Here is a 143,933-nt window from a genome sequence, read left to right as displayed (position 1 = left end):
GGAAGGAAATTATGTTGCATTTCCAACAGCTATTTTAAGTAAATTCTGATCAAAAATTAAATACTTCATCCATTGCTAATCCTCCGTATACATGTAGATAAGGTAACAATTCACTTGTTTTTATGGTGGACACACACCAACACTCGTAATATCTTATTTGCTGCTGCTTCGAAATTATAAGAATTTCACCATATGAAAAACATATTTCAATTTCAATGATATTTTGGTTATTTTGGAGTTATATTGCTCCATGGTACTTTTGAAAAAATGGAATAATGCCTTGTTCCCTTACACTCACGCATCAAAAGTTTAACATAAAAGTCAACGGTTCCGGCAAAAACAGGGGTGTCCATTATGCCCCTAATCCCCTTATCACACCTTTTTTTCTGCACATCAGTTGCGTCGTAAAAGTGGAAATGAGATGTTGCAGAACTTTTTTTAACAATATTATTATATTCTTATCGCAGGTACATTGAAGCAATGGCCGAAACATTGATGGCTGGACATATTATTATTATAAGTTTGTTTTAACTTCATACTCATTCAAATCTATACAGGGGAAGAACCTATTTATTTCGTCTTTGATTTGTTTCATCAATTTTAAACCAAACAGATTCATGAAACAAAAATATGGAAAAACTGAGATTTTATGAAAATTAACTTCCACACATCATAAACCGAAGTTTCCAGGGACAGCTAGTTATATATTAAATTTATATTTTATGTTTTAATTTATTTTATTTTAATTTTTTATTCCGCTACATCATATTCTATTACATTATTGAATATTATATTTCATCATGAACATTTATATTATGGGCGTTTTAGCTAAACAGGGCTGGAATGATGCATCAGGGCATCATAGAAGCTACATCTGCACGAGAGAGTCAATTTTTGCTGTGGAGTTTTCAGCCTTGAATGACAAAGCTGCTTTCAAGTTTTTAACAGTGATTATTATGCCAATGACAATTTCTTCAATCATATCGAGTGCTGGATTTTACTATTTGTCCTGATGGATATTACTGGTAGCAAACTCTATTAATGATACTGGTTTAGCATCTTGGCTATTGTATTTTACAGCAAGGATACAAACAAAAATGTGGAGAAATGTGTTAATTATCATTTAATATATTATTACTTCTTCCATTGTGTTACATGCCTTACTACATCACACTTGTGATTTATTGTCCATCATCTATCACTTTGATATTTCATTATTATAATAATGTTCAACCTTGTGAAATTGCTCATCAACAAATAATTCTCAGCTAAATTATCTCTCATTTGATATTTTAGTTTAGGTTACCACATTTACATTAAATTATAATATATTTCATTTTTCATTTGGTATTGATTGTACCATATATTATATTTCATCATAAGTTACATTACTGACAAAATAACTATGGAGTTGGGAGGATGCATCAGGGCAGCATTGAAGTTGTAACTGTACAACGGAGTGGTCGTCAGCCGAAGTGAGGTGAGAAGTAACTGTAACATTCTTGTAGATGGGTTCTTCTATCCCAACAGTTGCAATGGATTTGACGCGTCCTTCTTGTAAAAAACCATCTCGTAGCAAGCTTGATAAGTAATTAAATTTCATTATTCACCTTGTTGGATTATACTTTCGAAAAATTTTCTAAATACCGCGGATATCGCGTAAGTGTCTCTACTTACGGGCCCACCACACTCCCATGTGGCCCTTCATACAGCGGTATGTTAAATTCAGAGTTGTAATACAAATAATCTTTACTGTTTAGTGGAACTGCATGCAGAACAAGACTCACCATCCTAGGGCTGCTATCTACAAACGTAGAGCAGTTAAAATATAATACATTAAAAATGCCATTCAATTATTTTGCATTGTATTTCGTCATATAAAATTAAATGATTAACTAGATTACTATATGGAGTTGGGAGAGGACAACAGGGCTCACTGAAGAAACATTTGGACGATGGAGGGATTGCCAGCCAGAGGAATGGGAGAGAACACTATAATATCCTTGTAGATAGATCTGTTGGCTGTCATTTCATATCTATTTTATTTTGCACTCCTAATGGCGACTACTGACTACATTACTTGAAGGTCAAACGCAGTAATACTATTCGTTGGTAAATAATATTTCTTATAATCACCTACCTTTACATTCTACTACACTATATTTTACTTCATTATGCATATTATAGTGCCTTTTAATGCGTTATACTATATTCTACTATATTATATTCTTTTATTAATTATATATCATCTAACTCGATAACATTTTATTATTATAAAATTAGCTCTACCCTGTCATCTAGGTCATGGAAAGAATCGTCAGTAAATATGTAGTACCCATCCAAATTATCTACATTTCAACACAATATATTTCATTATTATTTTTATTGAGTGAATAACATTGCATCATTATATTTCATCATGTTGAATTATACTACATAACTATATTATTATATGAATATATAACTATATGACTATATAACTATATAATTTTAATACTGTATAACTATTAACTTTGTAACTTTATGACTGTATGGGGTCGGGAGGGAGCATCAGGGTATCATTGAAGTTGTAACTGTACGACGGAGTGGATTGCCAGCCGGAGTGTGGTGAGAAGTAACTATAACATCCTTGTAGATGGGTTCTTCTATCCCAACAGTTGCAATGGATATGACGCGCCCTTCTTGTGACAAACCATCCCGTAGAAAGCTTGACAAGTAATGTAAATTTCATTATTCACCCTGTTGGATCATACTGTTGGAAGGAGATTCTCTTTATCCCGCGGATTTCGCGTAAGTGTCTCTACTTACGGGTCCGCCACACCCCCTTTTGGCCCTTCATACAGTGGTGTGTTGAAGTCAGTGTGGTAATGAAATTGATCTTTGCTGTTAGGTGGAACTGCATGCAGAGCAAGACTCAAGCTAGGATGGTGGCTACCTACATACATACATACACATACATACATCAGTTGCGTCGTAAAAGTGATGTACATACCTATTACATCCTTTCCACGCAGCAAATGAGCCACCGCAGCTTGAAAGTTGGTCTAGCCATCGCCACCGAACCGATAGACAAGTTACATAAAAGTAAAATATTGGCATGGATTTGTACACAGATCCGTAGATTGCGAGGCATATCCCTTGCCTCGATCAGAAAATTGGTCGCAGTGATAAGTTACCCTACAGGAAAAAAATCCCTTGCCTCTCGGCTATTTCATCGAGTTAGAAGGTGGATAATAAATATGATACTGGTTCTACGAATCTATCAACAGTCAACAGGAGTCAACAAACCGTTGAGCATTTTCGGCGCCAACCAGGGTAAGGTGTACGTGGCGAGTGTAATAATTGTTAGAAAATGATGGAAAATACGTCAAAAATTGGATACATCATCGCCAGAAATTACGCGCCTGGATATTACAAAATTATTTGCTGTAAGTTGGAGGGGGATTAGGGGCATAATGGACACCCGGGGTGAAATGGACACTCCTGTTTTTGTCGAAACCGTTGACTTTTATGTAAAGCTTTAAATGCATAAGTGTAAAGGAACAAGTCATTGTTCTATTTTACAAAAGTATCATTTTTATTCCTTCAAAATAACCAAACTATCATTGAAATTGAAATATGTTTTTCATATGGTGGATTTCTTATAATTTCGAAGCAGCATCAAATAAGGTATTGTGAGTGTTGGAGTGTGTCCACCATAAGAAGAAGTGAATTGTTACTTCATCTACATGCTTACGAAGATTTAGCAATGGATGAAGTATTTTATTTTTGATCAGAATTTACTTAAAATAGCAATTTCAATGTTGTAGTCAATTCGGGGCGAAATGAACACTGGCAATGAATTAACTACATCCGCTGTTTTCCTACTCTCCGCATCGACCAATGTGGCGCTAGTTTCTATGTGCGAAAAATCGCTAAAAGTAAATCGCAAAAATATTGTATGGCGAATACCATCTAAGGGCAAATTCTTCAAAGTGGAACACATAATTCGAAAAAATATTTGGTAGTGGTTGTGCACAATGGTGATCACTATTAAGCCTACCAAATATTTTTTTCGGGAAAAGCTTTGTATTTCAAGTAATTCAAGTTTAGATGCATTTCGCCATACAAAATTAAATTGATTTACTCCTGCTGATCAACTGTGGCTGCGCGCAAAGCGGGTAGTCCATTATAAATGGATGTACGCGCGTTGCATACTGTTAGGCGTTTTAGAGAGTGTGGAAAAAACCAATCCGATTATTTTGGCCTAATTTTTTTAATTAACTTTGATGTTATATAAACTCGTCTAAGATGGAGTATTATATCTGTGGTATTGATCTCCGTAGGCAAATTACTTAACTGGTCGATATTATCAAAGATACAGCATAAAACATGCAGGGGTGTCCATTATGCCCCGATGGGTGTCCATTTCGCCCCGTATCTTTCCTGCCAGCCCCAAAAAACACACGGTTTATAATTCATTATTTCTTCGCAATAATGACATTCTACGTCTAAAATGGAGTAGGTATTATATCTGTGGTATTGATCTCCGTAAGCAAATTATTTAACTGGTCGATATTATCAAAGATACAGCATAAAATATGCAGGGGTGTCCATTATGCCCCGATGGGTGTTCATTTCGCCCCGTACCTTTCCTGCCAGCCCCAAAAAACACACGGTTTACAATTCATTATATCTTTACAATAATGACATTCTACCTGCAGTAAATGATTGAAATACGAAGGAAACAAGTTCAAGTTGTAAACCAACTAACAAAAAGTTAAGTTTTTCTCCGTTTTACAGGCCTAACATACTCATTTGCTTAGGGTGTCCATTATGCCCCTAATCCCCCAAAATGATTGAAATACATAGGAAACAATTTAAAGTTGTAAATCAACTGATGATATGTTAAGTTTTTGTCTGTTATACAGGCCTAACATACTCATTTGCTTAGGGTGTCCATTATGCCCCTAATCCCCCTACATATTTTGAAAGGTGAATATTTGGCCTATTCCAATCTCTATGTAGGGGGATTAGGGGCATAATGGACACCCTAAGCAAACGGGTACGTTAGACCTGTATAACGAAGAATAACTTAACATATTATCAGTTGGCGTACAACATTAGCTTGTTTCCTACGTATTTCAATCATTTATAGCAGATATAATGTCTTAATTATGAAGAAATAACGAATTTTAAATCGTGTGTTTTTTAGGGCTGGCAGGAAAGGTACGGGGCGAAATGGACATCCATCGGGGCATAATGGACACACCTGCATATTTTATGCTAATTCTTCGATTACATCGATCAGTTAAGTAATCTGCCTACGGAGATCAATGCCACAGATATAAAACTTCATCTTAGACGAGTTTACATAACATCAAAGTTAATTAAGTAAACTTTAGGCTAAAATAATCGGATTGATTTTTTCCAAACTCTCTAAAACGCCTAACAGTATGCAATACGCTTACATCCATTTGTAATGGACTACCCGCTTTGCGCGCAGCCACAGTTGATCAGCAGGAGTAAATCAATTTAATTTTGTATGGCGTAATGCGTTTAAACTTGAATTACTTGAAATACAAAGCTTTTCCCGAAAAAATATTTGGTAGGCATAATAGTGGTCACCATTGTGCACAACCACTACCAAATATTTTCTTGAATAATGTGTTCCACTTTGAATAATTTGCCTTTAGATGGTATTCGCCATACAATATTTGTGAGATTTACTTTTAGCGATTTTTCGCGCATAGAAGCTAGCGCCACATTGGCCGATGCGGAGAGTAGGAAAACAGCCGATGTAGTTAATTCATTGCCGGTGTTTATTTCGCCCCGAATCGACTACAACATTAAAATTGCTATTTTAAGTAAATTCTGATCAAAAATAAAACACTTCATCCTTTGCTAAATCTCCGTATACATGTAGATAAGGTAACAATGGACTACCCGCTTTGCGCGCAGCCACAGTTGATCAGCAGGAGTAAATCAATTTAATTTTGTATGGCGAAATGCATCTAAACTTGAATTACTTGAAATACAAAGCGTTTCCCGAAAAAATATTTGGTAGGCTTAATAGTGGTCACCATTGTGCACAACCACTACCAAATATTTTTTCGAATAATGTGTTCCACTTTGAAGAATTTGCCTTTAGATGGTATTCGCCATACAATATTTTTGCGATTTACTTTTAGCGATTTTTCGCGCATAGAAGCTAGCGCCACATTGGTCGATGCGGAGAGTAGGAAAACAGCCGATGTAGTTAATTCATTCATTTGTTTTAATTTCGGGCACACTCCAACACTCGTAATACCTTATTTGTTGCTGCTTCGAAATTATAAGAATTTCACCATATGAAAAACATATTTCAATTTAAATGATATTTTGGTTATTTTGGAGCAATATAAATAGTTCTTCTGAAAAATAGAACCATGACTTGTTCCTTTACACTTATGCATTTAAAGTTTAACATAAAAGTCAACGGTTTCGCCAAAAACAGGGGTGTCCATTTCGCCCCGGGTGTCCATTATGCCCCTAATCCCCCTACCTACATATATCCGGTATATCCCCTAATAGTCATAGGATTTAGAAGAGCACGCATACCTTAAGATACACATAGATTCCACAACACAAGGCACCGAGCGATAGTCTAGGCTTTCCAGCTATTTGCCATGTCTTCGTATTGAAAAAAGCTTCAAGCGGGTAAGCCCGTTGTTAAGCGTTGCTCTTTGCCTGCATTATGGCGATACATTTTTGATCAACTGTGGTAAATGTGAAGGGGTCTTTCTGAGAGTTTTGAGCTGGGCGTGAAAACAAATTATTTTCAACAAGTGAAGGGTTGGGTAAACGTTTTGAAATCACAAATCATCCATCATATATCTATAATATAGCGTATCAAACCCTCATTTGATAATTTCAAGATCTTTTTGAATAAAAAACATCTCTATAATAATTCAAAATCATTTCAAATCATCAAAGTCACGTAGGTAGGTATTAAATAGATCTAGAATGTGGAATGTGATGAGTTCTCGCAGGTGTAAAGCACTTTTTCGAAGAAAACATTTATTTTATGACCAAGCTTGTCCTCAGAATATTGGGGATCGTAAGCTATTTTCTGCGTAACAAAATGATTCAAATTAATGGCATTCACACAAACTAAAAGCGATTTTAATGCACCTGAAACATGTACAAGCTAACTGCATCTCGTTAACAAATTTTGCAATCCAGTTTCATTTGTCCATCCTTAGTTTAGAAATCGTTCCTTGAATATTCATACTTGCTGGCTGAAAATTATAGCCTTCTGTATCTTTGATATGTACCAGGAGTGCTCCGAGAATATGCTTGTTTTGTTGGATGTGATTCTAGCTGTGGTTGTTAGAAGAATCATATTGCATTTTTATAATAGTGTCTTTCCGTTGGGCTTGTTACCCCGAGCAGAAGAGAAAAACAACAGCATAACAAAATGCGTTATTTTGGCAAAATAACTGCATAACGGAATTAGTAATTTTCATGTTATTAACATAACATATTGAGTTATAAACTTGGCTGTCATAAGCGGCAAAATAACAAGTCACATAACAAAAATTTGTTCCTGAAAAATCAATTTTATAACATGTTTTGTTAGTGGCAATAACAACTTAATAACAGTGAATTTGGGAAATATTTCAATAACAAATTTTGATATTAAAGAGTTATTGATAACATTTCGAAAGCAAAATTAGGGTAAAAACTAACTTTTTTTACTCATTTTTGGGTAATTATTTTAAGTGTGTTATTCTATTTTTAGAAAATAACAGGTCACATAAAAAAATTCGAATTCATTATAAAACTTACAAACATGGACGGGATTTGAACCTCCAATCCTGCTATCGTAAATTTTCAGTAGCCTTTACCAATGACGCTATCACAGCACTTGCAGTGAGGGACGATAGAAGCTTTACTGGTTCTACGTATTGCCAGTTTCCCCATTTCCCCATTTCATGTTTGCCAGTCGCAGGACAAAAATAGACAGAGATTTGAATGCAAGATCAAACAATGAACCTCTCTCTCTTACCAACAGCGCTATCGCGGTGCGCAGACATGTGCACTGTAACACTAATAACAGTGGTGGCGTTCGCATGGCCCGTCGTCGGCTGTTTCGAAACAAAGAGAACGACGAAAAAGTTGCTAGTCGACTATTTATGATTGAGCTTCGTCATGGGGTGCATTTTGGCGGTGACAAAGATTCTTTCCAGACGGAGATGATTTTTTTTAATTTTTTGTTTTGTTCGCGTTGTGAGAACGGCGATTATACATGTACCTACGTGAGCGAAGGTAAAAGGTAATTATATCATATGCCGATATGATTACTTCTGCAGATGCTGTTTAGTTTTATTCTATTTTAGATTATTTTTAGTAATGAAAAAAGATATTTATGACATAATATCAAACAATATATGATCGAATAATAATAGATCGAAAGAAAAAAGTTATAATAGACAAAAGCAATCATCAATTGAGCAGAATTGTCTGTATAGTTGATATTTTATTGATTAGAATTATTTAGTAGGTACCATATTTGCTATCTCCACTCTCACTAACATTCATTACTTCGTAATACATAGTCTGTTCGGTACTGTTTGACGTTATAATTAGAGGTTAGAATAGCAGTACTGTTAAAATGACATATAAATTCAACTAAGTTTACTCAATTTTGAGATAAAAAAAAACTCATTTGCAGATGTATCACTTTTTGAAGCTAAAATTTTACTTAACCTATAAGAATTGGGAATCGTAGAAAAGTGATAGGAATTTGGCACCGTAACGGGACTGGGATATTGAAAGAAGGAAATTAACACAAAGATAAACATATCAATAGCTATGATGCTATATTTACCCAAAACTCAAATTATAGCAATGAATAAAATAAAAAATACGGAAGAGTCTGATGAAATTTCTAGAAGTTGCAATGCCTTCATTTTTTACTTCATAATATGAAACAGCAGACAATAAAATAAAGAAGGTAAACTATGTAATGGTTATATCTGCGATAAATTTTCTCCGATTTTGACAATATTGATCTCATGTGATCCAGATTTATTTTTTCCATCAACAACAAATCCGACTGAACCGATCTGGTCATCGTGAGTTAAGAAAAAACCCGAATTGCCATACACGTGGAATTTTCCATAGACCAGCTGCAATTGGCTTCTTTAGTGGTGTTCAGATAATTCCATATTCACAATCTACATGCCAAACTGAGCCGACATCCAAATTTTCATTAACTTTGGTGCCCGGGAACCTATTTAAAAATCGATTTAAAGTTTGTATGGGAGCAATTTGTCGAATCACCCCTCGTCGCATTTCGTACTGGGTGGAGCTGTCAAGCAGTTGCCCAGTTGTCAAAAGGTGATTTCAAAAAATCTTTTTGTAATTGAATTTAGGTATCAAAAAAATCTGAAAAAAATCATACTGGCTTAAAAAAGGTGCTCTTTCGAATAAAATCAAAAAATCAATATATTATTCTTAATTTGAAAACCCAATTGGTAATTGGTACAAATTAAGTACCTTACCAAGAAAAAAATGTTAAATTTAAATTTATACGTTCAATATGTAGTCCGTCCAAAGTCTTACACCGTACATCAAACCGTTTTTAATTAGATTTTGTTTTAGATTTTATAGAGGCATTTTAAAATCTTCTCCTGTGTGGTAGGGATAGGATTTTTCAAAACACCATCGTTCTTCTTCTTCTTCATGCACCATCAAATCACCAATAGCATATCTGCCCAGCCTAGGCCCAAAGTATTGACTTCAAAGTAATCATTACGAAGCATAAATGTCAATTTCTTGATTTTGCTTTGGCTGACCAAGCCAAGGTTGACCGTAGCATTTTCATAATTCAAATCTCAATTTGTTCATCGAGCACATGTTCTGTTGTGCTGCACGTGGATGTCAAAGCGTTTTCAACAGTGTAATTACGAAGCATGTTTCACGAGAGACCATATCTTTTCAATACGCTAACTCCACAACAACGCCGATATTACTGCGCCACTTGGGCAGTGGCTGGTATTTTGGGTACTTTTCAGCTACAACTCAGTCAATTTCAGAAATTTAGCAAAACCTCGCGCCGTCCAGCAGGGACTTTGTTTTGTACACATTACAGCACCTCCATGTCACGTAATATACCACACCTCTTATCAAATGTGATACCGTAAGCGTACCATACTTTGCGCACCTAGGGCCTAACTTTGCGCACTTTTCAAAAAATCGTTAAATAGTATTTCTGGTGCATTATGCAAACTTTTTCCCACGGAATACTAGCTAATGATATGGGGCATGCACTTTGTCTCAGTTTGGATGTAATGATAAATGGAAGAGGAAGACAAATTGATGAGTGAATATGCAGTTGCTTTCCCTAAAATGCTGTAAATAACGTTGTAGAATGACGTAGGTTTTGTTTCAAAATTTGTTTTAGTTTAGATAGCAATACCATAAAGTATTTGTGCACTCTCAATAATACAATAATAACCAAACTTGTTCCACAACAGAATGTAATATTGAAATGTTATTTAAGGGCTGCATACCAATTGCTTGGTCATAACAAAATAAGATTGTTCAACAAAACATGTTATGGAAACGTAATGCTTTGATAATTCAATAATAACAAAACAAGATATAAAAACAGGTTTTGTGATTTCGTAGTTATTAATTTGATATTCCCCTCTGCTCGGGACCTATGCAGCGAACATGGATAGTATGCTACCTTTAGCAAGGAAAGAAATTAGTATGTGGATGTTTCGAATATCTGGAAATAATTAATCGATAAATGCACGGTCAGAAAATTCACTCATTTTGGAGCTAAAGTGGGACAACTCAAAATTGAGAAAATTTTATTTCCAGCGATAGCGCTGGCCCAAGTGCGAAAATCTCATCAGTTTAAGTTGTATAATATTCTTGCTGATGTGGAGAATATTATACGGCTTAAACTGTTTGGATTTTTGCAATTAGGCCAGCGCTATCGCTGGAAATGCAATTTACTCATTTTTTGAGCTGTTCCAGTTTATCTCAGTTTTGTGTGAATCTTACTCATTTTAGAGTAACTTTTTCTTAGCGTGTGCTTACGAACATCAGATTTCCGTAAAAAGAAAAGCAACAATGAAAGCAAATATGATTCGTATAGTATATACCTAGGTTTGCATTTACACTGAAATCTCTTTCTCAAAGTCGATCAATGTTTCATTCAAGCATAATGCTATCTTTCCATTGTCTCGCTCCTCAGCAACAGGCCATTTTTACTTCCAGCAGTAGTTTGGTCGAAGCTTCTATTTTTCAGATGTTGCTTTCATTCTTTTGCGTTCATCAACAAATTGCCTAAACGCAAGGCTAGGGCCACAACCAGTAAACAGACGCATAGAGTAAAGTGGGGCAAAAGTTCGAGTGGGGCAAGAGTTTCTTTTGAAGTTTTTGAGCTCAATTCAATTCATTTCTTTCGGGTGTCAAGGTTGTTCGAACCCTTTATGAAAAAGAGTCTTTCACTCCAAAAATTGTGGAAATTGATCAATATTTCGAGAAGTTATGACAAAATGTTGGTTTTTGATTAAAAAATTGTAACATGCGATGGCCTTTCCAACGCATGGAAGGAAATTTTAATGAAATCGAATTCGATATTTTATTTTGGGGCGTAACTAAGTATATTTTGAAGATGCTCTAGCATGTATAACTTTTTGCAAAAAAGATTTGGAAATCGTATTTTACACATAGTGGGGCAAAAGTTCGAATTGTGGGGCAAAAGTTCGAGTCATGTGGCAACTTTAGGTATAAACCTAAAATTCTGCAAAATGTACATATTATCGCTAAGAGTGATGGAATTAGTGAGAAAATTCGATTAAAGTTGGAAAAAAATGTTGTTTTATCTGAATTTGGCGGAAAACTACTAATTTTTGGTGTAGTAAATTTAACCCTGATTTGGGTAAACTCCAAATCGAATTTTAAAGTGTATTCCAGTTCTAACATCAAATATTAAGTGGTTTCAGGTATTCCTATTACCAAAGTGTCAACATAGTGTGCTACGGTTAGCGAAATTCCACAAACACTAGATTCGAACTTTTGCCCCAGTGGTGGGGCAAGAGTTCGAATAAAACACACACATTCAAAAAGTGTTGTAACTCAAAATTGAAAAGACATTTGGCGTAACTTTGTTCAGCAAAATTTTAGCTCATGGATGGTAGAATCACCACACGGTATTTATTTATTTTTATCTGCTTCGATTTTTTGAAATAGGTTGAATTATCAACTAAGGTCGAACTTTTGCCCCACCTTACTCTATATTTTTCATACCAGTCTGGTAAGGTATGCTGAAGGGCAGTTATCAAAACTCGGCGCTGATAGTCATATTCTCCGAAAACTTACAATAGTTCATCGTCTATCAGTTCTGGCGGCATATCAAATGTCTACATGAATGTACCCGTCACAGTCATGCACATCTCAACCTACTTTCCAGTCGAGTAAACGAATTTTATTTTAGAAACACTAATTAACTAAATAAAAAAAAAATAAGTAAATTTTCAGGAAGTTTCTATGGGTTATTATTTTTCGACTGAGCCGTAGATTATTGAAATTGAACGCAAATTGGAGAACATATGGGCTTGAAATACTACCATGTTTTTGAAGGAGATGTCCCCAAACATTTGATCATTAAGATTGTATATCTATCTATTCACTTTTTTTCTTCTGGCCGTTTTTGGGAATATTCGGATTCCGGACGGTCATTGTTTATACTCATTGCTTTTGTTTGACACATTGAAAATAATTATCTGATCCCAAGCTAATTCTAATTTTCTGAGCCTTTCGCCTTTCTCGTAGCTACATCGAAGTGTACTGAAACGCTATATGCTCACTCAAAAAATGAATATTCGATAGAAGGGAGGGTCAAGTCACATATACCAATCAACTCAGTTCAAGGTTGAGATGATGTCTGTATGTGTGTATGTATGGGGTGGGGGTGGAAGCTCAGGTAAAATATTATCTCCTGGACGCCCATTAAAAACACCACCCCCGGCGAAGACTGGCGCTTGAGCCTAGCTATTTAGCACTGTAGTTGGAGGAAATGCCAATGCAGAATCCGTAGCTTCCGGGAAGGTAAGCCCAGCTCCCTGGGTTAGTGGGTTGGTGTCAGGCCCTGCGAGCCAGCCGTAAAAAGACTAGCACCGAAAAATCAACAAGAGAAGAATGCGAACCGATACCAATGGCGACGACCACAGCGACGAAAAGGGACTTGCGATTGGAAGCTCGGTACGTGGAACTGCAGATCTCTCAACTTCATTGGGAGCACCCGCATACTCGCCGATATACTGAAGGACCGCGGTTTCGGAATCGTAGAGCTGCAGGAGGTGTGTTGGACAGGATCTATGGTGCGAACGTTTAGAGGTAATCATACCATATACCAGAGTTGCGGCAACACACGTGAGCTGGGAACGGCTTTTATAGTGATGGGCAACATGCAGAGGCGCGTGATCGGTTGGTGGCCGATCGACGAAAGGATGTGCAGGTTGAGGATCAAGGGCCGATTCTTCAACGTTAGCATAATTAACGTGCACAGCCCTCACTCCGGAAGCACTGATGATGACAAGGACGCATTTTACGCGCAGCTCGAACGCGAGTACGACCGCTGCCCAAACCACGACGTCAAGATCATCATAGGGGATCTAAACGCTCAGGTAGGCCAGGAGGAGGAATTCAGACCGACGATTGGAAAGTTCAGCGCCCACCAGCTGACGAACGAAAATATACGCCTCATCGATTTTGCCGCCTCCAAGAATATGGCCATTCGTAGCACCTTCTTCCAGCACGGCCTCCTTTATCGTCACACCTGGAGAAACGATTGGTTCGACGAGGAGTGCAGAGCGGTTCTGGAGGAGAAGGATGCAGCGCGGGCGGTAATGCTGCAGCATCGAACCCGACAGAATGTGGAGCGATACAGACAGAAGCGAAAGCAGCAGACCCGTCTTTTCCGGGAGAAAAAGCGCCGCCGCCTGGAAGAAGCGGAGTGTGAGGAAATGGAACTGCTGTGCCGTTCACAAGAAACACGTAAGTTCTACCAGAAGCTCAACGCATCCCGCAAAGGCTACGTGCCGCAAGCCGAAATCTGCAGGGATAAGGACGGGAGCCTCCTGACGGACAAACGTGAGGTGATCGAAAGGTGGAAGCAGCACTTTGGCGAAGAGAATGTAGGCACGGAGGACCAAGGCAGCGTTGGAAATGACTATGTTGGTGCAGCAGAGGACGGGAACGAACCAACTCCCACGCTGAGGGAAGTTAAGAATGCCATCCACCAGCTCAAAAACATCAAAGCGGCTGGTAAGGACGGTATCGCAGCAGAACTCATCAAGATGGGCCCGGAAAACTTGGCCACCTGTCTGCACCAGTTAGTAGTCAAGATCTGGGAAACCGAACAACTACCGTAGGAGTGGAAGGAAGGGATAATCTGTCCCATCCACAAGAAAGGCGACAAGTTAATGTGTGAGAACTTTCGAGCGATCACCATTTTGAATGCTGTCTACAAAGTGCTATCCCAGATCATCTTCCGTCGCCTTTCACCTAAAGTAAATGAGTTCGTGGGAAGTTACCAAGCCGGTTTCATCGACGGGCGGTCGACAACGGACCAGATTTCACGTACGGCAAATCCCCCTGAAATGCCGTGAATACCAGGTCCCAACGCACCACCTGTTCATCGACTTCAAAGTGGCATACGACAGTATCGACCGCACAGAGCTATGGAAAATCATGGACGAGAACAGCTTTCCCGGGAAGCTTACCAGACTGATAAGAGCAACGATGGACGGTGTGCAGAACAGCGTAAGGATTTCGGGTGAACTATCCAGTTCATTCGAATCTCGACGGAGACTAGGACAAGGTGATGGATTTTCCTGCCTACTATTCAACATTGCCCTGGAAGGTGTTATGCGACTAGCCGGGCTCAACAGCCGGGGTACGATCTTCACGAATTCCGGCCAATTTGTCTGTTTTGCGGATGACATGGGTGTTATTGCTAGAATAGACCGGCCCAAAAACAAAAATGTCGAAAAATTCCACGGGGCACCCTCTAGAATCGTGCCTTTGGATAAGAAGAACAATCTGTGAAAGATTCAGCACAATCGGTTGAAAACTGAGCTGGCGCAAATGAGTTGAAGGTTTGTATGGGGTGTTCAGTCCAAATATATGGGAAATTGGATGATCTCCAGTCTCTCATACAGCACGCCGGTTTGGCGAGTTCGATTTGGCTCAGAATTGAAAGAATAATAGTTGATACCCTAATGAACAACTTTGTAGAAGTCCATATCTTGATAAAACTTAATTTAGTTGCGGTTTTAGCCAAAGAAACCAGGATGAGGACATCTTCCCCCGTTTACTCTCGGTTGTTATATGCAGCACGTGTTGGTCGGCCGTGGCTTGCGCGCTACATCATAGGCAGCTATGTAATTTTACATTGTCTCGATACTCACCCACATACGTGAGCAATGAAAATGAAGGACAACATAGCCGCCTATGATGCAGTGAGCAAGTTTCGAACGGCAAACACGTGCTGCATGTAACAACCGAGAGTAAACGGGGGTAGATGTCCTGATCCTGGTTTCGTTGGCTAAAACCGCAACTAAATTAAGTTTTATCATGATATGGTCTTCTACAAAGTTGTTCATTATCAACTGCTATTCTTTCAATTCTGAGTCAAATCGAACTCGCCAAACGGGCGTGCTGTATGAGAGACTGGAGGTCATTCAATTTCCCATATAATTGGACTGAACATCCCATACAAACCTTCAACTTATTTGCGCCAGCTCAGTTTTCAACCGATTGAGCTGAATCTTTCACAGATTGTTCTTCTAATCCAAAGGCACGATTCTAGAGGGTGCCCCGTGAATTTTGAAAACTTTTTTTTCGCTCCATACAACTGTGGGCCGGTCTATTGCTAGAACATTTGGAACGGTGCCAGAACGGCAAAAGGTTAATGCAACCATAACAAATTGCAAATGCTCCATAGAAAATCAAAAAGCGCTCCATAAAGAATGAACATATGTTCCATGAAAATGTGAAATGTTACCCATAAATAATTGAAAACGTTCCATACTTTATGAAAAATGCACCGGTAAAACAAAAAAATTTCTCATTAAAAGTGAAATTTTGCACCAATAAATAATACTGAAATGCTCCATAATAAAATACAAATGTTCCATAGAAAAATGCAAACGCTCCATAAAAAATTGAAATTGTACCCATAGAAAATTGAATATTGCTCCATAGAAAAATTAAATTACCGGTACATTTTTTATAAAGTATGGAACGTTTTCAATGGACTACCCGCTTGGCGCACACCCACAGTTGATCAGCAGGAGTAAATCCATTTTATTTTGTATGGTGAAAAGCATCTAAACTTGAATTACTTGAAATAGAAAGCTTTTACTGAAAAAATATTTGGTAGGCTTAATAGTAGTCACCATTGTGCACAACCACTACCAAATATTTTTTTGAATAACGTATTCCACTTCGATAAATTTGCCTTTAGATGCTATTCGCCATACAATATTTTTGCGATTTACTTTTAGCGATTTTTCGCGCATAGAAGCTAGCGCCACATTGGTCGATGCGGAGAGTAGGAAAACAGCCGATGTAGTTAATTCATTATTTATGGGTAACATTGCACATTTTCATGGAACATATGTTCTTTCTTTATGGAGCACTTTTTGATTTTCTATGGAGCGTTTCTATTTGTTTATGGGTGCAATAAATAGGCTGCCGTGGCAGAACTGTACACCCGCCTGAAACGCGAAGCAGCAAAGGTCGGACTGGTGGTGAATGCGGCTAAGACAATGTTCATGCTGGTAGGTGGGACTCAGCGAGACAGGACAAGCCTTGGCAGCAATGTTACGATAGACGGGGATACTTTCGAGGTGGTAGAAGAATGAATTACCTACATCGGCTGATTTCCTACTCTCCACATCTACCAATGTGGCGCTAGCTTCTATGCGCGAAAAATCGCTAAAAGTAAATCGCAAAAAAAATGTATGGCGAATAGCATCTAAAGGCAAATTTATCGAAGTGGAACACATTATTCGAAAAAATATTTGGTAGTGGTTGTGCACAATGGTGACCACTATTAAGCCTACCAAATATTTTTTCGGGAAAAGCCTTGTATTTCAAGTAATTCATGTTTAGATGCATTTCGCCAAACAAAATTAAATTGATTTACTCCTGCTGATCAACTGTGGCTGCGCGCAAAGCGGGTAGTCCATTCGTCTACCTCGGTTCCTTGCTAACGGCAGACAATAACGTGAGCCGTGAAATACGAAGGCGCATCATCAGTGGAAGTCGGGCTCCAGAAGAAACTGCGGTCAAAAGAGATTCACCCCCGCACCAAATGTACCATGTACAAGACGTTACCGGTGGTTCTCTACGGACACGAGACATGGACCATGCTCGAGGAGGACCTGCAAGCACTCGGAGTTTTCGAGCGACGGGTGCTAAGGACGATCTTCGGCGGTGTGCAGGAGAACGGTGTGTGGCGAAGAAGGATGAACCACGAGCTCGCTGCACTTTACGGCGAACCCAGCATCCAGAAAGTGGCCAAAGCCGGAAGAATACGGTGGGCAGGGCATGTTGCAAGAATGCCGGACAACAACCCTGCAAAGTTGGTGTTTGCTAACCATCCGGTGGGTACAAGAAGGCGTAGAGCGCAGAGAGCACGATGAGCGTACCAGGTGGAGCGTGATCTGGCGAGTGTTGGGCGTCACCGACGTGCCTCTGGAGCCGGCCTTCTGATGGCGGCAAATTGTTGATTCAGTATTATCATGAATTCGATGTTAACTAAATAAATGAAATGAAATGAATGTGCATGTCTGTGCGCAAAAAAGTGCACTCATTTTGAAGGCACTTCCAATTGGCTGATTTCGAATCGAAGCGGAGTTTATCACATTGTTAGCTATTAAAAACGGTTCGCATCGGTCGAGGCGTTCCGGAGTCAGCGATCCGGACTAGCGCCGGTGGAAGTGGCCGTATATAAAACTGAACCAAGCCCCACCATGCGACATATCAAACTATTTACGGCGATCTTTGTAACCTTTGGTATTGTGCCGTTATTCCCTAATAATAATGGAACACGACGGTTCGGAACGTTCGTGCTTCGAACAATTCCAAAAATCGTCTGTTTTTGCCTTCACACCTGGTTTCACAATCGAATGTGTCAAAAGTGGCAGGGTAGCATGCGCTTTTTTGCTGCCTCACTCACATTTCAACTTCGCTTTCTTGTTCTTGTTCTTGCTTCTTCTTCGAATTCTGTCGAATTCGTTTTTGAACCTGGGTTGGAACTGGATTGGCGGAAAATGTGTAAACAATCAAACGTCAAACAAACTCAAACAAACTTTAGTACAAGCGAAACCGAAGTCGGGTTGGGGTTGAATCTGTGATCTCATCCAGTTCCAACCCAGGTTGGAACTGAATCAAAAACGAAAACGACATAAGTTTCATACGAAATGCGGTACCTGATTGGGACAAACGCCATTTGCTGTGAGGATAGTCACTCCTGATAGTGTCGGTTCTTTTCAGTACGGCAAAAAAAATAAAAATAAAGAGGATGACGCCACAATAGATAAAATTAATGGTCGCAGTGGCATTATGTCCCAAACACGAAAAAAGGTCGCATAAAACAACGCGGTAGTTTGTGCAAAAGTAATAGCAAGGAGACATCAAATTGATGAGGTTCGTAGAGAAGGACGTTTGCAATAGATTGTCAAATCGACCTTCGAATCCAGTGCCCAAGGAAACTCACAATATGGTTGACGAATTTTATGTGAACATGAACAGTGGAGACCAGAAATTCCACGATGTCGGCTCCAAATTCAAGATGGCGGCTGTTCAATAGAGTTTTAGGTTACAAAACCATGCAATAGGGGTATATTTGGTATGAGAACGATGTCCGAAATACAAAAATCGCAACCAGAATATCCAAGATGGCAGTCAAAAATCCAAGATGGTGGCTCCAAATTCAAGATGGCGACTGTTCAATGGAGTGTAAGGACCTGAAACCATGCAATATGGGTATGTTTAATATGGGGGAAAAGTCTGGACAGGCAAGATGGCAGCTCAAAATTCAAAACGGCTTCTGTTTAATGGAGTTTAAAGCTCTAAAACCATGCAATATGTGTGCGTATCTGGTATAGGGTAGAAGTCTGGGGTCCAAAAATGGCTGCTCAAAATTCAAGATTGCTGTTGTTTTTCAAGAGTTTAAGGCTCAAAAATCAAAAGCCAGATCAACGATACGATCTCTGACGCCATGAAATGGATTTCTGTTAAACGTATGAAAGTGCGATATTCATCAACATGCCACTTGAGTTGTGTTGAAATGTGTTTTCGAAGGCACGAGAAAGGCGCTATCATCGCTAGGTGGATTAATTAGGGTTTTTTTATTGCTCTACTTGATCAATTATATGTTCATTATGCTGAATGACACAATGAGATAGGAAAACACGTTGAAACACCTATTATCTATGCATACCACACAAAAGATGCGAACAGGGAAACACGTCTCATACTCCTTGTGAATACGCATTTTCAGCGCTAAATTTCTCATTTTAGTGGGTCAACGAGCCAGACCATCTTTCGACATCAATGACCATCACTACGCACGCCGAAGCCCATTGAACTGGTCAACAGGTTTCTGAGTTTAACACTTGCAAAATAAACTCGTCGATAAACAATAGACTCTTTTGCGGGAGCCATGCATTTCATTCAGTCTTATGAATTAGTATCATTATGAGGTGTTATTGATGATAATCTAGTTTTTTTTCGAAGAACTCATCAGCCTGGTTTCAAGTTGTCACGTAAGCTGTCTGGCGTGCGAATTAAGTTGAAGTCATCCATTCTTTCAAGACCACTAGCTGTCGACATCGGTGAGCCACCTTCTTGCTGCAACGAATTTTTTAAATGAATTGCATCTTGAAGAAGCTGTTTGGGTGCAAATTCTTCGTGAGAGTGCAATAAATAAATAAATAAATAATTTAATTGAGTGTTAGAATAATGCTTTGGCAACATTCAATTTCTTAACAACCAAACTCGATTTATCAAATCTAATTTAACTGTGTGTTCAGCACCCCAGGAAGTCATAATATTGTGATGCAAATCAGTATTCATGGTGCCATGATTAAGTTGTTTTTCAAACAAATTAGCCCGTCGCGCACTCTTAATCGTACTCTCACGGTGCCCTGAGCCGTGACCATCCAAATGCCACCTTTTTCTCACTTGCACTCGCTCCGCATCTGTCTACAACCCTCGTCACCACACGCCACGACCTTAGACAACGACGACGATCCAAACGCCTTCAAATGCTTTCAATCCTTCAACCATGCTGCTGGATACAATGCTTCCAATCGACAGCAAAAGCCAGTCAACAGCGCCACGAATTAAACAATCTGCAAAGAAAATCACATTAATTGAATAAAACACGCATCTCAAGAGGCTCATTCAATGCAGATTACGTTTACCATCGCTGACAGTGGTCGAGCAACCAACTCCGACTTCAACTCTGTTTCCAAATGTGCTCGTAAAACGCTTCAGACCACAAGTGGAAACAGAACGAGACCCGCTAGCAAAGATGAGCTTCTATGGCAGCCCCTCGACTATAGGGAGATCTTTGATGCCTTGCATTGTGCCACAGCAGCACTAGTTACAAGTTGAAGTTGATGAGATTTGAGGAAGGCACTCGCCGTGAAATGATGCCCAAGATAATATCTTCTCGTCACAACAACAACGACGCGACACGGTGGTGACCGTTGTTGCGATGATCATCTTCTGTTTTCGGACCGCACACTCTTCAAACGCATGCACCTATCGAAATGCACTTTATGAGAGACATCATCAATCGTCAGCCATTTGGGCACTTCTTGTTCGTTGGAAACCTAACCGCTGAGTACTTCTGCCAATGTCGGCTTAATTGCACATTGAGAGTTCATATAAACTCTACAATTAGGTCGAAAAGTGCAAATGAGAGGATTGGACGGCTGAAATTTCGATGACCGATTGGAGGTGGTCCGTAGATTGGCAGATTGCATGTTCGCAGTACAATTTTCGTTCGTTTAACCATTGAGAGGTGTGCTTTGATTTTGGGTAATGATTCAATTGTGGAGGAAAAACGTTGGAAGGTCATGTGAACCATAGTTAATTGGATTTAACAGTGATTTATATGTTTATTATGGTGATTTAGATGTGAAAAGTCCAAGTCACTCTTTCAAACTACGTTTGTGATTTAACGGAATTAGTTATATAAAATATCATTGATTGGAAATATGGTCAAACTACTTTAGGTCGTTGAAGACAGATGGAGTCTGAACCACGACACGATGTTGTAAGACGGACGTGATAACATCGTAGGAAAGAAATCGTTGTTAATTTAGGAGAGTGTTCGTGGTTCGATCCATTCCCGACTGTATGCAGTGAGAATAGGTTTTGTTAAAATGAGCATGAGCAAGATTGCCGTACAATTCGTAGTTGCTATTGGGGATTTCTTTTTTTAATAAAAAAGTACTGGTTTGGGCCGAGGGGTCTCAGATTTTTATGAAACTTTTTCCACAGGCAAGGCTCATGGATATAGGAGAGACTGAGGAGACTTGATCCCCGTGGAGACTTGTTCTCACCATATTTTCTTGGAATCAAAAACAGTTTCCTTCTAGCATGTTTTTCCAAACCTACATCCGAACAAACGACTATGCTTTAACTACAAGTGATTTCGATTTTGCACTGCACTATTTTTTTTAACGGATGATGTTTTTTTCAGTCCTCCAGAAATCTTTAAGACGATTCTGAAAAATCTCAATAAATTTGTGAAAATTGAACCAATCCGTGTCAAAATTTCACAGTTCATAGTTCAAATGAAATACTATCAAACGTATTTATCCAAATCAGGATTCTATTCGGAAGCATCTATTTACTTGGAATTCTAATTCAATGATAATTATTATTTTGGTACAAACCAAGAAAAAGGGGATTTTCAAAATACCGTCAAGGCACCATTCACCGTGGATCTAAGAGGATTCGGGGCAAATAAGGGCTGTCATTTGACACCAGTCTTATAAACATTGTTGGTGCCGCTTTTAATTGCCTTCATTATAGGTTAAAATTAAAGCAATATCCACAGAAGTAGAAAATTTTTCACAAAATTTGGTGATATAGTACAATTAGTAAAGGGTAGTAGGGTCGCCTAATTCCGTGGTAGGTCACCATTCACCGTGGTAGTAGGGACCCATTCACCGTGTATGAGAAATTTTATTCTACTTTGTTTAAAAATGATCAAAACAACCCAGCCAAGGGAATTTTCTACGTTTAAATTCATTTCAAGTAATAACTTGCAAGATTTCATTATAAAAACGAATGTTCAAATTTTCAATTTTTTTCTAAATATATGGGACAATATGGGGCACGGTGAATAGAGACCATTGATTTTTAAGGTACCGTGCCTTTTTGTTTCAATTAAAAAGTACGAGTAATCGTACTTTCTTGTTAAACTTACTTCGGTAATGCAAAATACATACCTGATATGCGAATTTAATTGCTTGTTGGTGCAATAAAAACGTTACTACATTTAGTTTATCACTTAAATCACCTTAGCGCAGTTTTCGTTTTTTCACTATGAATGCAGTGAACGAGCAGAAATCCGCTTCATGTAAACACACTTTAGTGTCAAAATGATACTTTTAAATGTTTCTAATGAGCGTTTTGACATGGTAACAATACATTAGTGTTGTATTGGTGAAATTGAAGGGAAATTGTCATATCATTCAATCATAATATGGAAATAATGAAAAAATATTCGAAGGCACACGGTGAATGGCGCCTTGACGGTACGTCGTTTTCCGGTCCAGCAAATAATTTCCACATCGCACAAGGGCTTAACAATAGCGAAGATCAACGGGTTGTACTACTGCAGTTGTTATGCTCTGCCCAAGTGACCGATAGACCAGTTCTCGTCTGTCCAGGCGTGCTAGTGGGATTTAGTCCCGTGGTCATCGTTTGAGACTTCAACGCTTGGGCGATTGAGTGGGGTAAATAGTCGCTTGACTAACGCGAGACGCTGGACTCTACTCGAAGCTATGGCTAGACTGAACGTGGATGTCGAGAACATAAGCGCCAAAAAATCCTATAGGAAGAATGGTACATAGCAGTGCTGAAAATGTCATTTCTACATATCTAAATTCAACCCCCAGTCAACCAGTGATTGTATTAGATGTTGAATAAAATGTTAGAGTGGAGGCGATATGTGTACATTTATCCTATTTTTATAGCTCTTTTGTCCACTAGGGCACTACGTGAGCGATTCCAATTGGCGGCTGCACTTACACTGTACAGTGTCTAAATGTATTCTATTATATTCTAATTCTACTATACCGAAACTGGTTTTTGCCTTTGTGATGCTTTCACTTTTCTACCCTGTCCTTGGTAGAATGAAGAGCACGATGATGAAATGATGTGTGGCTGTTGTTCCTTTTCCAGTCCAATCGGGGGTCGTCCATTATGGGTTGCCGTTCGCTGATATCCAATTATCCGGGTCCGTTTAAGCTATGAGAGCTCAGAAGACGGTCAAGTGTCAGCCGCTTTCGGGGGGAAGAGCAACTGACGAAGTGCCGGAGCTGGGATCGAACCCATGACTATCCGCTTATGAAGCGAACGTGTAGCCACTGCGCCACGGGTCCCGGCTCTTAATCATCTTATGCAACATTTTATACGATTACTGGTTTTTAAACATGGTATAAAAAGTACTTGTGCAGCTAGACCAGAAAGTCACGAAAAAAAACGTTCTTTTTCATATATTTAAGGTATATGTTACAGACTAACTTCGAAAAATGCCAATTGATATTCATGGTTAACCTTTCAGGACTCGCGCCATCAAGCAATTGAAGCTGCACCGCGCTCGCGCTGTATACGACGAGCGTGGTTTTTTGGTAGTGTTGTACTTTTTACAACAGCGCGCGTTCTGAAGGGTCCGCCATTGGCACTTTACAAAAATTCCTTCCTGAGACAAACGTGGAGATGCAGCGATTCTTGGTCTCTATAACAACGTTTGTCTTACTAACATTCCCTCCCATCTTCGATGAGCATAAGGACGTGGCCGGCGCCATTATTGACCTTACTATAGTTCTCGAACTGTGTAGATTAAGAACGCGTTACCTAGTCTTAAGCCCTATTAATTGGTTCTCTGTGCAACTTCGATTGCTCCGGTCAATCATGGAGTAGCAACTACGAATTGTGCGGGCATCTATGCTCATGCTCATATGAATGTGTTTAGTTGGTCGAGGAGAGAGTAGTTCTGGCTTTTACTTTTGCTGTAGAAGACGGTCTTAACCCCACAATACCCACACCTTCCTGTTTCTGTGTCTGTTGAGCAGATTTTCCCCCTATGGTTTAGAAGGAATAAAAAGGGGAGAGAACAACAATTGTCGGTGGAACGCTTACCGATAGAGAATTGGTACTCATATACCCTCCCCCTCCCTTCTCAAAGTTATCCCTAATGGGCATACTGCGGAGGTAAGAAAGAGAGAAGAAGTTTTCAGTGGGTCAATCTCCGCATAACCCGAGGACCCACCTCTTGGGTGTCTGATCAGGAGATTTTCTCATTCTATTAAAAAAAGAGCGATGTTGAAGAGTAGGCACGAGAGTCCGTCACCTGTCGCAGTTCAAGACGAGATCCAAATCCACTGGATAGTTCTCCCAAACGCGCAGTTTTGCACTCCGCCCATCACACTTCCTGCCACACCTCCAGTAGCTGTTCGGTTTCCCAGAATCTGACCATAAACCGATGCGGACAGGGTTGCCAACTGACGTAGTCGTTACTTCCGTTGTTTTGGTATCCCTTGCCTACATTCTTCACGCCATTCAGAAACTCATCGAAGTGCTGCTTCCACCTTTCGGTCATCTCACGTCCGTCCGTCAAGACCAAGAGATCCTCAGCTGTAACGATAAGGGAGGCTGCGTTGGAAAAAGATGTTGCGTATGGCAAAGTTTTTGCAGAACGTGGCGAAGTCGATGAATCGTAGTCCGTTCTCGTTCGCCAGCTGGTGGTTGCTGAACTTTTTTACGCTGTCTGAATTCCTCCTCCTGGCCCGCTTGAGCGTTCAGATCAGATCTCCTATGGTGATCTAGACGTCGTGGCTTGGCTGTGCATGTTGATAATGCTATAGATGAAAAATCGGCCCTTGATTCTCAACCTGCACATTCTTTCATCGAGCGGCCACCATGCGATCACGCGCCTCTGCATATAGCCCATCCCGATGAAAGCTGTTCCCAGCTGACGTGTGTTGCTGTAACTCTGATAAATGGGTATGATTACCTATAAACGTTCGCATCATGGATCTTGTCCTGCAGCAGATCAATACCGAACCCGGAGTCCTTCAGTAGATCGGCGAGTATACGGGTGCTCCCAATGAAGTTGAGGGATCGGCAGTTCCACGCACCGTGGAAACGTGCAAGTCCTATTTCGTCTCTGGATTAGTTGCCGTTGGGCTCGGTTCGAATTATTTTGTTCCTGATTTTTTATTTCAATTCGTTTGAACGCAGGATAGGACATCAGACCCCTACTTTAAGGGATGACCATTAGTGCACAGTTGAACTTAGAATCCTTCCCTGGCACTCGGACGTCGATCAGTCGCCCTTTGCATAGAAAACATACGCTGTTGTAAGCCGCTTCTCCGGAAGAACAGCAACAGACGCTCAGGTTTGCAGAAGGCACATCCTTCCCACCCTGTCAGTCTAAGACGAAAGTTCCCACCACGTGGTTCGTTATCCAATCTTCCTCAAGATTGCTCGCATTTTCCGGACGGTTCCACGAAGAGGTTGTAACCTGATCTTCTAGCTCAGCTGTGATAAGTAATCATTGCCCGCGCATAATGAGCTATATGGTGCTCTCAGCCTCGCCAATCAACATAAAAGTTTTGGTTAATGCTATCGTTGTCAAATCATCACACTAATACAACATGTAACAACAGAACATTTACTTCGGATTGATCGTTGTTAATTGTCGATCAATCGCGCCGCATGCCTCAGAAGTATGCCCCGCTGGGCGCAAGCTGCTTATATTTTGTAAAAACATCCACCTGACACCACCGAACATGTACTTTTTCCACACCCAAAACGACCCCATAAAATCAATGCTTCAGTATCAGAAACCCTTTCTTCACCACACTCATTCTCTAATATGAGATTAACATCCATCTCTCGTGTACCACGAAGACCGATTTCAAATGAGTTCTATTTGATAGTAACTCACGCCGAAATTGCACGATCGAAACTGACAAAACTACTATTATGCCTGTAGAAAGCCATCAGTTGTCGGTTTAAAGTCAATCAGATTGTGTAGTTTTGTGCTCTCTGAAAAAAAACCAACAGTAGCGAGTCGAGTCGTGTTAGGCAGTCTGACCGACGTAAGTGCAAGTGAACATCTATTGTGATCTGTGTGGTTAATTTTGTTTCGATTGTTTCTATAGAGCGTTGTAATTTGTGATGGCTCTGATATTGCGCCTGATGGCTAGTTGGGAGTGAGCCTTATAATTCTTTGAGATCGGTAAGATCCAAGTGAACATGGAAGATCCAAATATCCTCCCGAAGATTTCTTCCGTTGTGAAACTAATATTACAATTCAATGCCTACTTTAGGCCTTTCTGTGATCCAGCAGACTACGATGGATGACGAAGTCATGTTTGGAGTGGTGGTGTCGTGGTGTGGGTACGCCAAGGGCGTGCGAAGCAGCGGGGTTGCCGGCAGTGTGCCGGTGGTCTTTTCCCCATCTGTCCGGACAGGATCGTTTGATATGCAGCCGCCGCGGGATACTCCTCCACACCCCCAACACACACACAACAGAACCTTAGGATTAACATCATAGGAATAAGTACACCAATAAACGTAAGTAAACCATCATTGATCACTACATTTTATTTGTAAAATTGGAACTATTCTTTTGGTATGGAGATGGCTCGTGTAAATGAACAGTCTGGTTCCGCTTTTGTCGAACCTGGTTTCTATTACGGGTCGAGTATGCGGGTCGGGGGACCGATACTCATTGTCACCCTTCTAGTATACCATTATTTTGTCTCCATGTCTCATGCGCCCTCTGCAGAGAGGTGACAAGGTAGGGATAGGAATTACTAGGCAGAGGTTTGAGATGGGATCTGAATTACTTCACAATTACCTGTCTCTTCCAAACATCATTTTGTTCCAGACATTGTTCGACAAGCCTCGCTGGGTACGATTCATACTGGAAATATCATCACATCGCAAATTGTTTCATCAATTACTAATGTTGTGCGCTCCTATGCTGTGATTCTTGACACTTTAACAAATAATTCGTTTAGCCACCATCCCCAGATGTGTACGTTGCTATCAAACGAAACTGCCGAATCAAATGTATGCACAATGCAATGACAGTCAAAATTCATCCTAATTAACGTCGTCCATTAAAACCTATAATTTTGCATACCCACCGTTTTCAATCACCAGCTTTGAAATGCATGATCATTCGCACAGTTACTAGCTAGCTATACTAGTGCAGCCTTCGGCGATTATGGTTTGACAGAGACATAATCCCATCAATGTTACAATTTCCTCCAAGAGCTATTGTACTACCCCACACTTCTAACATGAGGAGTTGCATTCGGCAAATAGCAACATTAGTTTGTAGCAATTACGCGTTTGTTCCAGCGATCGGATGTCTTTGTTCATGTCAGTTGGTGGAACCACAAAACCACAACTCGCCTCTAAACCATTCACCGGCACCATTCTGCAGTGATTTAATGTGCTCCTATTTCAGCGATTTGAACTTTGTGGTACAGCGATGTTGTTGGTGGTGAACTACATTTTGCCCAACTGACCTTGGATAGGTATAATTCCGACAGGTTCCTATGATGCGGCTTGGGCAGATGACGGGAAAGAGAACTTCCTTTCGGATTCGGATGCAGGCAACATTTCAAGAGCAGTGGAAAAGGTTTGTGTAGCACGTTCCGCGGCAAGCCGTACCGCCACACCGCACCAGTGGAAATGATGAAGGTTTGAAGAAATATCGTATCTCGTTATGAAGACGTTTCACACGGGAGTAAAGCGGTTGGTATTGTGGGTGACTAGTTCACTGTGACTCGTCTAATTAGGTGCCAGGCTATTGCCATAAGAAAATGATACCGTAAAATGGGGAAGTACTGATATAGTTATTTATGTAACGAGTTGCAAAAAGTTGATTTTTTCAGCACGAGTCGTACACTTATCCAACAAGGCTTGCTGAGATGGATAAATACGAAGAGTGCTGAAAAAATCGAGTTTTGCAACGAGTCCCATACTAGTAGTTTACGCAACAAGGTGCAGAATGAAGATTTTTACAGCACGAGTCGTACATTTATCCAACGAGGCTTGCCGAGTTGGATAATTACGACGAGTGCTGTAAAAATCGAGTTCTGCACCGAGTTGCGTACAACGTTTTTTGCAGCTTCATAAATTACCACTTGAGGATAGTTTTCAGCAAAACTGTTTCATCAGACTGCACACGGCTGTTCATAGCCATGATTAAGGAAAACTGATCATAGCAGGTTATACAGAACAGTTGTCACAATTTTTCAAACATTCGTCCAGAAAGCATTAATAAGTTGATCAAAACTGAAAACAGTGCTGTAATGGTTCATTACGCAACGCAAATCAGTGCTGTAATGAACCATTACAGCACTGTTAATTTGGTGTGGGAAAGTAGGCCTTTTCCTGGCAGATTTGCGTGAAGTAAAATGGTCTATTACGATGAGAAGTTGCAAAAAATTTTTATGCAATGATTTTTTCATAATGCAACTCATTTGAGTTGGGTTGTATTTTCCACTATGCAACTCATTTCAGTTGCATAATGAGCCAGTTCGGAAAAATTGGCAATTATGTTATCAAAATGAGTTAAAGGGTGTACGGAATCAAATTGCGCCACGGAAAATAGTGTATAACTTTTGATTGCATGCATCAAACTGGCTGAATTTTTATACAATAATTACTATTAATGCGCAGATGATACTGTAAAATTTTCATCAGAATCGGTAAAGCATTGGCGGAGATATCTCCGACACTATAAAACGAGGTTTTGGAATTCTTGTATACTCATTGTGAAAATGATTTAAACTATAACTTTATTGTTACTTTTTCAAAACATCTGAAAATTTGACTATAAATTAACAATATAATAAAAATGAAGTGATAAATGTTTTGTTAAGATCGGTTTAGTGCTGAATTTTCTAGAGTTCAAAACACAAACTGCTTCACAGTGAATTTTAGGTCCTTTATAAAAACATTCAGGTCCGTTTGCGCCATTTTGACTGTAGAACTGTCAATACTGCTTCAATTCTAAATAAAATTTGAGAGTCCTTAACTATTATAATAAAATGTTTACCGTCACATTTTCAGCCATTTTGGCTAAAAACATTGGAAGTTAGACGACTTTGAATGTCTCAATACAGCTAAATCGGTTTGCGTATTGCGATTTATGGACACATATACGATCACAACCTTTTAATGGTTGGACCAAATCAAATGAAACTTTCAAACAATATTCCTACATATAGGTATAATCCACTTACAGAAAATAATTCATTACAATCGGTTTAGTATTTCTGTTCCTAGAGATAGATCTATAAAATATAAATTTTATTTTAATACTTTGTTTGCACAAGAATCCCAAAATCGAATTTTCCAACGTCGGAGATAGGGTATGTGTTCCATCATTAATCTCACGCTCCCATATTCATCCTATTCGAAAACAAGCGATTACGGCATCGATTGATTTCGTTCTTTTTGTTTTCATGGGTGCTCACTTCTAACAAAAAATACAAAAATAAGAAACAAAACAAACAGCTCATCAATCTTTTGTTTTTCGTAGGATGAAAATGGGAGCCACATGCTTAAGAAGGGAACCAATACCCTATCTCCGCCAATACTCTACCGATTTCTCTGAAAATTTTGTGGTATCATCTGCACACAATACACTGTTAGTGGTTTAAAAATCAGCAATTTAGATGCATGCAATCAAAAGTAATGTACTATTTTCCGTGGCGCAATTTGATTCCGTACACCCTTTATATAAAATGTAAATTAATGATACTGAAGACGATGATGATGATGATGATGATGATTGTGTACCCACCATCAGCGCAAGGATTACCTATGGCTGTGCAGAGTCATACCGGAAGGGAATGATCTACCTGATGGTTTGTTGTAGCAGGGTAAGCTAAATTTATTGGAGACCTTCGGAAGACAACACGATGGTTGTTATCTCGTGACAAAGTCTGGCCACCCCACGAACATTTGTCCAGAAACCAGTTCATTTAGCTTCCTTAGGCTACCCCTCCCAATGTACCAAATATCATGTAATTTGAATATATTTAATTATATAGTTGACCAATTACCTGTTTCAGGTAACAATAAATATTATGATTATGATACATAGAATGTTAATTGACTTACATTATAATTACAGCTTTATTTATCTGAACAGTTCTGAAACAAATCGTTAATTTATTAATGTTAAAGTTAAAATCAAGCAAATAACACGGAAAAAATGGTTTATTAGTAGTGAAAAAAAATATAAAAATAAATCAAAACACAGAAAAGTAAACCAATTTTTGATCTTATAATTTTCCAGCATTTGAACCAAGCTGGAAAATTACGAAATCAAAATTGGTTATGGTAGATCTTACGCCGTAACGCACCATTATAAGGTGATCTACCCACGTTACGGGTAAAATGTAAATTATGATACTGAATTGCATAATAGTAGTTTACGCAACAAGGTGCAGAATGACGATTTTTACAGCACGAGGCGTACATTTATCCAACGAGGCTTGCCGAGTTGGATAATTACGACGAGTGCTGGAAAATCGAGTTCTGCACCGAGTTGCGTACAACGTTTTTTGCAATTTCATAAATTACCCTTGAGGATAGTTTTTAACAAAACTTTTTCATCAAACTGCACACTGATGTTCATAGCCATGTATAAGAAAATCTGAACATAACAGGTTATACTGTGCAGTTGTCACAATTTTTCAAAACTGCGTCCAGAGAGCATCAAGAAGTTGACCAAAACTTAAAACAGTGCTGTAATGGTTCATTACGCAACGCAAATCAGTGCTTTAATGATCCATTACAGCACTGTTAATTTGGTGTGGGAAAGTAGGACTTTTCCTGTCAGATTTGTGTGAAGTAAAACAGCCTATTACGATGAGAAGTTGCAAAAAATTCTTTTTTCATACTGCGTCCAGAGAGCATCAAGAAGTTGACCAAAACTTAAAACAGTGCTGTAATGGTTCATTACGCAACGCAAATCAGTGCTTTAATGAACCATTACAGCACTGTTAATTTGGTGTGGGAAAGTAGGACTTTTCCTGTCAGATTTGTGTGAGGTAAAACAGCCTATTACGATGAGAAGTTGCAAAAAATTCTTTTTTGCAATTTCTCATCGTAATTGGCTGTTTTACCTCACGCAAATCTGCCAGGAAAAGGCCTAATTTCCCATATCAAATTAGCAGTGCTCTAATAGTTCATTACAACACTGATTTACGCTACGTAATAAACCATTACAGCACTGTTTTCAGTTTTGATCAACTTATTGATGCTTTCTGGACGCAGGTTTGAAAATTTGTGACAACTACACAGCATAACCTGCTATGATCAGACTTTCTGAAACATGGTTATGAACATCAGTGCGCAGTTTGATGAGAAAGCTTTGTTAGAAACTATCCTCAAGTGATTATTTATGAAATTGCAGAAGACGTTGTACGCAACTTGGTGCAGAACAAATATTTTTACAGCACTCTTTGTAATTATCCAACTCGGCAAGCCTCGCTGGATAAATGTACGACTCGTGCTGTAAAAATCTTCGTTCTGCACCTTGTTGCGTAAACTACTATTGTAGTGTCTACCTAGATAACGTAGCAGTCTTGTAAATATGTTCCTACCAAAAAGTATAATTATTCATGTCATGTCCGGACGGACACGGTGGCATTCCGGGCCATTCCGCCGGCCGGAACTCTGCTCAGACGAGGAAGGATGCAATGATGCAACCTACTCGTGCGAAATACTTTACAAGACTGACGTTTCATTTCATACTGATCGCTTCCTTTGTTCCTATATGCCAGGCCTGCCCATGCCCAACCTTTTTCGGCCGCGGGCCTCTGGTGAAACTGCATACCAGTCGACGGGCCAGAAATAAAAATTCGTTAATAATACATAATTTTTTTATCTTTTCTGAGCATGGCTAGATAATAGAAAACAACTTTTTTGCAGTGGCACAAAAAAATCTCTGAAAGCTTCGAAAAATTGTGATTAAACTTTTCATGTTTTTCCTAAATTAAGTTTATGACGTAATCTTTCTATTTTGTTTTACAATCTTATCAAGCGAATTTTCACATTACACATTATTTTATTGTTAAGAATCTTTTACTTCAATTCTGTAGGACACTCAAACCAAATGCTTGCATATTTTTAAATCTTTTAAAAAATTTACAAAAAGTCATCTTATTTTTTTAAATTATTAAAATACATTTCCATTGAAAAAGGAAAATATTCAGAATAAAAATATATCGGGCTAAATTCTATCATTTTTGTCAAATCGTGCCGCGGGCCGGATCCGGCCCGCAGGCCGTACGTTGGGCAGCCCTGCTATATGCCCTACGTATCATTTTCTTAGTATCTCTCTCAACCCCTACATTCTCCCACTGTCCTACTCTCCAGTTGATTAAGAAATAGAAGAAAATAAAGTAAATACAAATGTTTTGTTGACCTTTCTAACAACAATATAAACCGCATATACACTGAACAATATTGAACCACGACTTATAATTATCTTTCTTTAAAAATAAAAAAACACAATCAATCATCACTTTTGAAATCCACGTAGTTTCAAACCGCTTTTTTACACCTTTATTGAATCTTTTTTTTTTAACCTTGACCAAATTGTCATGTAAATCTCTTTGTTTGTTTTTTATTTGCATTCTAAAATCCCATTTGGTGATTAGATCCTTCTAAGGAAGCTTATCATCATCATCTTTATTACCATCCTTCATTCTTCACAATCATAACTTATTTTACATTCTACATGCTTCTTCCAAAATCCTATAGATGTACACTTCTTTCATCCCAATGTTCTTCATCATCACCATTATCATCATCATTATCATCATCATCATCATAATCATCATTATCATAATCTTCATCATCATCATCCGTAATTCTTAATGCTTCATCCTACAGTCTTCATCATTCATCCTACATTCTACATACTTCATCCTTTATCCTTCATATTTCATCTTTCATCCTACATCTCATATCGTACATCCTTAATCATAATCATCACCATCCTCGTCCCACAGCTTACCTCTTTCATGCTACATCCTACTTCGTTCATCCTCCGTCCTTCTTCCTGCTTCCTTCATCATTGATCTTTCATTGCATCTTTTTTTTTATATATATACCTCATACTTCATTCTACATATTTTTCGTTCATCCTCCATCCTTCATCCTTCATCATTATAATCATCATCTTTCATCATCATCATAATCATAATCTTTAGTATCATCAACCGTCATTCTTTATCCTTCATCCTACATCCTTTATCATTTATCCTACATTCTACATATTTCATCCTTTAACTTTCATCCTTTATCTTCCATCCTACATCCTTAATCAAAATCATCATCATCCTCGTTCCACATCCTACATCTTTCATCATACAAACTACTTCTTTCATCCTCCATCTTTTTCTTGCTTCCTTCATCCTTTATCTTTCATACTTCCTCCAACATTTTTCATCTTGCATCCTCCATCCTGCATCCTTCATGCCCATATCCTACAACTTTCATCCTCCTTCATCCTTTATCTTTCATACTTCCTCCTGCATCTTTCATCTTGCATCCTCTATCCTGCATCCTTCATCTTTTATTTTTCATACTTCATACTTTATCTTTCATTATACATTTTACATCCTACATCCTTAATCATAATCATCATCGTCATCATCATCATCCTCATCCCTCATCCTACATCCAATATCCTAAATCCTTCATTACATATCCTACTTCCTTCATCCATCATCCTCGATTCAAAGTTCTACTAAAGTGACTTTCGGTGCTACTAATACTGTGGATCACACAGCGAAATAAAATAAAACTATTGGTGTGTATCTAGAGCAAACACAGCTGTCTCTGACAGATTTGCTCCAACATGTCTCAATTTTGAATTATATGTACCTTAATTTATATTGTAAATTATGCGAATTTGTAATTGTTGACTGCAACACATTAAGTATGAAAATATTTTTTAAAGACAAACGTCTTGAAGTCTCGCTACATCAGTACATGAGAACTTTAGGCACACAAATTTCAAAAGCAAGCTTCAAACAACAGGGTTTTTTTTTTATTTTGTATCAGTTTAGATCAGTTTTGACTTTTACGATTGAGGAAGCACCATACAGCTGCGACTCATACAATTTGGAGCACATACTATCCATGTGATAAATTGCCTGCGTTAGCGGTTATTGGTTGCATATACAGGGGATGGCCAAAATGTTTGGGATAGGCAACTTTTTTTTTCTCTCACAGAAATGTTCAACATGCTATAACTTTTCATAGAGTGCATAAAAAGTTTTAGCTGTTTGTTCACCTACTATATGTGCATGATTGGTACAAATTTGAGCTTGATTGGTTAATCTTTCGCGAAGTTACAGCCGTTCTGGTAAAACACTAGGGGGATTCACTTAACAGCGTAAATTGATTAAACTGATTAAACGTCGCGATCACCAAGGCAATCTTTGATTATTTCATTCGCAAAATGATGAAACATTTCAAATAAGCAGAAAATCATGGCTTACGCAGCAATTTAATCTGTTTAGTGAGTACCCCTACTATTTTTTAGACAACTAATTTTTGAACTATCATATCTCGAAAACCAGCGAACCGAATTGAATGAAATTTTTAACGTTCGTCAACAATATATTGATACTTGATACGACGCTATAAAATGTAATATTTTTTCACGATGAGGAAAATAAGTCAAATTTACAATATCATACAAAAATTAACAAATGTGTTATTCTTTCAATCCAAATAGGCTCTAATATATCTTAACAGAGATATCTTGAGAACAGAAGCAGAAAATCTTTGAATATCAACACTATAATTAAATGATATTAATTTAAAAAAAATAACATTTTTTCGAGAAAGATCCAAAAAGTTTCAATCCATGATAACATTTTTCAACGTTTAAAAAGTACCTATGTTTTAACGACATGAGAAGCATCAATGTATTGTTGATAAACGTTCAAAAGTTCATTCAATTCGGTTCACTGGTTTCCGAGATATGACAGTTCAAAAATTGGTTGTCTGAAAAATAGTGTTTTGCGAGAACGGTTCTAGCTTCACGAAAGATTAACTAATTCAGCTCAAATTTGTACCAATGATGCATATATAATATGTTGACAAATAGTCAAAATTTGAGAATTTTTTAGGTACTCTATGAAAAGTTACAGCGTTTTGAACTTTTTTGTGGGAGAAAAAAAGTTATATGTAATTAAATTAATAAATTATCGATTTTTGTGACTTAACCAGCCGAATGGAAGTTTTACTTTTATTCCAAAAGCTAGACTTTACATATACTGGCGTGAGTGAGAAATGGACAAATTGAGGTGAAATTTGCGAAAAAGTTACTCGTCCTCTCGGTGAGACTCGAACTCACCGTAGGAGTCGTGAGTTCGAGTCTCACCGAGAGGACGAGTAACTTTTTCGCAAATTTCACCTCAATTTGTCCATTTCTCACTCACGCCAGTATATGTAAAGTCTAGCTTTTGGAATAAAAGTGAAAAAAAGTTGCCTATCCCAAACATTTTGGCCACCCCCTGTACTTCGGATGTGGCTTGGCACATGGATATTTGCTATTGAGTATGAGGCAATTTTCCTGAGTGAAGAAATTTGTGTGCCCAAAACAAGGTTCAAAATCATGAGTTGTGTAAATCGTCAATTGTTGCATGGCCTAAAAACTCGCCAAATATAGCACACGTCACAAGCAAAGCGTGGAGTCCAAGTGGAGTCTGTAACAATTAGCGATTCACCATAGCTGCCAAAGTAGGCCAAGCCTATCCTTAAGCAGTTAATAAGTAAATTCTTCATTACACCAGCAAAGCTAGCCATGAAAATGTTTGACAATAGGGCACTGCATGAAATTCTCTCCTTCTCTTTCACTCTTACAGAAATTTTGTAAACAACAAGGCCAAGAAACGTCAAAATTCCATGCAAAATCAAAACAATGCAGTGCCCTATTCTCAGGTCATTTTGACAGACCACACACATGCACGAAAAAACGGATCATATTTCTACTTTATCGATCTTGTTGTCGTCCTTTTTATGCTTATGTTACACCTGTCACATTTGAGGTTAGGTTCTTTGGTGTAATAAAGAATAGCTTGAATATAACATCCAAATTAACAAGAAAAAGATCACAGCAAGCCATGCGTGCCGGCTACTGCTTCATATTTTTTTGCCACGCGTTTTTTTTCATTTCTGTGTGATTTATTTAATCGGTTTGGTGCTATGCCATTCGGTTAGTTTTTATTAAAGTGCTTAGGAAATGAAAATTATAAATATTAGGCTTTTCTATTCTATCGTATAACCGCGAATCTTTTAATGCGGCGGCTTTGGTTGCGGTTCGTTATCTTAGCTCCCGTTTATCATGATTTCGTCGATCACTTGTGTGGGGCTACGCCTTCCGGACTAAAAGGAAGACCTGAAGTGGTGCAAATTAGGCTGTAATTCTGTATGCGCTGTACCACTAAGAGAATTGACTTTAGTGTTTTAACTAATGAAAGTGTTAAAATCGAAAAGCCTTAACTTTTTCGTGAGTGAAACGATGGATGTGTTTGAATTCAGCGGCCCAGCATCGGTAAGTCAAGTTTTGCTTTTGAGACAAAAAAGTGTTGCTTTCGAGCATTGATGAACAAAGTAGAAACTGCTCGGGCTTTGAACTTGACACTATTTGTTTATTCTATGTTATAACATTTTTGGATATCTCAAAACACCCCTGCCTTCCTAGACTTTTGTCCATTTTGAATTTTGGAAATTTGCATGGACCTTGAAATTTGGTTAGACTCCTATTCCATACCGCTCAGAGTCTAAGTAGTTTATGGGCGGGCCCTTATAAAAATAGGGGGATTACCTTAACAGCATAAACCGCTGATTATTTATTATCCTGATTGAACGTCGCGATCACCAAGGCAATCTTAGATTATTTCATTCGCAATTTCATGAAACATTTCAATTCTTTATTACACGAACGAACCTAACCTCAAAATGACTGACAATTCACAGGTCATTTTGACAGATGTAACATGAGCATGAAAAGGACGGCAACAATATCGATAAAGTAGAATATATGATCCGTCTTTTTCGTGCATGTGTGTGGTACGTCAAAATGACCTGTGAATTGTCAAACATTTTCATGGCTAGCTTTGTTGATGTAATGAAGAACGACGATAAAAAAACGATCAGATAAACATCACTTACGCAGATATTTATTCTGTTTAGTGAATCCGCTGCGCTACATCTCCTACTTCTTTACTTCATTCTAGTGTTAAATATTTCACTGGGGCATAGACCTGCCGCTCAGTTTTTTACGAGCTAAGGTAGTAAGTATATTTTTTTTATTGAGGAATTGCATTAGGGCGCGTGCGGTACCTACTGGATTACATCAGTCTGAACTTCAATAATTTTCATTAGACTGGTTGTATGTTTAACTCAGCTTCAACGGAAAGGCTAAGTGAAGAAGAGATATTCGCACCAAAGGTGTGGTTTTGAGGATTTAGACAGAGCAATAAAAAGTTCATTGAATTTTATTATAAATTTATTTTATTATTCTTCAATCTCATAACTTCGCTCAAATTCTGTACACAAACCTAAATATTCCTTTTCCAGTTGTTCTGCAATGAAATCATCATCCAAAGATGAACTATCTTCAACGTCTGGTGGGCAATCGTACTTGATAAAATCGTTGAATTTCAGCATCGTAACATCCAACAGTCCCTGAATTCCCAGGAAATCAGCTGCAAGAACCATCTCGACCAGGACATTCTTCTCAACTTGCAGCAACTCTTCATCCCATTCGCAGATACTCAGCATGTATCCACCGTTATCTCCTAGAAAATCATCATCCATGTGATACACTGCCCACTTTAACACTTTGTAGAGGCTGCTGGCGTTCACGTTCGGTACTAGTATATTGTCTTCGAACGTTTGGGAATAAAATGGATTCTGCATAATTGAATGTATCCTGTTGAAATGCTTGTAGACCTGCGCCGGAACTTGGAACACGTGCCCGTCGGTTGACTGCAGCTTGATTGGAGGCATCATCCTTGAAGGAATTTAACCGAGAGTAAAGTACTGGAAGTATGCGAAAATAACAATTGCTTCTGCGATGATTGTTTGAAGCGTCGTGGTAATTTATATCGTCATTAGGTACATTTCCGACATGGCTGTTCATGTATCTACCTCAATCTCACGATGTTTGCATATACCTACTACACCAGATAGAAAGTATACCTACTTGGGAGGTAGCACGTTTCCTAGCTACAACGCGACGCGTATCTCGAGAGGATAAGAATTCGAAAGATTTACGCCGAAATCCAAATATATATTTTTTACAATGTATTAGACAATTAAAAAAGTGAGTTTCACCCTTCATCCTTCAAATTTCTCGGGAAATGGTTTGAAATTTCCTTTCTGAATTTCAATACAAATTCGTCGATTTTTTTAGAATTTTCAAAAAATCGTGTTTTTTTTACATTACCGTGAACATATTTCGAGAAATTTACCGATTACAAACCAACAATTCTGGCAGGGATTTGTACCCATGAAAACCAGAAAAAATGTTGTAAATCCCCTATAAAAAGTCTTTATTACTTTCATGGGAAGTGGCAAATAAATGTTTCATTAGAATATCATCAGAAATTCTTAAACGAAATTTACTACAGTTTCAACCCTTAATCTGCAAGCTATTTAACACTCAGCAAAGTAAATTAACGAATTATTCATTTTACCTTATGAATGTTAGCCATAATTGGAATGTCATGAGAATACCTTATGAATACTGATCGTGCCTATTATGACTAATTTCTTAAAATATATTTAAGTATGGTCTTTTCATAAATATATTTTAATAAATTCGTCATAACATCGAGAAATGATGCAGACCCACGCGGCTATTGACGCTTGTACATCACGGTGTGCCAAAAACCGTTATTAACAAATAAAAATGTCCACCCAAGTGGCACCCGGCATTCGAAAGATATACTACTCTAGTATCTCCTCTGAAAATTTGAAAATGTTTCATCGAGGGAAACTTAAGTTTTTGTGATTTGAAGATTTTGAGCCATTTCTATAGGATTTTCTTATATAAGTAAATATGCACGCACGGTGTACCTGATACCACTATTAACAAATAAAAATGTACTCCAAACTCACACCCAGCGTTCGAAAGATATTCTAGTATCTCCTCCGAAAGTTTGAAAATGTTTTATCGAGGGAAACCAAAGCATTTACTGTTTGTAGATTTTCCTATATTTTCATAGAATTAGCTCATATATGGGAATATTGTCATATGGTGCTCTTCATATCTTAAACAAATAATAACATCGCTAAACAAAATTAAAAAAAAAAACTTCGTATTATGAGATGAGAAAAAAAAAGAACAGGGTTTTGGAACCCTAGAAGTGTCATAGTGAAAGAATTTTCGAAAAATATTGGAACGGGACTTCACAGTGTTCAATTGATATACGCATTAGAGTTTCTAGTGCCCCAAACCCCTATTATTATTTTTTTCTCATCCCATAACGCGAACTAGTGTTGAACGGTGTCATGAGTTTCACAAATTCCAAAAGTACAATAAATATTCTAGCAACTTCTCTGAAAATTTGGCAACATTTTTTTTATCTGTATTAACGAGATTTTTAGCCCTTGGCTAGTTCATCTCTGGACCCACACTTTACTTCCTTTCCGAAGGATAAACTCACATTTCGTGAGTTTGTCGGGAGTGGGACTCAATCTCAGGTTCTCGGCGTGATAGTCAAGTGTTCTAACCATCACACCAGATCCGCTTCACATTTGGCAACATTTCATTGAGAGGAATATCAATTACCGTAGTTTGAGAATCTAATTAATATTTCATAGTTCTACCTGCTACTCGAATACAAATAAAAATGCGTTGATTACATAAACTTTTTAAGTGTTCGGCACCGTTTTTTTTTTGGTTTTTAAGCACGTTATAAATATGTTGGTATCTTGTCGGTGAATTCGAAAATGTTTCACGGTGAAAAGAGAGTTAAACTGAATTAACAGCCCAATGTTTTGGTTTTCCTAGGAAGCTTTGTAAATCGTTGGTATAATGTTTAAGATATTGAAGCTTTTAAAGTAAACCTAAATGCTTATCGTTTTACTTCCCAGCTTTTATACATCATGTTACTACCGTGTCTTCCGTGAATTTAGAAATTTTACATTTGAATGATCATCAGTAACAACAATTTTAAGCTTTGATTTCAATTTCATTGGAGATATGCATACTATCGCTTTATCTATAAACACGTTAACAACACCTACTGAGTTTTGTAATAGTATCGCAAAAAATGTGATATATAATCAAAGTTTTAGATGAGTTACAAAATATATATTCATTGCGAGGAATGATTAACATGAGAAATTGAAATAATATTCTATGAAGTTACTACATTTTCAATGTATATACTTTATTATAAACATATCTTATATTTTCAAACCACTGCAATTTGCGATCGTTTCAATGAAATGTTGTCAAATTTTCAGAGAAGTTGTTTGAATATTGTATCTTTGGAATGGTGCTTGTGAAACTTATTAATATTTGTTTATGATGTGAAGAGCCAATGAAACATTCTATGACAATATTGCTATATATGAGCTTATTCTATGAAAATAGAGCAAAATCTTCAAACAGTAAAAACTTTGGTTTTCCTCGATAAAACGTTTTCAAATTTTCGGAGGAGATACAAGAATAGTATATCTTTCCAACGCCGGGTGTGAGTTTGGAGAACATTTTTATTTGTTAAAAGTGGTATCAGGCACACCGTGCGTGCATATTTACTCATATAAGAAAATCCTATAGAAATGGCTCAAAATCTTCAAATCACAAAACTTAAGTTTCCCTCGATGAAACATTTTCAAATTTTCAGAGGAGATACTAGAATAGTATATCTTTCGAATGCCGGGTGTCACTTGGGTGGACATTTTTATTTATTAATAACGGTTTTTGGCACACCGTGACATAGATGTGCTGTTGCTAGCAGCTATAGGGCACTGTACTTTTTTCATCTTGTATGGGATTTTGACGTTTTTTGGGGTTTTTGTTTACACAATTTCTGTAAGAGTGAAAGAGAAAGAGAGAATTTCATGGAGTGTTCCGCCAAACGTCATAGTGCCTGCCCACTGCGTTTTTCGACAAGTCTCAAGAAATCATTTGTATGGGAGCCCCCCTTTCAAGAAGGGGAGAAGTCACCATGATAAGAAACTTCCCTGACTAAAAATTACCTCGCATACAAATTTTCATTCGATCGGTCCATTAGTTTTCCAGTCTATAAGGGTCAGCCAAATATACAGTAATCATTTTTTATACCTAATAGATGAAATGGCACTTGAAGTGATTTCGACTTTTATATGGGAAAATAGAAAAAAATATCAAATATTCCAAAATGAAATAGCTCAAACCGTACAGATTCTAAAACTCATATCAACTTTTCAAGAAAACAAGATTAGAATGTGAATGTACACATTTCATAATACCTCTTTTGGGAAAGCGTGTGCTGTAGTTTTTGACTGATTGCTAATCAAAGTTGGTTTGACAAAATAAAAGCTATATAATTCGTTCTCTAGACATTCGATTGAGATGCATTAGAACGGAACTCCGAATAATCGGGTCCTGCCTGTACTGTTAATCTCGAAGAAAATTTGGGTGGCATTTTTAAATTTCCAATCTCTTGAAAAAAAAAACACAGTCCTACATGAAAAGCCCCACTTATAATACATGTGCTACCTACCAAGTATAGATAGTAGAGTAAACATAGATCCGCTAAGATGAATCCGTTGTATCCAAACGAACTGTCAAAATCTGTATCCAAACGAGCATTACGTCACGATTTGGACAACATCAATGGAATGCATGACGTCATATTCAATCGTCGCACTTTTGAAAATTACTACTTACACGCTTGAAACATTTTAGTCAGCGGTGTCCGCGGATCTATGTTTACTCTACTATCTATACTACCAAGTAGGTGTACCTTTTTCGTATGTATGTACTTGCCTTAGTAGGTATATTTGAACATTGTCAGCCTAAGCGGTAGCTACCCGAGCAAACCAATAAGGAATGTACCTACCGATGATATAAACCACTACGGCGCTTCAAGCAATCATCGCAGTAGAATTTTATACTTTCGTATATTCCCAGTACTTTCGGTCCCGGTAAAATAACTTCAAGAACAATGCCCCCCCAATCAAGCTACAGTCAGCCGACGGACATGTGTTCGAAGTTCCGCCTCAGGTCTACAAGCATTTTAGAAGGATAAGTTCAATGAAAAAGGTTTGTTAGTCCTAAAACGTAGTTCCAGTACCGAACGTGAACGCCAGCAGCCTCTACAAAGTGTTGAAGTTCCTCCAAAACTTCCTACAGAATTTTTTCCAAAGATTTCTTAAGTAGTTCTTCCAATAAATTTTCTTGCAATTTCTCCAAAGATTCGTACAGAATTTATTCAAATATATTCTTAGAATTTCTTAAAAGTATTTCATCAAGCAATTCTTCCATGTATTTCATTATCACTATCTTACATGATTTCCCCTGGTATTTTGCAAATAAATGTACACACAATCTATTATTTTATGTAATGTTTTCTTCTTTTTGCTTCTTTTGGTCATGCTGAATACCCGCGCGTTTACTGCCTCGGCTAAATGGGCCCACCCTTAATTCCTTTGAGACATAATCCAGGCATTCCATAGTAAATTCTTTCAAAAGTCCCTTTGTTTTCAATATTCCTTCAAGAAGAATCCTTTACGTATTTCTTCATAGTACTTCTGGCCTAATGTGTGAAAAAGCATTGATGTATTTTTAACTAAATTGTTTTGATCGCGTTCCGTTATCAGGAGGAATACACATTACGGTACTTGATATTAGTAGTGGGTATTGATGTGCGAAATTAGACATACCGCAACCAAAACATGTTTGTTTATTAGAACGCCCTTGGGTTCTATTCGCATGTTATTCTAGATTTCATAATGTTTTTTTTGTGGTAATCCATTAAAAATGTCATCATGATTATTTTCGAATACATTATAGAATAAATCTTGGAGATTTTACAAGAATTCCTTTAGAAATTCCTCCAAAAACTCCGGCAAGCATTTCTACAAGGATTCCTTCGGAAATTCCTCTAAAATTCCTTCATTCAGGTATGGCTCCAAGCATGATCTCAGAAATTCGTCTGATATTTTCCATGAGGAACTCCATAAGGGATGGGACAGGGAAAAGGAAGGTAAGGGAATAGGGGCGACATAATCGCATAAGCGTACCACAACGGGTTTAAGCAGCGCCCTGAAAAGGGCAATGTAGAAAACGCATGCGTAAAGTAAGCCTATAGCTACTTACCTCAATGGGTTCAGAACAATTAACATCCTGAAGATTCAGGCTTCTTAGGTCAGTTTCACTTAATCAAGTGATTACCGAGTATTCGGAAACGCAGTTGCGTAAAAACTGGATAGTTACATATCAAATGATAAGTAGTTCCATATTCAGATTCTCAGCTAAGACACACAAATGAAGCAGCCTGTTAAGGCTTGTCGTGGGCAAAATCATAAGTAGGAAGGCTATATTTGCGGTTTAGGGGAAGATGATATAGATTGATGAGATTTGAATTACCTTATGACAACTAAGTTGCCTTGTCATTAATTGGCTCGGTAGCATAGTTGGTAAAGCACTTGTCTAGCGAATAAGGGTCGTGAGTTCAAATCTCACCTGAGCTGTGGATTTTTTTCCCAATTCAACCAATAATTTACCCATCTGTAAATATGTTATGTACGTTGAGTAATATGAAAATCATTTTAGATATTCCGAAATCAGTGCTTAGAAGAATTTTTGAAACATATATCCGAAGGAGAACCCGTAGCTTCCGGGAAGGTAAGCCCAGCTCCCTGGGTTAGTGGGTTGGTGTCAGGCCCTGCGAGCCAGCCGTAAAAAAAAAACTAGCACCGGAAAATCAACAAGAGAAGAATGCGAACCGATACCAATGGCGACGACCACAGCGACGAAAAGGGACTTGCGATTGGAAGCTCGGTACGTGGAACTGCAGATCTCTCAACTTCATCGGGAGCACCCGTATACTCGCTGATATACTGAAGGACCGCGGGTTCGGAATCGTAGCGCTGCAGGAGGTGTGTTGGACAGGATCTATGGTGCGAACGTTTAGAGGTAATCATACGATCTACCAGAGTTGCGGCAACACACGTGAGCTGGGAACAGCTTTTATAGTGATGGGCGACATGCAGAGGCGCGTGATTGGTTGGTGGCCGATCGACGAAAGAATGTACAGGTTGAGGATCAAGGGCCGATTCTTCAACATCAGCATAATAAACGTGCACAGCCCTCGATCCGGAAGCACTGATGATGACAAAGTCGCATTTTACACGCAGCTCGAACGCGAGTACGACCGCTGCCCAAACCACGACGTCAAGATCATCATAGGAGATTTAAACGCTCAGGTAGGCCAGGAGGAGGAATTCACACCGACGATTGGAAAGTTCAGCGCCCACCAGCTGACGAACGAAAATGGCCTACGCCTCATTGATTTCGCCGCCTCCAAGAACATGGCCATTCGTAGCACCTTCTTCCAGCACAGCCTCCCGTATCGTTACACCTGGAGATCACCACAACAAACGGAATCGCAAATCGACCACGTTCTGATTGATGGACGGCACTTCTCCGACATTATCGACGTCAGGACCTATCGTGGCGCTAATATCGACTCTGATCACTACCTGGTGATGGTTAAACTGCGCCCAAAACTCTCCGTTATTAACAATGTACAGTACTGGGGCCGCCCCGGTACGATCTAGAGCAACTGAAGCAACCGGATGTCGCCACCGCATACGCGCTGAATCTCGAGGCAGCGTTGACGGACGAGGGTGTGCTCGATGTGGCCCCTCTAGAGGACTGCTGGAGTACAGTCAAAGCAGCCATCAACAACGCAGCCGAGAGCACTATCGGGTACGTAGAACGGAGTCGACGAAGCGATTGGTTCAACGAGGAGTGCAGAGCGGTTCTGGAAGAGAAGGGTGCAGCGCGGCGGTAATGCTGCAGCATGGAACCCGACAAAATGTGGAACGATACAGACAGAAGCGGAAGCAGCAGACCCGTCTCTGTCGGGAGAAAAGGCGCCGCCTGGAAGAAGCGAAGTGCGAGGAAATGGAACTGCTGTGCCGTTCACAGGAAACTTACTACCAGAAGCTCAACGCATCCCGCAAAGGCTACGTGCCGCAAGCCGAAATTTGCAGGGATAAGGACGGAAGCCTCCAGACGGACAAACGTGAGGTGATCGAAAGGTGGAAGCAGCACTTCGACGAGCACCTGAATGGCGAAGAGAATGTAGGCACGGAGAACCAAGGCAGCGGAGGAATACGTGAATCTTTTATGACCGCTGTTTCTTCGTGAGCCGTGAAATACGGGCTCCAGAAGAAACAGCGGTCATAAAAGATTCACCCCCGCACCAAATGTACCATGTACAAGACGTTAATAAGACCGGTGGTTCTCTACGGACACGAGACATGGACGATGCTCGAGGAGGACCTGCAAGCACTCGGAGTTTTCGAGCGACGGGTGCTAAGGACGATCTTCGGTGGCGTGCAGGAGAGCGGTGTGTGGCGGAGAAGGATGAACCACGATCTCGTTGCACTTTACGGCGAACCCAGCATCCAGAAAGTGACCAAAGCCAGAAGGATACGGTGGGCAGGGCATGTTGCAAGAATGCCGGACAACAACCCTGCAAAGTTGGTGTTTGCTAACCATCCGGTTGGTACAAGTAGGCGTGGAGCACAGAGAGCACGATGGGCGGACCAGGTGGAGCGTGATCTGGCGAGTGTTGGGCGTGACCAAGGTTGGAGAGCTGCAGCTGCAAATCGAGTATTATGGCGGCAAATTGTTGATTCAGTATTATCATGAATTTGATGTTAACTAAATAAATGAAAATGAATGAATATATCCCAAGGAATTCTCTCAAAAATCTTCCAAGGAATACGTGGAAAAAAATGATGAGATCGTTGGAATTCGTTGATTTTCAAACAAAATCGACAACCTATTGTTATTACGGTGTTGAGGTGACATGTGTTTAGAACTAAATTTTGAATATTAATTGATGCTACCAACACTGAATTGTGATTTTAGGGGCCCCCACAAAAACCTTTTTTGGTTGCTAACATTAGCTTTTTTTTCATATTGCTCAAAAACTGTTCGAAAATAAGGAAAGACATTTTTGGTCATCTCTCCGAGGGGCCTCCACATCCGCCCGGGCCCCGGGCCCCCACAAATCTTAATCCGGGCCTGTGTGTACATAATACAATAAAAGGACATTCCGTAACCACCTGCACCACGCTGATGCGGAATACAAAAAGCGAGTTTTTTTTTACGTGTTGTACAAAATACAACAGCGTGATCACTCGAGGGTTAAATTAACCATCTGTGTGCCCCATTTCAAAAACTTTTAATAATCACGAAGGGGCCCCTACACACCTATCGGCCGATCTGTTAAGTATTGGACTTGTACTTATAGGAAACTTTCGCTATTTGAAGAACTTTATTCTAACTAATGTTAGAAACCATTCCTGATTTGGAGGCCCCCTCAATTCGGGGGCCCGGTGCGTGCCGCATCCCCCTTGCTACACCACTGATTGCCTGAAAGAGGCCAAAGCTGGACGGATACGGTGGGTAGAGCATGTGCGAGAATGCCGAACAACAACCCTGAAAAGTTGGTGTTTGCCAATCATTCGGTTGACACAGACGTGGAGCGCCGAGATCACGAAGAGTGGACGAGGTCAACCATATTTTCTAAGGCCTGAAGTACACAGGGTCAAATATTTGACAAGAAAAGTCATCAGTTTGACACTAATAAAAATTCGATCGAGTCAAACAAGATGTTTGAGCATTGATTTCTTTTTGGACAAATATTTGATCCTGTATACTAACGGCTCATGTTACTCCACTCTACGGTAGGTAAAACAAACGGAGATGCAGCTACAAGTCAAGTCAACTGATTAACTACCGAAATAAAGCACTTACAGTGTTTATGAGGATAATTATGTGATGAAAGCGTCGGTTTCGAGCAGTTGTGAATTGTTTAAATAGTGTTTACTTTAACACATTGCAGCAATGTCCACAACAGTTTCGAAGAATTTTACTTATAGACCCACTCTGTTCATGTGTTTCTGGTAAACTTAGTAGATAGATTCATTCGTCATCACAAGGTCACCATTGTAGAGAGGAAATTAAATCTTGGCACTTCACTACACCGATTGATCTGCTACCTGGATGAATAAAAAAGCCGCTTCAATATTCCAGATGGCTACGCAGACTGGACATTACTGGACAATGACAAACAACGGAAACAGATGGCAATGACATCTCGTGATCACCGCAGTACTCCAACCGGTACAGATTTTTCGCACTAGCCTTACGACAATCACCGCAATGTGCGCTACAATTTAATTGGCAACTGTTTCAGACCGAGTGCCGAAAATCAGATGCATGGACAACGGATGACGACGATGGCGACGGCAGCGATCATCAACCTTGGCAATCGTCCACCGAAGAGCGTTTAATCGGTTGTCTGGCCGCCATCTGATGTAGAATTCCGGCGGTTTTTACTTACGCGTTGAGCAACGTCGGATGCTGATGAATTACGTTGGCTTTGAATTATGAATTGGGGCACTGGCGTTGATGGTGATACGCCAGAAAAGAATGGTTTTGCTGTATAACGTCGGAAGTAAGTAGCTGATCTAAAAGTTTATTCCACATCGAAATAGTGGAGGACGTAAGGCTAGATAAATTCACTATCTGAACTAGACTTAAATTTGCGTACCTACTGTAATTTTGCCAATTTACATTGGATCTACTGACATGAGGCAAAATGGTGAACGACATTTATGGGCGCGTAAAGTTGACTGACATCAAAAAGGTCAAACATTTGAGCAGTAGCAATGTGAAATGCGATTGAATTTTTTTATTGATTATTGGGAATTTTTCAACTGAAACTGGATGGCAGCATATAATAAACTGTTTTAAAAAAATGAGACTGAAATAGTCGTTATAACTGTATACTGATTGTATCTTCCAGAAATCACCAATCAAATGCAAGTGTATACACCACTCTCTAAAAAACTGCGGTTTCATCCAAATGCAACATTGATTTGAATCTTGTACCGACTTTTCGAATCCTCTAAGCAGAATACCCTCTTCGAATGAGTGTAATCAGTTTCGTACCTATTAATTCCGTCCTATGTTGCTTATCCTTTGACAGATACGCGTATTACTGAGGAAGATTACAAAATACGCGTATCTGTCAAAGGATAAGCAACATAGGGCGCAATTAAAAGGTACGAAAGTGATTACACTCATTCGAAAAAAAAAAATGATTTGAATATTATGAAAGGCAACCCGAGCAGAGGAGAATAACAAACTGATAACAAAAGAGTCACATAACCTGTTTTTATATCATAATTTGTTATTGTTAACTTATCAAAATATATCTTTTTAATAATATGTTTTGTTGGGCAATCTTATTTTGTTATGTGCAAGTTATTGGGATATATCCACAAGATAACTATTAAATAATATATTTTAATGTAGTACAAGTTTAGTTATTATTCTACTATAGAGAATGTACAAATATGTGATGAACAATAACACAACAGTAACAAATTCACAAATTACCTGTTATTAAGTTGTGATTGGTCTAACAAAACATGTTATTGAGTTAGTTTTCCTGGAACATTTCTTTGTTATGATATTTGTTATTTGCCGCTTATGACAGACAAGTTTATAACATAATATGTTATGCTAATAACATAAAAATTACTGGTTCTATTACACACACAGTTATTAAGTCAAAATAACATATTTTATTATGCTTTTGATATTTTCTTCTGCTCGGGAATGCTCAAGAACTTTCCATAAAAATGATTGAGGGTTTAACAGTTATTCTTATTATTCATTGCTTGAAATGTCTGCAGACATTTTCCCGTATATGTTTCAATGCTGCTTCCTGTTGTTTTTTTTCTTGTAGTCCCTTCACTTTTCTTTCTAATATTGCCTGTATTAATTCTTAGTATATGAATTGGGTGGCGAGACGACCTTGACAATTTTTCTTAGAAAAAGGTAACGTTTCTCATTTTAGTAAATCCTATGGGAACTTAGAACTACTGGCGCTAAAGCAGCAAAGGTAAAAGAACCCATGATTCAGTTGCGTTTGCAGATGCGCAATCACCTCATTTCATTAGGTTTCGTTTTTATATGAGAACTTGTCGCCTAGAGCAACAAGTTCGCGCAGAAATACTACAAATCACCATACAATTGATACTCACTGTCTATTATGTAGGTTCTCAGCCGTACAGCTTCTGTACCACCTAGATCTAAAGGAAAAATATCACTCTGACATTATTCCGACTGCTCCACATATCGCTAAACAATGCTAGAACGATTATGAGACAGGTTAAGTTGGAACGAGTAAAAAAAACCTCGGCGCTTGAAATGCCTTCATTAATGGTAGTTGGAGCTTTTTTGCTTTCTCATGATTTCCATGTGTCACGATGGATTGTCTAGCTCTAGATCATGCCACCTCAAACCGGTCGACAAAAATAACCATGGATATTTGCTACACTTTTGCAACGCTCATCTATCCGATTGTGACTTTGAAACGCTTCTTTGTCATACACTTTAATATCTCGTCCTTGCCGCTAAGCCATGCTCCTCGCTTCATCGTAGGTCTACGTTTGATCAGAAAAGTGTGTTGGAATGCAGCACGAGTAGCGTCAATCGGCGCGACGAACTGGTGCTATTAAACTAATTTAAGTACTAGCCAACCAACCATTAGAGCGTCTGCATGCATATAGGTCGACATCTGACAGACGGTGCGGTGTGCTGCTACAATAATAAGAGGAACCACGCATTCCAGCAGTAGAACTTCACTTCTGAAGCAACTACGACATCTGAGGTCAAAGACATCATGCCCCGTATGGTTTTACATGCCGAAACACGCGTAAATATATGACTGCATCAACGGTCAAGCGTGACGAACTTAATGCTTGTGCATACAATCTTTAAGAATTCTGGTGAAATGGATACAAGCTCTTGTTTATTGGACTACACAAAAAATGGAAATTGAGCTTAGCCAAAAATAATTAATCATTTCTAATTAATAGAAGAAGTTCTACTTATTCATTTTGGAGCTTGGCCTGTTCATGGAATTGCCCAATTCTTTTATTAGTTCAGCTTACAATTGATTCAAAATTTTAAGCCATTTCTTTTTTCTTCTAATTGACCAAGCTATTGGTATTTCCAGTTCAATCATTCATTCATTAAAGGAGAACATCAGAGAATACAAATATGGCTGCCACGATGGCCGACTTGGACCCCTACTCACGTTTTCAAGAGCACCAGTATTGAAAATTCGTAAACAAATGCGATCGATTGGGAAAACTGCCACTTTTTGCAAGTGCGCAAAGCCAGGATATACAAGTGCGCCTTGGTTCGAGTCTTCGTTCGTCAGATTTGTGCCTCTAAACTTTGTATTTTATTTTTCCTTCTAAACCATAGGGGGATAAATCTGCTCATCAGACACCCTAACAGGAAGGTTAGGGTAGTGTGGGGTTGAGGCCGTCTTCTACAATGCCGGTAGAAGCCAGGACTACTCTCTCCTCGACCCACTAAAACACATTCCTATGGTCGCCAAACCCTACGTCTCTCCGGAACCACCAAGAAGGTATTGCTTCAGAGAGGGGCTAGTGCATATCGCACCCTCAAGGTTAGCTGCCGTAGCCTAGCAGCAACGAACATCGATGACTCGCTCTGGAGAGTCCATCACGATAGCCTGCTGGCGCTTAGCCAGTTTCCCGAGTGGTCCTCGCCACTCCCTTTGTCCTCGGAAGGCGGGCAGGGTCAACCCCGCCCGCGCCCTACTGCTGAGCGGACATCAAGAACTGATGCCCACATGCAACCCGATCTGACCTTCTGAAGGCAAGGGTATCACTACCCTTCAGGCCTTATCAGATGCATCCGTAGGTTGCAGACAGCAGGGTCTCACCTACCCCGACCCTTGCCGGGGACCCCTTTCCAACCGCGGGCTCAGATCCAACCCAGTAGACTGACGCCACGACAGCACCGCTACCGGGACTTCCTCTCCGCGGCCACTTAATCGCTGTAAGGGTCGATCTCGACCGCAGGGCACCGGTATGACCTACGAAGCCGACTCCGAACCCCTGGACCACCTCTTGTACTGCATCTGGACTAGCCATTCTCCGAGTCCACGCGCCACCTCCTCTGTAGCTCCCAGACGATATGGGTGATAGCCGTTGAAACGGCATTCCAGCTAATCTCATCCCTACACATTCTCTGGACCAAGTTGTCCGGAGTTGTGTCCTCCCCGCATGTGGCAAGCATGCGGTCACGCATTGTGCGAAAACGCGGGCACACGAACAAAACGTGTTCCGCCGTTTCCTCTAAACCATTGCACACTGGGCATTCGGGAGAATCCGCATGCCCGAAACGGTGTAGATACTGTCGGAAGCAACCATGACCTGTAAGGACCTGTGTCAGGTGGAATGAAACTTCCCCATGGCGCCTATTAATCCAACTATCTACCCTCGGTATCAACCTATGGGTCCACCTTCCTTTGGTGGAACTGTCCCACGCGCGCTGCCATTTGACCATAGAGGCCATCCTGACAGTCTTGCGTATGCCTCTTGTGCCGCGCATTTCGAAGCACTCCATATCCTCACTGATAAGAATGCTGATGGGCACCATACCAGTAATGACACAGAGAGCGTCGTGTGACACGGTACGGTACGCGCTTGCAACCCTCAGACACATAAGCCTGTAAGTACTTTCCAGCTTCCGTCGGTAGCATTCAGTACTTAGCGCGGTACCCCACGCCGGGCCGCCATACCTAAGTATGGACGTAGCAACACTAGCCAGAAGCTTGCGCTTACTGGCGTACACCGCTGAGCTATTGGACACCATCCGGGACAGTGCCGCAATAGCTGTGGAGGCTCTTTTACAGGGATAATCAACGTGGCTACCGAAGGTAAGCTTATCGTCGATCATCACGCCCAAGTGCTTGACAGAGCGCTTCGACAGGATAGTGCATTCTCCTACACTGATCTCCGTCTGCTGCGCTGACTGCATGTTGTTAACAACCGTCACCTCTGTCTTGTGGTGAGCCAGCTCCAGTTTTCTGGACCGCATCCACGCCTCCACAACCTTGATCGAGTGGTCGGTAGTCAACTTCACCTCCTCGATCGTTTCACCGTAGACTTCGAGCGTAATATCGTCGGCAAATCCGACAATCACCACTCCCACTGGGTACTCTAACCTCAACACCTCGTCGTACATGACATTCCATAACACCGGACCCAGGATGGAACCTTGCGGGACTCCTGAGGTTATGTGAAAGCACTTCCGACCCACCTCCGTGTCGTATACTAGTACGCGATTCGGGAAGTAGCTTCCGAGAATCTTGTACAAGTACTCCGGTATCCCCAGACGCAAGAGCGCATCGGCAATAGCAGCCCAACTGGCGCTATTAAATGCATTCCTTACATCCAGAGTCACTACCCCGCAGAAGCGAATTCCCCTCCTCTTAGGCTCGAGTGCTTTCTCGGCGGTTTTTGTAACCGACAAGATAGCGTTTACGGTGGACCTCCCCTTCCGGAAGCCATACTGGTTGCTCGAAAGACCATTTACGCCCTCAGTGAACCGCAACATTCTATTGAGGATGATCTTTTCGAGCACCTTCCCCGCCGTGTCAATCAAGCATATTGGTCTATAAGCCGACGGGTCTCCGGGTGGTTTCCCCGCCTTTGGCAATAGTACCAGGCTCTGCCTCTTCCAAGCTTCTGGGAAAACTCCCTCGTCCAGGCATTTCTGCATAGCAGACCTGAACATCTCGGGAGCCTCTGCAATAGCTACTTTTAAGGCCAGGTTCGGAACTCCGTCCGGACCTGGGGCCTTACCTACGCTAAGGGACTTAGCTATCCCCGCAAGTTCCACATCGGTGACCCTCTCCTCATCGCCAGCCCCAGTCCCCGGCTGTCCTACGAAAGGAGGCCAAGGACTAGGATCATGACGCGGAAAAAGTCCTCCAATGATCCCCTCCAACATCTCTGGAGATTGCTCTGTAGGAGCCATCACACCTCTCGTCTTGGCCATAACGATCCTGTAAGCGTCACCCCACGGGTTCGTATTGGCACTCTGACAGAGACCCTCAAAGCAGGCCTTTTTGCTTGCTCTTATCTCGGTCTTGAGCGCGGCTTTTGCAGCGGCGAACACCACCCGCCGTTCGTTTCGCTCTTCCTCTGATCGTGCTCGCTGCATCCGCCGCCTAGCCCGTAGGCAGGCGCGGCGCAGGTCCGCAATCGCGTCGGTCCACCAGTAAGCCGGTGGCCTCCCATTTCTAGGGTGGACTCGCCTAGGCATGGTCGCATCACTCGCACGTGAGAGCACCGCTACCAGCTCGTCGCCGTCTAAACCGATTAAGTTTCGCTCACGGCGGAGCGCTTCCCTAAATACCTCTTCGTCGAAGTATGATGTCTTCCACCTACGAGGGCTTGGCCTTGGCCTAGCCGCCTCTTCTTCTATCCGCTGTCTGCTGTTGTTGTAGTCGATACTGTAGCGAACCGCCAGGTGGTCGCTGTGAGTGTAGCCATCATCTACTCTCCAGTTCGGACTACTTGTTAGGCCAGGACTACAAAAGGTCACGTCAATAATTGACTCCGCTCCATTTCGACTATAGGTACTCTTGGTACCGACGTTAGCCAAGTCGACATCTAAGATGGCCAGTGTTTCTAGCAGGATCTGACCCCGCTGGTTCGTGAAACGGCTTCCCCATTCCACAGCCCAGGCATTAAAGTCACCCGCTATTACCACCGGCCTTCGCCCTGTTAGCACGGTCGTTAAGCGGTCCAGCATTTGCGTGAACCGCTCGATCGGCCACCGCGGAGGCGCATAACAGCTACAGAAGAAGACCCCGTTTACTTTGGCGACCACGAAGCCCTCATATGTAGTAGACACCAACTCCTGCACTGGATGTTTTACCTTAACTGCGAGAGTCAGCAGTAATGCCAGTAAGTCTGACCCCAGCCAGGTGTTCGGATCAAAGGGAACAGAGGGTTAAGAACTGGCCTCCTTTCGTAGGACAGTCGGGGACTGGGGCTGGCGATGAGGAGAGGGTCACCGATGTGGAACTTGCGGGGATAGCTAAGTCCCTTATAGTAGGTAAGGCCCCAGGTCCGGACGGATTTCCGAACCTGGCCTTAAAAGTAGCTATTGCAGAGGCTCCCGAGATGTTCAGGTCTGCTCAGAAATGCCTGGACGAGGGAGTTTTCCCAGAAGCTTGGGAGAGGCAGAGCCTGGTACTATTGCCAAAGGTGGGGAAATCACCCGGAGACCAGTCGGCAAATAGACCAATATGCGTGATTGACACGGCGGGGAAGGTGCTCGAAAAAATCATCATCAATAGAATGTTGAGGTTCATCGAGGGAGAAAATGGTCTTTCGAGTAACCTGTACGGCTTCCGGAAGGGGAGGTCCACCGTAGACGCTATCTTGTCGGTTACAAAAACCGCCGAGAAAGCACTCGAGCCTTAGAGGAGGGGAATTCGTTTCTGTGCGGTAGTGATTCTGGATGTTGGGAATGCGTTTAATAGCGCTAGCTGGTCTGCTATTGCCGATGCGCTCTGGGGATACTGGGGTACCTGTACAAGATTCTCAAAAGTTACTTTCAGAATCGTGTACTAGTCTACGACACGGAGGTGGGTCGGAAGTGCTTTCACATAACCTCAGGAGTCCCGCAAGGTTTCATTCTGGGTCCGGTGTTATGGAATGTCATGTACGACGAGGTGTTGAGGTTAGAGTACCCAGTGAGAGTGGTGATTGTCGGATTTGCCGACGACATTACGCTCGAAGTCTACGGTGAAACGATCGAGGAGGTGAAGTTGACTACCGACCACTCGATCAAGGTTGTGGAGGCGTGGATGCGATCCAGGAAACTGGAGCTGGCTCACCACAAGACAGAGGTGACGGTTGTTAACAATCGGAAGTCGGGCCAGCAGACGGAGATCAGTGTAGGAGAGTGCACTATCCTGTCAAAGCGCTCCGTCAAACACTTGGGCTTGATGATCGACGATAAGCTTACCTTCGGTAGCCACGTCGATTATGCCTGTAAAAGAGCCTCCACAGCTATTGCGGCACTGTCCCGGATGATGTCCAATAGCTCTGCGGTGTACACCAGTAAGCGCAAGCTTCTGGCTAGTGTTGCTACGTCCATACTTAGGTATGGCGGCCCGGCGTAGGGCACCGCGCTAAGTACTGAATGCTACCGACGGAAGCTGGAAAGTACTTACAGGCTTATGTGCCTGAGGGTTGCGAGCGCGTACCGTACCGTGTCACACGACGCTCTCTGCGTCATTACTGGTATGGTGCCTATCGGTATCCTTAGCAGTGAGGACATGGAGTGCTTCGAAATGCGCGGTACAAGAGACATACGCAGAACTGCCAGGATGGCCTCTATGGTCAAATGGCAGCGCGTGTGAGACAGTTCCACCAAAGCAAGGTGGACCCATAGGTTGATACCGAGGGTAAATAGTTGGATTAATAGGCGTCATGGGGATGTTACATTCACACATACAGGTCATGGTTGCTTCCGACAGTATCTACACCGTTTCGGGCCTGCGGATTCTCCCGAATGCCCAGTGTGCAATGGTTTAGAGGAAACGGCGGAACACGTTTTGTTCGTGTGCCCGCGTTTTCGCACAATGCGTGACCGCATGCTTGCCACATGCGGGGAGGACACAAACCCGGACAACTTGGTCCAGAGGATGTGTAGGGATGAGTTTGGCTGGAACGCCGTTTCAACGGCTATCACCCATATCGTCTGGGAGCTACAGAGGAGGTGGCGCGTGAACTGGGAGAATGGCTAGTCCAGATGCAGTACAAGAGGTGTTCCAGGGGTTCGGAGTCGGCTTCGTAGGTCATACCGGTGCCCTGCGGTCGAGATCGACCCTTACAACGATTAAGTGGCCGCGGAGAGGAAGTCCCGGTAGCGGTGCTGTCGTGGCGTCGGTCTACTGGGTTGGAAAGGGGTCCCCGGCAAGGGTCGGGGTAGGTGAGGCCCTGCTTTCGGCAACCTTCGGGTGCATCTTATAGGGCCTGAAGGGTAGTGATACCCTTCTTTTGCGGGCAGGTCAGATCGTGTTGTACGTGAGCATCAGTTCTTGATGTCTGCCAAGCAGTAGGGCGAGGGCGGGGTTGATCCTGCCTGCCTTCCGAGGACAAAGGGAGTGGCGAGGACCACTCGGGAAACTGGCTAAGCGCCAGCATGTTACCGTGATGGACTCTCCAGAGCGAGTCATCGATGTTCGTTGCTGCTAGGCTACGCAGCTAACCTTGAGGGTGCGATGTGCACTAGCCCCTCTCTGAAGCAATACCTTCTTGGTGGTACCGGAGAGACGTAGGGTTTGGCGACCATAGGAATGTGTTTAGTGGGTACGAGGAGAGAGTAGTCCTGGCTTTTACTTTTGTTGTAGAAGACGACCTCAGCCCCACACTACCCTAACCTTCCTGTTAGGGTGTCTGTTGAGCAGATTATCCCCCTATGGTTTAGAAGGAAAAAAATAAGACTCTCCGCAATTGCTCGCATGAGTGCAAACTCGCTTCACGTTTCTGCTACGGATCAATGCCGCGACAAAACTAAGTGAAAATGGGGCAGTTTATAAGCAAAATATGAGCCAAAACGTATCAATTCTCCGAAAAGGTAGTAAATAAAAAATCTAAACCCAAGGCGGCTTTTTTTTTTATTTTTAGAAGTACCGAAAATCTGTAAAAAAATATTGAATTTCCGAAATCCTACGGTAGTTCTGCAACTCATATTACCGGAGAAATTCGGTAATTTGTGACAGCCTTTCTAAAATTTAATTTACCGGATGTTCGGTACCCGCTTCGATTACCAAACGGATTACCGAACGTTCAGCTGTTGAGAATTCGGTAAAAAATTACCATATACTGTAAAAAAGCTAAGTGTGTGGAAAGTTTGGAAGAGAAACCGCTTTTTCAACCCGTTTCTGTTCTAGCGATGGCTATGAACATGTGAATATACATGAGTTATATATGAAGAGAGGAGGGAGAAAGTATATAGAAAGATACAAAGTAGAAGGAAACGGATGGGCCAGGGATTGAACCCAGGACCTTCTGCATATAAATCAGAAGCGGTAGTCACTAGACCACTAAGCCCATCTCGAAAGAGCAGCCTTAGATTTATAGGAGGAAACAGATTTAACGCCAACTTTCCCCTGAAGTGTAAAACAAAAAGAATAGCCAATGATTATAAGACGAAAATATTGCTGATGATCATATTGGTAACTAGAATGTCAACAAGTTCCTCTGAATTCTTTTGAGCACAATTCTGCCAAACGACCCATTCAACCAGATGGTTACCATTTTGGAAATTTTGAATACCCCTGAAAGTGCTTTAAACATTAAAACAAATGTGTAACTCACTAAATCCCCCTCCCTCTTTCCTTTGCACATTTCAATTTATGCACCCCCAGTCGATGGCACTTTTCGTAACTTTTCGAAAGGTTTTGAGTTCCATAAAAAAGAATAGACCAATTCTTTATTACACCAACGAACCCAACTTCAAAATGACTGACAATTCACAGGTCATTTAGACAGATGTAACATGAGCACGAAAAGGATGGCAACAAGATCGATAAAGTAGAATACATGATCCGTCTTTTTCATGCATGTGTGTGGTCTGTCAAAATGACTTCAGAAGTGTCAAACATTTTCATGGCTAGCCTTGTTGGTGTAATGAAAAATGCCATAATAAGCTTTTAAAGACCTCTTTCCTCCCACCCACTCACGTAATCTTCATACAATTTTTGGTTCCAGCACGCCAAGACACGATGCAAACCCAAACGGTGATTCAACTCCCCACGGCAGGAGTCACCCACCGCCCATCCGTCAGCTGATCCATCACATCATGCAAAGGTGCACAATTTGTTCCCATTATGGTAAAACACTCCGAAAACAAAACTATCTCACCGAGCATGCAACGTCGCCATCCGCCACACAATAATGCGAGGGAAACGTATTTTGCTTACAATTCAGCGGTTGGGCTGGGTGGAAAAATCACCTTACCAGAACGACCTCCAAGCAGTATACTGTCCAACGATTTGGCATACCGTAATTACGGGGCTTTTTGTGATTCTTTATATCGGAGAACCCTCAATGGCGGCCATTATTCTTCCCGCCGCGGCGCTACTGCTGTGGCAATACCTACTAACTGGTGGAGTAAACCCATAGCGTGCCTATCTCCGTTCTCGTCGTGTTGTGGTCGTCTTTGACTTCTGCTGCTGCTGTGAAAATGCTTTGTCCACGGTCCAGGGGCACCCTTGTCGACTTAATTAGCATGCCCGCAAAGTACTCCTACACTGTCAGCAGCGGGTGGTTTGTGCAAAGTTTTCCGCCTACAAGCTGCTTCTAGTGCAAATATTGGGATGCTGGAGGGAAGCTACAAAGCAGTTCAATCGAAATCGAATTCCTAAATCTAGCTCTAACGTTTTTAAAAAAGAAAAGAAGATTTCAACTTATACTGTGAAAACACAACATATAAAAATACTGCGGAAGAACACAAGTTTCCTGTGAGAATATGATCTATTGTCTGCACACAGGCACGCCGCATAATTAGCGAAACGACTATGACGACGCGACGGTATGTGGCAGACACCCCAGGTGCCATAACCTTCAAACTTGCTACCAAGTATTTTCCCAAGTAGGTATTCATCTAATTCGTTCTGACGACTAACAGCATCATTGTAGTTCAAGAGACTTCATTCGAGCAAAAAACCAACAGGCCTGCATATCGCTGAAAGCAAAAAAAAGTAGCAAGCAATTCGTTAAAGAATGCAGTGAACTTGAACAAAGTATCTACATGTTGGTTTCAACAGTTGTTACCAATGCAATGGTTGGTTTCCTTCCTTTCGACGATCATAAGCAGTTCCCATGAGAAGCAATGAACTCAAACCAATTAAGAAGTCCGAAAGAACGCCACCCACTTCATCAACAAAATTATGTCTACAACACTTGTTCGTGATGCTCAATGAGTGCATGCCATGCCTATCATTTCCAGTAGCAGAAACGACCCAAGCTCAGTGAGGATGGCATAAGTGTGTGCTCGAAATTCGTGTTTTAGATGCTCGAACAAGAAACCACCCATGAGATGAAGGTCGAGTATAAGCGGAACACATCCAATGACAAAATTTGAACAAATTTTCCATAAAAAAACGTCGTATTGTAAATCTAGGTCATATTGAACACTGAAACTTCAGTTGTTCTTATCATCCGTGTAATATCGGGATGTTGTATTTTGTACAACACGTTGAAAAAAATCTCGCTTTTTGTCTTCAGCATTAGCGTGGTACTGACGGTGGTGGCCAACCGCCGCGCGAGTTACGGAAGGTTAATAAATAGTGAATATTGCGGATTTGATATTTTGTTCAAACCCCAATAACGTTCTTACAAAACCTCACTACACATTATAAGCTTAGGAGGCGAGCTAGTACTCAACCTGAAAACCTCTTAAATAAAGACAAAAAAATTATAAGTCTTGCGTTGCGTTGCGTGGTAACGGAATTATTCGAATCCCCCCTATGTCACACTTTTTGCATGAGGGCTCGAAATTTTTTGATTGGATCGCCAAACTTGAACCCCCATCCCCCCGCCTTAAAAGCGTGACATAATTTCCGAGTCCGAGTAAAAAATAAATGAAAACTTTCATTGTTGGACACGCCCATTTTCTCCGATACGAGGATAGGAAAGGATATGATGATATCCTTTCCACTTCCGTCTTACAAAGCACGCTGCATGCTCATTTATTGACATACAAACTCTGAAAGAGCGGCATGAAATCGCTATGATTTCATTTGTAAACGATATCGTTTCGTATCGCATAGATTCACCTGAAATCTTATTAAAACTGAATTTTTATATACCTTCCCGGCAATTCAGAAATCGAAATATTTTTATACCACCACCGCACAAACTACGCCAAATTTGGGCCTTTAAAACGCGTGATGGTTGCTTATAATAAACATTGCGAAACGATGGACTTTACCATGTCCAGGCAAAATTAAAAAAAAAAAAAAAATATTTCCAGACTATCAGAAATGGAAACACTTGAAAAACACTCCTTATTAATTTTTATTGAATACTAGAATGAATATATATTTTTCTTAATGCATTTAATAACTATAAAATTAGGAAATAAGAAAAAAATATGTAATTGTACAATGTACTAGTCTAAGGGGCGATTTCTTCACCCTAGCTTAAGCGTTAAGCCAGGTTTAACTGTATGGGTAAGCCTGGCTTACCGGTTAAGCCGAGGTGAAGAAATTGGCCTTAAGTGGGTTTACGAAATGAATGAATAAATAAATAAATATGACACCTTCTTAACAAGATGCCAGCGACTCACCGACACCCAGTGTCAAGAAGGACATGTAAATGGAAAGGAATGATTTAGAGTTCACCATTGGCGACTTCGAAAGTAGTGATTTTGTATGCGGTTTTCTGTAGGAAAGTGTAGAAGGCAAGAAACCCCGTAGGAAGAAAGAGTGTTTCCTGGCATATTTACCTTCGTAGTCGCGAGAAATCGTTTAGCTGACGCTGTGGAGATCGCAGCAGTCTGTGAGCGCGCGCGGACAGTTAATTTTTCTTGGCTGTCATTTTTGCATCCTTCCCGTTTTTAAATTCGGTCGTTCAATTTTTAACTTACATTTATTTGAAGAACATACCTAATAGTGATTTAGTGGATTAAAGTTTCGTTACCTGTAACCGTGAGTTTGAACCAGAGTTTTAAAATACCTGGCAAAAATCGCTCTTGCACAGTTAAAGTGCCTAAATATCTTTTGAAAGCAGTTTCAACGAGGGACAAAATTGTTTCCATCCGTCGTGCACAGAAAAAAATAATGAATATTAACTGACGCTTAAACTGAATATTCATGTAATTCTATATATCATAATTCGTTTGCCAACACAAAATTCCGAGGCAAATCATGCACATGAAATTGCCAATGAAATAAAAGTAAAGTTATGCGTTCGTAATTGATTTTAAGTGTTGAAACCTACTATTTTAGACGAGCATATTGAAATTCAACTAGCATTATCATGATTTTACATGATATTCGTGTAAAACTAAATTGCCGTTGCTTGGACGGTCACCGCTCAGTTGTTGACAGTCGGCCATATTGCATCTTTGTAGTTTGCTGAGTCTGAAACATTATAATATTTTCGGTAGTGCTGAAGGAATAAAATTAGGAACAGTAAATGATATGAACAAGATAAAAGTGCCTGTGCATTTGATGACGATCGCTGTGCGTGTGCAAACTGTGAAAGTGAAGCCAAACAATTTCCGGACGTTCTTCAAACAAGCCAAACGTAAGACGATGCCAGCCAAAAAATCTTCCTCACGGATACAACATCGATCGGGCGTTTTGAATATCCATCTAAAATCCGAATAATGACGAACCACGTCTTACTAACCTGAGACGGTGGCATGGACAGTGGCTAAAAAACGCTTAAGTTGAGCAGAAATGGCCTGGTGACGATGGGGCACAGCCTTTGGAGCAGCGCAGACGGTTTTCCGTACAAGTGAAAAAAAGCAATCTAAATTTTCTTACGTGACCTGACGAACATGGTTTATGAATTAAATAAAGTTTATTCTCAAAACTAATAATTGACGTTTTTGTACACGAATCATATTTCCCAAGATATTTCCCCTCCAATTTTGGTTTCTCGCCTTCGTCAAATTGACTTCGCTCATCTCGTTGTGCTGGGACTTGAAAAAGACTATACCTAGAAGGCGCTTACGCTACGGTTTCCACGATATATGAAATTTACATGACAGTGAAGAATTAGAATGTAAATGTTAAACCTCGTGTAATTTTGTGCGATTGTTGGCATTCCCTTTATGTGCATTAGCATTAGCATAATTTTACACGTTTATTTTTATCTGTGTGAAACTCGGTGGCGAATCGTTTGTGCACTCAGAAAGATAGTTTTGACGCTGAAAAGTGGCCACAAAGTCACGGAAAATCTACCGTGCAAGCAGAAGAAGAAGGCAGTTTTGGTTTAACTTTTTCCTGGAAAGCATCCAGAGAAACAGTGCAGTGTTAGGCGTCGGATGATCACCGATCAACTCCATTACGTGACGTGCCACCCCAAAGCTGGTGAGAAAGTTCTAATAGGGTATCGCGCCACTTGGGCGGTGGCTTCTATATTCGTCTGTTTTCCACTAGAACTTAGTCAATTTTGAACCAATTGACTTGAAATGTTGTACACGGGTAGATACTATACCTATATCACCACATTCCAAAAGTTGTGTCAATTGGTTCAAATTTGACTGAGTTATAGTGGAAAACAGACGAATATAGAAGCCACCGCCCAAGTGGCGCGATTCCCTACTCCATTGCAACTGACGTCATGAAGAAATCGCTCTCTTTTTCTCCTGTTGAAGGTTGAAAAAAAAAAACAGGACCACCTGTCAAATTTGAAAATAAATGGCCCTGATGTTTTCTTATTTTCTAAGGGAACGAAAGACAGCTATTCTTGCTATTCTTCATTGCACCAACAAAGCTAGCCATGAAAATGTTTGACAATTCTCAGGTCATTTTGACAGACCACACACATGCACGAAAAAGACGGATCATATATTCTACTTTATCGATCTTGTTGCCGTTCTTTTCATGCTCATGTTACATCTGTCAAAATGACCTGAGAATTGTCAGTCGTTTCGAGGTTAGGTTCGTTGGTATAATAAAGAATAATTCTTATTATTAGGCGATCTGTTGCATTGTGCATGTTTTCTCCCTTGCAGACGAAACATTTGTCAAGCAAGGCTTGTACGCACATTCATTTGTAGCATTTGTTACAATGATAAATCAAAATTTTCATATCCCAAATAAAGAGCTCGAGGGGAGGTTTCTATTGCTCCTCAGTAGATTTTCATGAACTGATCTGGTGCAGGAGGAAATGTCATATTTTCTTGCGTGGTGTTCTTCCACGCGATCTGTTCAGGTTTTCATAGTGTTGTAGTGTTGAATGACATATTTGTAGCAATTTCGTATTTTTGCTGTGCTCACTACATAGGACTTTTTTTGTGCATTCGGTAAAGGGATCATTTTTTTCTCGTTTCAGAGAGCGAGTAATGGCGCTTAAGCCTAGGCTTTTAAGCCAGGACACATGGAGAAATGCCTGTGTCCCATCCCAGGAGAAGAAACGCCAACTAAAACGGAGTGTGCATTAACCTTCTTAGCAGCACCACTTCCAACGATTTTATGTTCAAACACCATTCCCCTAAAACGAAACGGTTGGTACGGTTGTCCCCGTTTCATTCCTCAATGTAATTCAAAAAGGTTTGTCAATAATGTTATTCATAAGTAGATAACCTAATTGCCTTATATTTTTGAATTATCCTTCAACCCATTAGTCTGCACAGTGGGCCTGGCCATTTTAATATTTGTGTCACGTCTCTGACATGCTGCAAATACTAATGCTGACAAGAAAATATCAAAAGAAGTTTTGATATTTCCAGGATGCTTTTCAATGGGGCACGTTCGATGTAGTATACTAGATTTGTAGTAATGAGCTGAATTTTTGTATGGTGAGAAGGTCAATTCTCCGTTTCTGCCATGAAATGGTGCAAAAAGCGTGGGTATTATGATTCCTTGCCTAAATTGGTACTGTTTGAGCAAAACTTTGGATAACTATGTTGTTTATGTTGCAAGAAATGGAGAAAACAACAACACTGTTACCCAAAGTTTTGCTCAAACAGCATCAGATTAGGCCAGGAATAATAATACCCACGCTTTTTGCACCATTTCATTGCAGAAACGGAGAATTGACCTACTCACCATACAAAAATTCAGCTCATTACTACAAATCTAGTACTTCGCCAATCTGTCCTATACTGGCTGTGCAAGCACTAGAATACAATAGAATAGAATAGAATATTTACCTTCGTAGTCGCGAATAAGCGAGTGAAGCGGCAAGATTCAGTTTTTGTGTATGCTACAACAAACCATCAGGTAGATAAATCACTACCGGAATTATTCTGTAGTCATTGATAATTCTTGCGCTGATGGTGGGTACACTTTTATCATTAGGCCTGTTCACTTTGAACCTTTTTTTCTTTGATTCTTCACGATTCTGACCCATCAAATAATCAATCCACATGCAAAACCAAGTCTTCAATAAAAAAAAAACAGCCAAATTGATTAAGATTATACATTAGCGTGGTTCAAAAAATCGTTTTTGCTCCACACCGCTTATACGATTCGTAACCAGATTCTAAGCCTTCTCCCAAAAAATGAGCTAATTTGGTTGAAAATTGAGAGTGCACAAGCCCTTCAAAGTTTGTATGGGAATTACTATGGGAGAAAGACGTTTTTCATTCAATTGACCGTAGCATTCCTCCAAGTGCCCTAGAGTGTTAGTTGACCCTTGGTAGTCCTAGGCTACTCTATCAGCTACAAGTTTGCCGAAGACCACATTCAAATCGGACGTGTCATTAATTAATTATCGATTTTTTTCAAACTGGAGAAACTTTAACAGTGATCGTTGAGCTTCCCAGCAGGCAACATTGCTGCACATGGCGCCAAAGATAGCACACATAAATCATGGCTACTATAGCTAGTATGACACTCTTTGACCAATGCCAAATATTTGACCACTTTTGACAGTTAAATTTTGACCAAGGTGTACTTGGCAAACAAAAATATTTGTCCCTCTCGAAAAACGAATAGGGACAAACAGAGCCAAACCACCTGCCAAAATTTATCTGTCAAAAGTAGTCAAAAATTTGGCGTCTGGGCAAAGAGTGTAATAGCACCCTATGTTTCAAGGCAAATTGCAGTGATGCCCATCGAAAAGTGTAATCATCATGATCAAAGATTTTCATTCTGGACAAAAATCAATAACTTATTAATGAGGCGTCCGATTTGAATGAGGTCTTCGGCAAAGTTGTAGCTGATAGAGTAGCCTAGGACTGCCAAGGGTTAACTAACACTCTAGGGTGCTTGGAGGAATGCTACTATCAATTAAATGAAAAACGTCCTTTTCCCATAGTAATTCCCATACAAACTTTGAAGGGCTTGTGCACTCTCAATTTTCGACCAAATCCGCTCAATTTTTGGGAGAAGGCTTAAAATCTGGTTACGAATCGTATAAGCGGTGTGGAGGAAAAACGATTTTTTGAACCACGCTATTATACATACATCGTTTTTGGGTAGGAATTCGTTTTCATTGACTAATTATCAAAAGTATGCCACGTTGATACTAAAAAATTGCACAGAGTTGCCAGCACGAATTAAAACAAAGTTGCCCATGATTAAGACGTCATGCCATCGTATTCTAATATCTTTTGATTAAATGATAAGGCTCGAGCCTGCGATTCAGAAGGTCCCAGGTTCAAGTACAAATGATAAACTTTTCTTCCTTTCTTTGTAGCAGTTAGGATGATGCATCTGTCATGTCTTACACACGCAATCTCCCAAATAATAATAGTGATCGGGACCTGCCATTTTAGCCCATTCTAGGACTAGCTAGATATTTGGATTACTTTTTGATAAGAAGTCGTGCCGACGAGATCAACTGGGTGCAGTATTGAGCATCTGAATAATTTTGATCAATTTAACTAAAACATTTCAATACGATGGAACTGCTTCTGAACGCAAACTGTTTATACAGCTGTGGAGCTTACTTTTATCTATGAACCCACAAATCAACATAACTACACGATGAAGGGAAACTTCATTTTTACTATGCACCAACAGTTGCGAGACAAGGCTATGATGCCAAATTGCAATGAAATGCAAAGACGTAGTTTTTGTTTTGTTTCATGCTGGCAACTCTGTGCAGTTTTTGTTATAAACATGGCAAACTTTTGATAATTAGTCAATGAAAACGAATTCTTACACTAAAATTATGTATGGATTATATGTTCGTTACATATAGGGGCAATAGCCAATGTAAATTTACATGACTTTTAGATGGACTATCGTACAAATGTTGTATTTTTTCGTGATTTTTTAACGAAAATTGATGAATAATATTGAAATAGGCAATTTAAACACCGTAGTGTCTTCGGTAAAGATGTAGAGTATTGTTCTAACTATATTTTAATGGTATTTCCGGCACATTTTCAGTGCAATTTTATGGATGTTGGAGTAAAGACCGGACTCGAAAAAAATGAAACACTCAAAATAATGTATAATTTTTGATTGCGTTCACAAAAATAGCTGATTTTTTAACCAGGAATAGCATGTTATGTGTAGTTAATGCCCTAAAAATTTCATCAAAATCGGTTCAATACTGCGCAAATATTGTCGATACAATAAAATGCGATTTTGGAAATTTTGGGCTTTCATTTTAAAAATAGTTTAGGCTTTAACCTTCCTTTTGCATTACGTTGGCAACAGCTCGCTGACGTAGTGCACGGTTTGGGTAAAAAATTACGCAATGCCAAAGGAGGGTTCACTTGGTTGTTAGCTCATCAAAACGTCTGAAAATTTGACTGCAAGTTCTTCAAGTAAGTCATAAAAAGTGATTAAAATTTCATTATAATCGGTTCAGTACTTTTTTTTTAACAATTCAAACAAAAAAACGGGGTTTTCGAATTTTGGGCACTTTTTAACATTTTAAAATTAGTGTGCATTATTTTGACTGTAGTATTGGCAACACCGTCCCGCTTTTTTTCGAAACTTGGACAGTGTAAAATCGTTGTGCTAATCTGTTCTCAGTGAAAATTTCAGCCATTTTGATTGAACATTTTAAAAGTTGAAGCAGTTTGAATGTCACTATACCAAAAACCACATCTGCTTATTGTGTAATAGTGCTGCATATATGGCTATAATTCCCGGTCGGTCCAGGATTTTTTCGTAAAGGAAATTTCCTTGACTTCCTTGGGCATAGAGTATCTTCGTGCCTGCCACACGATATACGCATGCAAAATGGTCATTGGCAGAGGAAGCTCTCAGTTAAAAACTGTGGAAGTGCTCATAGAACACTAAGCTGAGAAGCAGGCTTTGTCCCAATGAGGACGTTACGCCAAGAAGAGAGAGATATGGCTATAACTTTTTAAAGGTCGAATCAAATTGAATGAAATTTTGACACAATACATCTACATACATGCTCTAAGTACAGACAAATTCTCATTGAAATCGGTTCATTATTTTTGGCTCTACAGTTTTAGGTAAAAAATGTGATATTTTTAAAAGTGTTTGTTTGGCCCAAGATTCCCAAATGGTAAGTCTCTTGTTTCGACTATATCTCCGCCAACACTTAACCGATTTTGATGAACTTTGTATGGTAATAGCTACGCATAATGTACTATTCCTGGTAAAAAAAATCAGCTATTTTTGTGCACGCAATCAAAAGTTATACATTATTCTTTGTGTTTTTTTTCGAGTCCAGTCTTTACATTTTTGTTGCTAGAAAAACACAAAATCGTTTTTATACACCTCTAAACCTTTATCAATTTGGCTCATTTTTGGGCTGAAGACTTGTTTTTGTATGTAAATTGATAATTTGATGTAACACGGGTAGGTAAAAAAACAGGTCTAATCATCATCATCATCATAAATAATTGAGAAGATCATGTAGATGCGTTGCACAGTGCTGCGCCCCATAGTATGAAAAAATCTATTTTGTTCGTTGTCCATAGAAAAATAATATTTTGTAAAACAGATTCATCTTTGGCCCAGCTCAACATTATTAAAGGTGTAAGTTTTCAGTGAAAATCAAAATGGAAGGTCTACAACACATCAGTAGAATCTATATTTCCATTTACATAATAACTAGAGCCAACACTGTCAGAGATCTCGGTGTGTTACTTGACCACAAGCTCAATTTTGCTGAACAGGTAGCTTCAACAACCGCAAAGGCATACGCTATGCTCGGATTCATCAAACGAAATGCTAAACAGTTTGAAGATGTATATTGCCTGAAAACACTGTATTTCGCGCTGGTGCGCAGTATACTGGAATATGGTGTGCTGGTGTGGGCGCCTTATCATGCCTTATAGTGCAATTGGATGGAGCGAATCCAGCGGAATTTCCTGAGGTTTGCACTTCGTCGGTTACCATGGAACGACCCTTTAAGACTGCCGCCATACGAGCATCGCTGCGCATTAGTGCACCTGCCGACCTTAGCGGATAGAAGGATACTACTGCAACGCCTTTTCATTTTCGACATTTTGCAAAATAACATCGACTGTTCAGATTTGCTTGGCAAAATTCAGTTCAACGCCCCTTTCCGATCAACGAGACGAGCTGATTTTCTTCGTTTACCGAGGTACTTGGAGGCACCGCACCCTATATGGTCGGCGTTAAGTCAGACCGGACCATTTATTTTTCAATGATTTCAAGAAAGTGTCCTGCAAGCACTTGCAATTTCAAATCTCAAGCATTATTTTCAGAAATACTACTTATAGTAGTATTTATTTATGTAATGACACAGCTGCATCAAAATAACGTCGAAAAGTTCAGATTTAACGAATTCCTCAGCTTATCTTTATTTGCCCGAAAAATCGCGTAGTCCACTCTGACTGAACGCCGACCATATGGACAGAAGAATCCCTTTGATGTTTGTTGTCGTCGTTTCAACGAAGTGTTTGTCTATTTTGATTTTGATATATGGAGGAATTTGTTTAGAAATAAGATTAGCTAGTAAGTTTTAATCTGTCTGTACGATAAAATCGAAGACGAGTTTAAATAAATAAATAAATACACCGACAACATGTTTTGATATTTGTTAGAATAAAATGTCATCATGTAAGGTACTATATGGCGTAGAGGAAAAACGACCCCAAAATTCAAAAATCGAAACCCCAAAATCAAAAAGTGTATCAGTTTATATTGTGCCCTCGTTCTCATATGAAACTGCTGATTTCTACGAAGAATTTGAGGGTAAACTTCAACGATTTCTCCATTTTTGATACATGCAACTGGACAAGAAAGGGTCAAACGCATGAGCTTCAAAAAACAAAATGTTGGGTGAGAATAAAGTTTGATGAATAAGTCATTATTGCAATTACCTATTTATTATGATCTATATGTTTATACAATAGCCTAAACAGAAATCTAAAAAAAAGATAACTATAAGTTGGCGTTTACGACACTTAAGTGATTATGATTTATCAAGTTTGACAACTTCACAAAAGACACTATTGAGATAGAATGTATTTTGCGTTAGTTATGATTTTTGTCCTGCCATCCCATACATTCGCAGCACTGTGCGTTGTATGAGTGCTTAGTTTAATAAAAAAAAACATTGTTGGGAGTGACGTAGATAAAAGATTAATTGACACTTTTTACTGTAGGGATATGGCACAGACATTTACACTGTGTCCTGCTTAACCCTTGGTTTATGTGCCATTGATCGCTCACTGAAACAAAAAGAAACATAATTTGGCCTATCTGAATCTACCTGCCTAGAGCTTTGCCTCTTCTCCGTAACGAAGGTTGTTAGGAATAGAGGGGAAGGGAAGATGTCTATTTATCGATAGGCCAGCGACGCATCGACGCCTCCGTCAATAGCAGGAATTGGGTTTTGCAAAGGGAATAGTCTAGGGTTCACTGTAAGTGTGACAGAGTTATTATGGGGTTAACAACCCCAATTAAGCTGAGGCAGATAATTTTCAATACAGTCCTCCATATCGTCAATGTTGTTTTCATAAAACTACCCAACTAGCACGTCATGGGACGCCGATTGGGAGATCTCTCTTTCCAAATCAACCAGTGTACAAAATGGCGTGGGTTTCCCGTGATTGCGTCACGGACAATCAAATCGTTTACATCTGCATCAGCCGAAAATGGAGACGGAGCCATCTTGATCTTTTTGAACTGTCGGCCTTGTCAGCAACACCTCAGCATGATCCGCTAGGGTTTCGACGCATTACCCGTGTCTACACAGGAACTCCATCATTGCAGGAGATAGAAACAGCCATCCGTAGCATGAAATCGTACAGGGCCCCGGGGGACCATCGCATATCAGCCGAGATGTTCAAAGCTGACCCTGTAGCTAACAACTGCTGCATCAATTATTCTGCAACATTTGGGAAACCGCGACATTTCCGGTCGACAGGATGAAAGGCGTCTTAGTAAAGGTGTCTAAAGAGGGTGATCTAACTGTATACGATAATTGGCGGGGTATCACGTTGATGTACATGATTCTCAAAATCCTCTGCAAAGTTGTCTTTAAACGGATACAGGAGAATGCTGACGCAAGTCTCCGTATCATCTTGGAGCAAATCAATGAATTCCAAAAGTCTCTCTACCTGGTGTTCATTGATAACAAAAGGCTTTCGACTTTCTCAATTACGAAAACAGGCGGGGTGCCCCTGAGAAAATCATCGGCCGCATTAAAGCACAGTACAGGACATTTTCTTACATAGTACTGCACAACGGTGTCTTGTCCGATACCATCCGGTTCGTTGCTGGAGTGAGGCGCTACTGTTCCTCATCGTAATCGACGAGACCCTAATAGGTGCGATTGATCGTGAACCAAATCATGGGTTGCTGCGGTAGCCCATTACCATGGAGCACCTAAAGAGACCATTAGACGGACAAGTATATTTGTCATTGTAGTCCGACATTTATCCAAGGTTGACATGATTCACGTTGTGTTGGTCATTTATTGGACTTGTTTGGCCAAATATTTGTCATCATAGCAAACACTCTAGTCGCCTTAAGTGACTTCGAACTGGCTGATGCCGTTGCTCTCTTAGATCAACGGCGCTCTGATATGCAAAATAAGCTCGATGATCTTGTCGATCGCTCCTCGATGGCAGGTCTTACCATCAACGTCAACATGACCAAGTGGTTAGATGTAGGGTCAAATGGGGTAAGATGCCATTTTTCAAACTTTCATCGTTTTCAATGATAATTAGCTTCATTTGTTAGGCTTTCAAAGTGGTAACAGCAACTAGACAATATTTGTTCGATACTTCAGCAAAACTATTCACTAAACTATGTATTGCATTTTCATCGATTTTTAAAACTGATTCGTAAAACGGAAGTGGTGCAAAAAGACCATCTGCCATGGGGTAAGATGCCACTTCATGAAAACATTTAAAAATTGCGTTCCTCAGTTTTCGGGCATTTTCGACTGACTTTCACCCCTCTGCCTTGCTTTTTCGTATACTAAATAAATGGATTGTTACCTCCCTGCCCCACAAAACGATGGCCGTCATATTTAAATGACCCGTAACACGAAAATCGTAGACATAAACAACCATGCGTCTCCGTGCGTGCCTCCATCTCGTTGGAAACACTTGGCTGGTAATAAAATCACCAGAAAACCTTAATTGCATGCACGAAAAACTGGAAGTTACCTATTTTCATTGAGGAATCAATAGATTTTCCGCATGATGATTTATATTACTAGCCAAAATTCTAGTTATTTTAAGGTTGCAGCCAAAATTTCATTATAATCTAAACGCTAGAAAAAGAGATTTTGATCCCTAAACATGATTATTTTGTATGGAAAATGGCGCTGTCTTTATACTTATTTCTCGTATTGTATGAGAGCTGATTTTTCACCTACCATTTTTCAATAAAAGTCTATGGTTTTCACAGCTGAAATCATAATACTATACACGTAAAATATATAAACTTATCCCGATTTGGATCGCATCAAGCTGAATAACGCAATATGGCCAAAAAATCTGACTGGCCATAATTTATACTTCTAACCTGAATCCTTCTTGTGATTTAAAAATTCAATAAACTCTAAGAACCTTTGATCCACATTGTACGATAGTAAAAAAATCCCCTGTTGTGACATTCCATGATTGTTTGAATGATAGGTTTCGATATGAAAATTGATATTGTTACATTTACATGGAGGCATCCATTTAGTACGTCACGCTTAAAATGGGAATTTTCAACCCCCCTCCCCCCTTCATACGGATTTTTCCTATACCTTATACAGGGGGTGGCCAAAATGTTTGGGATAGGCAACTTTTTTTCTCTCACAAAAATGTTCAACATGGTGTAACTTTTCATAGAGTGCATGAAATACTCTCAAATTTTGACCGTTTGTTAACCTAGTTTATGTGCATTAGTGGTACAAATTTGAGCTCGATTGGTTAATCTTTCGCGAAGTTAGAGTCGTTCTGCTAGAGCACTATTTTTAAGACTATCAATTTTTGAACTCTCATATCTCGGAGACCAGTGAACCGGATTGAATGAAATTTTGAGCGATTCTTAACAATATAGCTTGAAAATCCACCAAAACATAGGTATTTTTTAAACGTTGAAAAAAGTTATGATGGTTTGACATTTTCGACCATATAGAGGAAAATGAGTCAAATTTACAATTCAATACAATTCAATTTACAATATTACACAAAAATTTCTAAACATGTTCTTCCGTTAATCCAAATAGGCTCTAATATATCTTATTATAGATATCTTATGAACAGAAGTAGAGAATCTTTGGATATCAAAAATAAAATTTAATGACATTGATGTAAAAAATTACATTATTTTCGAAAAAGATCCAAAATTGTCAATCCATCATAACTTTTTTCAACGTTTAAAAAGTACCTATGTTTTGATGAATTTTCAAGCATTATTATATTGTTGATAATCGCTTAAAATTTCATTCAATTCGGTTCACTGGTCACCGAGATATGAGTGTTAAAAAATTGATAGTCTTAAAAATAGTTTTTTACCAGAACGGTTATAACTTTGCGAAAGATTAATCAATCGAGCTCAAATTTGTACCACTGATGCACATATAATAGGTTGACAAACGGTCAAAATTTGTGAATATTTGATGCATTCTACGAAAAGTTACAGCATGTTCAACTTTTTTGCGAAAGAAAAAAAAGTTGCCTATCCCAAACATTTTGGCCATCCCCTGTACATTGCTTGTACATTGCTTGTCACACTTTTTAGAATCCCCTCCCCCTCTAAGCGTGACGTGCTTTATGGATGCCTTCTAGTTTTAATGAATCGAAACTCAAACGATTGACATTCTTAACCAGGATCTGTCCTGATATTATTCCTTTTCGCCTCCAGCACACAGACCAGGTTCATCACCTTTCACTGACCGCCAGCATTGAAGTCAGTCTGCAAAGAATGTTTATGAAACTAACTCCCCCAATCACGGATGCTAGTCTAACCCGGAGCAATTCAAACCAGCACGTGCTTAGGATCACTCTCCAGCAGAAACGCTTTTCTAGCCGCCTCTTCGTTGATGCTTTTGTTTTTTACAGAACCTACGGCAAGCTGCAGCACCATCAACTATTGTGGCACAGTGGAATAATGTCAAGAAAAGCAAGCATTTATTATTTTTTTGAAAATTTTGCTTAAATTTAAGGCGGTCATTCCATATACTCACAAATACCTCGACTTCCATCAATCTGATGCATTAATAGTAGCAGTAGTGTTCAGATGATCGAAACATATTATATTCAGCTTTCTATACATGCAAGAAGTGTAAAAGTTGGTTAAAGGCAACGCAGGGTATTTTAATTGATTTCCATATGTTTAAAAACTGTAGAACTATATTTTCATGTGAAACTTAAAAATGTTCTACCTAAAACATTTTGAATTACGGTCCAGAAATTGGCATCTCATGTAGTTATGCATCAAAAATTTTGGTTGTTGACTGAAGTACACGATTTTATTGTTTATTTTGCAAACTAGTGTAATTATGAGAATTATTTCACGAAGTTTGCGGGGAAAACCTGAAGAAGTTTTCGGAAAAATGTTCAAAATTCAAGAAAATAAAGAGATTAATATTTTTTTAGTCAAGTAAAAAAACAGCTTTATACTTTTTTTATGAATTCACGAAAAAAGGTATTATGATATTATACTATTTTTTTCGAACTCATATAAAAAATGTCTAAGAAAACTTTAAGAAATTCACTTTTAATTTTAATTATATTACTAGAAAAAAAAATTAGAACGTGATCAAAAAAATTATTATGCTGGAAAGTTTTTGAGACATTTCCACCAAAAATCAAAAATATACAACGGAGATCAACCCGCCACCGGCTGAAAGTCTTGAGATATTCATTCATTCGAAAATTTACAGGTTGTTTTTTTTTCTCATTCAGAACAATTTTGAACATAAGATGTTTTGTAAAGTCATACAGTGAAATAAATTTCTAGCAACTTTGCACTCTCCAAGCCTCAAAATAATGATAGCTTATCATAGTGATAGAAGATTATCGCGATACTTAACGAAAATCTGTAATAGTTCTAGTGGACATCTGTTCCCATATGTTTTCGGGATTTAGTGAATAGTCAAAATGTGGTCTTAAAGTGTAGTTTTCCTTTAGGTTTCATCTTCTGAAATATAATTCAAACAAGATCGCCTTCCAAAATGCCCCACTGTGTTCCACCGTGAAGCGTGTCTCCGAGAGGTAGCCACCGCATGGCACCCAACCACAGTGGGAAAAAGCAGCATCCACTACTGCCTTCGCCGCCGCCACTGACTGCAGCCACCGACAAACGCGCCGAGAGGAGGAGATCTGAAGCTATATAAAACCAAATTCATCCATCCGTCAACCGTACAGTATCCGATCGCATAAGCGCCAGCGTGGTCGTCCGTCCGAGCGAATTTGTCCGTTAATTAGAACCGTTTGTTGTGATTTGTGACCGAATTGTGATTAGCCGGAAGAAGCAAAAAGAAAAAAAATGGTGTCCCGAGTTGCTGCTACCCTGTTGGTTGCCCTGGCCATGTTTGGATCCAGCGCGCTCGCCCGACCAGGATACGCCGTCGATTATTATGTGAGAAGTTCTGCTAGAATCTTTATTTAAATTGCATTGATGGGCCGCCCTTGCTGATGTTGCTGAGCTGGAAGCATGAAAAGGAAGTTATAGACGGGAAGTTCCTGTTCAGTGGTATTGTTTCGTGGAAGAAGAACTATTCAGAATTGGTGATTTCTACGATTGTGAGCAAGATTATCATTCTTCAAGATGAAAGTGTGTTGTGGGAGAGTTGTCGTTTGCTAAAGTATACTACTAAAGGGTTGGTGCGATTAACATATTCCGCATCGGAATTTTACAAATCTACAGCAACATAATAAATATGTAGCGCAGGCTGGGGTGCAATTCATTACCATGGAACTAGTGTAGGGGAACTGGGGGTAAGACGCCCACGTTAAGGAAGAGTCCAATTTTAATCACGAAACACTTCATAATACATACTTTTTTGGCACTTACATGAAGCACCGACATGTTTCCTTCCAAATGGAAGAAATCATAAACCAGTTTTATGTTTAACTACTGAAAAATTCAATTTTGAAAAAAAGTTTGTTTTCAGAATTTCTGTTTTAATGCGGGGTAAACGTGCCTAGTTTATTGTCAACTGTTATTCTTCGTGAATGGTATACAGTCAACACATAATTATGGATCACCTGTAATTATGGGTCAATTCCATTTAAACGGCATAGTGAACTGTTTTATCAATAATTACTACAAAATGACGCACGGATGTGTGATTAGTAAACTTATTTATAGTAAAAATGTGCTATTGCTTGATTCCAACTTGTAATCTATATAATTTATGCCAGAATTTGGATTCATTATTTTAACGGTTGCAATTGAAAAAATACTGAAAATAACGTGGTTTGCCTAAAACAAGGATGGCGCAACTTGCATCCTTGATAACAAAAAGAACGGAAACAATTGGTTCTTAAATAGCCTGTTTTTTTTTTCTTTTTGAATAGAATGAACATGAGGGCATAGGCTGAAAAAGGGTGCAGCACATACACTATTTGTTAAAAAATGTTTTTTTTTTTTAATTTTTAAACCAAAGCCGTATTTTTAACTTTTAGTGAATTTGCAAACTAAAATAAACAATAATAATAATAATTCTTTGTATTTTGGTTCAAAGAGGTTCATATTTTATTAAAAATTAGGGTTTACGTTTACGATTTTATTTATTTTATTCACGAAATATTTAAGTTTTGTGCCAGAATTTGTTTTTTTTTTGTATCTCAAATTAAGCCTGTTAAGAACATTTTGATGTAGCACTAAACAGTTGAATATGCGTAAAAGAATTGTGTACAAGACCTGCTCTGGCTTGTTGACGCTGTTACTTGGCTGAGGACCTTATTTTTTCATGCATTCCTCTTGCGACACCTCCAGAAGTTTTTTTTTTGGGATTCTTTCAGAAACTTTCAGAAACTGCAGATGTCTTCTGCAGTTAGTGCTGGTATTCAAGCTGGGCCTTTTCCAGGAATTCCAGAAAAGAATATCTCTAAGAATGAATCTTGATATTTCTGTACGGATTCCTCTTTGAATTACTCTTTTAACCCTAAAAGGGATACCTGAGGTCCATTGGACCCCAGGCGCCTTTCAGAGCTCGTCTTTGATGGAACACACTCAGCGAGGTGACGAAACTGAGGACATGAAGGTATCCCTTTTAGGGTTAACTTCGGATTTTCCTAGGGATTCTTCCAGGAATTCCTCTTAAGATTCTTTCAGGAACTTCTCTTAAGAATCCTTCAGAAATTCCCTAAAAGATTCCTTTAGGAATTCTTGCCGACATTCTTTCAGAAATTCTTCTGGGGTTCACTCAGAGATTTCTCCGGGAACCCTTCTAGGAAATCAAAAACTCTCCATTAATTCGTGTTGGCATTTCCCAAACCATTTTTGCCAGGATTCTTCAAGATTTTTTCAGGAATTCCCCAAAGATTTTTTTTAGGAAATTCATCTGAAAATCCAACACAAATTTTTTTCAGAGATTTCAATAGGCATTTCACCAAAGATTCTTCTGAGAAGTAATCCAGCGATTTATCGAGAAATTCTTCCTGAATTGTATACTAGGGAGTAATTCGGGAACTCCTCTATAGGTTTCCTGTAGGATGTCATCCTTTAATCGGGTTACTACTCCAGGAATTCTTCCAGGATTCCTCCAATATATACTCTTGGGGTTTTAGAGGTGTCTCTAAGGATTCTTTGACAAACATTCATTTAAGGATTTTCCAAGCATTCCTCTGTGAACCAAAAAAGATTTGGTCCTTCCTGATTTTCGGATTTAAATGACTGTGTGTAAAAATATTCTATATTTCAATAACCTTCGGATTTTTTGGAACTTTACCCATAGAAGTTGATGCGTAGTCGAATGTACTTGGCGGAATCCAAACTGTTCATTGGCAAAAATAGAATTTTTATCAATGTGAATCATCATACCATTTAAAATAATTGAATGATTGATTGATTTGTCATTATTTAAGAGACTTTCAGCCCTTGGCTGGGTCGTCTCTAGATTTAAAATAAGTTTTTCAAACAGTTAACTGTTAGATGATAATAAGCTTATTGTTACGCTTACTAGAAGCATCGGCAGGATTTTCCAAGAATTTTTCAAAAAAGTATGCCAACTGAAAACATTTGTTAAATATATTAATCAACAATTATAAGCAACTTTCTGGAAGTTTTTTAATGAGAATACAGAAAATTTCGCCATCATCCGGAGCTCTCATATTCTCAAACTTCCTAATAATAGATCTTACTTCGTTAAAATCGGTGGCCAATGAATTGTCGAAAATGTTCTCATGTTTGAGAATGTTTCCGGAGTCGCGGGCTACCTGATGTTCAATTGGACTAGTGAGACCTATGACTGAAATTATGCGCAATTTCAAACTGCTTGGCAAGTTTTTGTGCTTTTTCAGAATTAGTTTATAATATTTGGTTATCCTCTTTCAGCGCAGGAATAGGCTTCTGAGGTTTTTTCAAAACCATTGTCGATTTTTAGAAAGGCTTAGTGTTATGATTTAATTGAGAAACTTGTGCAATTTTTTTTTGTTTCTCAATTCTGTTGAGTGTTTTTCAATTTCCCTCTGAAGATCCTGCCAAATAAATTTCAACGCAGGCTTTCGTTTTCAAGATAGATTAGAAGTTTTAGATCGTCGTCAATAATAACTATGTCGAATTTGACTTCACACTTCGGTATTGACGCGCCTCTAGATTCGACTATAGTACTAGTCAAAATTTTACTTCTATCAGGTATCAGTTTCAGCTATTACTTTTAGTGCCCCGTTACTGCAATGCGTTGATAAGCCACAGTTAACTCACATTTCTGAGTTCTACATATCAGCATAGTTAGTTTCGATCATTTAGCGGATAAACGAAAACTCAACTCACAAGAAATGTACAGTCGGTGGCAAAAATCAGTGTTCAACGGCTGCTTTTTCCACATATGCTCAAGCCTAGTATTTCACCTACCAATAGTGCAATTTGCTGAAAATTTGATACACTATCTTCAAATATAGTAGCCTGATTTTGCTGCATATAACGAACAACAAATGTCTTGAATTGCCAGAATTTCATTGCGTTCTAGTCGGTAGCCAGAAAGTTCCGAAGGGTTGCTCGAATGCTAAAGTGAGTAATCAAGAGTTGATTTCATATAACTTTAAAACGAAAGTTTGTAGCAAGTGATTTTGTTTGACAAACTGATCTGTCTCATAGAAATAAATAACTTCGTGTCGAACAAGTCAACCAAAAACAATAATTCGGTTTCGAAAAAAATGAAGTCTCTAGGTTACTTATCTAGTTTTCGAACAACCCACTGGTATTTATTTTCTTTTTATTTATTTTCTATTTATCAATTGGATCCTGTGCAATTTCGATTGCTCTGGTCAATGGAGTAGCAACTACGAATTGTGCGGTCATCTATGCTCATGCTCATGCTCAACCCACTGGTAATTATTTTCTAGCTACAGGCTAGAATGCAATGGAATTCTGGCAAATTCAAGATTGATCGCGGTCTAAACTTCAAAACAATCGGGTTATTGACAGCTGAGATGAAAGGCCCCTAACTGAAGTATTTCGATGTGATTTTGATGTCTTATTCAAAAAATTAATGAATATCACACGACTAACTCAAAGTGATATGGAATCAGTTAATGTTTTTGTCGAAATATCTGAAAATTTCTACAAAAGAACAAATTTAGTTTTCTGCAAGAAATGAAACACATACACACATAGAGATGGCTCAATGTTAGTGAAATATTATCTGACCCGTTTTGAGCTGCGGAAACGAAGAACTGTATGCTCTTATTCCCATGATATTCACAACAGTGAGCCACAGTTGACTGGTAAGAAACGCCTCCTGTGAATCCTGTGATCGTAGGTTCGTTGTCGAATACCTATGATAATAGGGGGATTCACTTAACAGCTTGGAGCGGACCTGGTGTGATGGTTAGAACACTTGACTATCACGCCGAGGACCTGGGATCGAATCCCACTCCCGACAAACTCGCAAAATGTGAGTTCTTCCTTCGGAAGGGAAGTGAAGTGTGGGTCCCGAGATGAACTAGCCTAGGGCTAAAAATCTCGTTAATACAGATAAAAAAAACTTAACAGCTTAATCGATAAGCTTATCAAACTTATATCGTGCAGCTACAACTGCAAGCAAGGCCATCAGACACTTACGATAGGAGAGAGATAATGCTGGATTACCGAACATGTTTTTATTTCAAAAAACTGAGCAAACCGTTTTAACTGTGTAGCTAAACAATCAATAAATAAACAATTGGTCAATGTGATTACTATCACCACACTCACGTGGTTCACATTATCAAAAACTGTATTTTAACTTCACTTCATTAGCCGAAAACACCAACATTGAGTGTTTCGGGCGTTCACTGTTCGGGGTTGCGCACATGTGATAAATTAAAACGGAATGGGAAATGGAAAAATGAGATAGCAAATTTATTGTAAACTTTATCCTCTATCCACTTACCTACATTAAACTTAGATAAGCAAATAAATCGCAATAGTGTTTTATACTTCTTTAGAATTTCTGCTAAGGAATACTCCAAAAACGTCACCCCCGAGCAGAAGGGAATACCAACAGCATAACAAAATGTGTTATTTTGGCAAAATAACTGAGTAACGCAAAGAGTTATTTTCATGTCATTGACAGACCAGTTCAATAAAAGGTTTTGTCAGTTTCATAACAACTTAATAACAGTGGATTTCTACAATGTTTCAATAACAAATTTTGAATTTAAAAAGTTTTTGAAAACAATATGGATGTAAAATGAGTTATAATATCAGAATCATAAAAATGATATTTTTATCCTCGCAAGGTAGGTATGTAACCCCTAAGTTCGAGGCATTTCAGAGGAAAAAAATGAATTTAGGTTGGTTCCATTTTGAAAATAAAAAGTAATAAACAGCCATGACTAAGGCCATAACCCACTACAGTAGACATTTGTTAACTGCAACATGTTTACATTTCACTTAGCGAACGAAGTTCGGTACAGTAGACGTTCGTTCGGTGCAAACGGTTTATCTGCAATGCTTTTTAAATGCAAGTCCAGTAAGTGCAACAAATTAGCAGTTATCGCACCGACAAACATCAAAATGGTGCGCCATGTTAGCCCAAATGAACAGTCGGATCACGTTCACGGTTATTTATTGTCGTTTGACAACTTGTTGACATCTGTTTGTCGTTGCAGTTACCGGATTTCGTTCGCAAAGTGAAACGTAAACATGTTGCAGTTATCGAACGTCTACTGTAATACAATAATAACAGAACCTGTTCTGCCTATGATCGCATAATTGTCCCATATGAATAGGAAACCCAGCAAATATGGGACTGATATGCGATCATGGGCAGTGTTCTACAACGAAACATCTTATGAAAATATTATTTAAAATTAATATACCAATAGCAGGATCATAACAAAATAAGATTGCGCAACAAAACCTGTTATGGAAAAGTTATGCCTCAATAAGTTAATAATAACAAACCAAGATATAAAAACAGGTGTTGTGATTTAGTTGTTATTGTTTTGATATTCTCTTCTGCTCGGGCACGGATACTTGAAGGGATTTATTATTCAATTCTTCCAAAAAAATTCCACAGTAGTTGCTTTAGAAATATCTCAACAGTTAGGACGGAAGCACGAGATGATTTTCTGATGGAATTCTTAACACAATCCTGGCGATATTTTAGGAAAATTTGCTGCATAATTTAATGAAAGTTTTGTTTATGAATTTCTGAAGAAATTTAGCAAGGAAAACAATAAGAAATTACACTATATTTTTATAAATGTTAAGCTTGGCTGTTCCAGCAGAAAATCTTCCGAGTAGTTCCTGAGCAAACTTTCTTAAATACTGTCGGAAATTTAAAAATATGCAGCTAACGTTTTCAAACAAATCCTCCGAGAAACCCTTCACACAGAGCTTCAGTTACTGCGCACGAAGACCTTCATTGCTTTCGCAAAAGAATCGCTCAAGTATGTATTTTTCAGGAATGTCGCTAGATTTTTCTTTCCAGCGATTCCTTCAATTGTAGAACTTGCTAGCAACAATATATATGGAAGTAAAATAAAGTATATGAACGAATATTGTTACAGAAGGACTATTTTCAAAATTAATAGAAAAAAATGTTGTAATTTAATAGTTTTATTTTCATAGTTTCGATCTTGAAATAAGTAATTGGCAACTAGAATATACTAATAAGTTGGCAACAATGTTCCAAAACTATTGCATTATGTCCATCGAAAATAGTTTCTCTCGAGTTCGTTAAGGACAAACGTCTTGAAATCCCGTTTCAACAGTGCATCAGAACATCAGACGCACAAATCTCAAGAAGCAAGCTTCAAATAACAGTGCATTTTATTATTCTGTTCTTGCTCACTTGTAATAAGCCCTAAATAAGAAGCTCAGGTGCGCTGGTTTTGTTTACGAAGAGACTTGTGCTTTCGAAATCGTGAGTAGGTGCCACAGTCGGCCATTTTGGGATTCTAACAAGTATGTCCTTAAAATATGAGGAGCTCAGAAGCAAAAAGAGTTGAACATTCTTTCAAACATTGTTTAGAATCATTTATGAGTTGTTCTGAAAACGTTTCAGAAATGGTAAGAAAACATATTTAAAAATTCTTCCAGAAGTCTATTCAGAAGTTAATTTCGCTAGAAATACTAACATCGAATCGCCAGGAGTTCCAACTGATCAATAATATTCTGCGAGAGTTTCAGGAACTACGCTCAAAATGTATCTTTTAGTTCCTTCAGGTATTTTCCAATCTACAGGCGATTGTGAATTTGTAAGGCAAACTTCAATAAATTTTGCAATTTAAGTCACTAAGCCATCATTCAACGCAACAATAGATTGAAAGATTTGAGAATTCAAAATCCCAACAATGAAAGCATGTCGACTCAGTTTTCCGAAATAGGTAAAACATAAAATAGTAGATTGCTGTGGAGAAAGTACAAATTAGTTTAAACGTCTAGGGTAATGAATATCTGATAGATAATATTTAACGAGCGGGTAGGTAGTAGCGGCGCAGCCGAAATTTTTATTCGCTTTGCGACATTTCTAACTGAAAATTTGTATTAAAATGATAAACACAGGAATTTCTGATTGTCACCAGAATTCCCTGAGAATTCCAGGATGTTTCCAGGTCGAGTAAAATTCCCTGATAATTCCAGGTTTTCCAGGTTTTTCCAGGTAGTAGACATCCTGCTGGTATATCAAATAAATAAGCAAGGTGAACTAATTCACTGTTTATAATGTTATCAGACACATTTTTTGCGTAATAATCTAGCCAATAAGTTGAAATGCACGAATAAAAATAGTAAAAATAGAAACAAATAATTCGCACGAATAAACCCACATTACCCAATCGTATGCTGTAAAACGGACAATGATTGGTTAATATGGCCATAAAACTTCGTTATGCAAGAAATTACATCAAATCTAGGAATCTCTCGAAGCAACTGCCATAAATGCCTACAACTTCTGAGCAGCATCAGCAACAACGGTACCAGTCGTCTCGGCGCTTTTACGACACATGCTAATAAATCAGAGTATCATCATCACCACCAACATGAACGCGGTTGTGTGGAGATCGTGAATGATCTCATTTGCTAATTTGTTGCTTTTTTCCCATATCACCCAACCAGGATCACCCCAAGTATGCCTTCAACTATGGAGTAGCAGACCACAGCACCGGTGACGTCAAATCACAGCACGAAACCCGAGACGGAGATGTTGTCAAAGGTATGTGTCACATTAGAAATCTTTCAACGCTGCTGGACATAACAATGATCATCCAGTTCCAACAAGGATTAAGCAATCACATGGTCCTTGACGTGTCGGTTTAACATAACGTTCAACAAAACGGTATACAAAACTGCTCCAGTTCTGAGGTTCACTAGTGTCTGTCTCTTTCTACTTAACAATGGACGTTAATCTTCCTCGCAGGTTCCACACCTGTAAGTGGTGCATTCACGCGCGCCCGCGTAAAAACCAGCTACTTATCTCTCACGCCGACAACGACAACGGCGACGATTGCTACCCGACTAATGCACGGCAATTTATTTCAATTTACAACAAGGTACGCGTCGCCGCCGCCGCCGCGGTGCGGTGGTTTGGTGTTGCCTCGAGTTCACTCTTTTCGTATGATCATTATTCACACTCGTCTCGTGTGGCGCTGTTGGTTGGTGGTACGCGCGGTGGCGGTGGGTCTTAACTCGGTGAGAAAAAGGGGCTCGCTACCGACAACCTTCCACCACATGATTGTGTCTTGTAGCCCCGCTGTTATTATGTAGGCACCTTCTGCGAAGATAAGTGAAGCGGATGAGAGTCACCACCACCTCACACAAGCGAACGAGAGATGCGAGGCGATTGTTTTGGTTGGCGCCCTTGGGTGGGTGGATTGAAGTGCGTTCTGGTTGTCATTTTCACAGTTGCATGCTTGAGACCTGCAATGAAGCGGACTGTAAATATGGAAGGTGGTTGTAACAACATGTTAGGTACACATACAATTTGCATATAGTCGTGGATTGTGTGGCCCCTGCTAATTCCTCCGCAGATTGAAATGATGATATTATCTTTGGTGAATGCTGCGAGTGCCACAGCAGGTGGTAAAACGAGAAAAAATGCAACTAATTATCTTCAGATGTTTAATTGTATGGTTGTAAAATGAAAGTCAACTATGCATTTTGAAATACAATAAAATTCAGCAAAACTCAAATTATTAAAGATTAATAATTGATACTTCGTAACCAAATAGGCTCTAGTAGTGATATTCAGACTATTACACCGTTGAGTAGGGTCGCCCGAGGTTATAATGTCTCAGATCTTGATGACGCATTTGCTCGTGACCAGGGTGCAAAATGTTCAAAGTCATTGACTGGAAACAGATCTGTGTGAAGCACAATCAAATGTAATCGAAAAACTAGTATTTTATCAGCAGTTTAACACTTTGTAGCTTGCTTACAAATATTCACTGACTTTCATTCAGTTGACAAACGAGTATCGAGCAGCTGACTGGCAGGCAAGTGAATGAAAATTGCCGTTCCGTGAACTTCAGAGCGTCTTCTCGAAAATTTTTAGCACTGCTCGACCAAACATGCAGATGCGTAACAAAGTTTTAGGAACGAAGACACATAGGGTTTTATGACGTATCCAAACTTATGAACGTTTTTGGTTCGTTGGTGTTCTTGGACGTGATGAACCAATCCCGCTCATCAGGTATCAGAAGGCCGGCTCCAGAGGCACGTTATCCTCCATTTGGGACATTTGTGCCAACGCCATAGTAAATAATATTTCATCATCTACCTGAGCGAAAAGGAAGGGAATCGGGATTATGATGGGAATAGGGACAGGTAGACAAATAAGAAAAGATACCCTGGAAGAGGGCACTAACGCAAAAGCGATTAAACAGCGCCCTGAAAAGGACGCTATAATAACACACAAAGCGTAAAGAGAACCTATAGCTATTTATCTCAGCGAATTACGAACAGTAGAACATCAAGGGCCCATATAGCCGAGGCGGTAAACGCACGGGTATTCAGCATGACCATGCTGAGGGTGACGGGTTCGATTCCCGGTCGGTCCAGGATCTTTTCGTAAAGGAAATTTCCTTGACTTCCTTGGGCATAGAGTATCTTCGTGCCTGCCACACGATATACGCATGCAAAATGGTCATTGGCAGAGGAAGCTCTCAGTTAATAACTGTGGAAGTGCTCATAGAACACTAAGCTGAGAAGCAGGCTTTGTCCCAGTGAGGACGTTACGCCAAGAAGAGAGAGAGAGAACATCCTGAATATTCAGATTTCTGAAGTCAGTTTCACGTAATAAGTGTTTACCGAATATTCGGAAACAAAGTTGAGCAAAAACTGGACAGTTACATATTAAATGATACCCATAATATCCATAATCGGATTAACAGCTATCACAAACTAATGAATCAGCTTGCTGAATATTCGCCATGTGATAGCTAAGTCGGCAGTGGCCAGACAATGCTTTGATCAGCATGCTGCAATTCTGCTTTGATGGATTAGTTAGATACTTTGCAACCCCCTAGAGATGGCTCAGTACAATACAATTTTGTTTGACGACATGACTCCAAACTATTCCAGTATTGTCTGTGTTGAGTGGCAGCTCAGGTGTCAATCTGAAGCTTAACCCAAAACGTCGATATTAGAATAGCCGGCTCAGGGTCAATGAAGTCATGCGAGCTAACTCATCAGCCATTTCCATCGATGGAAGAATGGTTAGGTACCCATTTGCTGAATTCAGCTCCTCGATTTGAGTTCGACAAGAGATAACTATCTTCGACCTAGAGTTGGCCGAAGCAAGTGCTTTAATAGCAGCCAGGCTATCTGAACAGAAGTATATTACTTTGTCCATTGCGGGCTGCTGAAGTGTCTATTGCACTCCGCACATAAGAGCAAAGACTTTGACCTGACTAACAGTGCAGTGTCTACCAAGTGAGTAAGACGGATACAGCCTGAGCTCACGAAAATAAATACCAGCACCTGCTCGACCTTCGATAAGAGAGTCATTAGTGTAACATACAATGCCGTCTGAAATCCTTCTTTCCAGATAACCAGATGTCCACTCTTCCCGGGAAGAGAATCTCGTGGAAAATTACAAGCAATTGTAAGATAACTTGGAGCAAGGACATCTTTGTCCCAATTCACCAAACGTGGAAACAACTAGGTGTGTGTTGAACTGCCCATAGGCGGTGAGTGCAAGAAAGTGCTTCTTGTTTGAGATGAATGTGTAGTGGGGCAACGTCAAAGAGAACTTCGAGCGTTGCCGTGGGAGTTGAAGAGAACGCTCCAGACATCGTCATTATGCATATTCTTTGGAGATGGGCTAATTTTGATGGGACCGATCTCACTTCGCCCTTTTGCCACCACACAAGACATCCATAGATCAACATTGAACGAACAACAGTTGTGTAAATCCATTTAATATACTTGGGTTTTAGACCACAAGTTATATCAAAGGTTCACCGGCATTGCCCGAAGGCCATACAAGCTTTCTTGATTCTGAACTCAATGTGAGGTGTCCAGAAAAGCTTGGCAACAAGAATGATTCCAACGTACTTAACCTGTTCAGTCACATTGATTTCAGAATCAAAGAGATGCAAAGGTCGAACACCATTACGGTTTCGCTTTTCCGTGAAAAGAACAATAGATGTTTTACTCGGATTAACCGAAAGGCCATTTTGGCGACACCAACCCTTAACTACCTGAAGAGCGTTTTGCATCAGGTCGAAAAGGGTGCTGATGCACATACCGACTAACAATGTTAGGTAGTCGTTGTCAAAACCATAAGTAGGAAAACCGCTATTATTAAGTTGCCTCAATAGCGTATCTGCCAAGAGATTCCACAAAAGTGGTGATAAGACTCCCCCTTGGGGGCATCCACAAACACTCAATTTCCTAATTGCCGCTTGACTCAATGTCGAGAAGAGATGTATTTCAGCATTTGGTGAATCCAATTGGAAATCATATACCATGACCCCGTGTGGCGTTCAAAATGGCATCGTAAGGCACGTTGTCAAAGGCACCCTCGATGTCTAAGAAAACACCCAAGCAGGATTGCTTTTGAGCGATTGCCTTCTCGCTATCGTAAATAACCTTGTGTTAAAGAGTCACAGTGGACTTTTCAGATTGGTAAGCGTGTTGGTTTACATGAAGAGACACGTTGGCCAGATGAACATTAAGGATGTGATGATCGATCATGCATTCTAAGCATTTCAGAAGAAAAGAGGTCAAACTCTTTGCTACTTCATACGACGCACAACCCACTTTCGGAATAAACTTTACAGTAATATCCCGCCAGGATTTGGGAATATACTCTGTAGCAAAACTGCAAACAAGTAGTTTTTGCCTTTCTCGTACACCAAGGTGTACCGAAAGGCTATATGTTCACTCCAAAAATGAAATTTTGATAGAACCCCCTTAGGGCCAAGTCTTATATACCAATCGACTCAGCTCGACGAGTTGAGATGATGTCTGTGTGTATGTATGTGTGTGTGTATGTATGTGTGTGCGTGTGTATATGTGTATGTGTACAAAAATGTCACCTCACTTTTGGATAGTAAATATCATCCGATTTCAACGCTTTTGTTTTCAATCGACGCGGAATATTGTCGCATTGTTTCCTATTGAAAATGGGTTGAATCGGTCCAGCCGTTCCGGAGTTATGGCCATTTAGGTGTTCCGGACCGGTACCCCAGGAAGGGGCCATATATGAGATTGCAACAAACCCATGCATGCGACCCATCTAACCACGACATTTTCGATTATCTGACGAACGGTAAGCAGGAAAATAGTCGCAGATTATATCTGAACCGGTAGTGTTCCGGAACCGGTTCTGGGTATCCCGCCGGAAGTGGCCAAATATAAAAATGAACCAAACCCATGCATGCGACACATCAAATTGCAGCTTTTTGTATAACCTGATGAACGGTAGACAGGAAAATTGTCTCGGACCATATCTAAACCGGTAGCATACCGGAACCGGTTCCGGGTGTCCCACTGTAAGTGGCCAAATGTAAAAGTGAAACAAACCCATGCATACGACATATCAATTCACCGCTTTTTATGTAACCTGATGAATGGTTAACAGGAAAATAGTCTCAGACCATATCTGATCCGGTAGTGTTTCGGAACCGGTTCCGGGTATCCCGCCGGAAGTGACCAAATATAAAAGAGAACCAAACTCATGCATGCGACACATAAAATCGCAGTTTTTTCTATAACCTGATGAACGATAAATAGGAAAATAGTCGCAGACTATATCTGTACCGGTAGTGTTGCAGAACCGGTTCCGGGTGTCTCACCGGAAGTGGCCAAATATAAAAGTGAAACAAACCCATGCATGCGACACATCAAATCACCGCCTTTTCTGTAACCTGATGAATGGTAAACAGGAAAATAGTCGCAGACCATATCTGATCCAATAGAGTTCCGGAACTGGTTCCGGGTATCCCGCCGGAAGTGGCCAATTATAAAAATGAACCAAACCCATGCATGCGACACATCAAATCGGCGCTTTTTCTATAACCTGAGGAACGGTAAGCAGGAAAATAGTCTCAGATCATATCTAAACCGGCAGCATCCCGGAACCGGTTCCTGGTGTCCCGCCGGAAGTGGTCGAATTCATACATGCGACACATCAAATCATGGCCTATTCGATAACTTGTACGATCAGCAAGAAAATAAGCTACGCCCACATTAGAAACTACTGATAGTGTTCCGGAATCGATTTGAGGTATCTCGCTGAAAGTAGCCGAATGTAAAAGAGAACCAAAAAAATATTCGCGACACATCAAATGGCTTTTAAGGTATCCTGATGAACGGTTACCAAGAAAAATATCTCAGATCATGCTTGGGAAAACTAGTAGTGTCCCGGAATCGGTTCCCGGTGTCCCTCTGGATGTGGTCAAATGTAGAAGGGAACCCAACTCCATGCATGCGCTTCATCAAACCGCGGTTTTTTCGATAAGCTGATGAAAGGTTTTCAAGAAAACCAGCTCAGATTACGTTAGAGACCACCGATAGTACACTGAAACCTCCATTTAAGTCGATGCATGGCTGATCGAAAATAATTTTTACCGTACAAGCAATGACAAAACTAAAGACTTTTATATTTTTTAACACTTTGCTTGACAAAAGAGATTTGTCAAAAAATATAAAACTGTATAGTTTAGTCATTGCTTGCACGGTAAAAATTATTTTCGATCAGACATGCATCGACTTAAATGGAGGTTTCAGTGTATTCCACAACCGGTTTCAGGTGTCTCGCCGGAATTGGTCAAATGTAAAAATGAACCATGTAAATTTTCTGGAACCGGGGGTGTCCCACTGGAAGTGGACATACATAAAAGTGAATCAAACCCATGCTTCCGGTAAATAAATAAATAAATAAATAAATAAATAAATAAATAAATAAATACTCAGATTACATAAGAGGCTACTGGTGGTGTTGCAGAAGCAGCGTTGGGTGCTTTAGCGAAATTACGAAAGTGAACTAAATGAATGCAAGCGATAGATATGTGTAAGAGAACCAAAAACCTAAAAAAAACTAAAGCGATCTCATCAAATCATACCATTTTAGATTCCTGAGACGTAAATTTACAGTAGGATGGATCAACGTTGTATGGAAAAATTAAAATTTAAGCGCATCAGCCCGGAACATTCTTTTAAATCTTTATTTGTGTCTAAAATTACTACGCAAAATTTTGATGCGGCTGGAGGGCGAGCTTTGTAATGTGGTTGATATTTGAATGTGATATAGCATTGGCAATTCAAATTACTCCATTACACATTCTACATGAATTTCGCTACCAATCATAATAAAATATAGTATAAAATGTGCAGACAAAACTTTGTCAAAGTGTTCTGTGGAAAAAGTTTCATCCTGGCTAGTAACTATCATCTTAGTATGAATCAGCCTTCAGTGAAGGTGGTCAAGCAGTCCACTGAAAGGACTGATACTTTCAGCTCTGCCTATACGTTGAACATAAAGTCGGAATAAGAGCCCCAATTCAATGATGACCTTGATAAAAATTTTGAATTTTCTAAATAAAATATTCTCATGATTCAGAAATTCGTAGGTGGTACAGTCCCAGATCGCTGTTATGAGCATTTCCCCCTTCTCGTCCATTACCAAAGCATAGAGATTTGGGGCTGATCACTGACTCTAAGGCAAGATTGATTGCGTCGACGGAAAGATCATGAGTACATATTCGACGAGAAAGGCACTATCACCACTAGGTGGATAAATCTGGTTTTTTTTTCAAAACATGTTTGAAATAATGAAATCCCTTCTGAAGTAAAATAGGATAAATCCCATCTGCCCCAGGAGATTTGAAAGGAACACAGCTTTTTAGTGCTCATTCAATCGATTTTAAAGTTATGATACTCCGAGCTGAAGCTAAAAAATTATAACTACAAGAAAAGTTCATCCGAAGATATAATATCCACACACCCGGGGAAATGTGCACTGAATAAACATTTCAAAACTTCCTCATCAGAGGAAGTGAAATCACCATTTGGCAAACAAAGTTCGTTCACTTGAAAGCCCTTAGATTTTTCAAAGATTTTGTTCAATCGACTGACTTCACTCAAACTGGAAACATTTGTACAAAGCTTTTTTCCAGCCGGATCGTTCAGCAGACCGAAGAGCTTTCTGGTAGGCCTTGCGAGCCGACCTGTAAGCCTCCGATCCAACCAAACGTCGTCTGTTCCGACTCTTTCTGCATTGTTTCCTGAACTTCGCCAGATCAGAGTTCCACCAAGGGGTTCCTCTTGTGGTCTTTACAGACCACAGATGGCAAGCTTCTTCAAAAGCTTCCATGATGAAGGCCGTTGTAGTATCAACGGCATCATCTAAATCACTTGGAGTGTTAATGGATAGTGAGTATCCATGACATTTGGCTGCAACCAAATCAGTAAAGAGATCCCAGTTGGTTGACCGAGGATTCCTAAAACGCAAAGTTTGCGAAGTAACATTCACATGTTCAAACAAGATGTAGCGATGGTCAGATAAAGATTCTTCATCTGACACATGCCAATTGGTCAGCTCATGACTAACTCTGCTAGAGTAAAGCAGTATGACTAACACCTCCTCTCTAGCAGATACCATGAAGGTTGGGCGGTTGCCTATGTTAAGTAATCCAAGATCTGTACTGCTTAAGTATTCCATCAAACTGGAGACTCTCAAATTGATGTATGAGATGCCCCAGATTAGGGTAATTCATGTATTTTGGACAGGCTGAAGACAACGTTGGGAAGATCATCCCCTAGCTTCCTTAGAAAGTAATTGATCATTTCGCAAAGTTACTAATACGCTTATACTATGATAGTACTTTGCGTTCCTGGTGACAAAAACCTTAACGAAAGCATTTTAAGCTGAGAAAATCACAATTTCCAATCGCCTGTTAGAACTGCTATTTGGACACCGAATATATGTTTTGGACACCCTCAGGTATATATAATTTGGACAGGGCAATTATCTCAATGTTTAGCCATGAATACTGCTAAATCATGGAAGTAACATAAATTAACAAATATTTTCTTACGAATAATCAAATTTCTCCGCTTAACAGGCATCTATTTTGAGAACTATTACAGTTTTTGTTAAAATCCAGGAAACATCGCCAGACCCACAGAATACGCCTCCAAGTATGCAATTGTACAGCATCCCCATGTAGTTAGTCAGATGACCAAAATATATTTACAGTAGAAAACTTGTAATGTATTTTGGACACCACCTATTTTAAGCGTTCTAGATTAATGTTAAGAGATTGGCTGCCTAATGCTTCTTAATTGAACATTTTTCATTGCAATAACGCTTTTAAATTTCTTACAATTATTAATTCAACGATTTTGAGGTGAATATTGTATGTGACTGTGAAGTGTATGTCGTCTTGCATACCTGTGCATTTGAGGGGTTTTAGTGAAATAATTTACATTTTCGATAATTTTGAAGTAAATTCTTAATTGTTAAGCGTATTTTCACCGTAAGTCATCAGAATAGGGTCTACTTGATCCAATAATCGATATTGAGAAGTATCTACTTTTATAAGCTCTCCGGAACAAGACATACAACGCCGTGCCTGTCCAAATTACATACATGTCCAAATTATATTTTTTACCCTATATGGTCAGCATTAGCATCACTGCCAACAATTAGCGGAAGGCCTTTTGAAGTGCAGTATGCGATGACTTGTTTGAAAGCATCCGTAGGGGATGGTTTAACATGCAGTAAATAAACCGAACAATAAACGTATTTCCTGTTGAGGTTTCCAACAGATAAATCGATTGTGATAGCACATACATCTCTAGTGGTTAGTTCAGAGATGAGTGTAGCAACGATTGCGTTGTTGACAAGCACACATGCTCGAGGCATGACACGCGAGTTTGCCATTTACTTTTTACTGAAAGTAGCAAACACCGGATTCACAAGGTGCCCTGGATATGAATTCCGCTTACGAAAGTAAGGTTCTTGGACCAAGGCCACTTGGGCTGCACCATTTTGCATAAGTCTGCAAAGATTGATCGTTTCTGTGCTTTTGTGCTGAAGGTTGATCTGAGCTATCCTAACCGTAGCCACTACCCAAACTAGGCAAGATTAAACTCTTAAAACAATCACAGCACAAAAAAGAACAGCAACAATAAAGCTAGATCGGTATCGATTTGAATGCGCCAAAGGCGAGGATGCACAGAATACACTGTGTAAAACGTGTAATGCGAAACCATATAGGTGAAAATTTAGGGTAATTAATAACATCTTCATAACCCCGCCCTTATTTAGCTCAAGTATGAGATTGAAGAAGGGCAGTTGCCTGTCTCGGAGACACACAAGGTCCACCGCGCAATTGCTCCGGTTAGCGCAGTAAGGGTAAAATACTGTGGAGGGTGCCCTGGTACTCCACAGGCTCCGTTTGCGATTAGGTTTTTATTAGACCCCTCTAACCATTCATTTCTAGACACGGCAAACATAAGCCGCATAACACCTTGAATTAATGGTCACCTGATTAGTGGACTCCCTACCACCGGAATAGGCGGTCCGTAGGGCTATTCTTAGGCAGTTGAACCAACCGCTACCGACACTACACAGCTATCTATGCTGATCGAGAAAAGAAGTTATTATTGATGATCAACTTCATACGGGTCCGAAAAGCCGACTTACTTCAGGATTCTCTCCAATAGCCAATATCTTTAGTAATATGTACCTCCTCGAATTTTTCAAAAAATCTTTTAAATTTTTTTTTCTAAAATATTTTTTAGGACTTTTTTTTAAGAATTCCTTAAAAATTTCTTAAGATTTTCTTCCAGAAAAAAAAGATTTTTTTCATTATGAGATTATGTGATTGGGCAGCTGTTCCCCTTTGAATTACACACGTGCAATGACGGGTCCGATCACTTTTGCACATTTTGAACGCCTTATCACGCTTTTTTTTCTGAAATTGATTGATTGATTTGTCTTTATTAAAGAGACTTTCAGCCTTTGGTTGGTTCGTCTCTCTTTTTTTTTTTTCTGAAAGACTTTCTTTGATTTCTTCAAAATTTTCCCTTGAGTTCTTCCAGGTATTCCCCAGAACTTCTTTGAAGACTTCCTCCAGAAGATCAAACGGGCATTTGACTAGAGTGTTCTTTGCAAATTTCTTTAGGAATTCATTCAGAGATTGCATCAGAAATCCGTTTAAAAAAATTTCCATGGTTTCTTTCAGAAGGCTATTGCAAAAGCAATAGTTTTATTTCAGGAAAAAAAAACTATTACTTTTGCTTCTAGCTTAGATTTTTTACAAATTAAGGGGCAATAAACCCCACATACACCCATAGTATGATAGGCAAAACTACTTGAAACATATTACATAAACAAAACAAGTACGTGCTTCGGCTCGGTTGATGATTACTGTGTCAAGATAATCCCAGGTTCTTAGCGAACCAATAAAAGCTCATCATCTCAACAGCCATTATAATTCGGCTTAGCTTTTCTGACGGCACACTGAGCATCTAACTATATCCACTAATTCTCTTCGCATCGGCGCTCATAAATCACTTCGTTCGCAACTCGTAGTAAACCACAACTCGTGCCACCCATCGCAAAAACGCGCATTTGTTAACGTAAATACTTAATAGGCGACTTCATCGTCAAGTTTCAACCGTCCTAAAGCTGGCTCCCAACGTTCGTACTTTACGTTTATCGCTTATTTCATTCAGCTTGATCTACCGCCCTCCATTCATGAGTAGCAACCCGATGTTGCGTTGCTGTTTCTCAAGCTCCGAAACCAGTCGCTGCGTTGCGGCGACCTTAACCTAGGTTGTAGTTTGCAGCAAACACCGCCCGATGGAATTAGGAAAACCCTTTCCTGAAGTGGCATGATTTCGTTTTGTTCCATTTCTGCATTCCACCGTTCGTTCATTGACTTTTTTACATAGTTTCGTTTCTGCTTCTTCCCCATTGCAGGTCAATACTCGCTGGTGGAACCGGACGGTTCCGTCCGTACCGTGGACTACACAGCTGATCCAATCAATGGATTCAACGCTGTTGTATCGAAAACCGCCCCTCTGATCCATCACCACGCCCCGGTGGTGAAACATGTCGCGCCCGTTGTGAAGCACGTCGTTCCCGCGCCCCTGCCCCTGCCGGCCCACAAGGTGGTCTACGCTCATGAGCCAGTGGGTAAGTAGCAGCAGAACTATAGGGCCATCAGTTATTTCATAAATTCAAATTCTTCGTACCTACCGTGAAACGGGGTAACTTTGCGGCAGGCATTGTACATTTTACCTAATAACTATGATTCCTTCAATCAGATAAGGCAAACGTGGATCAAAACTAACCATATGAAAGTTCAAAGATGTATTTTCATTACAATCAAAAATTCTCTTGGAGTTCTGCAGGTAACCCGACTAGAAAAATTATATCAAGTTTGTAACATATTGTAATATGATGTTATAAACATTTTTAATAACTTGTTATATAAACTAGATGCAGGATGATGTTAAAATAACTAAAATTGTAACAAAAAGTACTCTGGTGTAATCAAGAAAATAACTTATAGTGTTATGAACAGATCAAAATTAAACAAAACGTGATATGAATCTCAGCTTCAAAATAACTAGTTTCTATCAAAATTTGGTACAACTTTGTAATTTTGTAAAGAATCGAAACTTAAGTCTATTAAATTGAGTTATAATCAGATTTTATAACATATTGTGTTATAATATTTACAGGAGATAGACAAAATGATCAGGACACGCAAAATTTTCACTTTACAAAAAATGTTCAACTAGCTATAACTTTTCGAAAAGTGCATCGAATATTCTCAAATTTTTACTGTAAGTTCTTCAACTAGTTGTGTATCAGTGGACAAAATTTGGAAAAGATCGGACAATTCTTCACGAAGTTATAAAGATTTTAGAAAAAGATAAAATTATCCGATAGCCAACTTAGAGCTGTTATACCTCCGGATTCAATGAACCGATTGCAATGAAATTTTGATCATTCATGACTTATATAATGAACTCTGGAAAACATTTGACTTAACTTGAAATTTTTAACAAGCGAAAAAGTTATATCGATTTAATTTTTTTCACGATTTTTGACTACATTGGTCTATTTTTATTATGCACCCATTACTTTTTCAATTTATTGGCGGCTATGTTGTTACTTTCCTTCAAAACGCATTTATATATAAGTCAATTAGAGGGAAACTAAATGAACTATAATTTGCATCTTGAATTTTGAAACGATGTTGATGTTTTGGATAATTTGGTGTTTTATTAGAAAAATAATCTAATCGTTATAATTTTCTTCCGTGTTAAGAATATTAAGTTAAGTCAATGGTTTTTCATAGCTCATTGTATAAGTCATTAATGGTCAAAATTTCATTACATTCGGTTAATTGAATCTGGAGATATAACAGCTCAAAGTCGGCTATCGGATAATTTTACCATTTTCAAAAATCTTTATAACTTCGTGAAGAATTGTCCGATATTTTCCAAATTTTGTCCACTGATACACAACTAGTTGAAGAACTTACAGTAAAAATTTGAGAATATTTGATGCACTTTTCGAATAGTTACAGCTAATTAAACATTTTTTGAAAAGTGAAAATTTTGCCTGTCCCGATCATTTTGTCTATCCCCTGTATGTACCAAATGTTTCTAACAGAAGTATAACACAATAAGTTATGAATATCAGAATTAGTTAGAAAGATGTTACATTTTTGTTAGAAACTTCTAGTCGGGAATTCAAACAAATTCCCACAGATTACTTGAAACTTTGGCGATTTTTTTCAAGAGTTCATCTAGAAACTTCTTATGGAATTCGTGATGTACCGTTCGTATGAAGCACATGTAAGAATGAAAACAACATATTTTTCACAATTTATTTGCAACTGAAATCGTTAGCATTATGAAACATTACGCAACTTATTCCAGATGCATTATGAGCCGGTGAGTTGTGCAAGTACAATTGCGTTCATAAAAATAGCAGTGAAAGCCGTTTTCCATACTAAATGACCAACTTTGACATGCTGTAACTTTGTTCTCCTATGAGCGATTGAGCTGAAATTATGATAGCAAACTACAAATACAGTGAATATTATTATTGCAGAATCAAAGAATTTTCGAATTACGTGGAAAAAAGTTAAACACTATGTGAAATTGATCAAAATAATAGCAGTGTTTGTTTGTTTTTCTTATTCAGCAAGTATTTTCAAAATTTTTAATCTTATACATCGACTTGTAATCAAGGCGAAAACTTCTCGAATAGCGTGCAAAAATATTTCTTGCTTCTTCAAGGCAAAGTTACATTTCAATTTATTTACACTGCTATTAGGCAGCATCCATTTATTACGTAACGCTAAAATCGACATTTTTCGACCCCCTCCCCACTTCGTAACGCTTTTTTGTATGAAAACCCGAAAATTTTTGTATGCGCCGTAACGCTCAGCCATACTCCCCCCTCCCCCTAGAACGTTACGTAATTTGTTGACGGCACCTTATTTAGAACAATTTCACATAGTGTTTGACTTTATTTCCCACGAGCTTCGAAAATTCTCAGATTTTACTATAACAATATTCACCATATTTGTAGCTCATTGTCAAATTTTCGCAGCTTAATCGCACATAAGAGCACAAAGTTACAGCTTGTCGAAGTTGGCCATTTTGTATGGTAAACGACCCACACTGCTAATTTTATGAACATAGCTGTAGTTGCAAAATAAATATTTTTACACCAGAACCAGAAACAGAAATTCAATGTCAAATAGATTTTCTAAGAACGTTTGTGATAGAGTTATAGGATTTTTTGAGTAAGTTTATCCGAACAAAATGTTGTAGAACTTTCTGCAACTATTGGTACAGAAGTAGCTTGTCCTATCCCCTAGGGCGTAGCCAGCTTTTCGGTCAGGGGGGGGGGGGGGGCAAGCACCCTTAGTAAATATGTACTTACTAGCTTTTAGATCTAAACACGATGAAATTGAAAATAATAACATTATATTCTGAAAGCTTTATTTAACCCTAAAAGGGATACCTTCATGGCCTCAGTTTCGTCACTTCGCTGAGTGTGTTCCATCAAAGACGAGCTCTGAAAGGCGCCTGGGGTCAAGTGGACCCCAGGTATCCCTTTTAGGGTTAACCCTTCAGCAACCACGCTGTTGTATACAGATAATAATAATGATATTTACACGTCATGTAAACTTCATTTTAGTCATGTAAACTTATTGTTATGATGGTTTACATGACATATAATGTAAATATGTGTTATATCGTCGGTTTCCTGCAATAGGGACACAACTCAAAATTTGTCATTTTTGAGATTTTGATGGCAAATGATGAAAATCTATGCGAACTTTCATCTCACAAAGACCCGTTCCGAAATTCGTTGAGAAACACGATTTTTTTGCATTTTCACCTATTTTCCGCAATAAGGGCACAACTCAAAACCAGTCAACTTTTTCAATAGTCGATGAAAAATAGTAATCCAAAATTCATTTATTTACTCGTGCATTATTTTGCTCTGATTTTTTCGTCAATGTCTACAAAACATTCATCATAAATAATAGCTGAACTTTTTAGGAAATTACGAACCCTTTGGAGGACTAACCTAGGATTTCCTGGTTCCTGTATGCGTCCATTTTAAATTATCTATCAATACTATTCGCTGAAGAAATTCCTCCAAAAATTTTTGAACTTTTGAATTTCTGAAGCAATTTCTGTAAGAGTCCCTAGGGGAATCCCTGAAAAATTACTGATGGTATTCCTCCAGGAATTTCATGGAAGAATTTCTGAAGAAATCCCTAGAGGATTTCCAGGAAGAATCCTTAGAGAAACTTCTGGAGGATTTCCTGGAGGAATCTTCAGAGGATTTCCTGGAGGAATCCCTGAAAAATTCCTGAGGGTATTCCTAGAGAATTTCCTGGAAGAATTTCAGAAAAAAATCTCTAGTAGAACTTCTGGAAAAAATCCTGGAGAAATTGTTGACATAATTTCTGAAGGTTGCCCAGGAGCAATTCCTGGATCAATTCTTAGGGAAAATGCTGAAGGAATTTCTGAAGAAATTCTCGACGTAATTCCTGGAGGAGTTCTTGGAGGTTCTACTTTGGGAATTGCTGGCGGAATCCTTGAAGGAATCTCTGGAGGAATTCCTTCAACAACTTCTGGATGAATTTCTGGAGGAATCTATAGAGGAGCTCTGGGAGAAATTTCTAAAAAAATACCTTGAGAAATTCCCAGAGGGATTTCTGAATTTCTGAAGAAATCCTCGAACGAATTTCTGAAGAAATCCCTGGAAAAATCCCTGAAAATGTTCCTGGACGAGTTGCGGAATTCCTAGAGAAATATCTGTAACTATTCCTGGAGGGAATACTGGAAGATTGTTTTGCGGAATTTATGGAAAAATTCCAGAAGGTATTCCTAGAAAAAATCCTGGAAGAATTTCTGAAGGAATCCCTGAAGGATTTCCTGGAGTAACTCCTGGATGAATTGCTGACATAATTTATGATGGAGTTCCTTGATTAATTCCTGGTGTAATTCTCGGAGAAAACCCTGAAAAATTCATGAAGGTATTCTGGAGAATATTCTAGAAGAATTTCTGAAGGAATCCCTAGAGGATTTCCATGAAGAATTCTTGGAGAAACTTCTGGAGGATTTCCCGGAGGAATCTTCAACGAATTTCCTTAAGAGATTTCATGGAGAAATCTCTGGAGGAATCCCTTAAGCAATTCCTGATGGAATCTCGGGAGAAATTCCTGGAGAAATGCCTAGAGGAATTGCTGACAAAATTTCTGAAAGATGTTTAGGAGCAATTCCTAGAGAAATTCAGGAGAAGTTCCTAGAGGGATTCCTTTGGGAATTTCTAGAGGAATCTCCAGAGGAATTCTTGGAAGAATTACTGGATGGAATTTCTAGAGGAATTCTTGGAAATTTATATTTCTATTCTATTATTTTTCTACTTCAGAAAATATCCTTGGGAAAATCCTGGAGGAGTTTCTAGTGGAATTTCTGGAGAAATTCTTGGATAAATCCTCGAAAGTAGAAATCCTTGGGGGAATCCTAGAAGAAGTTTGTAAAGAAGTCCCTGGGGAAATAGCTGAAAAATTAGTTATAATATTCCTCCAGGAATTTTCTTTTTCCTTAGAGGAACTACTGGAGGATTTCCTGGAGAAATCTTCGGAGGATTTCCTGAAGGAATTTTCGGAAGATTTCCTGGAGGAATCCCTGAAAAGTTCCTGCGGATATTCCTGGAGAATTTCATGGAAGAATTTCTGAAAAAATCCCCAGAAGATTTTCTGAAAAAAGTCCAGGAGAAATTGTTGACATAATTTCTGAAGAATGTCCAGGAGCAATTCCTGAATCAATTCCAAGAGAACTTGCTGGAGGAATTCCTGAAGAAACTCTTGGGGTAATTTCCTGAAATAGTTGTTGGAGAAATTCCTGGATAAAATCCTGGGGGAATGCCTGGAGGAATTGCTGGAGGCTCTACTTTGGGAATTGCTGGCGGAATCCTTGAAGGAATTCCAGGAGGAATCTCTGTAGGAATTCCTTCAACAATTTCTGGATGAATTTCTGAGGGAATCTTTAGAAAAGCTCTGAGAGAAATTTCTGAAAAAAATCTCTGAGAAATTCCTGGAGGGATTTGTAGAGAAATCTCTGAAGGAATTCCTGGAGAAATTCTCGAACAAATTTCTGAAGAAATCCTTGAAAAAATCACTAAAAAGTTCCTGGAGGAGATTTAGTGCAATTCCGGGAGGGAATACAGGAAGATTTCTTGACGGAATTTCTGGAATAATTCCAGACGGTATTCCTAGAAAAAATCCTGGAAGAATTTCTGAAGGAATCCGGAATTTCTAGAATAATTCCAGAAGGTATTCCAAGAAAAAATCCTGGAGACGAATTTCGCGCCAACTCGACCAGTGGTTGGCAACACCCTCTCAGAATCGAATGAAACTTGGTGGGCATAAAGACTTGGTGTTTATAAGCAACTTTGCATACTTAAATTTTCGAAAATTTTCAAGAGTAACATTTGAAGAGGGCCTAACTTTTTTTCGAAGAATTTTTTAAAATCGATGTAACTCAAAAATGACAAGACCTATAGAAAAGTGTTGTATGGAGGACTTTTAGAGAATTGTCCAAGCTTTCATGAAAAAGTATTTTAAAAATTCTAAATACATTTTTACACGCTAAAAAATATATTTTTAAAATTAAAAGTCAATTTACAGAAAATGCCCACTTTTTTATGTTTTGAAATTTTTTTTTCAAGAAAGTCAATATTGTTGCCTAACTTTCCTCCATACATCACAAGATGGGTACTTCTAAGGAAAAAAAGTTTTTCTAACAAAAACTTTTTCATGTTATTTTTTTAGCGTGTTGCGCATTAACTCGTACAGGATGTATCAAGAATCCTTATACCCATTTAATAACACTCAATGGGCATTACAACTTTGTTTGATTGGGTGCCTTCTTTTTCTTGGCGTTACATCCCAACTGGAATAGAACCTGTTTCTCAGCTTGATTTGATATCTGAATGCTTAAAACAGCATTCTGTTTGCTGAAATTGTATTATTGTGTGCCTAGAACCAGTGAACTAACATCATTATTAGAAGCGAATGATAAAGAATAGGTTTTATTTCAACAATGGCTAACCACTGATCGATGCAATTTGGAAACTATTACTAAGACTATAGACGAGTTTGTTCCGTATTTTGTAGAAAAAGTTGATAAGCTTATAACTCATGATTTAATTTATAAAGAACAATCCTCATTTTTGCGGGATAAAAAAGAATCTCTTAAACCGGGTGAAGTATTAACAATTTGTGACTTTTCAGAAAATTATTCATTTATCATTCAAAATTCAGCTCAAGGTTACCATTGGAATAATTCTCAAGCTACCATTCACCCCTATGAAGTGTACTACAGAAAAGAAAATAAGTTGGAAAAGTTGAGCTTTATAATAATATCTGAAGTACTTACACACGATACAACAGCAGTTCAGTTATTTATATCAAAACTGCTGGATTTCATAAAACAATCGATTAATTTCTCAAAAATTACTTTCATGTCAGATGGAGCAGCAGCTCATTATAAGAACAAAAAAAAATTTGCCAGTTTGTGCAGTTTTCGGTCCAATTATGGATTGGAAGCAGAATGGCACTTCTTCGCAACTTCACATGGCAAAGGTTCATGTGACGCTGTTGGAGGTACTCTCAAGCGAATGGCAAAACGAGCAAGTCTTGCTCGAGATTATGGAAACACAATCACAACTCCTCGAGAACTGTATGACTGGGCAGTTAAACAGTCAGATATACATATAACAAAATTGAATTTCTGCTTTATTTCAAATGAACAATATGCAAAAATGACGGATGAACTTGAAGAACTATACACGTACAGTCACGTAAAAACAATACCTGGTACACAAAAATTTCATTCATTTGTGCCAATTTCTGAAAATCAAATTGAAGCAAAGAAGTTTGCGAATTCAAAAGATAATCCAAAAAAGTTTACTTTGTTTCAGATAGACTGAAGATCAAATATTCAAAAAACGTTACAATAGAATGTATAAAAGAAGGATGTATATATTGTAGAAAAGAAAATAATTGAATACACATACATATGTACATATTTCATCAATACACAAGCGTTTTCATTGATATAAAACCCTAAAAGCAAATTTGTCTTGAGCCCTTTCCAATATCAAGCACGTTTTCAATGTCAAGCACGTTAAGATATTAAAAAAGTAGTTGAGCCCATTAAGTTTTAATGGATTGTCATTAGGATTCTGGATACATTACTGTACGAGTTAATGCACAACACGGCAAAAAAAAAATAAAATGAAAAAGTTTTTTTTTAGAAAATTTTTTTTTCCTTAAAAGTGCCCATCTTGTGATGTATGGAGGAAAGTTAGGCAACTATATTGTCTTTCTTGGGAAAAAAAAAAAAAAAAAAGAGAATCGTAGCAAGCTACGCGTGCGCGTGGACGTTTTTCGATTTTCCTGTCACGGTTTTTTCTACATCCGTAAAATTTCGATTCGGAAATAAGAGTTTCGCGTTCGGATTTTATGTAATTAATTAGTGTTAAACTCATTTTTTATTGAAACTTAGTGAGTTCCATGCAGATTCTCGGCCGGCGCGAGTGCGTTAGTTTCCCCGGTGGTGCCGAAATCGTTCGCGCTTTTCTACCTCGAGCTAGTTTTGTGAAAACTTTTAATCTGCGCGAGTGTTTTAGTTTCCTCCCAGCAGATTGCAATCCCGCTGATGCCGAAATCCATTGTTTCGTGGTATTTGTCGAATAACTTCAATTTTTGTCACTTCAGAAATCTTGTGTGCTTTGGACGATGATGTGCAACCAGATAATTTGGTGAGTTCGTTCCGATGTGGAACAGATTTTTAGTACCATTACCACGCATAAGTTGTAGAGTATGATTGCCATAAGTAATGTCACACTTTCAAATCCATCGTTTTCGAAAACAAGCGATATACGGCACCGATTGATTCCGCTCTTTTTGTTTTCATGCGTGCTCACTTCTAACAAAAAGTACAAAAATAGGAGACGAAACAACCAGTGTTTTTAGTGGGATGAAATTGGCAGCCACATAAGGGAACCAATGCCCTATATAATTTCAAAGTAACCCTGTCGCACAACTTAACCATAATGAATTACAGCCCATTCCCGTACCAAAATCCCATCTCCTATCTATTTACGAGGGCGTCGGTGAGTCGCTGGCATCTCGATAAATAGGTATCCTCCATTCCCTATCCTTTCCCATCCGCAAAACGTATTTCTTATCGTTTCAGAGAGCGAGTAATGGCGCTTAAGCCTAGGCTTGTTAGCCAGGACACATGGTCCAAATGCCTGTGCCCCATCCCGGAAGCAAAAAGGCCCATGGAGTGACAAATTTCTTAGCTATGTCACTCCCAACGTTGGTGTTAAAAAAAAACACTTACACTCACATCAACACATCTACATGATCAACTCAAATACACTTACACAATCTGAATCTTGCCGCATCACTCGCTTATAGTGAATCCCCAATCAACCCATTCCAAATATCCAACTCCTTGACACCTATGGGGGCGCCGGTGAGTCGCTGGCCTTTCATAAAGTAGGTGTCATATCATCACATCCTTTCCTTTCCTCGTAACGGAGAAGATGGGCGTGGCCGGCAATGGAAGTTTTCATGTCTTTTTTACTTCAACCTCTGATTGGATAGCTGTTCCTTCCCAAATAGCATTCCATAAGCAATTAGAATAGGAGTATTAAAGTTTTAACATGACAACTTTCAGTATGCAATCTACGAATTACTCCGTTACCACGCAACGCAACGCAACGCAACGTATATTGTCTTTCTTGGGAAAAAAAAATTCAAAACATAAAACAGTGGGCTTTTTCTGTAAATTGACTTTTAATTTTGAAAAGATATTTTTTAGCGTGTAAAACATTTTTTTATATTTTTCATACATCACTTTTTTGTACAACTTATCATATTCGAGTTATATTTTTTGTGAAAAAACGGCTAATGCGCAACACGCTAAAAAAACTAACATGAAAAAGTTTTTGTTAGAAAAACTTTTTTTCCTTAAAAGTGCCCATCTTGTGATGTATGGAGGAAAGTTAGGCAACAATATTGACTTTCTTGGAAAAAAATTTCAAAACATAAAAAAGTGGGCATTTTCTGTAAATTGACTTTTAATTTTAAAAATATATTTTTTAGCGTGTAAAAATATATTTAGAATTTTTAAAATATTTTTTCATGAAAGCTTGGACAATTCTCTAAATGTCACCCATACATCACTTTTTTGTACATCTTATCATATTCGAGTTATTTTTTGTGAAAAAACTAGGAGTGGGTAATGTCTGAGACATAACCGCAATGTTGACGTAGGACAAAGGCTGGAACGAGATTCCGACTTTTGTATTTCCATAATACAATGTTTGTTGTCATGATAATACAAATGGTGGACTGATGTGTTGAGTAAAGTTGTTGTGTGATCGCTTTCGCTGAACGCATTCACAACCCAACACACATTTTTGCTGTATAAGAGTAAAACAAATCACTCTTAAGCTAACTTTAGCTCAAGAAGCTGTTATTCAGCTGGTTACTTGGAAAGATGTTGACTAGTTCAAGAGTTATTTCGTTTTAAAGAGAAATGGTTAAATTACTGTTCTACGAGAGAATTTTCATCGAGCGGATAAAATTATTAGATAATTGAACGGCGTTAAATAGTTCTTTTCAACGAAAGTTTAACGTGAAACTCTTTCGACAATACGTTTTTTTCATCCAGGAAGAACATTAGTAGCCACTTCACTATTGCTGAACTACCAAGCTTTCAATCTGTCGCTTTTAATTATCCGAATCATAACTCTTGAGGAATCATTTTCGCTGATCCTGGAAAAGACCGTTTATAAAACGGAAGATTTTGGCAAGACAATTGCATGAATTCATCACGCAATGCGATTTTACCCATACTGAATGCGGCCATTTGCTGTCGTAGATTCCTAATGCTGCCACCACGATAGCCGAGAGTCATCGCTGAGTTTGTGTGCTGCTGCCTAGCTGGGAGGTGGCATCTCCACTCTCCTTGACTGATCCATGGAAAATGACGAAAGTTGTTTGAGGAAACAGCTTTTATGCCCCTAGATTAGCAGATGAAGCTCCTCCCATTCGGCGGGCTTCCCAGTTTATTTCGTTTGCATGACCCGCCCACATTGTGTCAGACGCTTCAAACTACTGCAACCGTCCTTTGAGACAATTTCAAATCGAACGGATAAACTAATCGAAGTATTGAAAAATTAAGATCATTTTAATTCGATAAATATTAGAATGAAACAATGTTTCAGGTACAATTCTCCGAATAAGATAACGCGTTGCTAAATTTCGGGTAGAAAGATTAGTGATCGATTTTGCTGTTTCTGAGCCACCAAGCATTCAACCATTCACTTTTCGAATGCACTACACTTTTACCGATCGTTGAAATATATCCGAAAATTATCCGATTCATAACTCTTAAGGAATAATTTTCTCTGGTCCTGAAAAGGTACGTTCAAAAATAACGGTTGATTTTAGAAAGACAATTGAAAATTATCCACACTGAATGCGGGAAGCCATCGAAAACTCCCGCCGCCTGCTGCCGTGAATGAGATTCCTGATCTATCAGATAGATAGCCGAGAGCCGTCGCTGGGTTGGTGCGCAGCTACCCAGCTGCGGAGGTAACTTCCATTGCCGGGCCCACCGCAGCCGTGATCAGTGGATGAGATTCCTGGTGCTATCACTCGTCGCAGTTGACGTGCTGCTGCGCAGCCGTGGACGTGATATCCACCTCCACCCTCCCTGACTGATCCAATGAAAATGACGAAAGAAATCAGAGGAAACAGCTTTTATGCCCCTAGATTAGCAGATGAAGCTCCTCCCATTCGGCTGGCTTTCCAGTTTGTTTCGATTGCATGACCTGCCCCGCATGCTTCGGACGCTTCAAACGATTTTCAACCAAGAAATGAGAGAAATTTCATTTAACAAAATAAAGTAACCAAAATATAAAAAGATTTAGATCATTTTAATTCTAAAAATGCTAGAATTAAACAAGGGATCGTCCTTAAATTAAGGCACACAAAAATTAGTCATTTTCAACCCCTCCTCATCCCTGTCACACTTTTTGTATGGGACCTCTGAAATTTTTGTATGGGTTGTCACACTTTGCTGACCAACCCCCCCCCCCCCCCCTTTTTAAACGTGACGTAATTTCTGGAAGCTCCCCAGTGCTTCACGAAAAATGGTTCTGATAGGACAATGCGTTGCTAAATTCTGGGTGGAACGATTAGTGACCGGAAACTCTTGAGGAAATATTTTCGGTGGTCCTGAAAAGGGCCGTTTGATTAATTGACGGTTTTAAGAACGAAATGGCATGAAAATATCATGTCACGCAATGCGTGTTGGTTTTCTCCTTGCTAAATACAGGATGCCACCGAAAACTGGTACGCCGCTTTCTGCCATGGATGAGATTCCTGGTGCTATCCGCACGATAGCCGAGAGTTGATTGATGTGCCACTGCTCAGCTGTGGAGGTGACATCCACCCTGCTTGACTGATCCAACGAAAATGACGAAAGAAATCAGGGGGAACAGCTTTTATGTCCCTAGATTAGCAGATGAAGCTCCTCCCATTTGACTGGATTCCAGTTTATTTCGATTACATGCCCCGCCCCGCATGCACCAGACGCTTGAAACGGTTAATCAACCGAGAAATGGGAAAATTTTCATTTAACGAATAAAGTAACCAAAATATTGGAAGATTTGGATAATTTAAATTCGAAAAATGGTTAAATCAAACAATGTTTCACGAAAAATGGTCTGGGTATGATAAAACGTTGCTAAATTCCTGGTGGAATCATTAGTGGCCGGCATCATTATTGTTGCGGGGCAACCAAACATACAGTTTTTCACTTTTCGGTTGCACCACACTTCTACCGAGCGATGGAATTAAATAATTATGTATCTGATTCACAACTCTTGAGGAATAATTTTCTATGGTTCTGAAAAGAACCGTTTGAATATTGGACGATTTCAGACAGAAAATTGACATGAATTTATCATGCCACGCAATGCGTGTTGGATTTCTCCGTGCTGTTTGCTGGAAGCCGTCGAAAATTGGCCCGCCGCTTGCTGCCGTGGGTGCGATTCCGGATTTTGCTGCTGCCTCTGCCACCACCGCCGAAAAATCGATGAAAAGTATTTTTTCCTTGGTCTGTTGCGTTAGACGGTTAGAAGGCGAATGTACAACAGCACCCTTGCCGACAACCACCGCACCGACACCGAGCCGACACGGCCGTCAAAGAAGAATGAGCGAAAACACAAACAAAGAAAGTGAGCAGCTCTCGTTCGATGCGTTCACCTCGAGACGACAAAGACAAATGAGGGAAGATGCGAAGAAGCAGTAGCTTTTATATGCGACGGGAGCATCCAAAATGTGCTCGATCGTGATTGGCTGGAATAAACATGGGTTCACTTTTCCCAATTTTTCAATAGTTTGTTATTGAAAATCAGCAAATGTTAATATTGGACATAATTGGTGTAAAGATTTCCAATCAATTGGAGCCAAAATTTTGAAAATTCAACGAGAAATGGCTGAGTTATTAACGCTCAAAATCTCCACTTCAAACGTAACGCGGCCGATTTCTGAAAATTTAGAATGACACCCGGTATAGAAAAGAGAGACGTAGTCCTACGTCAAAAAAACGGTTAAAGAACTTTGACTCTTTTTAAATGTTAGTCTAGGTTAATTTTGAAAAAACAAAATACGCAAAGTTGCTTGAAAAGGTAAAGTCTTGAAACCTACAAAATTTCATAACATTCTGAGGGGGTGCTGCCAACCCCGAAGACGAGTTGGTGCGAAATTCGTCTGGAGTAATTCCTGAAGAAATTCGTGGATGAATCTCTTAGGAAATTCGTATAGGAATACCAAAAATAAACCCGAAGAAATCGCAGATGGAGTTCTTGAGCAAATTCGGAAGGAATCCTTAGAAGAGTTTATGAAGAAACTCCAGAAGGAAACTCGGAAGCAATTTCAAGAGGAATTACTAAGGGAATCCCTAAGCAGTTCCTGGAAGAAGTACTGAATTAATTCCTGGAAAAGTTCCTTAAAAAATGAAAGGAGGAATTGCTGGAGGAAGCCTAAAAAAAGTTCCTGAGAGAATCTTTGGACGATGTTTTAAAATAACTTCTTCCAGAGAGAATCACAGAGGGAAGTCCCGAGTTAAGCCCCGCAGAAATTCTTGGAAGAATCCCTGGAGGATATCCTAGAAGAATGCCCGTAGAGCTTAACGGAGGAATCTCTAAAAATGCTCCTGGAGGAATCTCTAGAAGAATTCCTGGAGGAATTTCTGAAGAAATCTCTATACGCATTTCTGAATTAATCCTTTGATGAATTTTTAGGGGAATCACTGCAACAATTCTCAGAGGATTCCTGGAATAATTTTTAGAGGAATCCCTGAAGAAATTCATGGAGGAATCCCAGTAAAAATTTCTGATGAAATTGCAGATGGCATCCTTGGAGAAATCCTGAAGGAATTCTAAGAAGAGTTCGTGGAAGAACTCCTTGAGAAATCCCTATAGCAGTTCCTGAAGAAACCGCAGGAAAAATCCTGGAAGCAATTCCTAGAGGCATTCCTAAGGGAATTCCTGAACAGTTCCTGGAGGAAGTATTGAAATAATTTCTGGAGGAGTTCCTGAAAGAATTTCAAGAAGAACTCCTGAAGGAATTCTAAAAAGTGTTCCTGGGAGAAATTCCTTAGGAAATACCAGTAAAGCTTTCTTAACAAATTCCTGGAAGAATTTCTGTAGGAAAAAAATGAAGCATTCATGTCTGCAATATTATTTGGACGAATTATTGTTGGAGCCTTTGGATGGACTCCCAAAAGAATGTTTTGTACAATGATTTAAGGAAATCCTGAAAATTCCTGGAGGAACCATCGAAAAAAGCACTGGAACAATCACAGGAGGAACTTCTTAAGATATCCAAGGAGAAATTCCCGGAGGAATGTCAGGTGAAATCCATAGAGGAATTCTTGAAAAATTCTCTGGAGCAATTCATGCTAAAATCACTGAATGAAGCTATGGAAAATTCATGAAGGAATTTTTTGATGTATTCTTGCAGAAGTATCTGTAAAAAAACCAGAAGGAATCGTGGGAAATTCTAGAAGCATTTCTTGGAACAAACCCTGAAAAAAAAAACTATCTGAACCCTGCAAGATGTCCATGGAAGTGTTTACGAAAGAGAAACTCCTGGACATGTCCTTTGAGGAATTTCTGAAAGAATCCCTGGAGAAGTTCGTAAATAAATGCCTAAAGGAATTTCTGGAGATGTCCTTGAAAGGATTTGTAAAGAAATCCCAGGTATTATTCTCTTAGCATGACGTTTGTTTGAATTGAATAAAAGTGAAAATCCGTGTAGCAGTAGCACATAACTGCACTCTATAGCAGCATATAATTCTACAAAGTCCTTCTTTTTCCCTACTGAAAACTTGGCATGCTGTTTTTATATTCCATTCAACCAAGATTGTTGTTTGGTTAAATTCTATGATAAGATTTAAAAAGATCTCTAGAAGAAATACTTGATGAAATTTCCTGTGATTCTCAAGAAAAAAGGATTTGATAATTGTGGATAAAAACCTCAATTATTAAAATAGTCTGGAGAATAGTTTTTTTGATATTTTTTTTGGAACTCTTGAATTATTTATAATCTTTGAATTGGCTCGAACTAAAAAAAATCAGGTGGTCAGGGGGGGGGGGCGGCACGGCCCCCTGCCCCCCTCTGGCTACGCCCTTGCCTATCCCTGAAATTTGTTGTCGGTAAAATATTTTAACATTTTTATGAAATTTAACAAACTATACCTGACGAGTTATGCCAGAGATCCGAAATTCATCGTAAACATCCTATAAAATTTTGCATTATTGTGATGAAAAATTGAATCTCTTAGGACAGTCTTTTTGACGTTAATATCTCCAGAACTGAGCAAAATTTTAGAAAACTGCCTTCTGAGAAATTGTTTATCACATCCATATCTTGTTCCTAGTGAACAATATAATTTGTGACTGGTTTACTAGATGGCCTACACGTTGTTACAAAGATTACATATTGTTACTATCGATGCGCTGAAATGCCGCTGGAACTCTTCAGCGAGTTTCAAATTCAAGAAGGCGACCAAAACTCCAGAATATCTGCTATTTAAAAAATGCTGCTTCGGATACTATGCAATATGGGTATCTCTCGATCAGGAGTTATGAGTAGAAGTCAAAAATCGATATTCCACACCATTATTAAATAGAAGATGGCAGCCACGGAATGGTAGTTTGACCTATGATACCATGCAATATACATTTCTATCGATCGGGCTTGTAGAGGGCTAGAGTATAGCATAAAAGGTAAAGGGTAGGGTAGATGGTAGGATAGAAGGTTATGATAAAGGATAGGTAAAAGGGGAGGATGAAGGATTAGGGTAGAGGCTAGGATGAATGGGTAGGGTAGATGGTAGAGTAGGGTAGGTAAGAGGGTAGGATGAAAGATTAGAGTACAGGCTAGGATGGATGGGTAGGGTAGATGGTAGAGTAGGGGGTCACGGTAGATGCTGGGTAGATGGTTCGGCAAATGTAGAGTAGACGGTAGGATGAAGAATAGTGTAAAGGGTAGGGTAAAAAGTAGGGTAGAAAGTACGGTAAAAAGTAGGCTATATAATAGGGTAGATGGTAGGGCAGAGAGCAGGTTTAGAAGAGAGGGTTGGAATAAAGGGCAGGAAAGACGGTGAGATGAAAGTAGAGGGTTATGGTAAAGAGTAGGGTGAAGAAATGAGATAAGATTAGATGAGATGAGATTTTCTCGAGATATCTTCAGGAACTTTTTCCAAGATTTCTTGAGGCATTGCTCTCAAGAATCTTCCCAGGATTCCTCTTGGGATAGCTAATGAGATCTCTTCAGGGATTTTTGCAGGGATTGCTTTAGAAAGTTATAAAAGGGTTGTTTTAGGTATTCTACTCGGCATCCCTGCTGTTCGAATGAGTGTTATCAGTTTTGTACCTTTTAATTTGCGTATCTGTCAAAAGATAGGCAATTAGGGCGGAATTATTGGTACCTTTTAATTCCGCCCTAATTGCTTATCCTTTGACAGATACGCAAATTAAAAGGTACAAAACTGATAACACTCATTCGAACAGAAGGGATGCCGAGTAGAATACCTGATTACACTCATTCGAAGAGGGTATTCTGCTTAGAGGGTTCGAAAAGTCGGTACAAGATCCCTGCTGTGATTCCTTAAGAGATTTTCTAATCCTTAAGAAAAGCTTCTGCCAAGATATATTAAGAGAATCGATTGGGAATTCTTACAGGTGTAAGTGCTGGGATTCCAGGATTCCATGAAAGATTTTTTATAGCATTTTTTCAAAGATTCCTTCTAGGGTTTCTTCCCGAGATTTCCTCTGGGATTTCTCCACAAAAGTAGCATCTATCCAGTATTTACTGTGGCGTATCCATTATAGTGTATCTTTAAACTTCTTGTTTTCATTATATTTAGGAATATTAAACTCAATTACTCATTTTTTTTTTGAGAAGTACATTTGCAATAACTTTCTCGAAGACAGAGTTCACTTTTGTCAAGTGGGTTATTTTACAGCATTTTTTCTTTCTCGGTCATTAATAATCCATCGAGCCCTTAAGGGCCAATACAATAATTATGTCTTGTTAATCGGATTCTTGAATAGGGCGTAGTAGTAATAAAATGGGTATAATTGTTTCTATTCAGTTGAACGTAGAAGCGCTTTAAAAAGAAGGTTACACTTTAGTTCAAGACCAGTCACACCGCTTTGTCATGTCATAACAATTTTATTTGAAGACATAATTGCTCTAATCCTGCCTTCAGTTCTTGTTAGCCGATTCATAACTCCTATCGTTATAGGTGGTCGTCTGAAGAATTCAGCTAATTGAAATATCATACTCAGCAATCATCATTGTGGAAGACGTTCCTACCTTTTCGGGGGACAACCCCTTTCCCATGCGATGTTCGTCTTCTCAGCAAGAAACCGCTCCATGCAAAACACGATACACGTTTTGTAACAATTACGAGTGACTAGCGTCGAACCGACATGACATCTGCGCATTCTGATTGGCTCGGCAGTCGGCAGCTTCTCAGCACCACCGTCATGACTGACGTGTTCGATGATGAGACCCGCAGCAAATCGTGCCCTTTTTCCCAAGTAGCAAATCAAACTGCAATGGTATGGGGTCTCTTGGCGCGACAAAGCTGCATGCAAACACGCGACGACCCATCAATCGACGACCCATTCAAATATGGATCGTGCGCCGGTGGCCATTCTCCCATCCACCTCGGCTGCTTGCATATGAAAGGGCAATTGTGAGAAATTGGCTTCACGGGTGTCTTAGAATCTTTTTTTTTTCGCAGTGGGATCATCTTTTCATGTGGTGGAGGCAGTTCAGCTCAGCACGCCGATGGCGGTGAGTGCCCTTGAAGTAGAGCACATGGTGATTGATCTTTCAATCGATCGGTTGCTCGTTCGGTCTCGTTGCCGTTGTGTGAACTTTAATTCGGCACCAACATTTCAAAAGGGCGTAACTGCATTTGGAAGTAATACCTTCTTTCAAAGCTCTAGGTCGTACTGCCTCCCTTACACTCAAACCACCGTGGTTGTCGGAAAGAGGAGAGTTTTCCCATCTGGTACTTGTTGTGAAAAAACATGGAAATCATAACACATGATCCACAGCTTTAAAAGAAGGTGATGATTCCAAAAGCAGTTACGCCCTTTTGAAATGTTGGTGTCGAATTATCCGGCAATTCTCATTTTCGGAGCAATTAATGATGGCACTCACGACATGGACCATGATTGTTTCGGTATTTGCATCAGCGAGTGCGGAATGCCGAGCGGTAATTTGGAAACTGATCGAATTAATGGAAAGGTAATTGAATTAGGAAAGAGCCATTATGCGTGGCGATCGGATCCTTGAGATGATTGGTCTGTGCGTGGCGGTCGTTGTGTGAAAGATCATATCGAGTAATTATGATTTGAATCTACTTGGTTCAATGAACAGCGTGTGGCAAGGACAAACTAAAGCAGTTGGGCAGGTTGAATGCTTCTAATTTGAGCACACACTATGACGTTTATACATTTACAGTTTCGTGTACAAATAAAATATGAAGACATAAAAAATCCCCTCTAAACAGAAACACGCATTGGTTGAGTTGTTGATCAACTGGTGGATTTTTTTTGAAAACATCAGTTGTGCAAATTATATAAAAAATTCAAGATGAATCTATCGAGGAGTTCTTGCGCATTTTTTTCCTCCCCTGTTGGGGAAATTAGGCCACTGCGTCCAATAAGCTGAGCTTTTGTGGATATTCGCATCTAGCCGGCTAGTTACCATGTGACAAGTAATCAGCTTCTGCCACGCCGCGTCGTCTCCCAGTCAGGTGCAATGGAATTGATAAACTCCAAGACCTTCCCAGGTTCTGCAGACCAAATCTCACTGGATTGCAAGCAACCACTATTTAGAAATCTTTACCTGCACGTGCATAAAGCACCACAACTGCAAAGCAGATGTTCCGAGGTTTCACGTTCCGTATTACAGAAATGACAGATATCACTCTGAATCTGGCCAATATTTTTCAAGTGATACATGCTCGGGCAGTCTCCAGTTACTAGGTCACTGTATGTACATAGAGCTCTCTTGTTGAGTTCTAAGAGCTTTTTGGTTTCATAAGCATTTGGTCATTTGGTGTTATAAATCGTTTTGACTGATTGCAATTTTTGACATCCATCCAAATGGATATCACCCTCTGCTCAGCCCAGCATTTCAGGTCCATTTTTTTGTAAAGTTTGATTCTACCGCATAATGGTTCTGGACCAACAAATTGTAAATTGGAACTACTTTTAGCAAGCTCGTCTGCCATTTCATTTTCTTCAATGCCACAGTGACCTGGAACCCAGTAGGTATATGTTTACTGGGTTCCCTAAGCACAACCTGCGCAGTGAAAGAATGCATTCCCAGACAAGCTTTGAAGTACATTTGTAAGCGCACAATGTTTTTAGTGCAGCTTGACTATCTGAAAAAATACAAATATTTGCATATCTGTATTTTCTCTCAAGGCAGATATTTGCGCATTTCAAAATAGCTCTGCTTGAAACACCGTATTTAGGATAGTGTCCCATCGCCACTGAAATTTGTATTCCAGGACCGTCGATTCCTGCTCCCGTTTTTATTCCAAGTTTTGAGCCATCTGTAAGGAATTTGATTGATCCTTGACGAACAGTGGGACCTCTAACTTCCCAATCTGCGCGAGTTGTTTCGTGCATCTTGTAGGGAAAATCATGGTTCTCCACAGGTTTCATCCAGTCTTTAATCATTTTCATTACTGGCCTATTTTGAAAATATTGCGAAATGCTCAGGTGACCTACAAGATCACCTGGCATAAACTTTTCAACTCGTTTAACGTTGAACCATTCGTCATTGAAATCATCGTCATCATTAAACATTTGAAAGCAGTTTTTTCGTTCAAATCGAACATTTTTGCTATGCAAATGGATTCACTGTGTTCCACGTGAGGAATAGAATACAGTGAATATATTTTCGTGGTCGTTATTTTGGTTTACAGCAAAAAAACTGCTTTTCTATTTCCGAAAAATGATGACGGATGCTTGAGCCTTAAGTCACAGTAATTACTTTTCTGCTTCTCGTGCAAAGGTAGCAGATTGAGAATCGCATCTAAAGCTTTTGATGGAGTGCTGCGCATTGCTCCTGTAATAGCAATGGACGCAAGACATTGAATTTTCGCAAGCTTTGATTGCGTGAAAGCCTCTTTTGTTTTTGGCCACCAGACAAACGAAGCATAAGTCACTTTTGGGTGGATCATGGCTGTATAAATCCACATTATCATTTTTGGTTTCAAGCCCCACTTTCTGCCAATAGTTTTGGAGCATAACCAAAATGCATTTGTTGCCTTACCGATCACGGACTCAATTTGAGGATTCCAGTTCAGTTTAGCATCCAGTATCAAACCTAAGTATTTGAAACGATCACTAGGGTGTATTTGTATCCCTCCAAGCCGAAAAGCTTTTAGGTTGATCTTCCTTCTCCTAGTGAAAGGGACAATTACGACTTTTGACGGGTTGATGCCAAGGACCTTCTAATACACCATGAATGTGTATAGTTTAGGGCCCTTTGCATTCTCTCCAAAACAGTTTCGTCATATTTTCCTCTCACTATCATGACTATATCGTCTGCAAATCCCGCAACTTCGAAACCTCTTTTCTTCAAGCTTCTTAGAGGATCGTCTACAGCTAAGGACCACATTAGTGGTGAGAGGACTCCTCCTTGAGGGCAACCCTTCGTTGCCCTTACTGTTATAGATGAACTTCCCAGCTCAGAGGTGATTTCTCTTTTTGCAAGCACAGTATAAATCCAATATATGAAGTATAAATCCTATGTCGAAATTTTTGTTCTCCATGGCACGCTTCATAGATGAATAGAAGGCATTATAGAAAAGGCGCATAGAGCTATCTCTTTTGCTGAAAACGTTTTTTCACCTTTGTTACTAGCGAGTGAAGTGCCGTGACCGTTGACTTACCAGATTGATAAGCAAACTGGAAGTCAGATAGGAGATGCTCTTTTATATAAGAAGAATTGATAAAATCCTTCAAAACCTTTCCCATAATCTTCAACAAAACTGAAGAAAGACTAATTGGTCTATATGCTTTCGGATGGAAATGCCGCTTTTTCATTTGGTTCGGCCGCGAGCGCGTCGTCGTCGTCGTCGTCTATTTCACAGTGCCCATCTTCGTACGGGGCAGTTCAGTGTGTTTTTGGAGGCAAAATCGAAATGCCGCTTTTTCAGAGTTCGTATTTATGAAGTGACCGATCCGTAGCGAATTCATTGATAAAGATCATACGTGCCATCTTGTAAGGTAATTGTGGGGGCGAGAGCTCTCAAATTCAAAGAAAATTCACATGAAATCGAAAAAAAAAGATTTATCGGAGAATGAAGATATACCGCCGCGCTATGACACCGCCGCCCAGCAACCGCGATCTGCGATTTTTATAGTAGCTCATGTTGAACGAGATTGTATAGTAAAGTTTCCCCTGGACGTCTAAATTCATACACTTGAACACTTTAGTTTCCGCGGAACCACAATACGGTTTTCGAATTACGCACTTTGTGTTAGGTTGTTTCTAGCACATGAAATGGTGTGCGCATTAACCCTTTCGCGCATCGGGCAAACAAAATAGTAGCGAGAAACCTATCCGGGAAAATAACTTTCCTCATTTTAAATAATGGTTGAGGAGCTATGCGTACGATATCAAGTATAAATTTATAAATATCGCGCGCGGATAATAAAAAAAATAGAATCATACATAATATCAATTGTATGATTTCTCTCGGCAGCCGGCTGCCGGGAGAGCTCGCACGTTCTAGGTTCCATAGGTCACATCACTAACCAAAGGTGAATCCTGATCTATGTAACTGTTCACCCTTCCCACATATAATACCCCCTACCCGTGGCAACCGTGGAGAAGCAGAGGTGATCTCGGTCTTTAGTAGCAGCGGTTGTCACACCATCACCCCTTCCCCTCCCCGATGACCGTAAGGACGTGGCCGGCGCCGTTATTGACTCAATAAAGTATTGAACTCTCAAAAGTGCACATTGAGGATGGTTGGCTAATCCCAGGCCCTATCCTTTGGTTCCCTGTGCAACTTTGATTGTTCTAGTCAATCACGGAGTAGCAACTACGAATTGTACGGTCATCATGCTCATGCTCATGCTCATGCTCATATATGCTTTCGGATGCGTCTTGTCTCGCTTCCCCTTTTTTGGTATAAAGATAACTTTTACGAGTCTCCATTTTGATGGAACGTAATTCAATCTCAAACTAGCCTTGAACATCTCAATTAGTAATGGAGCCAACACCGCTTCTCCGTTTTGAATCAGTGCTGGAAATATCCCATCAACTCCTGCAGATTTAAAAGGCTGAAAAGATCTAATCACATTGTCCACTCTGGCCTGCGTGAAGATTTCATCAGCTAAATCTGAGGCGGTGTTTACTGTACTATTTGACTCCGTTGAGTTTATACTAGGACATCCTTCACCTTCCAGAGATATAGTATCATTGGAATCCACACTTGAAACTGAACCTGGAAAATGGGTTCGCATCATTAGATCCAAAGTTTCACGAGGAGTTTTGGTAAAAGCTCCATCGGCACGCTTAAGATTTCCCAATTCATTTGCATAATCTGTTGCAAGCGTTTTTTGTAGTCTAGCAACTACAGGAGTACTGTTTATGTTTTCACATGTCAGCACCCAAGATGCACATGTTTAAGGTATTCTTTAAGAATGCTGCTATCAATTCTGGCGAAACATTTTATCAATGGTTTTCATAAAAGCAGTCATAAAACTGCGAGTTTTAATTATTGCTGTAATAAAACTCTAATAAAAATCAAACAAAACCAATCAGCAATGAAATTGTTACTTGGGAGGTCAGACGCTGTTTGAGCCGCACCTCCTTGGTGAACAGACGTACTTCCCTAATCTAGCTGAAGCCAGAAGGACAACAGTGCTCAGGTTGCACTACTAGCTAAGCATTCAACTCTTAGCTGGCGGTCTTTGTAATCGATTGACCCGTGAAAGCATGAGGTATAAATTTATGAGGACCAGAGCTATGTTGGACTCTCCAGGTTGTCGATTCACTGTTTTAGAGCTCATAATAGTGAACGTAAAATTAGGAGATCACACCATTGCAATTTACTTGTTATTAACTATCAACAGGCTAACTTATGCCCTAATGATATTGGATCTACATAAAATCAATTTAAAACTATTCTTAATTACTGCACATCTTCGAATCGATTGGTTTAGGTACATAACTAAGTTTTCTAGAACAAATAGCTCAAAAATAGTGTGTTTTTGTCAATTATCTTTGAAAAATGCGTAATAAATTAAAATACTGCGTCAGCTCTAGCGGCACAGTGCACAAAAAAGTGCTTACTCGTACAGTTGTAAATTTATGAACTGCAATGCGATGTTTAAATCGAAATTGCAAGTTTGATGTCAAAAAACGAAATGTAGAGTGGAACAGGGGCCACACCTTTGCCTAAGAAAGAATTTTAATTTATTACGCATTTTTCAAAGATAATTGACAAAAACAAATTAAAACGCACTATTTTTGAGCTGTTTGTTCTACAAATCTTAGTTATTAAACTAGTTATTAAACTAAACCAATCGATTCAGAGATGTCATTTGATAGAAAATTCAATAATCTTTCGAATAAGGGTCAAAAAAACTGCGATAAAATTGACCATTTCAAGTTATAGCCAGTTAAGGCAATAATATGGAAAGTTCAATAACTACGTAACGGTTGAGATTTGCCCATATGCGTAGAACAATTTTTTCACCATTTATGGTTATTGTTATTGTTATTGTTTATTTTAACTTCAAATTTTGAAAGAGGGAAAAACCCCTTTGAGTGATTTCAACATTACAAAAACGAAATCTTTCTCAAAGAGGCACAAAACCTCTTTTATCTTTTCAAATAACATTATAATAATAACTTAAAATTAAAGGCTCACACGGCAGTAGCCATAGCAGAGCCGCAATCTTGAAGGAGGACAACATGCCACATCGTGAAACGAATCTCCAGAAATCCAGAAACCCTTGTGGGGGAGAGGGTAGGGGTCAGGGATTCACCAAAAACGAATCTTCAAGGCTGAAAATAAAGTATACAAAAAAAAAGAGAAACAGTATCATACAAAATATGCAATCTCATTTATAAATTTGAATAAAAGTTTTAATATGGTTTCATTTTTTGAGCCCAAAATATCCCGTATAGATACAGGAATTGGAAAACCTGCTGCAATAATGCTCTCAAACAATATTTTCCTCGGTACAATAAACCGAGAACAATTAATTATAATGTGATCAATGTCTTCATAGGATATGCCACATTCACATAAATTTGTATCATTTATATTGATGCGATACAAATGACTATTACAAATATAGTGATTGGAAATCAATCTTGAAAATGTGCAAATGAAATTTCTACTCCCAGATACATTTTTGAACCAAGGAAAATTATTCACTTTGGGACATATTGAATGACACCAACGCCCTTTATCACTAGAATCCCAATTGATTTGCCAGGTATTTAAAGAATAATTTCTAAGATTTGGAAAATATTCAGAAGCAGAAATATCACGATTATAAAGTATACCACAAGTAACCCCAAATTTTGCCAATAAATCCGCCTGTTCATTGCCATAAATATTACAATGCGCAGGAATCCAAACAAATTTTATAACATATCCTCCAGAATGCAAATCAAATAATATTTTTTTCAACATCAACATGATGTGATGTGATTTGTAATTGAACTTGATAGTATTCAAAGCACTCAGACAACTGAAACTATCAGAGCAAATAATATAAAAATTTGGCGGGCAATCCTTGATCATGCTACATGCAAAATACAAGGCAATGAGTTCTGCTACAAAAATAGAACACGGAGATTGTAATTTATAAAAATGAGCTAAAAATAAATTATATACTCCAAAATCTGCGATGTCATTAATCAAAGAACCATCTGTGAAATACATTTGTGAAGGGCTGATTCCATCAAATTTACGTTCAAACAATAAATTTGCAAAATGCGGATGTAGAAATTTTGGTATTTGCCGCAATTCATAGAATAGGGACAAGTCAATTAATGGTTCATAAGTATGAATGTTTAATTTAAAATCATAAAAATCATTCGAATGCACATGTAAAAGATTTTGATTTAAACAGTGAGTAAAAGAATCCAACATTCTATTTGTAGGATTAATTTGGTATAAAGACTCCAAAGTACTTATGATTTGATGATTATTCGCAAAACAATTTGTCAAAAATTTACAGTTCATCTCCTGAAAACGAATTTTTAGTGGAACAATACCGGCAAGAACTTCTATAGATTGAGTATGGGTGGAATTCATTAGTTTTAAACAAATTCTCAAACAACGGTATTGTATTTTTTCAAGTTTGGAAAAATGAGTTTGTACAGCACTACCAAAAGTAAAACAACCGTATTCCATTACTGAACGAATAGTGGTTTTATATAACGTTATTAAATCAGAAGGATTTGCACCCCACCAAGTGCCTGTAATTGTACGAAGAAAATTAATTCTTCTTGAACAAACTTTTTGAATGTATATAATATGAGTGTTCCAATTCAATTTAGAGTCAAACCAAATACCAAGATATTTATATTCATCAATTTGATCTATTTGAAGTCCATTCAGAAATAAATTAATATTTGTGGTAGAACGTTTTCTGGAAAACACAATAAATTTGGTTTTTTGAACTGAAAATGAGAATCCATTGTCATGAGCCCACATATCCAAATTATCCAAAGCACATTGCATAAAATGTTCAATAACATCTCTATTTTTTCCACGTATGGAAAGAACATTATCATCAGCGAATTGAAGCAAAAAGCAACCATTAGGAATAATAGATGCCATATCACTAGTGAATAAATTGTATAAAAACGGACTCAAGCATGATCCCTGTGGAAGGCCGAAGTAACTATATCGTATTATTTTGGAAGAGTTATTATGAAAAAAATGCATAATTTTAAATGAGAATAAATTATATATAAAGTTTGAAATCATATTTGGAATTTTCAAATTGTTCATTTTATTGAACAACAAATCAATCAGGACAGAATCATAGGCTCCAGAGACATCTAGAAAAGTAGACACTACATCTTGTTTTTGATTAAATGCAAGTTGAACTTGCGTTGCTAAAAGTGAAATACAGTCACGCGTACCACGACCCCTTCTAAATCCAAACTGAGACGGAGATAAAATATTGTTTTCTTCAGCCCAAAATTCAAGACGATTTAAAATCATACGCTCCATAAGTTTGCGTAAACATGATAACAAACTGATAGGTCTTCTGCTATCAGCTAATGAAGGATCTCTACCAGGTTTAAGAATACTTATTACTTTGATTGAGCGCCATTCAACAGGAATGATATTTTGTAACAAAAAGCTGTTGTATATCGAAAGTAAATGAAGTTTACCTTCATCAGGCAACATTTTCAAAACAATGAATTTCATGTTATCAATACCTGGAGCTGTATTTTTAGTAATAGATAAAGCCAAATTGAACTCAGCCAAGGAGAATGGATCACAAAGCTCAGGAAAATAATTTAAAGATTTTGATTTATAATTTACTAATGGAGCAACAAAGTCTGGACATATTTTTGAAGCAAACTTTTCAATCCATTCTTCTGAATATTCCAAAACAGTAGGAACATTAGAATTATAATTTCTTAAATTTCGTGCTACTGACCACAAAGTAGACAATGAAGTTTCACTGTCCAGGTTTTCTACAAAATTTCTCCAATAATTTCTCTTTTTGAATTTAGTAAGTCTAGTAAACTGGGCTTCAGCTTTACAATACAATAAATAGCTATCTCTGGAGCCTGATCTGCGAAAGTTTTTAAAAGCATCAGATTTATTTTTCAGTGAATTGGAACACTCACTATCCCACCAAAAAGAAGGACGTGCCTTTTTAACAGTACCCGAAACACATTTTTTAGTTTGAGATTTACGTAAACTATCAATTAGTAAATTTGAAAAGCTCTTATAATTGTCAATTGGTGAAGCTGAATCTACACTATTTATTAACGAAATAGATATTAAATCAGAAAATTTTGTCCAATTCACATTTTTGCATAAATCATAAGTACAAGACTCATTAATTAATTGATTTCGAACGGGAATGTGCAATCGAATCAAAATAGGTAAATGATCACTGCCATTTGGATCATTGATAGTAGACCAAGAAGATTGCAATGCCAAACTATTCGAACAAAGTGAAAGATCAATACATGAATGATTACTAGGAGGCACAGCCACTCTAGTAAATGAACCATCATTGAGAATATTTAAATTAAGGTCATCAATCAAATCCATTATTAAGGAACCCCTACCATCGATTTTATCACTACCCCAAGCGAAATTATGGGCATTAAAGTCTCCTAATATAAAAAATGGAGAAGGGACTTGTTGTAATATACTTGTAATTTGTGTTAAACAAAAACTAGCATTTGGAGGAATATAAAAACAAACAATTGAAAAATTGAATTTTTCTTTTTTGATCGATATAGCTATAAATTCTATCTGGGACTGAGGTAGCAATGGTAAATCTAAGTATTTAAATTCAATATTATTGTGAATTCCAATCAAAACCCCACCAAATGATAATTCCCTATCTTTACGCAATATATTGAAATTAGGAATACGAAAATATTTAGTAGAAACTAACCATGTTTCATTTAAACAAAATATGTCGATATTATAATTAGTTAATAATGCTTTTAATCTATCTATTTTCGGAATTACACTACGACAATTCCATTGTAAAATGTGAAGCTCATCACTAATATTATTGGACGCCATTAAGATGAAAATAATGAAGAAATGAGGGGTCCAAATGTGTTCAATTTATCCAAAAGGGAAGCCAAAAATGGTAAAACTAATTTAATGATATTTTTCCAAAAATCACTTAATCCCAAAAAATTAACAAGCTCCTCCAAAATTCCCAGAATTGAGCTCTTTGGATTTTCATCAGAAATATCATTTGAATTTTTATCATTTGTGTTAGGCACATTATCGGAATCAATTTTTTGAAACCCAGGAATATTCTTGGAAGAAGAACGAAGAGGTGGAAAGTTTTTATCAAAAGAGGTAGATGGTTGGGGTTCAGAAATATTGTCTTTGACAGCGGATTTTATGTTAGATCTTTTTCTTTTACTTGGAGGTTTGTAAACAAAATCATTACCGTCATGAAGTGATTCAATACCTTCTTCATCTGGTAAAATTTCAAATGCATTGGGAGAAGAAATATCATCAAAAGATTTCATAATTTCAGCATATGAAACCTTATTTTTGTGTCTTATTTTTTGGTTGTGCTTTTTTTGATTTTCAATATAAACAGCACATTCTTTCAAAGAACTGTGAGTTTGTTTACAATAAATACATGCATCCGATTTTTTGGCACAATCGGATGATGAATGTAACTCCCCACATTTTGAACATTTTTGTTTGTTCGAACAAAAACTCGAAGTATGACCAAAAAGAAGACATCGATCACAATGCATGAGCTTTGGATAGTAAAGTCTCACGCTGAAAATAACTTGTCCAACTTTTACATAATCCGGAAGAACGGATCCAGAAAAAGTAATTTTTATACAATCAGAATGTTCATATTTTGAATCATTCCCAGTAAACAATAATTTTGATAAACGAACACAATCCAAAACCGTAACAGGTGAAATGGATTTGTTCTTGAAAAAACCTGAGCCATGATTGACAACATCTTCACAATCCAAAAACTCATCATAAATTATTCCATTAATTTCGCATGAATCGCTAGGAGCATACACGCGATAGGAATTTGCAAACAATTTGGATTCCAGAAGAGCATTAGCTTCATCTCGAGAACCAAAAATGACACGCAATTTGTCAAGTGAAACTTTCTTAATTTCCTTCACAGATTTGTATTTTTTGTAAACCTCAGAGGAAATCAATAAAACATTAATTGGCCTCTCTTTCTTACGAAAAAATATTGCAAACGGTCCAGGGAAACTAGGTGGATAAACCTTCACACGAAAAGGTTTAACCAATGAAGATGTTTCAAGCAAATGAGCATTATCTTTTGACCCCCCCTCCCCCTCATCAGTCTCCATGTAGGAAACTCAAAAATGAAGGTCTGTTTTGTGAACTGTGGGATCAGGATACAATAATGTAAAAGGTAATAAATAAATTATACTTGCGGCTCTTCAATACAAACGAACAAACTTCAACAAATCCAACGACGAACCAAAACGGAAAACTTGAATTCTAGGAACCAAAAACTTGCAACTTCAACCGCAACACTTGAATGAATCCAAAAACAGGAATCCTCCACCGAACGCAACAGCAATGGAATCTCAGAAAACGGAAACGATCCAGTAATGGAACACCAAATTAACTCTTCAACCGCAACACTTGAACAAATCCAGCAATGGAAAGAATCCTCTGTTCGAATCCGCAATATCACAAACGTCTCAAGAAATATTTGAATCTCGGAAATTATTTGGGTCTGAAAAGAAGAAAAAAATGACACGAGCAGAAAAAACCGTTTAACCTGGTCAAGGCCTACTTACCGAGTATGAACACCATTTATGGTCCTCTATCACCATTTAAAAAGTGTGCGCTCACGAACCTAACACCCTGTATAAGAAAAATCAGGGGACCAAGGTGGCTACCTTGGGGAATCCCAGAAGGAGCATCAAAAATACGTGAAGTCACATATCCAATTCTAAAGGTGAGCTGGTGGCCGATGAGATACGAACACAACCAACTAACAAATCTGTCATCGAAGCCTAGTTTTGCTAATTTAATTAGATTACACCAGGAATTCGAAACAGGTTATATTTTGTGGAATTCAAAAATAAACATTTTTTGAGATTTTGTATCAGGTATATTTGGAGTTATACAGCCTTATTTATTAGCCACTGACGGAATATTGACTAGTGTTTCCATAACTTTCCTCTGCTTTTGCATTCAGTTTTAGCATGATGACGATGATATAATTCTTTGATATTTCTTGCTTTTGTCATGCTAATTTGATCACTTCATCAATGAATTTGCTTTGTCATTTGCCTTTTATGTTTCGATATTGCTGTTATACAAACGTGTCCACCAGCAATAATTTTGCATCTCTCAATCCCAACTAAAACCTTACCCATCATGGGCTGGTTTCCAATCTTCTTCATATCTGACCCACTGAAACAGTAACCGACACCCTCATCTGATTTGAAATGTCTGTTGTACCGCGTCGTCGTCATCGTCTTCGATATACGATAAGACAATAAGCAAAGATTCCTCATCCTTCGTTCCCTCCATCATATTGGCACGCGAGTGTCTAACCATTCAATCATACAGATAATTTGCATGAGAATTAAGCCATCAACGGGTTGACTCTCAACTCAGTAGCCACAACGTAGGTAACAATTGCCATTTTCGTGGGAATGTGCTTCTAGGCCTATGAACGCATTGGGGTCTCATCTATGGCAGAGAGGGTGGTAATTATGCTCTGTAGCATTTGTTTGAACTAGGGTGTAATTAACCTTTAGTTTATAATTGCATTCACGCTCGCTGCAGAGAACCAGCGATGTTTTTTAAAGCCAATTCGGTGTGGGATTGCTAGAACCGTTTCTGTACCCGCTACAGGGGGTTTTTATGATTGACATTAGATGGAAAATCTCGAAGGACGTACGAAGAAACACATAGAGGCGGGTCATAATTAAGCATAGTTGTGGGTTATGTTTGATCGAGATACTATAGCTCTTCTCTTTATTTCTTAATTCCAGTGCATGTAACCAAGACTTCCCACTACGCGGAGCACGAGCCAACCTACCCGCACTACGGAGACTACCACGATGGATACTACGGTCACTACGATGATAGCCATTACTACTAAGTATATGCTTTACCAAATAGACAACAAAGAAACACTGCCAGTAAACCAGAAGGCCCAACATATGGCTTCGTTCGTCCAATCGAATCGCGTTAGTATTAAGAGCCCATCTCACTCTCTCCTCCCATGGAAATCGTGTCTATTGTTTTAGCCAAAGGCCAAGGTCAGCGCCGGATCTGGCTGAACCCTCGGCTCGAAATTTGAACCGCTAAGTGCAACCCAAACTAGTTTTAAGCTTGCTGTTAATGTGTACTCATACGAATAAGTTAAGCTTCGCTCTTTTTACGCTCCCGTCTAAGTTGTATGTACATAAATGTGATTTACCTTTGCGTCTGTGCGATCATTAGCGACTGCCTCGTAGTCGTTGCCACAAATTGCACTGAATTAGGCACAAAGTACATCTTGATATTTCCGTTCAATCACTCACCGGCGCGATACCGGCACTCTTTTCCTCGACTTGACCTTTCGAATCTTCGTTACTTTCTATTAAAAATCTATCAAAACTGTTATTTTATTCTACTCTGAAATCTGTTCGCTTCATTGAAGCGATGTTTCTCACATCTGATTGTTATTCATGCCGTTTTCTCTTTCACGGCCCGATTACAGGATTAAGTTCGAAAGCTATTATTTTTATGAAAATACATGAAATAAATGTTTTGTAAAACTATAAATGAATGATTTTTATTTGTATACATCACATCACTTTGTTTTATGTTTTATTTCATCGATACATAATTTTGTGGAGAATACACTTAGTCTAGTCTAGTATAGTCTACACATACACTGCCATTCATTGAAAGAACCTTGGATAGAACCGACTAATGAATTAACTACATCGGCTGTTTTCCTACTCTCCGCATCGACCAATGTGGCGCGAAAAATCGCTAAAAGTAAATCGCAAAAATATTGTATGGCAAATGCCATATAAAGGCAAATTCTTCAAAGTGGAACACATTATTCGAAAAAATATTTGGTAGTGGTTGTGCACAATGGTGACCACTATTAAGCCTACCAAATATTTTTTCGGGAAAAGCTTTATATTTCAAGTAATTCAAGTTTAGATGCATTTCGCCAAACAAAATTAAATTGATTTACTCCTGCTGATCAACTGTGGCTGCGCGCAAAGCGGGTAGTCCATTCTACCATTTTTCTTGTCATTAATAGTACTTGCAGTACATCAGAAGTGTATTACAAGCATTAAAGCGGCCAGGCCTACTGTGCAGCGTTATTGGTTTTACAAGAAAGCTATAGAGTGGGGTCATCTCTTACCAACCGCTCGGCCTTTTAGAAAGTAAAAAAAAAAAACTTGAAAATCGGTGGGGGTGATGATGCTAAGAAGGTTAATGTCACCCCTTGGTCCGGAGTTTCCTGGGATGGAACACAGGTATCTACTCTGTATCCTGGCCCTTATGCCTAGGCCTAACCGCCAATACACGCTCTCTGAAACGAGAAAAAAGTGTAATGATCCCTTCCCAAAACGTTTAATAATATGATGAATAGTGTGAACAATATCAACATAATTATAACGAGTTTGAGACTACTTCACAATGCACATCAGAACAAACTCATCAAGTTAGGAATTTGTAGAAAATATTGAAAAATACCTAATTTTTATTTACCTTAATTGACCTGACTTAGCATTCACTAATTATATGTATACAAAACCACCTAATCTCACCAAATTTAAACTTTGTTACACTGCGGATAGACCACAAAAATCCTGTTGGCTCGCTATTGCATGAGTTGCTATACCCATCTGCCCAACAGCTGATGACCGGTCCACGTGAGTTACCTCGAAGTTTGTTTCGGATCTTCAAGCTGCTACTCGCGTATTTACGCTTGCACACCCTGAGTCACACTTCAACCATTGTTTATAGTTCCGGCCTCCAAGCACCATCCGAAACAAGAAGAATTAAGAAGCCCCCGATTCACTCCTCCGGGCAGACATCTTCGAAACTAACAATTATTTCCGATGCCGGATTGTACCCGTACAAATAAAAAAAAACACTTCTCGCACAGTTGCATCGATCGGAAATGTAGCACTACTAGGCTGCAAGTCCGTTGCAAAATCTGCTTTAAACTGGCACAAACGTACACTCCATAGTCCACCCAATCATATTAGTGAGCAAATAATGGATTTTGATGCCCTGGTTCTCAATCAATTCAAAAACTTTTCATCTTTTGAACTTTAGGGGTTGTCTTCCATGATCTGTGGGAAAATTACGGACACACTTCAAATATTTAGTGTTTACATTTTGATTAAGTCTAGACATCGAGTTGAGGATTACTCGTAGAAGGTTTTTTTTACCAGCCTTCTTCTTTATGGCTCTACGTTCCCACTGGAACTTGGCCTGCCTCTCTTCATCTTGGTGTTCTTTGAGCATGTCCATAATTATCAATTGAAGGGCTTTCTTTGCCTGTCATTGCGTGAATTTGTATATTGTAAGGCAAGTACAATAATACACTTTTGCTATGGAGCCGAGAAAATTTTCCCGGTCGGAACGGGAATCGAACCCGTCGTCTCCGGATTTGTGATCTATAGTCTAAACCACTAGGCTAACTGGAGACCTGTCAGCCGTGGGACTAAAGGCAACAGCATCAATTGTGTTTTACCATTTGTTGGACTTCTATTTAAAGGAAGAATTTCAATGAATGGAAGCACTTTAGGTGATCTGATTTTGACTGATCTATTCGTGGAACAGCTGCTCGTAGCAGATTTCATCAATATCCCTGGAGAATTTTCTGAAGGACCTGCCAAAACTCCTGAAGATATCTTTGAAGGAATCGCTAGATGAATTTCTGGACAAAAATCCTTCCAGCGATTTCTAAAGTAGTCTCTATCTAGAACTCTGGAGAAGTGCTTAGAAGATTTCTGAAGAAATGCAAAAGAATAATTCTTCAAGGAAAGAGAAGGGAAAGCATGGAGGGATTCTTGAAGGCTAACCGGTTGTGTCTGAATGGAATGTTGAAGAAAAATTAAAAATAAACCCCTGGAGCAACACCTGGTGGAACTTCTGAAGAAATCCCGGAAAGCATTGAGATTTTTTTCACGAAATTCCTATGCCAGTTCTAAGATTGATTCCCACAAGAAAATTGTTTCCTGAAATATAAAAAGAACCTCAGAAGGAATGAATTAACTACATCGACTGTTTTCCTACTCTCTGCATCGACCAATATGGCGCTAGCTTCTATGCCTATCTATCTGGCGCTAAAAGTAAATCGCGAAAATATTGTATGGCGAATACAATCTAAAGGCAAATTTCTAAAAGTGGAACACATTATCCGAAAAAATATTTGGTAGTGGTTGTGCACAATGGTGACCACTATTAACCCTCTAATGGATACCTGGGGTTCTTTGGACCCCAGAGCCACTTTGAAGTGGTCTGACCCCACGGCACGAATTATTGTATCTTTTGATCGTGACTCAATAGACCGAGGGCAACCTTATGATAAATTAATTGAATCGAATGACTTAATACAATATGTCTTGACACAATATATTTACATAGGTTAACAATACCAATACTTCCGATTTGGTGGATAATTTACTTTACTGCCAAATCAGGTGGCGCAAATGTAGCTGCAAATATTACATATGGATTAGACTTTTGAACCATATTTCAAAAGTGTAATATGCATCTGTTACGATGATATCTCGATCGATCTCCTGGGTGTGCTGTAGCAATTCCTCCTGGGATTCTTCTAGGAATTTCTCTTGGGATGCCTCTAGAAATTCCTCCAGGGACTCCTCCTGGGAGTCCTCTAGGATTTTCTCATGACATTCCCCCAGGAATTCTTACAGGAACTCCTTCTGGGATTGCTCTAGGAATTCCTCCCGGGATTTATCTAGCAATTTATCCCGGAATTACTCCAGGAATTTATTCCGGATTTCTCCAGGAATTCCTCCCGGAATTCTTCCAGGAATTCCTACCAAGATTCCTCTAAAGTATAAACTGTGCAATCCAATTACTTAACGAAACTATGTATCCGCAAGTCTGTCGATTCTACAGTGTCTATATTTCTTAGACCCATGTCCAGCCAAAAACTTTGCCGTAGACACCATCTCAATTAATAATAAGTATCTCGATGTACAACAGATATAAAATTTAAAAAAAATGCTCATTATCGCCACCTTATGGCAGAGTTCTGAATCAAATAGATTTTTAACCTACCGAACAACTATATTTACTTAATTACTTTATTAGTATCCTGAAATATATGAGATAAATATTGTATACTAGCGCCGCCTAGTGGTGGATGATCAAATCAAACGATTCATCATCTTTAAGTCCTTCACCAATCAAACAACTTTGCTGAAGACACCAACTCTACCTACATAGCACAAATTTCCCAAATGGAGGAGAACATGCCTCTGGAGCCGATCTACTGGTACCTGAGCTCCATAGGTAAACAGGATCTTGCGATATATAAGATGTTAATTTCATAAATATTATGCCTATTTGTCTGTGATTCAAATAAAATACGTAACGCAAAATTTGACAATTTCAGAACTCCTCCCTACTCCACGTAACAATTTTTGAATGGTAAATTTTAAATTTTCGTTTAAAGCATAACACAGCGCTAGACTCCTACGATACCCCTAGCGTTACGTAATATTTGAACTAACCCTTTTTAGCTGTCACAGACATATATGTCACCCATTTACAGAAGTGCGATTTATCCTTTTGTTATGTGAGGCTTGTCCGCTTGCTTTAGTACGTTAGTCGTGGAGCCTCGTAGCCGTGCGGTTAGGGTCACCAGTCACCAAGCTTATAATCGCACCATGCTATGGGGTGAGGGTTCGATTCCCGCTTCGGGCGTTGAAACATTTCGTGAGAATAGTTTCTTCCCCGTTTCCACTGGTGCATGCTCCGTTGCCCGTTGTCTTATGTTAAGTTTAAAACAGTCTGTACAGCCGAAAGCTGAAGACGTTGTGCGTGTCTTTTATATCCTGTTGATTAGGGACGTTTTGGAATGCTCTCTAGCGCGAACTGTCGGAGATTTCCCAAACTAATTTGTTCATCACTAGATAGGCCTTGACTTACCTAACATCTTTGCCGAAAACAGCAGCCTTTTGAAAAGTAAGGATCACGAGATACGCGAGAATATATGTTGGGGTCCAATGGACCCCAGGGTCCCGAAACGGACCTTTTTTAAGGTATCCTCTTGAGGGTTAAGGCTACCAAATATGTTTTTCGGGATAAGCTTTCTATTTCAAGTAATTCGAGTTTAGATACATTTAGATGCATACAAAATTAAATTGATTTACTCCTGCTGATCAACAGTGGCTGCGCGCAAAGCGGGTAGTCCATTCTCGGAGGAAGTCATGAAGAAATTTCTGGTAGATTCTCTGAACGTTTTTTGCGGTTTTAGCGAGCTTTTCAACCCCAAGCTTTTCCTTCTGAAGAATATACTCACTTCTTTGTGAGTTTGTCGGGAATTCCTACAGAGCAATCACTGGGGAAATTCCTACAGAAATCTCTGAAGGAATTTCTGAAAAAAAAAACACGAAGGGATCTCTGCAGGAATCTACAAAGTAATCGTTGATTGATTTATCTTTATTATAGAGACTTTCAGCCCTCAAAGTAATCGTTGAAGGAATTCCTGGAGTCAAACCTAAAGGGATTATTGTAGGAATCTGAAGAGAAATTGCTGAAATAATCTGCAAGAGTTCCTGCAAATAAGCTTAAAGAATTCCTGGAGTAATTTCTGAAATATTCTTTGAAGGAATTTCTGCAGAATTTCTTGGAAACGCTAGGGAGCGTCCATAAATTACGTCACGCAAAAATTGCCATACGTGAACCATAATCATGCCTCCCACCCCCTGGAAAGGATCCTTTCGTAGGCATGAACTCCACAATCGATGTTGTGGCTTGGATGAAGGTAGCTCTGCGACACCTATTTTATTTATATCTTTCTATCTATAGAGGGGGAAGGGGGTGGTGTGGTTCATTAATGTGACGTGACATGCATCATTGATGTTGGCTTCAGGTGGCGTCCAGTAACTGACACCACATAGAACTTGACGAACCGGCGAAGAGGCAGAGGACAATACAAGACACGGATTCTTCCAGACGGCCAGTTTGATGGAAGCCCCAAATGCGGCGGAACTCCGAAGTACGGCCAATCGTTCCACGTGGCCTGAAAAAAGAGTGGTGAAGAATTCTGGCACAAAGTGTAAGGCGTATTCCGTGCCCAAACTAACAATTTTGCAACGAACCACCAGCCCAGCCCCTGAATTAAGGGGGAATGTGGGTCAGAGGGCGTATTGATCCTCCAATCAAAATTAGATTACTCCAAGAGGATCGGTCGGCACACCTCAACGTTCACGGGCACACTTTTGAATTGCCGCATACACAACTTTCTGTCTCGCCACTCCAATACCAACTACTCTCACAACCGGAACCGATCCACACCGAACCTCTGTATTCACTTTCAAATCCTTCGGTGTTTTTATCATTTCCGCCCTTTGCTTGACATTTCACCTGAGCCACCCTCGAACACGTTGAGCCTGCACTGTTGTTGGGTCGATATAGCACTTTGACTTGATCGTTAATTTTCTTTTTCCCAAGTCCCTACTACCAAGATCAAAATTGAAATGATGTTTGGTTACCGTACGGCAACACCTTGATGGAATAGAAATTTCTGAAGAAATCCTTTGAAAATTTTCTAAAGGAATCCTTGGAGGATGACCTGAAGGAACTCCTAGATATACCTAGAAGATTTTCGTGAACAATTCCTGGAGAAATTCCAAAGAATAATTTCTAGACGAACTTATAAGGAAATTCGTGAGGGATTTTCAGAAGGAATTGCCCATAAATTTCCCAAAAATGTTTGAAAGAATCCCTGAAGGACATTGTGAATAAATCGCAGCATGAATTTACCAGGGGTGTCCTACCCTCTACGCCCACATAAATATGCCCACCGTGCGCACCTGCGCGCCATCTACTGTTGGTTCTAATTTGTAAACATCTTTTGTTTAATGGTTTTATAAACATCAACCGTAGCACAAAAATCAGTGTTTTTCTCTCGATTTAGATGCTTATGATCAGTGTTTTCGGTAATTATCGAATTTTCTTGAGTCATAGTGTTAAATTATCCTCTCATTTGAGAAAAATAATCGCCCAGGGAGTTTTCAATTTATAGCCGATTTTCACACTCCAAACAAAGCAACAACAAAAACAAGCGAAAGTAGTGGCTAATATTTCATAATGGTGAAAACAGAATACTGATTTTTTCGGAATGAAATTTTTCAATCTAATGTGCTGAATATAGCAATCTTTATTTTCAAATCACATTCTGACAAGCATGATAAAACGGTATTAAATTCAGTTTTGCAATCGAAAAATGAACTTTTCTTATTTGGTAGTTACGTCTTTTTACTGGTTCTAAAACATTATAGAGTGTAGGCGAAATTTGTTCCCAGTTGACAGTCAACTTACACCCCTGGAATTTACAAAGCAATCCCTAGATGATTGCCTAAAAGAATTTTTGATGAAACCTTTGGAGAAACTTCTAGATGCACCTCATGAGAATCTTCAAGAGAAATCACTGCAGAAAAGCCAAGAAATAATTTTTGGAGGTATTTCTGAACGTATCCCTCGAGAAGTATCTGAAGAAACCTTTGGAAAAAAATCCCTGCAAGAATTTGAGAAGGAAACCCTGGAATTTTCAAAAGAAGTACTAGAGGATCTCCTGAAAACGCTCCTGGATAAATTGGGAAAAATATTTCTTGTAAAGTTTGGAGAATATTTCTTGGAGGAATCTTAAGGAAATATTCCTGGATGAAATTCAAAAGAACTTTCTGCAGCAATCTCCAAAGGTATTTTTGGAACATTTGTGATATATTTCCAAAAGTAATTTCTGGGGAAATCCCTAAAAAATGGAAAAATCAGGAATTAATTCCAAGAAGCATTTCTTGAGAAATTTATAGAAATTCCAAAGAAAATTTCACGATGTAATTTATGAAGGAAAGCCTCAAGAGATTTTAAAATGATAATATAGAGAACAGCGGGAAAAAATTGAAAAAAAAATATAAAAATTCTAGAAAAAAATGTGAAGGAACGATTGCAAGAATCTTTGGAGGAAGTTCTGAAAATATTTCTAGAAGAAATCCTGGAGGTGTCCCTGGAGGAGCTTAAAAAAAATCTGTAAAAAAACATAAAAACGTGCATGAATTTCCAAAGCACTCCTTGGCGGAATTTCTGAAGGAATAGCTGGAAAAACACCAGGAGGGACTCCAGGAGAAACCCATGCAGGAACTTCTAGAGGAGTACTTGGGAAAACTTCTAAAGGAATTCCTGGAGAATTTTCTAAAAAAATACTTGGAATGAAATGCATTTTACAAGAATTTCTGAAGAAATATTTTCAAGATTTGTTTTTGATATAATGTCGGACAAAAATATTGGAAGAATATTTCATGGAGATGTTTTCTTGAACTAATTCTTTTAACAGTAACCCTTAACCCGGGAGCGGTCGCCTCTCGCTTGTGGTTCACAGCGTAAGGATGATGACACGACCGCGATGATGGAGAATTCTAGAGGTGGATCCAACTCGACTAGAAGATTCTTACAAAATATAACATAATTGTATCAAACCATGATATTTGTCACAGTGACAAACCCGAACAGGAACAGAAACATGGTATTTATAATCATGTTCAACATCCTTGGTGTTTATGCATTATTATAGCTAAATTATTAAGTGTTGATTCTTTGACAATCATGAAATAATGTTTCAAAAGCATCAAGTTTTCGTGGAGACAACTTATCTTCTTCTTCTTCTTCTTCTTCTTCTTCTTCTTCTTCTTCTTCTTTATGGCTCTACGTCCCACTGGAACTTGGCCTGCCTCATTTCAACTTAGTGTTCTTTGAGCAATTCCACAGTTATCCAGCAAGGTTTTCTTTGCCTGCCGTTGCATACATTTGTATATTGTGAGGCAAGTTCAATGATACGCTATATGCCCAGGGAGTCGAAAAAATTTTCCCGACTGGAACGGGAATCGAACCCGCCGTCTTCGGATTGGTGATCCATAGCCTTCACCACTAGGCTAACAGGAGACCACAGAAACAAGTTATCGTGAAGCTCAAATTTTTATCACATTAGGGGCTGTCCATAAACCACGTGGTCATTTTTTTGGGACTTTCCATACCCCCCCCCCGCGTGGTCATTAGTCCATACAATTTTTTTTATTTGTCCATACAAAATGGGCATTGGCCGAACCCCCCCTCTCTTCCTCCCCCCCCCCCTCATGACCACGTGATTTATGGACAGCCCCTTACGTTATAATTGTCATCTTTTTATAACAAAATAGATTATTATCTTGATTATACCCGTATACATTTTGTTACAATTTTAGTAATTTTAACATCGTCCTGCATCTTGGTTATAACATAATAAGTTATTGAAAAATATAAGTGTAGACAAGAAAGGTAAGGACAAGAAAGGTTAAGGTAAAGGGCCTATTCGTCCACTTTGTAAATACACTCGATTCATTTTTTGCACGGGTGTGGTTTTCGCTATAACTTTTTCAATTTTTAACCGATTTTCATGAAATTTTGTACATGTAGGCACGGTTAGTACTATCAGTGTACACAATTTCATGAGAATCGGTTAAAAATGACTGAATTATAGCAAAAACCAGACCCGTGCAAAAAAATAATTGGATCTAATGCATTTTCCTCGTGTTTTTGCGAGCACAAGTCTAGATCCGGCAATCCAAGCAAACTGAAAATGTAACTAAATGTTCTTTACGAATGAGCAATCAACGGCTGGCATTTTCAATCTTAATCGTCGCGATCACCAAGGCAATCTATGATTATTTCATTCGAAAATCAAGAAACATTTCAAATAAGCAGAAAATCATGGCTTACGCAGCAATTTAATCTGTTCAGTGAGTACCCCTAATATTATTTTTTGCTCTGGAAGTCTGAGTGAATTGCAAGTCAGCCATTGTGCGCGCGTTTTTTGATTTCTAACAATCGTGTCCTTAACCGTAATTGATATTGAACCAATTTCCCGCTAAAAACAGTGAGTCATCAGGATCAAAGACGGTTTGGTAATCTTACACTACAACTTTACATTCTGAATTGATATATCCGCGTTATTTTGTTAGAACAACACCATACCCCTTAGATAATAATGCTCAGGCGTAGCCAAAATCTCATCTTTTTTATGGCATATATAACTCATTCACCATAGTATGCGCAATAAACTTATTTAAGCGTTATAGCACACGTACATTTTATTCATCGAGCGCAACCCCAGTACAACTCGTTCCTTTCCCTTACCTACTGATCATTCGAGATATAAAGCTTTCAAAGCTTACCTTTTGGGTCGTAAAGCTTCCAGAGTAGATTATACTAACGCTTAAACTGCATGTTACCGATCAACAATACAATTGTGAGTATTCTTCTTCGTTTGGGGATTTATTACTGGCGAATTATTTACCGTTTTCAAACTATTCATCTAGCTATCTTTAAAAACACCTACGAACTTTCGTTGCGGTAGTGGAATCGCGAATGTAACGGACATTCGAATGAAAATTTCTAACTCTCAAGTGATTGCTTGACACGCTTTTAGCTTCAAAATTTCGATAAACATAACGGTGGATTTTTAAAAAATTTTCTCACGTTTTCCAAATAACTTGCATACTTTCAGGCTTTTTATGAGGTATGTTGTACTTTAACCCTCCTTTGGCATTAGGGTAATTTTTGACCCAATCCGTACACTACGTCAGCGTGCTGCTGCCAACGTGATGCAAAAGGATGGCTAAACTTTATTATCACGACTTTATGCAATCTATTAAGTTTCATGACCGATAAGATATGACACAAATACGACTTTGAAAGAAGTTTTATGATCAAATTTTAATACGCACTTAAGGAAACACGACACACCGTATTATTTTCACCATCACTCCCCCTCTTTCCCGCGATTCGCCTCGCGATTTTGAACGTACGTTATATCGAATTCGCTATATCGAGAGTACGCTATATCGAGGGTACGTTATATCGAAGAATACCTGTACTTCAAGTTGACACTATATGATTCAATATCAAGCGAAGCAAATTAAGTTTGTATTCCTACGTTAGGTGATATAAATTCTTTATTGAAAATAGGATGCTCATTGCTCATATTACCCCGACGGTTCAAAATCGACGCAAAAACAACACTTTTTTCAAGAATCATTTTTTGTTATATAAGCACGGTTGGACTATGTTTTTTTATGCAACTTGTACAGTATTATCAGAATCATTCTGGTCATACGATGTGTGAGAGATTCAGCATTGTTTTCTGCATCTTCATTCGATTTTTGCTTAAGGTGGCCAAATTACCCCGATTTACCCTACTTGTTGGTTTTACGGTTGAATTGCAGGGCCCAACATAAACCCACCTAAACTTCCCGGAGGACCAGGGTGCACAGTTCAACGTAGAATCCTTTCCTAACACTCGATCTGCTTCCACATAACACTAATAAGACCTGTGGTCCTTTCTGGAAGTGAATTGTAGAACTTCATGAGGACCGACAAGCCCTCGGATGTTATCGAGCGACGCATGCTAACGACGATTAAGACACCGCAGAAAAGTGGTCTGTGCCTATGGCGGCCAAGCATAACCCACCAGCTCGATGTACTCTACGGCAACCCCAGCATCTAAAAGGTGGTCAAAGCAAGAAGGATACGGTGGACAGGGCATGAGACAAGAATACCAGTCAACAACCTTACCAAGTTGGTGCCACAGTTCCAGTTGGTACAACAAGGCGAGATGCACGATGCGGGCAAGATGGGTGGACCATGTAGGATAGACAAGGTTCAGGGACAAAACGTAGAATGCCAAAAGGTCAAAACCATATAGTGAGTTCTTGATTCTTTTTAACCCTTTGGAGCCGGAGGGGTCATATATGATCCCAACATAGAAACGGCTTTATAAATTCACCCATTCAATGAAACAGAATACTGTCTTCGGCAAAGTCATTGCAAATTGAGTCCTCTATTAAGAAAAAAATGGGAATATTTGTATTTGAGATTTTCAGAACATCCTGAACACCATAAAATTTGGAAAAACGGAATAATTGTCATACCAGTTGGTTGAATTTGTTTTATTTTCTGGGATGTTCTAGGTGTTCCAAACTGTCCTAGAGTGAAGGCCTTCAAATATACAAGAATAGTTTTATGTGTTTTCGCCATAAATAATAGCATTGCACAATCTACTGGGATCCGTGAAGCTTTTGACATCTACAATGTCAATTATAGACTAAAAAGGGATATTCCAGGGACTACCTAGCTATATCTGTTATACTGAGTAACGTTGCATTGGGATATTCAGGGTCGTCCAAACTATTCTATAATGAAGTTCTTTTAAATCTACAAGAATAACTTTATGTGTTTTCGCCATAAATAATAACATTCCATAATCTGCTGACGCTGAGATTTGTGAAGCTCTTAAAATCCCAAATGTCATAAAGAGACACTATATAGGGATATTCCAGGTCAGTCAAACTACATTGGAGTTCAGAACTTCAGATCTACACTCGTAACAACAGTCATATCTGAGTAAGGTTGCAGATTCAATCGCGATGACTTGAAGTCTGTTATATATTATAAACCTTTGGGACATTGAGGGTCGTCCAAACTATCCTGAAGTTTAGTTCTTGACAGTAACAGTAGCTATTCGTATAATGAACTTTAACATTACACATCCAACTGTAATCTGTAGTTCCCCTTGCATATCATGAGTCATTCCAAGATAGTTTTGAGATATTCCAGATCAACCACACTACTCCGGAGACCATTGCTTCAGGTCTTCACTTGTGGTAATAGCTTTTGTCACTTCGTTAAGTAGTTTTACATAATCCATTTTATTTACCAAAGTAGTTCGAGGAACAATAAGCGTTGTTTTATGTTTTTGAAATATTATGGGCCATCTTTACTGTTATGTTTAGTATACATTCAATAAGACACTATATGGTCAGTAATTAAATAAATAAATAAATGTAGCTTAGACGATGCCCACCTATGCGTGAGTAAACCCAAATTGGCAACCTCCATCATAACGCCGAACCCCACCAATCGTTGCTAAATCGGTTTGGAAATGACAACCTACTTTCCCGGGGAACAGTAGATACATATATTTGGCAACCCAACCCAACCGTTGCTATCACCTTCTTTTTGTTTTGGATCTGGATACCAAAACAAAAACATGACGACATTCAACAAGTAAAACATAAACAGTGATGTCTAGTTCTTGAAATCGTTGTTCCATCTTGCATTGGTCCCATTCGTTTGCCCGAGACGAACAATTTCCAACGATTGTGTCAAACCCGCGTGGGAAAAAATAGACCCATATGAAAGATGAAGTTCTATGCCGGGCATGGTTGGAAGTGTCCTGAAACTCGATTATCGGAATAAACTGAAGAACGGAGAATTAAATATTCTTGAAGTTCCTTAAAATTTTAACCGAAACAACGTCACTGGCAATTCTAAAATGCGAGCCCCAAGCGAAGCAAAAGGTAGATGGCATTAAATGGATAAAAACGTCAGCAAATTTGCTCCAGAAAAAATCTCCCAACCTTCCAGGAATTTGTTCAAATATTCTTCCAGATGTTCCGCCAGGAGATTCTCTTTGATTTACTTCTCGGATTCCTCCAAAAATTTCTCAAGAGATGCCTCCAGAATTATCCTTCAGGGATTCTTTTGGGGTTTCTCCTGGAGTTCATTCAGAAATTCCTCCAAAAAATTCTTCAATGATTCCTCCAGGAATTCCTTCGGGGATTTTTCCAGGAATTTGTTTAGCGGTTCATTCAGGAATTTCATCAGGGATACCTCCAGCACTTCTTTCAGGAATTTGTCCAGGATTTTTTGTAGGAATTCCTAAAGATTTCTCTTGAAATTCTATGGAGGATTTCTTCTTGTATTCCTTGAAGGACTTCTCCAGGAACTCATTCAAAGATATCTCCAGGAAATCTTCAGTAATTCGTGTAGGAATTTCATCAGGTTTTTGGCCTGGAATTGTTAGTGGGATTTTTCACGGAATTCCTTAAGGAATTTATTGATAAGCTCCATCAAGGATTCTTCCAGATATTTTTCCAGGAATTCTTTGTGGATTTCTCTAAGATTTTTTTCTTGAATTCTTCTGAGATTTTTCTGCAAATATTTGTGGAATACTTCATGAAATGAAATTACTGTGGTGTTTTTTTAGGAACTCCTTCAGGAATGTCTTTTCAAATTCCATCAGGGAATTCTCCAGGAATTCCTTTATGGGTTGCTCCAGGAATCTTATGGATTTCTTGAGGAACTTCTTCTGGGATTCCTTCAGAGATTTCTCAAGGAATTTGTTGTTATGATTTTTCTGGATCTCCTTGTGGGATTTCTTCATAAACTCCTTTAGGGATTCCTCCAGAAAGTCCTTCAGTGACTTCTCTAGGGATTCTACGGAAATAGGAGACAATCAGTGAAGTACTAGATTGAAAGTAGTGAGCTGGATTTTTGTATGGCGAGATGATTAATTCTCCATTTCTGCAATGAAATGGTGCAAACAGCGTGGGTTATATGATTTATTGACTAATTTGATGCTGTTTGAGCAAAAGTTTGGATAACTGTGTTGTTTAAGTTGCAGGAAAAAATAATACAACAACACAGTTATTCAAACTTTTGCTCAAATAGCATCAAATTAGCCAATAAATCATATGACCTACGCTGTTTGCACCATTTCATTGCAGAAATGGAGAATTGATCATCTCACCATACAAAAATCCAGCTCACTACTTTCAATCTAGTACTTCACTGATTGTCTCCTATTCCTCTAGGAATTTGATTTTTTTTTTTTGTGGCGCATTTCCAAGGATTTTTCATAGAGTTCCTTGAGAGGATTTTCCTAAAGTCTTTTTCAGGGATTTCTCTATGAACTCCTTTATTGAATTATCCGGGAATTATCTTAGGGATTCTTCAAGGAATTTCTTAAGGTATTTTACCTGGAATTTATGAGAGTTTTCTTCTTCAAGGATTCCTTCAGGAACTTCTTCAAGGATGTCTACAGGGACTCTTGGAAGGACTCCCTAGAACTCCTTCAGGGGTTCTTCCACGAACTTCTTGAAGGATTTTTCCAGGAATTCTTAGTGATATTTCACCTAGAGTTCCTTGAGCGATTTTTTTCTAAAATTCCTTAAAGGATTCTTCTAGGAACTCCTTCAGGGATTTATTTATTCAAGGATTTATCCAGGGAGCGCTACAGGAATTTCTTCTTGAAACTCTTCAGGGATTTTTCCTGAAAATCTTCAGGAATTCCAACTGGATTTATTAAGGAAGTTTTTTTTGGGATTCCTCGAGCAGGATCTAGAGCAATTCCTTCAGGAATTTAGTCAGTGGTTCATTCAGAAATTCCTTCAGACATTTCTGCAAAAGTTCCGTCAGGGATTTCTCCTGGGGTTCATTCAAGGATTCCTGTAGAAGATCCTTTAGAGATTCATCCAGATGTTTTTCCATAATTCCTTCAGAATTTCTTCATAAGATTCCCAGGGGTTCTCTCAATGTTTTCTGCCAGAATTCTTTCAGGAATTTTGTGGGAAAAGCTAGCTTTATCCCAGTTGAGACGTTACGTCAGGAAAAAGAGCAGGTCTAGAGGAATTCATGTTCAACGATCAATATATTCCGAACTACGAAAATTTTACTCTCCATGTTTTTAAGTGACTGAAAATGGCACACGAACGCAAGAAGTTCATAATCCATACGATTGCGTGACATCGAGTGTGGATCGCGATGTACCAATCCGTCGGATCCTGCAAAAAAGCAGCAAAAACCTTCGGCAGTGGCGCCTCCAATAGCAGCCCCAGCGCATTTTCCGGTGCTCCGTTATTCCGTTTTGCGATGCGCTTGCATCGAGAACAACATTGATAGCGCAGTCTATGGCAAAACAGTGCAGATTATGTTTGTCCCTTTACGAAGGCACCGATGTCCAACCAAAGCATCATTGAATGACGGGTGGTGGAAGGATTAAATCCAAATCTGTGAAAATACAATAACGTGATTTATGTACCATTTGATTTAAATTTACGCGAATTTTATTTTTACAGGACTCAATTTTCAGGTCGTGTATTTTTGAAATGTCACTCAATTTTGCGTTTATTTTGATGCTTCAAATATGTGTATCGAAATAAACGCAAAATTACACGAACATTTAAACTGTTCAGTTGAATAAACATAGTACAAGAATAGTAAGTATCCACACAATACTCTTCAATCAATCTTTTCAGTTGGTGATTTTAACACGAGTCTGAAGCATCATGGAGTGCAAAATCCCAAGCAACAATTTTGATTTTATCGAAGCTTTTTAGCGATACAAAAATCCTAACAATAAAACTATTGATGCCGACTTGAAAGTCATCTCGAGCTCTTATACACAGCAAATAATTTTGTAATATCCAGACGCGTAATTTCTGGGAATGCATCCATTTTCGAACGTAATTTCACTCGTTTACATCGTTTTCCAACAATTATTACACTCATCATGTACACCCTGGTTGGTACCGGAAACCCAGCAAAGCAGAAATCATATAAGGATGTCAATCTCAAGTTATATTAATGAACAAATTAAGAGAATTATATAAGGTACAATAACAGATTGGATGAAATCGTGGATTTCGTACCCACAATTCTATCCGATTCCATTTGGCTGCATTAAGGTGATACTCCGTCACAGTATTTCGCTTTTGTATTAGTGATAGAATGATCATCAACAGTACAGGAGTATATGTGAATGCTATTTGTTTATGCAGATTTGTTTATGTGAAACAAACAAAACTGTCAGATTCAATTTGTGCGATGGATTAATTCACCTGGCAGTGTGTTCTTGCTGTTTCTACTGTGAGTATTGCCACTATGTAACGATTTTCATTCAAAAAAGAATAAAATGTGAAGTATCAAATTAAACTTATTTTCATCTAATTAACTCACTTAGCAGGTTTTTTTTGTTACTTATTACACATATAACATGGATTACTTTTATGGTTTGCACAATTTCAAATGATAATCCTCCTAGATTCTAAGCAACATACTATTGTGCAAATCCGTGTTTTCTACATTTAGCACTACGCTAGGCCAGATAGATTCGAAAAGGTATTCAAGGATATATCAGGCCAAACATTTCAATAGGTCCTACCTGCATTTGAAGGGCTCTCTTTGTTCACTCTCTCTTTCAATTATTGCAATGTAATGATACACTTTTCAACTATTTTTGCAGTACAAATCAAAAGACGATTGTTTTGACCATCGTTCAATGCAAGGAGACAATCATAATACAAATAAACAGCTGAGATATTAACGAAAGAGAGGAAAACCAAAGAGAGCCTCTCTTCTGGAGATAGGACCTTTAGACATGTTTGGCCTGATATTGCTAATGCGGTTGAATACCAAATGGGGCATTTATGTGTGTTCAAGATCCACCATAGTCCAGCATAGTTTTGCCATAATCGCACTTTATGCTAGCCAGCATATACAGTGTATTTTCAGACTAGCGAACCTCCATTAATTACGTAACAAAATGTTTGGAAGGGGGTTGACAATGGTAATTTTTACATGACATAATTTATGATAAGTTTTTCGGAATTGATAAATAAATTATTCTATGGCATATTGAAAAATAAAATAATAAGCAGAAGCTGTATTATGCTAAAATCATGTTAAATAATAACGAAAAAGTGTTTTACCTTATCCCTCTAATACCCAAATTTTTGATTTTGATCTAAATATCATTTTTCGTCATCTAAAATCGATTTAAACATGTTTTGGAAAATGATTCTTTTTAATTCTCGATTTCGTGAATTTCAGTTTTTGATTTTTCTAATTTTTATTTTTGAACATCCCCACACTTTTATATTTTTCCTGGAAGCCAATTTGGGGAACGGATTTTTTGAGATGAAAACATTTTGAGATTTTATGATTATTGTTGAAATATTATTATTTTAAAATTTTTTCATAGAAAATTTTATTTTCCGTGTAATTTTAAGGAAAATAATTTTTAAGTGTATTCGATTCGCTTAAACTATTAAACAAGGATAGAATGATTTGGGAAAAATTTAAAATATGTTAATTGTAGCGATTCAATACAAAACAAACAATGACTTCTAAAAGGTGACTAAAACATCATTTTTTCAATGATTTTAAAAAAATGTTAATACGCTTTAAAATACACCGAAAACCATTTTAAGATATACAGAACAGTCCTAAATATCAGCCAAAAAT

At 38.9% G+C, this 143,933-nt stretch overlaps 1 protein-coding gene across 1 annotated transcript; it reads left to right on the top strand.

Moving 5' to 3' along the window:
• Positions 1-74,794: 74,794 nt before the first annotated feature.
• On the top strand, positions 74,795-126,386 carry LOC109404377 (larval cuticle protein A2B). Its single transcript, XM_029879878.2, has 4 exons — positions 74,795-75,152; positions 83,286-83,382; positions 94,606-94,821; positions 125,591-126,386. The coding sequence occupies exons 1-4, from the start codon at positions 75,060-75,062 to the stop codon at positions 125,698-125,700; spliced, it is 516 nt and encodes a 171-aa protein (XP_029735738.1). The 5' UTR covers positions 74,795-75,059; the 3' UTR covers positions 125,701-126,386.
• The last annotated feature ends 17,547 nt before the right edge of the window (positions 126,387-143,933 follow it).

This window comes from Aedes albopictus, chromosome 2, assembly GCF_035046485.1.
Source record: "Aedes albopictus strain Foshan chromosome 2, AalbF5, whole genome shotgun sequence".
Taxonomy (NCBI): Eukaryota; Metazoa; Arthropoda; class Insecta; order Diptera; family Culicidae; genus Aedes; species Aedes albopictus.
The sequence above is the reverse complement of the archived record's forward strand: the minus strand, read 5'-3'. Positions and strand labels throughout refer to the sequence as shown.

What these genes read in the sequence shown, in the direction of transcription:
- LOC109404377 (XM_029879878.2), top strand. Translation starts at nt 75,060, where the DNA reads ATGGTGTCCCGAGTTGCTGCTACCCTGTTGGTTGCCCTGGCCATGTTT. An exon ending in GATACGCCGTCGATTATTAT is followed by an intron (nt 75,153 to 83,285) that starts GTGAGAAGTTCT and finishes TCACCCAACCAG; the next exon opens with GATCACCCCAAGTATGCCTT. An exon ending in CTACGCTCATGAGCCAGTGG is followed by an intron (nt 94,822 to 125,590) that starts GTAAGTAGCAGC and finishes TCTTAATTCCAG; the next exon opens with TGCATGTAACCAAGACTTCC.